Source organism: Electrona antarctica (assembly GCF_951216825.1).
Source record: "Electrona antarctica genome assembly, chromosome: 7".
Taxonomy (NCBI): domain Eukaryota; kingdom Metazoa; phylum Chordata; class Actinopteri; order Myctophiformes; family Myctophidae; genus Electrona; species Electrona antarctica.
This window is the reverse complement of record NC_136812.1, coordinates 10,008,423-10,145,455: the sequence shown is the minus strand read 5'-3', so window position 1 is coordinate 10,145,455 and position 137,033 is coordinate 10,008,423. Positions and strand designations below refer to the sequence as shown.

General features: G+C 45.0%; 3 protein-coding genes across 7 annotated transcripts in view; 1 reads left to right on the top strand and 2 right to left on the bottom strand.

Annotated features, from left to right (window-relative positions):
* Positions 1 to 66,971: 66,971 nt before the first annotated feature.
* On the bottom strand, positions 66,972 to 95,156 carry plpp2b (phospholipid phosphatase 2b). Its single transcript, XM_079505079.1, has 6 exons — positions 94,524 to 95,156; positions 77,764 to 77,915; positions 75,766 to 76,028; positions 74,645 to 74,702; positions 72,873 to 73,049; positions 66,972 to 70,820 (listed from the first exon to the last, which is right to left on the bottom strand). Exons 1-6 carry the CDS (start codon positions 94,582 to 94,584, stop codon positions 70,659 to 70,661), a joined length of 873 nt encoding a protein of 290 aa, XP_079361205.1. The 5' UTR covers positions 94,585 to 95,156; the 3' UTR covers positions 66,972 to 70,658.
* Positions 95,157 to 107,922: 12,766 nt separating this feature from the next.
* mier2 (mesoderm induction early response 1, family member 2) lies at positions 107,923 to 128,797 on the bottom strand. 5 transcript variants are annotated; one of them, XR_013790324.1, is made up of 14 exons: positions 128,677 to 128,797; positions 127,269 to 127,462; positions 125,109 to 125,234; positions 122,377 to 122,521; positions 120,856 to 120,947; positions 120,591 to 120,660; positions 117,572 to 117,726; positions 115,858 to 115,939; positions 115,538 to 115,632; positions 115,151 to 115,272; positions 112,362 to 112,507; positions 111,376 to 111,473; positions 108,358 to 110,330; positions 107,923 to 108,206 (listed from the first exon to the last, which is right to left on the bottom strand). XR_013790324.1 is itself a non-coding variant. In XM_079505077.1 (13 exons), exons 2-12 carry the CDS (start codon positions 127,293 to 127,295, stop codon positions 111,418 to 111,420), a joined length of 1,116 nt encoding a protein of 371 aa, XP_079361203.1. In that variant the 5' UTR covers positions 127,296 to 127,462; positions 128,677 to 128,797; the 3' UTR covers positions 107,923 to 110,330; positions 111,380 to 111,417. The 5 variants fall into 5 exon arrangements, 1 of the variants encoding a protein (XP_079361203.1); XR_013790325.1 differs by having other exon boundaries at positions 111,380 to 111,473; XR_013790326.1 differs by lacking the exon at positions 128,677 to 128,797 and adding an exon at positions 128,586 to 128,666 and having other exon boundaries at positions 111,380 to 111,473.
* Positions 128,798 to 135,018: 6,221 nt separating this feature from the next.
* LOC306927367 (uncharacterized protein) overlaps positions 135,019 to 137,033 on the top strand; it is a gene marked incomplete at its 5' end in the record, with an annotated part of 8,006 nt that continues 5,991 nt past the window's right edge. The window contains 3 exons of the mRNA XM_079507078.1: positions 135,019 to 135,024; positions 135,306 to 135,409; positions 136,255 to 136,724. Of these exons, the coding sequence (XP_079363204.1) occupies positions 135,019 to 135,024; positions 135,306 to 135,409; positions 136,255 to 136,724 (580 nt within the window). The remainder of the gene's footprint in view (positions 135,025 to 135,305; positions 135,410 to 136,254; positions 136,725 to 137,033) is intronic.

Here is a 137,033-nt window from a genome sequence, read left to right as displayed (position 1 = left end):
ACACACACACACACACAAATCGAATTGCACGTATTTAGCCATGTACGCGCACACACATACACGCCATGCACGCGCTCTGGGAGTAGTACACATGTAGACACACTGGCTTACACACCTGAACAGACACGCCCGCACTCACTAATGAGCGCACACACACGCGCGCACACGCAGCCAGTCAGCATCTAATTAAGAAGCTGTACTCTGTAGAAATGTGCCGACTGCCTTGTTAAGCTCTGCATGAGTTTATAGAGCGGGCTACTGGGTGTTGTTAGGACTTCCCGTTTCAACGTGCTTTAATTTCTATTTAACAATACAGCTGTTTAAGCAGTTTCTCTTTATTTAGCTAAAAACACATTTCATGCACTCATTTTCACACAATTATTGATTTTCTTTTTGCGAAAGAAAAGGTCACTCGTATCATGAGCAGCGTCACAACACGACCGGAGTGTAGGGTCAACCAATCGATCGATCAATTGATCTTATTGATTCTATGGTGTGCCGCGATCGAATTCCATTCATTCACTCAGAGTCAAGAAATAGAATTGCCTGTCGATTGGGTCCCGCAGGCAGGGCAATATCTCCTATACCCACCATCGCGACACTGGGGTTTGAATAAGTGTTGTCCCCGAGGGCCGATCACGTCATTTTCTAATGATCGGAATATGATCAGGAAACAAAAACAAAATGTGATCGAGACTATTAGATAGATCCCTATTATCAATATTATATCCATATGATGATATTAAGACTGGATATTGTCTGTGATTTTGGATATTGTACTATTGTGATATAGGCATAAGTATCCTATAAAAATATAAATATCAGATCGGGGAAAGAAATCTGTATCGGCAGATACTCAAAATCAAATGGGATCATGTAAGTAAGTAAGTACATTTTATTTATAGAGCACATTTCACAGAGTGAAAGTCACAAAGTCACAATGTGCTTCACAACAATAAAAGCAAAACATATATACGAATAATGAGAAATAAAGCAAAGAAAGAGAAAACAGAACAAACGGCACTGGTACAAAGAAATAATAATAATCAAGAGATCAGTACAGCACTATGTTGCAAAGGCCTGTCTAAAAAGGTGGGTCTATAAATGTTTTTTTAAAAGGTCCACTGAGGCCACAGATTGCAGGTGCTCCGGGAGGTCATTCCATAAGCCTGGTGGGCGAAACTAGCAAAAGGCTCGATCACCTTTAGTTTTTAGCCTTGTGGGTGGAACGACCAGCAGGGCTTGGGATGAGGAGGATCTCAAGAGGTAGTGGGCGGAACAACACTAGAGAGAGACTGTTGCAGGATGGATGTGTTCCCGTGCCTGCGTTACGTTACGCCCTCATTTGAAACGCATGGCTGTCGGGTGAAAAGCAGCGTCTGGGGACGCGGTGTGTACCGGAGGAGAGGAGACCCGTGACGTGCTCCGACACGACGACACGTCCCCCAAGATCCAACAAATAGGGGTCAGCAACAATGACAGGGACTACAGGGAATTGGCATGACGACTAAATGGAAACAATTAACACCATTATCTTCAACGTATGTACACTTCCAAGCTATCAAGAGCATGTGTCGTCGTGACTGCCGGTCGGTTTGCTAGCCCACGGAAAAAAGTCCACACAAATTTGTATTAATTATGTATTAATAAGTTATGCTTTAGCTATTGAAAAATAGCAGATCTACAAGCTCATAGCGCGGCACCGAGTGCCGCGCTATGAACTTGTAGGTCTGCTATTTTTGAAAAATCGTGAAAATGTGATGCAAATCTTTGAATATATATTCTTTCAGAGCGTTTCAACTCAAATCTTTGCTTCTGGTGAGGTTCTTGGAACAACATATTTTGAGATGGGGTCGGCGGCCAATTACATATAGGCCTATATTTGGGGGTCCTTGACATGAAAATGTTTGAGCACCACTGAATAGAAACATAGGTTTTTCAGAAAACTGTCAGGTTTTCAGAAAACTGTCAGGATTTAGAAGACATTTGTAGAATCGTCCTCTCGCCGACAGGATGTTGACAAAGGTTTTCACGTCTCCTAACAACAGACAGTCTGGAATCGTCTGCATTGCTTGCTCACCTGGGAGAGCGAGCAAACTACTGGAAATCCTACTGTTAAATATGGAAATGTGGACGGTGTGGGAGACTGTACACAGACGCACGCGATAGGAGCGCTGCTGTTTGGGGAGCAGTGTGGTGGCAGTGTGTGGCTGTGCCAGTGTCGTGCCTTTGAACCACCGGGGCCATTTAGCCCCCTCCAGGTGTGTGCATGTTCATTTTACATCTCATTAACTATTAATGAGCGTTGCCGCTCTGTTCAGCTGTGGTGCTGGAAACACTCACACTCTCCTTCTGCATCGGCATGCACTGTGTCTCTCCGTGTGTACTTCAACGCACGCACACACACACACACACACCTTCTGCATCGGCATGCACTGTGTCTCTCCGTGTCTACTTCAACGCATGCACACACACACACTCACCTTCTGCATCGGCATGCACTGTGTCTCTCCGTGTCTACTTCAACGCACGCACACACACACACACTCTCTCACTCACACGCCCACGGACAGACGCACACAAGACCCACCCAGCTCTCATGTGTTGTCTTTCATCATCTCCCAAGGGTGTGTACACTACAAACACAGTCTCACAACACAACACAACACAACACAACACAACACAACACAACACAACACAACACAACACAACACAACACAACACAACACAACACAACACAACACAACACAACACAACACAACACACACACACACACACACACACACACACACACACACACACACACACACACACACACACACACACACACACACACACACACACACACACACACACACACACACACACACACACACACACACACAGTTGGCAGTTGGCAGTCGTTCAGTACATTTACGTTTGAATCTCAATTCAGGATTATTATTATTTTGATCAATGGTTTTCACCGTTTTGCCTGTTTTCATTGCAGCTCAAAAGGCTTCACAGACAGAGAAAATCCCAGACCACAGAAAACCCACTGAATGCTCAAAGTTCAGGTTGTGTGGGTGTAATCGAGATCATAAAACCTCAAAGAAAAACAAAAAATAAAAAGTGAAAAATAATGTCATGAAACCTTGTGTTGCATAGTATCAATCAATGCAGGTCTTCATTTTAAGTCCACCTAGTATCAATAGGAAATTGACACAGTTTTGGTGCTGGTGGGAGGAAAACACAAAATGGGGGATTCAAGACTAAATGCACTTGAATGTGAAATGCAGTTGTGATAGACACTATGCACTGTGGAAGTGCCTTCATAGACCCACTATGCACTGTGGAAGTGCCTTCATAGACACACTATGCACTATGGAAGTGCCTTCATAGACACACTATGCACTGTGGATGTGCCTTCATAGACCCACTATGCACTGTGGAAGAGCCTTCATAGACACACTATACACTGTGGAAGAGCCTTCATAGACCCACTATGCACTGTGGAAGAGCCTTCATAGACCCTCTATGCACTGTGGAAGTGCCTTCATAGACACACTATGCACTGTGGAAGTGCCTTCATAGACACACTATGCACTGTGGAAGAGCCTTCATAGACCCTCTATGCACTGTGGAAGAGCCTTCATAGACCCACTATGCACTGTGGAAGAGCCTTCATAGACACAATGCACTGTGGAAGAGCCTTCATAGACACACTATGCACTGTGGAAGAGCCTTCATAGACACACTATGCACTGTGGAAGAGCCTTCATAGACCCACTATGCACTGTGATAGACACACTATGCACTGTGGAAGAGCCTTCATAGACACACTATGCACTGTGGAAGAGCCTTCATAGACACACTATGCACTGTGGAAGAGCCTTCATAGACCCTCTATGCACTGTGGAAGTGCCTTCATAGACACACTATGCACTGTGGAAGAGCCTTCATAGACACACTATGCACTGTGGAAGAGCCTTCATAGACACACTATGCACTGTGATAGACACACTATGCACTGTGGAAGAGCTTCTCCTTTTACCTCCTTCGTAGTAGTCACTCTCTCATGGTAGTGAGTTTGTAGATTTTCAAGCTGTCAATTATAATTACTAGTCTATCAACCAGAGTAATAATAGAATATAATGGCATCATATGACAGACATTTGAATAAAACCTCAAAAGATTAAAAAGAAAAAAGAAAAAAAAATCTGTACTCTATACCAGTGAAAACATATGCCAGTGACCCCGATAAGGGAGGATTTTTACGGCTCTAGCAGTGATTCCGAAACATATTAATTTCATGGACCCCCCCAGTTTCACACGCATTATGATACGGACCCCCGATGTAATGGCATTTCTATCTCTGGTACCCCAATTTATATTGTAAAACCACTGTTAATTTAACTCTGAGAGTGTACAAATGGAACCATTTGTACACTCTCTGAGTTACAGACCCATAAGGGTCCATTTTCCAAATTATCATTTAGCTGGGTCCCCTCTGGAACTCCCTCAAGTACCCCTGGGGGTCCCCGGACCCCAATTTGGGAACCACTGCTCTACACAGTAAAATTTGGGTTTGTTGATTTTACTCCAAAATACTAACCATAGTCAGCTAGCTATGTACCACAAGTAACCAGATAGGCTCCGTGGCCCTCATTTATCAACCGTGCGTACGCCAAAATATGGGCGTACGCCGAAATTACCGCAATTTTCGGCATTTACCATTTGCGCCAACGTTTGATTTTGAACTTGAGCCAAGACAAGAACCACGTCTGGTCGGGAGCTGTCGTACGCTTTGTCCTCACCTGTTTTTCTGTCGTAGAACAGCGGAGCAGCATTGTTTGACCAGCTGAGAGGCTGTCACAGGCATCTAAACATATGTAGGCTGTTTATATAAAACTGTATAGGTATGGGCTAAATGTAAAAAAAAATAAGTAAAAGAATACATCAACGATGTGTCTTTGTGTCATATGAAATTAGTAGGAGATTTCCAACTTTACAAGCAAGCAATTAAAATCGCGCAATTAAAAACAATGTTGCAACGTATGCTAAGCCATTTAAACAGTGTTTTGCATGAGCTCATACATGCGAGGATTTGGGCTGAAATATTTGTGCTGAAATATTTCCATGACGGGACGTTGGAGAGTACTATAGTGCAGTGGTGCAGCTGCGGAGAGTCCCAGCGTGGGTAGCCTACTGTTACTGTAGCCTAATCTACAGCAGGCCGATGTCTTTCTGGAGTTTGGTATGTGCAATCTCCTCCTCGTTTAATAAACCCGACGCGTCGCTCGAATGCCAAATGTACCGTGCCAGCGCAAGTGGGAACCGCATCGGAGATAGGTAGACTACCCAGCCAGCCCACCACCACCACCAGTGCCAGCCACATGAGGCTATACGGTTTTGGCTGCACATTCATATATTGACAGTTGACAGCCCCCCCACTGCAGCGACTAGCGACTGCGAGGCAATCTAAAGACTCTCGAACGTGCGGTGCATGGTCAGTTGGTCACGGTGTCACGGACGGACCACAGTGATAGAGAGACAGACAGACAGGACAGGAGGAGCACCTATGCAAAACAGCAGCGTGTGTGTGCCTATTTGTTATTTAATTCATGGTTCACAGGTTCAGGTTTTCGTTCACTAATATATCTTGTTGTATATTAAATTAAAAAGACTTTAATAATTTAATATACAACTAACAACACACAGTGACAGTTGCTTGCAAATTGCGATATGTGCGTGCGTGCGTGCGGGGGGGGGGTGAGGCAGGCAGCAAGGGAAGCGAAGCGAGAGGAGAAACAGACAGGGTAGGCCTTTATACAGCTTTATTTAATTCATGCAGGTTTATTTATTTAAGATACAACAAGTTGCAAGTTGCCTTGCGTGTGCGTGCGTCTGTGTATGAGAGAGGGGGCAGCGAGGGAACCTTTTTTTTCTTCCTGTAACCATGGTTTCCAGGTCGTATGGCAGTTGTTCATGTCGCAAAAACGAGGGCGAGGCTTGATTTCATAGGGCGTGCCAGATAGATTTCAGCCGTCACATTTATAAACGTCCGAACGAAATTAAGGAAGAAACAGCTGTCTGCGATCACTTTGTAAATGCCGACCCAACGTGGGTGTACTACGAATCCTACACTCGAATTTGGGGCAGATTTTACACTCGATTGATAAATGAGGGCCCATGTGTGTGTGTGTGGTCTCTTGTCACAAACCACCATTCCAATCAGCGCCAAATCTCTACACTGCCAGTAGGCCGTCATACCCTGGCCTGGATAGTTTTCAGTTTTCACATGTTGTGAATAGTTTTTTCTTGTGAATTCATAATCTCCACCATCCCATCTTCCGTTTTTTTTAACCCATTTAGACCCGAGTTAAAAACATTCACTTTGAAAGAATATATATTCAAAGATTTGCGCCACATTTTTACGATTTTTCAAAAATAGCAGACTTACAAGCTCGTAGCGCGCCACTCGGTGGCGCGCTATGAGCTTGTAGATCTGCTATCTTTCAATAGCTAAAGTATAACGCTTAGTTAAAACACCAAAAGGGGATCCCGTCCAGAATGGGTTAAGGCTTATAGAAACATTATTATATACGACAGAAATGAGCGTAATGGACAATGGTGACTCTCAACTCCTTTCAAAAAAAATCTGTATCTGGGAAGCATCAGAAAACTGAGTGGCCGATTAAAGCCATACGAATTCCCTCTCACTTCAGAGGAGGTCTTGGTCAGCTCAGCTCTTCTGCGATTGTTTGGCAACCTGGAATTGTGTGCCGCAGTTCATAATTATGTATCAATTGTGTGAAACTATGTGTGAAACTTAACTCATTCTATGCCTAGGGCGACATTGGACGACCCGTTATAAAAGTCCTAGATCTCCTAGGACGACATCGAACGACCACTTAGTTTATAATGCATCCAGCATTGCTAGAATCATTTTTACCGGTTCTTGGCGTCTCCGTCGCCCGGCAACGGTTTGCTTCCGCGTTGGTGACGTCATTGATTAGCGATGATTGAAGCGATGATTGAGGTGATCATACAAAACATCAATGTTTTAGGAGCTCAATAAAATATCCCGCAACCTCGCGGTACCGTATATCAACGCCCCGGAAATGATCGCTCGTTACTTCCGGTTCATGCAGGAGTTCAAATGCTTCCAACCTGACGAGTTCAACATATAGACACCTTCCAGTGTCATGTGACTAACCCACATCCATGTAAATAAAGCCATGAGGTCTTGACGGAGCACGGAGGGGAAGCATCCTCATCGACAACTCTCTGTGAACGCCACCAACATGAGCACACTAAACACACTGTTGGTTAACAACTGGAAGGTAGGCATGAAGGGAGGAGCTTGTTGTGTGCGTGTGTGTGTGTGTGTGTGTGTGTGTGTGTGTGTGTGTGTCGTAGTAGCTGTGCGGAGAGGAGTGGAGGAGCTCTCGAGTGCTGAGTGGCAGCATGTTAGTGCCAAGTGGAGAGAGAGAGAGCGAGAGAGAGAGAGACACACAGGCAAATGCCAGTCATACACCAAGCGTGTGCACGTGCCGCACATTCCACTGGGCTAACCTCTGCTGGCGCGTGCACGTGCATGCGTCCGTGCGTGAGTGTGTGTGTGTGTGTGTGAGTGAGTGTGCGTGTGTAGAGGGAGAATTACAGTAATGAGAGCCCTGTGTCAGCAGCTCCTCCTGTCTCCCCTCAGTCTGCTGATTACAGCCCGTTTAAATAACAGCATCCAGCGTGCACATGCACATGCACACAGACGCACGCGCACACACACACACGGACACACAGGAAGACGACGGCACAAGAGGCGATCCGCCCATGTCACTTTGATTAATTAACACCTTCCTGTCCCGAGCTTCACTTTATAGCCATCGTTCCCCTTGCCCTTCAATATGCATGGACCCACACACACCCACACACACACACACACACACATCAATCAGATGCACACATGAAGACACACACACATTAGAAAACAGCCTGCCACCCACATACAGTAGACACACACACACACACCTCATCAGTGCTAATCTCCTCGCCAGTCTCTTTCCTTTGGTCTAATCCAACATCTATCGGAATCCAGCAACCTTTCATGCAGCCAAAATACACAACTAAGCCCTGCCGTTTATAGACCCCAGCTATCTCTGTGTGTGTGTGTGTGTGTGTGTGTGTGTGTGTGTGTGTGTGTGTGTGTGTGTGTGTGTGTGTGTGTGTGTGTGTGTGTGTGTGTGTGTGTCTGTGTGCTTGTGTGCTTGTATGTGTCTGTGTGCTTGTGTACACAGACAGACGTCTGTGTGCTTGTGTGCATGCATGCGTGCGTGCGTGCGTGCGTGCGTGCTCCTTGCAGTGTGATTAGTGGGAGCGAGGCTGGTTACTAGAGGTCTACTATCACTACACCAGTGATTTCCAAAACCTTTTAGCTGCCAAGAGAGAAATTAGACGTTTTCCCGAAAACCAAACTAGTGAAAAATAGCAGATCTACAATTAACGAGTCATGAAATTACTGGAAATAAATCATTGTTTTGAATTCATGAAGAAGAAAAAAATCTGCTTTTTTTGGGAATAATTTTAGAAAAGGTTTTGAAATAATAATTCAAGAAAAACTAAATGTAGGAATCAAAAAATAAAGGGAACCATGTTTGGGAAACAGTGGTCTACCACAGTAAAATCCTTCGTAGCCACCTGAGAGTCCACGAATGGAACCAAAAGGCGGGAGGATTTCACAGTGTGATTTGGGGGATGCGGCCCTTGGGCCACATCTGCCTAACCAGAACAAATGTTAATCTCATTGCCCGTCGTCTGTCCAGTTTGTGATCCGTCCCGCCGTGCCGTTGAGAACCGTTTCGAAGATTTATTGACACAGCGTGGACGAAGGCCAGGCCGTCTAGAACGGGGGTTGTCCGAGTTTGTGCTGCTGGGCAGATTGAAATATATCAATATTATATCAAAAATGATATCGACATCGCGATGACACTGGATATCGCCTGTGATTTTGAATTTGGTAATGTTACAAGTGTCGTCTTTTCCTGCATGGTATTATTCACTTGTGTCCTATTTTATACTTTCAAAAATGCGTATCGTGAGCCCAATATAGTGTAGCCACGTATTGTGAAAGTAATGTATTGACACTCCATATTTCACATATTTCTTGCTTGATACACTTTTCTATGCGAAATAATACTTCATAATTACTTCATATTAATAGGCTTACACCTGTCACTACACCCCTATAACCTATTTTTAGATTAGTGGTTATTTTTGTACGCTAATCGCCAAAGAGCCACATCATACATTCCGGTTCCCTCCAGGGCTATTCAATCAGGCCAAATAACCATGTGACCATCACATCACATGAGGAAAAACAGGAATTATCTCTTTAAAAGAGATTAGAACAAATTGTTGCACAACAGTTGCCTTAAATCACAGTTTAAGTAATCCGCAGTCAGTCCAATCTGTCATCCCTAAAGGACGCCTGGAGAAGCCAAACAGTTAAAACTTTCTTGGAACCAGAATGCCTACAAAAACAATGCACTGACTTTACTGTGCAAATTAGCTGGGAGGTGGTGACTATAATTACTCATATCTCTCTCTCTCTCTCTCTCTCTCTCTCTCTCTCTCTCTCATAAAGACAGCCATCTTTCTCCCTTAATCTCTCCATTCATTCATTGTTTATCCAGTCAGCTCGGTTCTCAGTAACAGGGCTTGGTGGATAGGGCAGCATTCCAGGTGTTTGTGTAAGAAGAGGTGTGACACTGAACCCTTTGCCAGGAGATCTGATCACTCCAAGATATACCAACACAACATCCTAGCTAGTATAGTGGGTAGGACTATAGGGAGGTTGGGGGGGCAGTGGAGTGGAGGGCCATGGGTTCTGTCAACCTCGGTACAGTCCAAAGTGTGCACACACACATACTGCCAGCCTAGTCAGTCACACTTAACCCATTTTGACCTGAGATCAGATTCTAAAAATGTCTTCTACATCCTGACAGTTTTCTGAAAAAGCTATGTTTCTATGTCAGTCGTTCGATTTTTCAAAAATAGCAGACCTAACAAGCTCGTAGCACGCCACTCGGTGGCGCGCTATGAGCTTGTAGATCTGCTATTTTTCAATAGCTAAAGCATAACATAATGCTAACACCAAAAGGGGTTCCGCCCAAAATGGGTTAAAGATAGAGCGCCGTGATTATTATTTTTGAGTGGTGCAAACCACTCCAACAACTGGCTTTGTACCCGTGTTTGTTTGTTCGTACCAAAAAAACGAGCATGGTTGCTATGGTTAGCGTGTGACGTCACTGACATAGCTGATCAGACTATATAAGACCTTGCACCACTCAGTTCACACGGGTGTGATTTTTACTTTTCTGTTTTGTATGCGTCTGTGGCGTTAACATTACTCTAGACCCACAGGTGTGGTTGTTAGAATATTGAAATATGTCTTCCCTGTGTATTTTTAGTTTCTTCCTGAAAGCTGAAAGCCTTTGAGTCAAAAGGCCCAATCGAAATGACAGTGATAGTGACATCACAAATATCATCCCCTCCCCCTTTATCATACAGCTGTGGGTGCGGCTTCAGTTCAGGTGGATCACCACCCACCACTACTTAATGAACTGGTGGGTGAGGCAACATAAAAACATGATTTTAACTCTTTCTGTACACTTTTTTTTGAAAAGAATCGTCCTCCTGGTATAATCATAGTACCTGATGATCATGTTTTAGGGGGTCATGTATTACAAAGGGAATACATCATTGCACATAAAAACGACTCCAGGGTGTCTAATGAAGTACCTCATAGACACATGAAAAACTGGAAAAATACAAAAATTGTGGCACTCCATCTTTAAGGGTTACATGAAAATGTTCAATTAAACAGTCTAAAAAGTGATGAATCGGTGGACTGATGCCGACCATTTCAGTACTGTATCCAAAGCAGCTAATCTCGCCAATAGAGATGGATCATAGTTGGCAGATGCACACATTTGGAAGCACTGATAAAAGCAAACAACAAAGTAGAGCAACTGGCTAGAATGCATGCCAAAGTCACACGGAAGAGGAAAGCCAGCCGAGCCCCAGACAGCACCTATAATAAAGGGACATCAAAAATGTACCATCAGGATGGGTTTTGAAGTAGGAGCGAGCCAGCATGCTGTAAGTATCCCCCCCCCCCCACACACACACACACACACACACACACACACACACACACACACGCATTGTGTCATGAGCACTGCTGGGACCGGGGAGCTAATCTGTGCTGCTGCTGCTGCTGCTGCTGCTGTGTGCAAATGAAAGCGATAATGATGGTGGCGGTGATGGGGCTATCCAGAGGTATGCATGGAATCAGACAGGCTCGGCCAAGTCTCCATATTGTTTGGACTGGAAGCCTTTGAGCTTGGGGGCCGAAAAGAACTGGACAGGACGCGCGTACACACACATACACACACACACACACACACCAGGGTGTGTGTGCGTGTGTGTAGTGCGGAGGGGCTGGAGGTTTGGGGTTGTACAATAGGAGTTGCGAGGGAGACAGAGAGGAGGGGGAAGGGGGATCCTGGCCCGATGAATCAAAGCAGAACGCTGGGTGAGGAGAGAGAGGAAAAATACAGAGGGATGGAAAGAAAGGGAGGGGACCCTGTGAAGGTGTGCCAAGAGGAAGGAGGGGGGGGGGGGGGCATGGGTCGCCACTCACCAGCACAACACTGAAAGCCAGTCTGCAGCAGACATTTCTGCACAACACACACACACACACACACACACACACACACACACACACACACACACACACACACACACACACACACACACACACACACACACACACACACACACACACACACACACACACACACACACACACACACACACACACACACACACACACACACACACACACACACACACACACACACACACACACATTCCTATTTGCCCACTATATATATTTGCATACACCAGCCGTTGTGTGTGTGGTTTTTTTTTACAAAAAGAAAACTGCCAATGTCCAGCAAACCTTGCCAGGAAAATGTGTCCGCTGAGCAACAGTATCTCATGGTATACTTTAGCTATTGAAAAATAGCAGATCTACAAGCTCATAGCATGGTGCCGCACTACGAGCTTGTAGGTCTGCTATTTGTACGCATACGCAGCACAGCACTAAAGCTAAAGCCTTGATAATAATGCCCAGGAAAGGCCTGGATCACACTGTTCTAAAGCCGTGGTGGTCCCTGAGGGGTTTCCAGGTGGTCCCCAGCTAAACCATGGAGAGTTGGTAACCACATGGACCCTTATTGAGAGAGTAAAATGAAAATAAATGGGTCCATTTGGTTTCATTTTACTCTCTCAAGTCCACACAATTATTATGTTTGATCAACGTCTGCCTGTTCTCTCCCATGGCATCACATCAACACAGCGTGGAATTGTGAACAAAATCGTATCCAACGACAACAAAATGTTCAAAGTTTTGGGGTCTGAGAGGCTAAATCTCACCAAAATGCCGAACGCATGATTGGCCTTGAGATATGAAAAGGGTTACAAACCCCTGTGAGAACAAAACGGTGACATCTGGACTAGAGCCACGTGCCAATCCGTCACTCGGTGTTCATTCAACTGCACCTGGAACTCTGCGAGTATACAAATGTTACACTGTTGTTGTGTTCATGTCTCCGTTTCGTCACGTATTTCTTGCTTTCTTTGAACCTTTCTCTAAGCTCGTCTTGTAGTGTGGTCTGTTAATATGAGTATGACCACTTGAGTAATGAGTAATATGAGTAATGACAACTAATATGAGTGGACTCAAAAGAGTGTTGAGTATGACAAGATAGTGTACAGAAGCACGTCCGTGTGTGCGTTCGTGCGTGTGTGTGTATTCTGCAATGTGCATCTAAAGCATTTATAAAGGATGTATTGACAGTGAATTTCAACCTTTTTATATCAAGGACCTCCAGTTTCACATTAAATAGTAAAATCCTCTGCGTTATTTATTTATTATGTTGGGGCATTTTCAAGTATTTATTTGGTGGTTGAGAGCCACGTGACAACACAGAGAGCAGGGAAGTGACATGAAGCACATGGTTCAGCTGGTCGGGAATCAAACCGGGGACTTTGAGGCATGTTCCCCTAAACCACTCCGTGTTCATTTAACCCATTTTGACCTGAGATCAGATTCTAAAAATGTCTTCTACATCCTGACAGTTTTCTGAAAAAGCTATGTTTCTATGTCAGTCGTTCTTCGATTTTTCAAAAATAGCAGACCTACAAGATCGTAGCGTGCCACTCGATGGTGCACTATGAGCTTGTAGATCTGCTATTTTTCAATAGCTAAAGCATAACATAATGCGAACACCAAAAGGGGTTCCCGCCCCAAAATGGGTTAACTCAAGAGTGTACAAATGGGAACCAAATGGACCCATAAGTGTCCCCTTGGTTCCATTTGTACACGGCAACGGGTTACAGACCCGTAGCCGTTGAGGGTCCATTTGGTTCATCAATAATTTTGCTGGGGACCCTCCCTGGATCCAACCCCCAAGGCACCGGCTTGGACCCCGCATTGAGCACCAATGACCAATGAGGCTAGGACAGTGAACGTGCGCTGCACTGACACACAAGCACACACACAGTGAAACTACAAAATACCTGTGGTACTGGGTCTGAAGGAACTGGAACTCCTCTTTGATGCGGTCTAAGGTTTCTGGGTAGGTGAGTTTCAGCGACTGTGGGGTACCTGCCGCGGCTGCCACCGCCAGTGCCACCGCCGAGGCCGAGGTCCCCGGGGGTGGCTGCTGCAGAGGTGCCTGAGGAAAAAAAAAAAACAGCCAAGTTAGGATTTAAGAATCATCAGTTTTCCCGTGGAAGCGGAACGAGACATTGATTTGGGATTCACTCAGAGATCATTTTAGATGCATCATTTCACATTTTGTAGAGTAAAGATATCGATATTCGTTTTCACAATTTTCACCTTGGCAAAAGTGTCTTTCTGTGTGGAGTTTTCATGTTCTCCCCGTGTCCCCTAAGACAAGGTAGGTACCCTCACAAAAAACATGCATACTGCCTCCCCCTGGTCAGCCGGGGTACCTGATGGAGGGGAAAGGAACTGGTTGGAATAACGCGTTCCTTCCACACGCTACCGGAGAAACTCCCCCCGTCAAGTGATGAGAAGCGGCCTGCTCACTCCTCATGCATTGCCTCCATTGGCTCCCGGTCGCTGCCCGCACAGAATACAAAACTCTGATGCTGGCATTCAAAAGCAACCAAAGGTATGGCACCCCCCCATATCTTGCAAGTCTGATCGAATCCTACAACACCTCCCCACGCACTCAGATCAGCCAACGCAGGGAAGCCATCGAATCCTACAACACCTCCCACGCACTCAGATCAGCCAACGCAGGGAAGACATCTCATATATACAGTCTACCAAGTTCCCAACTGCCTTTTCTAATTACGAGCCTGAATCTGTGTGTTTGTGTGTGTGTGTGTGTGTGTGTGTATCATCTATGAATCTATATAGATAGATATAGATGGCCATGTAGAGACATATACTGTACATAGGTAGGTCTGGTCCATACAGTATGTCATACTTTCGGTTTACATTTGTATTTTATCGGTATATCGACAATTATGCATCGGGCAAGTCATTATATAGGCAAACATTTAACAATAAGCTCTACAAGCTCAACATGCAACATGGTGCACTTGCAACAAGGCACTGATTAGTAAAAAATATATAAATAAAATACATTTCTGTTGCGTTTATTTTGTATCTATTTTCATGTTTAATTTCAAGAGTTTGCAGTCAAGCTCTAGTATGCAAGAACTGCAAGGGATTGTCCACTGCTGATACATTGTGACTTCCCACCTGCCTAGATGTGCCACGACTTGGACCATTGGAGATTGCCACACATCGAGCTTCACAGCCAAATGAACATACTTGTTTAATGGCAAGTCAGGCTGGAAGCGAGACAGAGAGAAAGTAGAGAGAGGAGGGGTCTCCATCGTTTGCTGGAGAGACCCCTCCGCCCCTCATCTCCCCTTCTCTGCAGGGTCCAGAGCAATTAGGAGACCTCGGTTGGAGGGGTAATGCTGCGGGACAGGCAGACAAAAGCGAGCAAAAGCTGGTCTGGGGTGGGGGGTCTGTCTGTCTGTCTGGCTCTCTGTCAAGCTCAAGCTAAAGCTGATGTGTGCCAGACTGCCAGGGCAGGGACAGATGCTTCACACCACCAGCAGCACACTTAAAGACGCTCCCTGAGGAAGTGGAGGAGAGATAAAGGGGGAGGGGGTGAAAATATATGTATTTTGTTTTGACTCGACTTGTTTCTTTACGTAGTCATATCTTTGACTCTTAAACAAAAAAAAATTGGCTTGTTATTGCACGTGTGTGTGTGTGTGTGTGTGTGTGTGTGTGTGTGTGTGTGTGTGTGTGTGTGTGTGTGTGTGTGTGTGAGTGAGTGAGTGCGTACGTGTGTGTCTGTAGAAAGAGAAACAAAACTGAGATACGAGAGAGTGCGTCTGTGGGGCGAGGTCTATTTTGGAAGGTCAAATATTATCTTGGAGACGAAAGGAAATACAGTTCCAGAGAATAAAAAGGGAGGAGAGGTGAACAGAGTAACAGGAAAGAGGTTGGGGAGGAAAGGGGAAGGAGGGGGGAAAGAGAAAGGAAGGTAAGCAACGGGTAAAAATGTGGGAGAATAGGAGAGGAGGAGAGGGTGGGAGAGGAGAGGGGGAGAGGAGAGGGTGGGAGAGGAGAGGGTGGGAGAGGAGAGGTTGGGAGAGGAGAGGAGAGGAGAGGAGAGGGTGGGAGAGGAGAGGGGGAGAGGAGAGGGTGGGAGAGGAGAGGGTGGGAGAGGAGAGGGGGAGAGGAGAGGGTGGGAGAGGAGAGGGTGGGAGAGGAGAGGTTGGGAGAGGAGAGGAGAGGAGAGGAGAGGGTGGGAGAGGAGAGGGGGAGAGGAGAGGGTGGGAGAGGAGAGGTTGGGAGAGGAGAGGAGAGGAGAGGAGAGGGTGGGAGAGGAGAGGGGGAGAGGAGAGGGTGGGAGAGGAGAGGTTGGGAGAGGAGAGGAGAGGAGAGGAGAGGAGAGGAGAGGAGAGGAGAGGGTGGGAGAGGAGAGGAGAGGAGAGGGTGGGAGAGGAGAGGAGAGGAGAGGGTGGAAGAGGAGAGGGTGTGAGAGGAGAGGAGAGGAGAGGAGAGGAGAGGAGAGGAGAGGAGAGGGTGTGAGGAGAGGAGAGGAGAGGAGAGGAGAGGAGAGGAGAGGAGAGGAGAGGAGAGGAGAGGAGAGGAGAGGAGAGGAGAGGAGAGGAGAGGGTGTGAGAGGAGAGGAGAGGAGGGGGTGGGAGAGGAGAGGAGAGGGTGGAAGAGGAGAGGGTGGGAGAGGAGAAGAGAGGAGAGGAGAGGAGAGGGTGTGAGAGGAGAGGAGAGGAGAGGGTGTGAGAGGAGAGGAGAGGAGGGGGTGGAAGAGGAGAGGGTGGGAGAGGAGAAGAGAGGGTAGAAGAGGAGAGGGTGTGAGAGGAGAGGAGAGGAGAGGAGAGGGTGTGAGAGGAGAGGAGAGGGTGTGAGAGGAGAGGAGAGGAGAAGAGAGGGGCTGTGGCCTCATTGTTCCTCTCTCTAACAAGCTGCTCTCAATCTGTCGGCCAGATCCCCCTCTCAGAAACACACACACTCATATGCACAGTAGAACTCATGCATGCATGTGTGCGCGCACGTGCACACACACCGTCTCTTGTGCTCACCCAAAATTACTTGTGTAGGCTACGTTTTATACACTTCCGTCAGTCTGGCGTGCACACAGTCACACACAGTCCTTTACACACAAACCCACTATACCACACACACACACACACACACACACACACACACACAAGGACATTGTCAATCTTGCTTAGGCCTACATACACCCTCCCCTTCTCCTGTGCACACATACCCACAATTACGCGCACACACACTAATGCACATATACGCCCGCGCACGCACACACATACACAGCAATTACTCTTCACAGGGGGAAAGGCTCCTCAGGAACAAGAGCACCAAGGCCATTTTGTTGAAGGAAAAGGGCGGGGGGGGTGCCCTTCTCTATCTCTCCCCCCCTCCCCCTCTCTCTCTCTCCTTTTATCTCTCCACCTTTCCCCTCTTTTGCTTTTTTCTCCAGCGAGCCGTGTGCTCCAGACTAGGACAGGTGCAAAGAGAGAGAGGCAGAGTCTTGCACACAAATGAAGGCGGAGAAGAGGCTAGCAGTGGGCGGTGACGGCTGCCCTGACACTGGGGAGGCAGAGCAGGGGGCGGCGACGGCTGCCCTGACACTGGGGAGGCAGAGCAGGGGGTGGACCGTGGACGTGAAGAGGCTAGCAGTGGGCGGCGACGGCTGCCCTGACACTGGGGAGGCAGAGCAGGGGGTGGGCGGCGACGGCTGCCCTGACACTGGGGAGGCAGAGCAGGCAGTGGGCGGCGACAGCTGCCCTGACACTGGGGAGGCAGAGGGCGGCGACGGCTGCCCTGACACTGGGGAGGCAGTGGGCGGCGACGGCTGCCCTGACACTGGGGAGGCAGAGCAGGGGGCGGCGACGGCTGCCCTGACACTGGGGAGGCAGAGCAGGGGGCGGCGACGGCTGCCCTGACACTGGGGAGGCAGAGCAGGGGGTGGACCGTGGACGTGAAGAGGCTAGCAGTGGGCGGCGACGGCTGCCCTGACACTGGGGAGGCAGAGCAGGGGGTGGGCGGCGACGGCTGCCCTGACACTGGGGAGGCAGAGCAGGCAGTGGGCGGCGACGGCTGCCCTGACACTGGGGAGGCAGAGGGCGGCGACGGCTGCCCTGACACTGGGGAGGCAGTGGGCGGCGACGGCTGCCCTGACACTGGGGAGGCAGAGCAGGGGGCGGCGACGGCTGCCCTGACACTGGGGAGGCAGAGCAGGGGGTGGACCGTGGACGTGAAGAGGCTAGCAGTGGGCGGCGACGGCTGCCCTGACACTGGGGAGGCAGAGCAGGGGGTGGGCGGCGACGGCTGCCCTGACACTGGGGAGGCAGAGCAGGGGGTGGGCGGCGACGGCTGCCCTGACACTGGGGAGGCAGAGCAGGCAGTGGGCGGCGACGGCTGCCCTGACACTGGGGAGGCAGAGGGCGGCGACGGCTGCCCTGACACTGGGGAGGCAGTGGGCGGCGACGGCTGCCCTGACACTGGGGAGGTAGAGCAGGCAGTGGGCGGCGACGGCTGCCCTGACACTGGGGAGGCAGAGCAGGGGGTGGGCGGCGACGCCTGCCCTGACACTGGGGAGGCAGAGCAGGGGGTGGGCGGCGACGCCTGCCCTGACACTGGGGAGGCAGAGCAGGCAGTGGGCGGCGACGGCTGCCCTGACACTGGGGAGGCAGAGCAGGGGGTGGGCGGCGACGGCTGCCCTGACACTGGGGAGGCAGAGCAGGCAGTGGGCGGCGACGGCTGCCCTGACACTGGGGAGGCAGAGGGCGGCGACGGCTGCCCTGACACTGGGGAGGCAGTGGGCGGCGACGGCTGCCCTGACACTGGGGAGGTAGAGCAGGCAGTGGGCGGCGACGGCTGCCCTGACACTGGGGAGGCAGAGCAGGGGGTGGGCGGCGACGCCTGCCCTGACACTGGGGAGGCAGAGCAGGGGGTGGGCGGCGACGCCTGCCCTGACACTGGGGAGGCAGAGCAGGCAGTGGGCGGCGACGGCTGCCCTGACACTGGGGAGGCAGAGCAGGGGGTGGACCGTGGGCGGCGACGGCTGCCCTGACACTGGGGAGGCAGAGCAGGGGGTGGACCGTGGACGTGGTGCGGGGCGGCGACGGCTGCCCTGACACTGGGGAGGCAGAGCAGGGGGTGGACCGTGGACGTGGTGCGAGAGAGAGAGAGAGAGAGAGACTTTCTTTTTTGAGTGTGCTCGAAGGGGAGAAGTGAAAAGATTTATTAAGACGTGGTAAAAAGTGCTTGGCCGCTCTCCGCTCTCCGCTGGCCTCTGCTGGGTCAGCCATTCAGGGGGTCTGACGCATGGCTCCTCCGGTCAGGGCTGTTATTGTGATGATTCAGAGTTGGACCGGACACACGTCACAGAGAGGACACACGTCAAAGAGAGACGCCGTCCCCTGAGAGGACACACGTCACAGAGAGACGCCGTCCCTCAGAGGACACACGTCACAGAGAGACGCCGTCCCTCAGAGGACACACGTCACAGAGAGGACACCGTCCCTCAGAGGACACACGTCACAGAGAGGACACACGTCACAGAGAGGACACACGTCACAGAGAGGCGCCGTCCCTCAGAGGACACACGTCACAGAGAGACGCCGTCCCTCAGAGGACACACGTCACAGAGAGACGCCGTCCCTCAGAGGACACACGTCGCAGAGAGACGCCGTCCCTGAGAGGACACACGTCACAGAGAGACGCCGTCCCTCAGAGGACACACGTCACAGAGAGACGCCGTCCCTCAGAGGACACACGTCACAGAGAGACGCCGTCCCTGAGAGGACACGTCACAGAGAGACGCCGTCCCTGAGAGGACACACGTCACAGAGAGACGCCGTCCCTCAGAGGACACACATCACAGAGAGGACACACGTCACAGAGAGACGCCGTCCCTCAGAGGACACACATCACAGAGAGACACTGTCCCTCAGAGGACACACATCAGAGAGACGCCGTCATTCAGAGGACACACATCACAGAGAGACGCCGTCCCTGAGGGGACACACGTCACAGAGAGACACCGTCCCTCAGAGGACACACGTCACAGAGAGACGCCGTCCCTCAGAGGACACATGTCACAGAGAGACGCCGTCACAAAGAGGCACCGGTGGTGGAAAAGAACCCAATTCTTTTTTTTGTTTAAGTAAGTTTTGTTTTTGCTGTTGTTGAGACCGAAGACGAATTTCCACACGTGGACAATGAATGAAACTAACTAACTAAAAGTATCAATAGTGCAATACAAATACTCTGTTGCAAGTAAAAGTCCGGAATTTAAAATGTACTCGAGTAAAAGTACATATTATTGGCATCAAAATGTATTTAACCCATTTAGACTAAAAGTTTTCTGAAACACCTGTTTCTATGTCAGTGGTGCTCAACCTTTTTCATGTCAAGGACACCCAGAATTATCTGTATGTAGCCGCCGACCCAGAAGCAAAGATTTTAGTTAAAAAACGTTCGCTCTGAAATAATATATATTCATAGATTTGCACATTTTCCACGATTTAAAAAAAATAGCATATCTACAAGCTCATAGCGCTTGTAGATCTGCTATTTTTCAATAGCCAAAGTATAACATAATGCTTAAAACACCAAAAGGGGTTCCCGACCAGAATGGGTTAAGACTGTTTAAGCTTAAGCGCCACTAAATTCCATTGTTAATCCGGGCCTGAAAGTAGGCCTACTCATTATTTTCATACGTATAAAATCTTTGGAAAATAGCTGATCTATAAGCTCACTTGTAGATTGTAGAAGTGGTTAATGTTTCGTGATAATCAAAATCTGCAAAGTAACTAACGTTTTTAGGTTTTCAAATAATTGTAATAGAGTAAAAGTACAATATTTGCCTCTGAGATGTAGTGGACTAGAAGTAAAAGTACTGACACAGTAAAAAATAATAACCTCAAAATTGTAGTACCACAAAATTGCAGTACTTAAGTAGTAGTAAATACATGTATTTAGTTACTTGCCAGACACCACTGAATAGGCACCACACTGCTTTCAGATGACCCCACATTGGTTAGGGGTCAACCAAAGCACAGCATAATATAGAGCCCATATTGACCCATCCTGTATTGTGTATATAATGTAATGCATGAGGACAGACATCCGACAATGCTCCTCCGGTCACGGTCACTCACTCCACAGCTCAGCAGCAAGCAGGAGACGAGGAACATCATCATGCCCTTGGAAAATAAAATGGCTCACGTGGACTGAACAACATCCAACCGTCATGTAAGACCGACCGCCAGTGGCGTGCACAGACATTTAGAGGGGCAGGTGCTCAAGTTAAAAAAGGGCACCTTGTGCAGCGCGTGGAACCGGCCGGTTGCCTTAATCCATTTTGGGCGGGAACCCCTTTTGGTGTTAGCATTATGTTATGCTTTAGCTATTGAAAAATAGCAGATCTACAAGCTCATAGCGCGCCACCGAGTGGCGCGCTATGAGCTTGTAGGTCTGCTATTTTTGAAAAATCAAAAAAAAAAAGAGAAAACAATGTTTTTTTTCTTCTTTTTTTTTTCAAAAGGGCACATTGCCAAAAGGGCAGGGGGTGCTCTAGCACCCCCTAGTGTCTATCTGTGCACGCCACTGCCGACCGCGCTCACAATACGTGGCCTAACAATCACACAACGTTGTGTTGTTGCGTGAGGTTCTGTAACAGTGGGGGCGGGGTGATGACTACATATAGCTTTTAGACTGTGGTTGTATACATTGCTGGTGATCATCCCATTAATTAACAGGTTTTCTTTGCCGGGATTAAAACAATCGTGTTTCAGGTTTCACTGCCGGGTTTTAAGTTACCTTTGAACAGCCACTGCGCTGACCGCCGAGTTGCTTGTCATGAAAATCCACTTTAAAACGGTGTATTCGCTTGTCGTAGTCTTCAAAAATATTCCAAAGTGGCGATCGCAACAACAGAGCGGACGAGGAAGGCGCGTGCTTGCGTGGCACCGTCGCCATTGTAATGAATAGGGACTCATATCCCATAACCCTTTGCACGTTAGACCTTTTTGCGATGGCGTCATCAAAACGCGTCACCTATCCCACTCTGTCCGGTCGAATGCCCGTATGACTTAAAACTGATTAAAAACACGGATTAAACAATGAAAACACAACTCGAGCAACTCGCGAACGGGAGGGAAAGTGTTCTACGGTCAATTAACTCGAGCAACTCGGGTTCAGTGTTAATGAATCCTCTGTAGTTAGTTAAATTGACAGGGACTGAACACCTACCGTACGCGGCGTCACGTCCAGGACTGATCTGATCTGTCCCGGTTCACAAAACCAAATGTCTGAAGTGACGGCGCTTTTGTGGTCAACTGTTACTCTTGCACAAGAATTCACAAGATGTCCCGTATATGACCTTATCACATCCTCTGCTCTGACTATTATACAGTGTGTGTGTGTACGTGCATGTGCATGTGCGTGTGTGTGTGTGTCCAACACACACACACACACACATACACACACTAATCTGTTCCTCTGGCTGTCCTGTAGCCAAGAATGGCCTAAGTCAATTGCAGTGATTAAATGAGGCCCTGCCAAGTGTGTGTGTGTGTGTGTGTGTTAATGATTTTAATCAGGCCCAAGGTTTCTTCGATGGGCTTTTAAAGGCTTTCGTCTCTCTCTAGTCCAGACCAGAAACCCAGTACTGTACTGGGCTGTATGCTGGAAATGAAGGCCGCTTTATAACAGATCTGGCCATGATTAAAAAGGGGGCGCGCGCACGCACACACGCGCAGTAAAGGACACACACACACACACACACGCAGTAAAGGAAACACACACACACACACACACACACACGCAGTAAAGGAAACACACACACACACACACACACACACACACACACACACACACACACACACACACACACACACACACACACACACACACACACACACACACACACACACACACACACACACACACACACACACACACAGTAAAGGGTTGGTTGAGAATGTGGCATTCCTTGAATGCAATCAATGTTGTTTTCATTTGAGTTCTCTCTAATTACACCACAAGCAGCTAACCACATATGACCTCATATCCCCGCTGCAGCCCACAAACACACAAACTCTGGAGACAGATTGCGCACCAGGCACCACCGACCATTTTGCACACATGCACGTTGCACGTACGCGCACACACACACCACAAATATTGACATTTGCAGTTGAATATTAAGGATACTGTGGTGTGATCTTCACAGGTGGTTGTGTGAATATTAGGCTCAGTGGAGGGATAATCATAAAACCATAGAGGCGACGTGTCACTGTCTGACTGTCATTTGGAATCTCAATTCCAAAATGGCATCATATCGGCAGCCATCTTATCTGAATCCGGTACTAAAATGAACGACACAACTGGCATGTGGAAAGCAATCTCAGCATCCCTGGCCTCTCTGGTCCTTTTAGTAAACAACTAGCCAGCCGCTGCAGTGGCTGCACAGGCACAACATTATATTGCTGCCCGCATGACAAAATTGTAGACAACAATACCCATCTTACTACCATCTTTATCCGAGCCGGGTAAGATGGTAGACACAGTTTAGTTATCCTATCATTGTTGGCATTGCATCTGCTAGCTACGGCCAAATTAACCTGCTAGATATCCTCAATAATCACGATCAGATGTTTCTGGGAATGTTAACCCAAGGCCATAACAACTGGTCATAGTCAGAGCGCACATCAGATACAGGCGGTGTGTATAGAGACTGCAAACTTACTCGCCTGGTTGTCTCCACCAGGCCGAAGGCATGGGGAGAGAGTATGTTTTGCACTCCGTCCGTGTGTCCGTCCTTCCTTCCGTCCTTCCGTCCGTCTGTGAACAGCTAATCTCCGGCACCGTTAACCCGGTCGATGCCAAACTTTGCACACACACACTCCCTGGATGCCAACGATGAACCTCTGCCCCACATTTTCCAGAACGGCCTGTTATAGCGCCACCATGAGGCAGCTTTTCACATTTGTTACCTAAAACTGCACCGATCTGCGTGAAACGTTGCATGCACACTCCCCAGAGGCCGAGGACAAACCTTTGACCTGCATTTTCCGCATCTGCCTTTTATAGCGCCACCAGGAGGCCGACTTTTGTAAAACACATTTTTTGATATTACTCCTCCAGATTCTGTTAAAAAATCTCACAAATCGTTACACAGTATCTCTATGGTCATGTGCTCAAGTTGGATCTGTCCCATATTTCATATTCCATCCTAATTGGTTATAATTGGCTTTCACAGTTTGCAAGATTGCCCCGTTTTGAACAAAAGCCTCAAATCATGAACGCAGCATGCAATTTACGTGAAATCTTTCACACATTTTCTTACTAGGCTGAGGAATATATCCCACCCTTTTCACATTGGCCTGTTATAGCGCCACCAACAGGTTGATTTTTGCAAAACACATTTTTGGAACAAAATGCCTCAAATCATCCAATTGCCATCAAAGGCGTATGAAGAAATGGCAAACGGTACACATGATCTCTGTAGTCATGTGATCAAGACGAGTCTGTTGGATTTCTCAGATTGTACACTGATTGGCTAAGATTGCCTTCCAAAGTTTTCAGGAGTGGCCCGTTTTGTACAAAATGCTGCACATGTCCTGCTCATCCAGAATTCTATCCTTAGAGATGCTATGAGTGATCTGGCTCTGCATTTCCTCAACAAAATGAAGAAAATTGTTGCAAAAACAAATTAAAAAAAACATCCTCCTAAACATTTTGCCAAACATCACACACACTCCTATCCTCCTGGTGGAGACCTGTGCCCGGAAGGGCACTTTTTCTAGTTCTCTATATAGCGTTGCAGATCCACGCTCTGCCACAGTGTTCCTTACTTCCTTGGCTAGCTCCATCCACTATTCCATTACATGTGTGTGTGTGTGTGTGTGTGTGTGTGTGTGTGTGTGTGTGTGTGTGTGTGTGTGTGTGTGTGTGTGTGTGTGTGTCTCTCAGATGACACACGTCACAGAGAGACGCCGTCCCTCAGAGGACACACGTCACAGAGAGACACCGTCCCTCAGAGGACACACGTCACAGAGAGACGCCGTCCCTCAGAGGACACACGTCACAGAGAGACACCGTCCCTCAGAGGACACACGTCACAGAGAGACACCGTCCCTCAGAGGACACGCGTCACAGAGAGACACCGTCCCTCAGAGGACACACGTCACAGAGAGACACCGTCCCTCAGAGGACACACGTCACAGAGAGACACCGTCCCTCAGAGGACACGCGTCACAGAGAGACACCGTCCCTCAGAGGACACGCGTCACAGAGAGACGCCGTCCCTCAGAGGACACACGTCACAGAGAGACACCGTCCCTCAGAGGACACACGTCAGAGAGACACCGTCCCTCAGAGGACACACGTCACAGAGAGACGCCGTCCCTCAGAGGACACACGTCACAGAGAGACACCGTCCCTCAGAGGACACACGTCACAGAGGACACACGTCACAGAGAGACACCGTCCCTCAGAGGACACACGTCACAGAGGACACACGTCACAGAGAGGACACACATCACAGAGAGACGCCTTCCCTCAGAGGACACACGTCACAGAGAGACGCCGTCCCTCAGAGGACACACGTCACAGAGGACACACGTCACAGAGAGGACACACGTCACAGAGAGACGCCGTCCCTCAGAGGACACACGTCACAGAGAGACACCGTCCCTAAGGGGACACACGTCACAGAGAGACGCCGTCCCTCAGAGGACACACGTCACAGAGAGACGCCGTCCCTAAGGGGACACACGTCACAGAGAGACGCCGTCCCTAAGGGGACACACGTCACAGAGAGACGAAATTCCATTGTTAATCCGGGCCTGAAAGTAGGCCTACTCATTCAAAATGTCCAATTTCAAGTTTTCAAAACTTATGAAATCTTTGGAAAATAGCTGATCTATAAGCTCACTTGTAGATTGTAGAAGTGGTTAATGTATGTTTTGTGATAATCAAAATCTAACTAGTAACTTACTCTAATACAATTATTTGAAAACCTAAAGACGTTAAAGTACAATATTTGCCTCTGAGATGTAGTGGAGTAGAAGTAAAAGTACTGAAATTGGAAATACTCCTAGCTAGTTGGCTAGCTCCATCCACTATTCCATTACATGTGTGTGTGTGTGTGTGTGTGTGTGTATGTGTGTGTTTTTTTTGAGGGCCGCTATCCCCTCCAATCCAATGCATGGCTTTCGAAGATTACGTCATATGGCAGCCAAGTCTATGGTTTGTTTATATGACGTAAATCGTTTGCCAGCCAAGTCTATGGACTTTGAGCCAGGATGTTATCACGTTACAATGTTTGTTTAGAGCACTTATGACGTGTATCGTTTGCCAGGCTATGGACTTTGTTTGTTTAGGGCACTAAATAACGACGTTAGACGTCATGTGACCGATACAGTGGGCGCCCCTCGCTTCACACAAATGTGATTTTTGTTTTACATCTATAAATGCACCCACACAAGTCTGTGTACTGTACCTGTGTACGTCTGAAATCCATGTAACTCGAGAGCCGTTCGCCGACTTCACCGACTTCAGATTCGACACACGCGTTCCACACCCCCACAGGGAGTGCAGTGACGAGTCGGTCGGATCCACGGTTGTCCAGAACCGCCAACAAAAGGCCTCTGCCCGGGCCAGACTCCATATTTGGCCATGCCTGACAAAGAATCCCATATATGGGAATACAAGGGGGACATAGCTGACATGCATCACTGCATAGACTCCATATTTGGGCATGCCTGACAAAGAATCCCATATATGGGAATACAAGGGGGACATAGCTGACATGCATCACTGCATAGACTCCATATTTGGGCATGCCTGACAAAGAACTCCGTATACGGGTTCGTCCTACCGACTTCTGACATCGGCATGCCTGACAAAGAGCTCCATATATGGGCATAAAATGGGACCGCTCTAGTAGGACAAATTTAATGACAGACTAAATGGGTACAGCGAACAGAAATAGTTATAAATGTCTGACAGTCACAGTCGCCATACAATGTTGTAGTCGTGTTTTCATTACCAGTCACGTATACGCCATATGACCCTGTCTGGACTCATCCACCAATTTACGCCAAAAACCAGGACATTGTAATATGAGATCAGACTGTGACATATTTACATAATTCTACTCATTAAATTGGGATGTTCGCATTGGAACATAACACATCTAATGGTATGTCTATGGAGATTTGTCTCTTTTCCATTCCACTTAAAACTGTGAAAATTGTATCACACAATGATAGCGCCTTTTTTTGGACAGGAACCCCTTTTGGTGTTTTAACTAAGCATTATGTTATACTTTAGCTATTGAAAAATAGCAGATCTACAAGCTCATAGCGCGCCACCGAGTGGCGCGCTACGAGCTTGTAGGTCTGCTATTTTTGAAAAATCGTAAAAATGCGGCCAAATCTTTGAATATATATTCTTTCAGAGCGAACGTTTTTCTTATTTCGACGTCAGGCCTAAATGGATTACTCAAATGACAATCCCACTGTGTCCTCTAGTCACTGCTGACCCACTGGTTGGTTTGTTAGAGAGGGTGTGTAGATACTCTAGTCACTGCTGACCCACTGGTTGGTTTGTTAGAGAGGGTGTGTAGATACTCTAGTCACTGCTGACCCCACTGGTTGGTTTGTTAGAGAGGGTGTGTAGATACTCTAGTCACTGCTGACCCCACTGGTTGGTTTGTTAGAGAGGGTGTGTAGATACTCTAGTCACTGCTGACCCCACTGGTTGGTTTGTTAGAGAGGGTGTGTAGATACTCTAGTCACTGCTGACCCCACTGGTTGGTTTGTTAGAGAGGGTGTGTAGATACTCTAGTCACTGCTGACCCCACTGGTTGGTTTGTTAGAGAGGGTGTGTAGATACTCTAGTCACTGCTGACCCCACTGGTTGGTTTGTTAGAGAGGGTGTGTAGATACTCTAGTCACTGCTGACCTCACTGGTTGGTTTGTTAGAGAGGGTGTGTAGATACTCTAGTCACTGCTGACCCCACTGGTTGGTTTGTTAGAGAGGGTGTGTAGATACTCTAGTCACTGCTGACCCACTGGTTGGTTTGTTAGAGAGGGTGTGTAGATACTCTAGTCACTGCTGACCCCACTGGTTGGTTTGTTAGAGAGGGTGTGTAGATACTCTAGTCACTGCTGACCCCACTGGTTGGTTTGTTAGAGAGGGTGTGTAGATACTCTAGTCACTGCTGACCCCACTGGTTGGTTTGTTAGAGAGGGTGTGTAGATACTCTAGTCACTGCTGACCCCACTGGTTGGTTTGTTAGAGAGGGTGTGTAGATACTCTAGTCACTGCTGACCCCACTGGTTGGTTTGTTAGAGAGGGTGTGTAGATACTCTAGTCACTGCTGACCCCACTGGTTGGTTTGTTAGAGAGGGTGTGTAGATACTCTAGTCACTGCTGACCCCACTGGTTGGTTTGTTAGAGAGGGTGTGTAGATACTCTAGTCACTGCTGACCCCACTGGTTGGTTTGTTAGAGAGGGTGTGTAGATACTCTAGTCACTGCTGACCCCACTGGTTGGTTTGTTAGAGAGGGTGTGTAGATACTCTAGTCACTGCTGACCCACTGGTTGGTTTGTTAGAGAGGGTGTGTAGATACTCTAGTCACTGCTGACCCCACTGGTTGGTTTGTTAGAGAGGGTGTGTAGATACTCTAGTCACTGCTGACCCCACTGGTTGGTTTGTTAGAGAGGGTGTGTAGATACTCTAGTCACTGCTGACCCCACTGGTTGGTTTGTTAGAGAGGGTGTGTAGATACTCTAGTCACTGCTGACCCACTGGTTGGTTTGTTAGAGAGGGTGTGTAGATACTCTAGTCACTGCTGACCCCACTGGTTGGTTTGTTAGAGAGGGTGTGTAGATACTCTAGTCACTGCTGACCCCACTGGTTGGTTTGTTAGAGAGGGTGTGTAGATACTCTAGTCACTGCTGACCCCACTGGTTGGTTTGTTAGAGAGGGTGTGTAGATACTCTAGTCACTGCTGACCCCACTGGTTGGTTTGTTAGAGAGGGTGTGTAGATACTCTAGTCACTGCTGACCCACTGGTTGGTTTGTTAGAGAGGGTGTGTAGATACTCTAGTCACTGCTGACCCCACTGGTTGGTTTGTTAGAGAGGGTGTGTAGATACTCTAGTCACTGCTGACCCACTGGTTGGTTTGTTAGAGAGGGTGTGTAGATACTCTAGTCACTGCTGACCCCACTGGTTGGTTTGTTAGAGAGGGTGTGTAGATACTCTAGTCACTGCTGACCCCACTGGTTGGTTTGTTAGAGAGGGTGTGTAGATACTCTAGTCACTGCTGACCCCACTGGTTGGTTTGTTAGAGAGGGTGTGTAGATACTCTAGTCACTGCTGACCCACTGGTTGGTTTGTTAGAGAGGGTGTGTAGACGACCACGTGCCTCCTCTGGTACACTTGACCCTTTACAATTATCCGCGTCTTTTCTTAATCACCAGCCAGCGAGGAGTTTCCCCAGAGGAGAAGGAGGGCAGTTCACACACTGATCTTGTATCTCCCAGAAGTACTTTATTTCTTTAGCACTTTCATTCCCAGAGGAGCACGCTATAACTCTTGCAGCAACAGAGAGATGCCCCCCCCTCCCCTCCCCTCCCTCCACGCCCGGGGAGCAACTGACCAAGATGATTCAAGGATTCAAAGCCCTAGTCACCCGGACAGTCACATTGGATCATTTGTAATCATTTGGGTTCAAGGCAATTGCTGTTTTGACGTTGTGTGTGGTTTAATAAAAAACAACGTTTTTATTATTCAAAGATTGAATATGAATAGTGCCGTTTTTTAAATGTTTTCCAGTTTTTCATATGTTTATGAGGTGACATTACTTCATTAGACCCCTTGGTGTGATTGTTATATGTGCAATGATGTCTTTCCTTCGTATTTAGGGTATCTTCCTGGAGGCTGAAACCTTGACAGTCAATGAAAAAAACAGCGATATAGTGACATCACAATATCATCCCCTCTCCTAACCCCTCCCCCTTTATCATACAACAACAGCTGTGGGTGCAGCTTCAAGAGTTCAGGTGGATCACCACCCACCAGGCAAACCAGGCATACTTAGGGCGCGTTCGGAAATACCGCACCGGAGCGCACTCGCCTATTAGTTTGCATTGCACAGTGCACACAGTGCGCCATTTCCGAACGCGCCCTGAATGAACTGGTGGGCGTGTCCACATAAAGATGACATTTAAACAAATACTGTAATAATCTTCCTCATTATAATAATAATAACTGATGATCATGTTTTAGGGTGGAAAGAAATCATGGCACTCCATCTTTAAAATGCTATTTCATTATGTTTTCAGAGAACCACGGTTATGTTAAATAATAACCAAATTATTTTGCCCTGTACCGTACATTGAAGGCCTCATGCTAGCCAACAGTGGCCGGGCGTGCATTCATTTCATACTCCGTGGAAGAGACAATATAGTAAGCATACTGCAATGCTTCATTTATACTCCTCCGTACGACGGTGTTGCTCAGCGATTATGTATCAGGGGGTTGTAACGAGAGCCAGGCCCAAATCATAGGTTTTCCTGTTGTGTATAAATAGAAGCTCTCATCTCTCTCTATAGTCACGTAGGGTGCCATCATGTAGCTGCCCCTCTCGCTTGGCCCCATTAGCCGAGCTGCTAATTACACTGCTTACTCACAGAGTCAGTCGTTAAAGAGTAAACATCTACCATGGTCTCTCTCTCTTCCTCTTGGTTGCCTATACCACCACGGTCTCTGTCAGTGTACCCAGACAGTAGTACCACCTCCACCTCGGTCTCTGTCAGTGTACCCAGACAGTAGTACCACCTCCACCACGGTCTCTGTCAGTGTACCCAGACAGTAGTACCACCTCCACCTTGGTCTCTGTCAGTGTACCCAGACAGTAGTACCACCTCCACCACGGTCTCTGTCAGTGTACCCAGACAGTAGTACCACCTCCACCACGGTCTCTGTCAGTGTACCCAGACAGTAGTACCACCTCCACCTTGGTCTCTGTCAGTGTACCCAGACAGTAGTACCACCTCCACCTTGGTCTCTGTCAGTGTACCCAGACAGTAGTACCACCTCCACCTCGGTCACTGTCAGTGTACCCAGACAGTAGTACCACCTCCACCACGGTCTTTGTCAGTGTACCCAGACAGTAGTACCACCTCCACCACGGTCTCGGTCAGTGTACCCAGACAGTAGTACCACCTCCACCACGGTCTCTGTCAGTGTACCCAGACAGTAGTACCACCTCCACCACGGTCTCTGTCAGTGTACCCAGACAGTAGTACCACCTCCACCTCGGTCTCTGTCAGTGTACCCAGACAGTAGTACCACCTCCACCTTGGTCTCTGTCAGTGTACCCAGACAGTAGTACCACCTCCACCACGGTCTCTGTCAGTGTACCCAGACAGTAGTACCACCTCCACCACGGTCTGTCAGTGTACCCAGACAGTAGTACCACCTCCACCACGGTCTCTGTCAGTGTACCCAGACAGTAGTACCACCTCCACCACGGTCTCTGTCAGTGTACCCAGACAGTAGTACCACCTCCACCACGGTCTCTGTCAGTGTACCCAGACAGTAGTACCACCTCCACCTCGGTCTCTGTCAGTGTACCCAGACAGTAGTACCACCTCCACCTCGGTCTCTGTCAGTGTACCCAGACAGTAGTACCACCTCCACCACGGTCTCTGTCAGTGTACCCAGACAGTAGTACCACCTCCACCTCGGTCTCTGTCAGTGTACCCAGACAGTAGTACCACCTCCACCACGGTCTCTGTCAGTGTACCCAGACAGTAGTACCACCTCCACCACGGTCTGTCAGTGTACCCAGACAGTAGTACCACCTCCACCACGGTCTCTGTCAGTGTACCCAGACAGTAGTACCACCTCCACCACGGTCTGTCAGTGTGCCCAGACAGTAGTACCACCTCCACCACCACGGTCTCTGTCAGTGTACCCAGACAGTAGTACCACCTCCACCACGGTCTCTGTCAGTGTACCCAGACAGTAGTACCACCTCCACCACGGTCTCTGTCAGTGTACCCAGACAGTAGTACCACCTCCACCACGGTCTGTCAGTGTACCCAGACAGTAGTACCACCTCCACCACGGTCTCTGTCAGTGTACCCAGACAGTAGTACCACCTCCACCACGGTCTCTGTCAGTGTACCCAGACAGTAGTACCACCTCCACCACGGTCTCTGTCAGTGTACCCAGACAGTAGTACCACCTCCACCACGGTCTGTCAGTGTACCCAGACAGTAGTACCACCTCCACCACGGTCTCTGTCAGTGTACCCAGACAGTAGTACCACCTCCACCACGGTCTCTGTCAGTGTACCCAGACAGTAGTACCACCTCCACCACGGTCTCTGTCAGTGTACCCAGACAGTAGTACCACCTCCACCACGGTCTGTCAGTGTACCCAGACAGTAGTACCACCTCCACCACTGTCTCTGTCAGTGTACCCAGACAATAGTACCACCTCCACCACGGTCTCTGTCAGTATACCCAGACAGTAGTACCACCACCTCCACCACGGTCTCTGTCAGTGTACCCAGACAGTACCACCTCCACCACGGTCTCTGTCAGTGTACCCAGACAGTAGCGGCAAGATGCCGCCAAGAGCAGGCATCTCTTCCGGGTTTTTAAACAGCTGGCGGCTGGAAATGACGCTCACTCGCGGCTGGAAATGACGCTCACGTGCGGCTGCAACTTGACGCGTCAGCAAATGACGCTCACACACGGCTGCAACTTCACGCGTCGGCAAATGACGCTCGCGCGCGGCTGCAACTTGACGTGTTGGCAAATGACGCGTGCGGCTGCAACTTGCCGCGTCAGCAAATGACGCTTGCGCGCGGCTGCAACTTGACGCGTCGGCAAAAGAACCAACAAAACGCATTGCAGCTGCGCGCAAGGATCTTGCCGACCTCTTGCCGCGACAGTCTGGGTACACTGACTCTCTTCCTCTTGGTTGCCTACCACCTCCACCAAGGACACAGTGACAGTGGGGCTCACCCAGAATAGCATCATGGACTCTCTCTCCATTTTTCACTGTCTGAATGTTTGTCAGGCCGTCGCTCTGTCCATCTCTGCACGACACCCTTCCCCTCCACCACCAACACACATACACACACAAAAAACATTGCGATATACTGGGGTACCCTAGTGGCTCAACCTGATACATTATATATTACACATTCGTTCATATGCAGTTTGAGGAAGTGACTTGAAAAAAGTAATTGAAAGAACACATATTAGAAGGACAGTCACCAGAACCAAGGACGGGTGTTTTCAATGAATCTAACATGGTTAAAATGGAGTTTGAAGTTGCGACAGGTTTGCATGGGAAGGGGGCGAATCTGAATACTTAATCGAGCAACTAAAAAAAACTGTCTGGGGTGTTCACATAAGTAGCTCACAGTCACGAGTAGATGATGAGATGACCCCAAAACAATGTTTGGAAAGTGAATATCCCTTTAAAACAGCACGTGATGCGGGTCCATTGACCCTCCCTTATACCCCAAGAAGAAAGCAATCTCCTGGGCTCAACCCTGCAAGAGAAACGTCTCTGTAATCGCTCAATGATTCCCTCACTTAGGTGGGAGTAGAGGGATAGCTAGGCACCCGTTTCATTAGCAACACATCTTCCCTTTCTGTCCCGCTTCTACTTTTTTTTTTTTTACCTCCCTCCCTCAATTCATCCTCACTTAACCCTCCCTCCCTCACTCCTTCAAGCCTCGTTATTCAAATGTCCCTGCTGTCAGCCCACATTAGCGGAGCATCAACAGTTTGGCTGTCAGCTGGCTTAATTGCTGGAGGTGCCTTCCTTCGTTAGGTAAACCCCTTCAACCCGTTCTTCTCGTGTTCTTCCCTTCTCAGAGATGCATCCATCTCCACAACAGCCTGTTACTGTACACCTGAGATCGCTTGCTTTTTTCTACATCTACTACAACCTCGCCCCCCCCTCTCTCTCCAATCATTAGCAAGTGGAAGGCACGCTGCCAATCAATAGTGTGGCTCTCTCCACAGGACGAGTCAGGGTAAGTAAGGAGCTACGACATGCTGTGAGTCGGCCCGGAAGGGAAGGCTTCGCTAATGTGCTCTGAAGGTGGATCGTCTCTGCTCAAGGTCCTGGCCTAACCTTCCCCATATCCAAATTAATATATTCCATCGCAAAATCATGTTAGCAATATTTGTTCATAACTATTCGATAAACCTTGTTCTACATGGCTATGTCTCTTCTCTATACTCTGTATAGGCCCTCTAAGGTTCATTAGAATACCCCTCTGTCAAGACTCTATGGGTCCAACTGGCCTCAAAGGTGAGAGAGCTCACCTATGCGGAACATGGATAACGAATTACAAGTGTTACTGACCTTGTTGTCTATGCTAGCAGCTGTTCTACAGTTATATTGGGTGTTTTATAATGCTACTGGTGCCTACGTGGAGTAGGAACAGGGGGCAAGCTTTTAGACCGAGGGCACCCGCGTGGATGTACTTACACTCAAGAACAGCATTGTTGTTTTTACAGACGGTGCTTGAATAGGGCCGGTACTCATCGGTACAGAGTACCAATTCGGATGACTTTTGCCCTTATTACTTATAATTACATAGCAACACTTAACTGGTGAAACTACGTACGCATGTAGTGAAGCTGAGTGCAAATGGCCACTCTGTTCTCCCAGCACTTTCACGGGTGCCCGCGGTCACCTCGACTGAGGAGATCCCTCAAAATTATGGATTTAATGGAGTTTCAAAGTTGGATACAGTGATTAACCGCTACATACGAGGCTAAAAACAGTCACTACAGAAGAATTGGGGAGAACTAATGAACGGAGTTACAATGCCCACACATACAACCTCATTCACGAAACATGAGTGCTATAGGATTTCATCTTTTAAGTGTAGCCAGTTTAAGAACGTTTCCACTAACATAGTGGTGGCTGGCATTCGTAATTTATTTTCTAATCTGAATTTGTTCTTTGGTACAATTAAAACCTATGTTTAGAAAAACATGTGCGAACTGCGATGATGGTATTATTACGCTGACATGGCCCTACATATGGGTACACTATGGTCCCATTCTTTGAGCAAAATCAATAGTGGTGCAGAGTGCCAAACCTCAAATGGGGAAAAGAAGGGGGGAAAAAAGTTTCAGTGCGTTTGTAGATAATCATGCTTAAGTTGTGATTTATAACCATATTAACAGCACCACGTGCAGTCGTGCACAGTCACTCCGAACTCACGGTTCGTACCAGGCGCGCTGAAGAAAGGCCTCTGGACACTGCAGACAGAAAGCTTCTGACATAAATTATATATACCATACACATTCCTGTTTAGTTCTAATCCTCAAATCAGTAGCCAAATGTTACCCATCATGCTTTGTGACTGAATACTATGACAGCATTTGTGCATTTCTCTTTTCTCAGCAGACGCGCACACACAAACAAAAACTATTGTGTAACCTAAAATTTGTTTCATACCCCCGTGGTAGCTAAATTCACAGATTACATCAACAGAAAGTGGAAACATTCTTTGAATGTACAACAAGCATTGTGTGACTAGTTATAAGTAGACTTATATCGATTCATGGATGTTGTCGTCAAACGGCTGTCAAAAACGTGATGTGCCCTGTCGCCAACAGACACGCATGCCCAGTGTCCATGAGTGATATGTGTTTTCAGGCATGGAGATCATGGTCTTCATTTTAAAACGCCATTTTACAATCAGTGTTGCCATGATGTTGGCTTATTTCCCACAACTTCTGGCTTGTTTTTGAGGGGCGCCAACCTCTCCTATGGCCAGCTTTGTGTGAACCACATTTGTGATGATTTGGTTGGCCAGTGTTGGTACACACAAACACTCATAGTGATTTGATTGGCTGAGCACGGAATGTGATGTATGATGATGAAGATAACAATTTTTTCCCAGAGTTGAGGCAAAAAGTGGCGAGTTGTGGGTTGTGTTTTTTTGGGGGCTCGTTTTAAAAATTGCTGTGGGTTCTTTGGCAAATCTAACAAGCCATCATTTCTTTGACTAGAATTCCCCATAGGTTTGGGGGAGTGTGAATCACATTGAGTGACGGAATCGTTCTGGTGTCTCTACATATTAATCCCTAAGTATGCGTGTAATGTTATGATAAATAACCCAAACATTATTATACACCTACATAGTAATTATAATGATATATGCATCTGATTTAGTTTATTTTAGCAGGGATATACTGCCATATTATTGGGCTTGTTTTGGCTTGTTTTTCTCTCGCAAGATTTGGCTTGTTTTTGGAGGTGGGTTGGCGTATTTCTTTCACGGGAGTTGGCAACACAACGAAAACATCTTAGTGTGTGGATGTAGCCTGAGCTGCAGCAAACAGGGCCCTAATCACCACCACCAAGGACTAGCAAGGGACAGGCAGGCACATTTTGATGATGCTGTGAAGGTCTGTGGTGTGCTGAAATGAAACAGAGCTGCTGGTCTAAGCGTTCCACCCAGGCCTACCACAGTCTGCGCCTCTCTCCGCGGGACGCCCGGCCATACATTAAGATGTGGTCGGGAACGCTCACAGGGAACACAGCGAGGAGAGGCTGGATGAGAGGGATTGGGTTTTAGAGTGCAAACCACAGACCCACACAGTCTGCCTCCCTCACAGCCTGCCTGCCTCCAGCCAGCTACACTGCTACGCTAGTGTACACAGCTCATAGTGCTAATATGCGTTTGTGAGCCTGGCAAGCTTATGAGTTCCCCTTTCTCACTGTGTGACCATAAGACAGTGGGTCACAGACACATTTTTTATTAAAATAGCCGCTCTAGAAACTTGTAGATCTGCTATTTTCACTAGTTTGGATTCCGGACAAACATCTAATTTCTTTTTGGGGTCTAAAAACGGTTTGGGAACCACAGCCATAAGACAGCATTGGTCTAGTTCAATTTCAGACAGGACACTGTATGACTACTACTACATTTGTGGCATTAGTGTAACTAGCCATTTACAGTGTTTGGTAAAACTGTAAATGTTTACACTCGCAGAGTTAAATGAACATACAGGATTTTCCTGTGAACGTACACACCAAAAACAAAAACATCAACCCTTTTCATATCAAGGCCCATTCTTTTTTTGCCTTTTGAGCCCATTTAATGGGATTTAGCCTCTCAGACCCAAAGCTTAGAATATGTTGTCGTTGGGTAAAATGCTGTCCACAAAAACGTTGGTCAGATCAATATAGCAATTCTTCTACATTCTCTAATTGTGTACACTTATAAATTAAGTAATGCGGATGTTTAACAATAATTTAACTCTTGAGAGCGTCAAATGAAGCCAAATGGTTGGTTTCGTTTTACGCTCTCAAAAGTTAAAGATCTATAAGGGTCCATTTGGTTACCAACTCTCCATCATGTATAGCTGCAGTGTAGACCACCTGGAACCCCCTCAGGGACCACTGGTTGAAACCCACTGATGTATGTTGTCCTGGATTACATTGATTTTCACCTAGTTGGATGTTAATTTACATTAAACCTACATAATGATGAATACCAATATGCCCACACAGTACACACACACACACACGCACACACACACACACACACTTTACCTGGCCTCACTGCATAGGACTCTAATTGGTGGGGGGGGTGGAGGGCATGGTGGAGGGGGTATAGATGGGGGGGGGGGGTATGCAAATGAGCTAATCTAATTGATACTTCACATAACCAGAGAGGACTTGTGTTATCGTTTGTTTCAGACAGCTCAAAGGCTCTCTACCTAATAACTAAAATAAATAAATAAATAAACTGAAGCCACATGGTATCCAATCCATTCCTGCACCCAGAACCGTGCCGAGACCTATCCTGAAAACAGAGATAGATATCATGCCGACTTTCCCTTTCATTTTACCCCCCAGGCCATTGGGAGCAAAATGAATGTATTACACACCTATAGTGGGTTTCCTGGCAGTGGCAATAGTGGTATAGGCCTCATAAGCACAATACATAAAGCTTACTTTGACTGACATTTAGCAAATAAGAAATATCGATTCATCTTTTATATGATTATAAAAAAATGAAAAACATTTGGGTTTTTTTTAATGAGTAGCACTTCACTGGGCAGATCATTGAAGAGTATGTGCGCGTGTGTGTGTGTGTGTGTGTGTGTGTGTGTGTGTGTCAACAAGCCAAGGCAAGCTGACTCACTCACTCCCTCACCCTGTGTCGAAAGGACAAACATAGACACTTCACCATCTAGGTCAACTCCTCCATATACACTACTACACTACTATAGATTATACAGAGGGCTCCATGTTCTAGGCAGATGACGGTGAGCAGCACCAACACCAAGGACACGGGGTTTACTTTGCACACAAAGACACTCAATTAAAGTTGTGTTTTGTTGTTGTTTATATAAACCTTTTTCCTTCCCCAAAAGCCCAGCCCCCAGGTTATAGGATAGGGGCAGGAAACATATCTGACCTTTGGCAAGTTAAAAAAAAACAACAACCTTGCACTTGATCATAACTATACAAACTATACACAACGTATACTAGGCATTCAATCTGAAATGTATTTATTTATTGTGTTGTTGTTTACCACAAATTAATTCCCGGAAACAACTGGCAAGGGATGACAAAGACCTATCACTGTACCGATTCCAGCTAGGGATCACATTTGCTGGAGTGAATTCAAACCCAATTTGTTTAAAAAAAAATACAAAAAAATAATAACCTCACTGTTGCGGGCATTGTGTGTTTATTCACGCTATGAAAGACATACATACACCCATTAATTCGAGGCGAGGCGAACCATATTTGCCGACTGTTGTTACATAGTAGCGTATATAGTCTACTTACCGGTGGCCGGTTTTGAGGAAACATCGTAGCCGCCTGACTTGTGTTGCGTTTCTCTTATTTTTCTTTTCTCTCTTTGGAGCAAAAAAGGTTCGCTGGGAAACGGGAGACGACGATCTTCGTGCTCGTGTTGCTTCTCAGAGAGGCATCTGGCCTGGTTTCAAAGGCGGTAATGGCAAAGCTAGTCTCAGCTCGCTCATTCCTCGCTGAAGACTCCTTTGTTCTGGTCTATCTCTCCAACCCACACTGACTGCACTACTACTGCACTACGCGGTAGGGTATAAGGGAACAGAAAAGATGCACTCCCTCCCCCGGTCCGTCCAAGATGGTTCAAGTCCACAACTTCGCACTTCCAACAATTGGAATATCGCCGTTGTTGTTGGGTTTTTTTTCTGGCGCTAAAGTGTCCCCTCCCCGACGTATTCTCGCCGTCTCTCTCTCTCTCTCTCTCTAGCGCAAAGGGAAACGTGGTTTTGCTTGTGGCTTCCTGAGACGGACACACCACCACCACCACATTCAACGCAGCCGCAGCCTCTCTTTTGTCTCGCTGGGGCTGGTTTGCCCTACACTCCTTTCACACTCACAACACTCCCTCCAGTCCCTCACTTCTCTCTCTCAGTCTCACCCCCCCTCCCTTCCCTTCCCTTCCCCCCTTTTCGGATCCCTGCTTCAGTGCTTGATCCTCAGTGGGACACAACATGAGACTTTGTTGATGGAGAGAACCCAAAGGCACGACGGCTACCTTATTGCAATTTCTTGGTTTAAAAGAGAGAGGGGGGGGGGGGGGGGGGGTATTGTAAACGCTTGCGTTGTTTTCCAGGTTCAGAAATAGGCTACAAATGCTTGCCATTGCCAAATAGTGGTATCATGCGTAGCCCAGGCTCCCCTTAAAAGTTTTAAATATTATTGCAAATCGAACAATTACAATCTTCTCCTTCTTCTTCTTCAAATAGCCTAGCGATATTTGTACAGAAATCTTTCTTGATTTCCTTCTCAGTTAGTTTTGAACTCTAATTAGGTTCATATGACTGTGTAGCCTTATAATTAACAAAACATAACTTGGAAATGTTCTTCACATATTTAGGTTAAGGTTAATTTCATAAACAGTACAACATTTTCAATAGAAAGTGGAGGGTGCAGTGGAATTGTTCAATGATTGAATGAAATCTCCACGTGGGGCTCTGCCTCGGCACAGTAAACACTGGCGAGGAAAGCCAATGGGCATTCAGAACACCCACGTGGGGTGCACTAACCGTTCGCTGATTGGAGGATGCTGGTAGCTCGGGGCTCTGCACGTCAATCAAACACACCAAGACTGCTCTGTGAAAAAAGTTAACCCTTAAGGAGCACAGTAAGTGATTGAGAATGCAAGGAGTTTGTGGTAGGTGTATCAAAATTCAGTGGTTTTCCTCTTCTCCCCCCGAACTGTCAGTGCGTTCAAAAAACCTTAAATCTCTCCAAAAGTATCTTCCCCCAATATGGACAAAAATATTGATTTAGCAGACCTCAATTCCATACCAACCTGTTCATTTCAAAATGTTACAAAGAAAATATGATTCAGATTTGGGCAGTGACTTAAACTCGCATGAATATAGAATAGATAAAATAAATGCTATAGTCGAATTAATGCAATACGACAACTTGGTAAGAATGACATCAACAATGTCAAAGAAGCCACACATAGGCCTACAATATGATAGAAATGATCCTGCCACACAGATGAGATGGTGGTGTATTGACTGTGCTGTGGTGGTTGTTGTTTGTCACCTGGAAAAAAACGAAATATTCTGGAGAAATGGTGGAAGGAAAAAAATTGGTATTCTGGTGGCATGACCCCTTTAGCTGGGCTCATAATTAGAGAGAGAGATATTGAAAAAGCAATTTCTGACAGTGGAAATCACAACCTGCCAGAGGTGGAGTTTGGAAAATATAGAGAGGACTGGAGCATGTGTGTGTGTGTGTGTGTGTGTGTGTGTGTGTGTGTGTGTGTGTGTGTGTGTGTGTGTGTGTGTGTGCGCGTGTGTGCGCGTGTGCATGTGTGAAAAGGGAGAGGGGGAGGGAGGGATGGATGGAGGAAGGGAGGAGTGGAATAAAGGATGAAGGACAGCGGGGGGGATGCTGAGAAAGACGAGCCGGTGGGAGGGTTGGAGATTGAACGAGAGAGTGTGCGTGTGTGTGTATGTGTGTTTGTGTGTGTGTGTGTGTATGTGCGTGTGTGCGTGTGTGCGTTAGAGAGAGGGAGGGAGACTTGTACATAATGCATGGCTTATGTGTGTGTGTGTGTGTGTGCGTGCATGCGTGCGTGCGTGCGTGTACATTATGTGTGTACATACATGGATGCGTGCTCACGCGGAGCCTGTGCACGTTTGTGTGTTTAATGTATATGCGTGTTTATGTGGGTGTGTGTGTGTGTCAAGCAAGGCAAGTGAAGGAATAAAAAAAGAGAGACATGCGGGCGCCCGCGTGAACACACGCACACGCACGCGCGCACGCACACACACACACACACACACACACACACACACACGCACACACACACACACACACACACACACACACACACACACACACACACACACACACACACACACACACACACACGCACAGTGAAGGAAAAAGTCAGGAGAGTGAAGAGCAAAAGAGTGAAAGAGAGAGAGAGAGACAGAGAGAGAGACAGAGAGAGAGAGAGAGAGAGAGAGAGAGAGAGAGACAGAGAGAGAGAGAGAGAGAGAGGGAGAGAGAGAGAGAGGGAGAGAGAGAGAGAGAGAGAGAGAGAGAGAGAGAGAGGGAGAGAGAGATTTTTATTGCCATTTTTTCCCATGAATTTTAATGCACAGTGCTGGTCTCCCTCCTTGGATTCTGGGATCACATTTATTAGAAAAAGAAGAGAAAAAAACTCCTGAGGAATGCGGTGCTTTGCAGCCCGCTGCTAGCTGTTTCAAGTTGGGGGGGGGGGGGGGCGGGGTCAGCAGGGCACAGCACAGGATGTATGAGGCTGAGCTGCGTTGTACTGGGGGGGCATGATAATATTATATAGATGATAGAAGATGATAAGTGAAGGACGCATATTATTGCTATTGGCAGGTCAGATGGAGGTGTGTGTGTGTGTGTGTGTGTGTGTGTGTGTGTGTGTGTGTGTGTGTGTGTGTGTGTGTGTGTGTGTGTGTGTGTGTGTGTGTGTGTGTGCGTGCGCGTGCGTGCGTGCGTGCGTGCGTGTGACGTGTGTGTGTGTGTGTGTGTGCGCGCGTACATGCATGAGCGCAAGCGTAAGTGCTCGCATGTGTGTGTGTGTGTGTGTGTGTGTGTGTGTGTGTGTGTGTGTGTGTGTGTGTATGCATTTCCATGACTGATACTGAAGGATATTGAAGGCTGAAATTGTCTTTGCACACTGTGAGTCATCTGATGAATGTCCTGTTACTGTCTTGTGAATTGCTATCGTTATAATTGCAGTTGGCACCTTAAATTCTGAACCAGAACTGTACAGTATAATGCTACATATGGCAATAAATAGTTTCTGGGTTTGGAAGTTCACTTTAACTGTGCGCGAGTGCGCGCGTGCGTGTGCGTGTGTGCGTGTGCATCCGAGGCCCAGCGGCACTTCAAAGAGTGTCCACATATGGCAGAGGACACTGGGCGTAACGTTACACTGCCTTTTGTTTTTAGCTCAAGTCACGTGACGCTGTAAAGAAAGGCTATCCTGTCAAACACACAGGGTGTAATAAGTCAACACACCCAAAACACAAAGGCACGCGCGTGCGCACATACACACATGCCTGATGCATGCGTCCCGCTCTCAAAGGGCAAGGCATTGGGATGGGCCTGGAGCACCAGCATGTCTTGTTAATATAACTCTGAGAGGGGGTATAAGACTGTCTCTTCCGGGTCCGTTTTGGTTACATTTGCCTCCTCCCAGAGTTACAAATGGATGAATTAAGACGGAGGACTTTACTGTGTGTATAATCACACGGAAAGGAGCAGCACTGGAAATCGCCAAACCGCTGCTTAAACCCACACAGAAGCTGAGAAACACAGAGAGGGAGTGGTTACAAATGAGGCGATTAAAACAAGTTTGCTTCACATGAAACTTCATAATCAACTGGTTCGTTCCTTCTGTGGGTCGCCACTGGCAATGTTTGAGACACTGCACGGTTCTCATATAGGAGGGCTGTGGGTCGCCACGTCTACCCGGGCGACAGTCCTTGAGAAGAGACGTGCTGACCACTGCCAAGTGTGGGTCAACTCCTCCCGAATTGGCCGGTCCAGTCCAGTCCAGGCCGAACCAGGCCGTCCGTTTAAGGAAAAAACAAACAAAACAAATTCAGATTTTTTATAATTCGGCTGTACGCCTTTCCCAGGCAGAATTAGAGGCCAAATCACTGTCACCATTATTCATCGAATTTGGTTAGAATTTGGGTCCATGCCGCCGCCATACGGCACAACTTTTCAACACGTCCCTCATCGCCTCTCTTTATGTTGTTAAATAGAAGTTCACGCAATTCACAAATAGACTTTGGTGCTTTGTTTTTAATCGATGAATATGTTTTGACTCGTCTGTCTCTTTCGCATATTATGACAAACACTTGCGCAATTGTATCAAAGTAAAAAAGCAAAAGAGGAGGGCTGGAAATAACAAAAACGATGGAGCTTGCAAAAAATATCTAATTTCAACATGTGATGTGACAACAAAGTTGATTCTGATTTAGATTCAGAAAGTCAAATAGGTTGAAAAACCCAAGGCAGGTGAGGTCTTGAAAAAACAGTTTAAAAAGCTTAAATATAAATGCTAGTTCATGTTTGAACAATAAGGAATAAGTTAATTTAACCTTGAGCGTGTCAAAGTCACAGGTCAGGTCAGTGCTACACCCCTTATCCCTATAAACGTCTTTGCCTTTTATTTTTCTTTACTAATTTGAAAAACATATTAGAATTGTTCTCACGTTGTGAGCTTGTAGATCGGCTATTTGAAAAATGTTTTTCAAAATAGTAAAAAAAAAAGTCAAAGAAGTTTAGGGATAAGGGGTTTAGCACTGACGAAAATAGGGTCCTCAGTGTTAAATGGACAGCGAGGATTTCACTACAGGTGGGGGCGATCAAATAACTTGTTCGTAGGTCTTGATAGACAGCAACGGTCTTAACTGCAAACCACAAAGCATAATAGAATACTTTGCCAGAATTGCCACAAAGTTGCTTCGCACTCAAGGTAACAAGGGGAAAGAGGGAGGGAGGGAGGGAGGGGGTAAGTAAGGGTGTGTGTGGTGGGCTGGAACCCTCCTACCCCCAACCTCTCCCCCCCCCCCTTCACCCCACACACACACACACACACACACACACACACACACACCCCACTGTCTCCGAGATGGAGATGGGGATGTCTCCTGCACGGCATGGGCCTGAGTGACAGAGAGACAAGGCCACAGTGTTGTCACAGTGTAGCCCCCTCCTCCCCCCATACGCACACACACACACACACACACACACACACACACACACACACACACACACACACACACACACACACACACACACACACACACACACACACACACACACACACACACACACACACACACACACACACACACACAAACGCCTCTCTGCCTCCCACTAATGCCACCCCCACCATCCCCGCCATCCCCCCTCAAAGCAGACAAGCCTGGTGTCAGCGCAGAGACGGCAAGGTGATTTATTAGTCTCTGCTCCCCTGGGAACCCCCCTCCCTCCTGCTCTGCCCCCCCCCCCCCCCCCCCCCTATTCCTCCCATCACCCACTCTGGCCCCTCAGCCCCCCCCATCCCCCCCCTCCTACTCCGGCTGCATGGCCCCTTGGGGGAAAGAAGGGGTAATGACCCACATCAGCAGCGGCTATGCTTGCTCACACGCATGCTCACGCATGTGTGTACACAAAACGCGCGCACACACACACACACACACACACACACACACACACACACACACACACACACACACACACACACACACACACACACACACACACACACAGACACACACTCATGCACAATAGCACACACACTTCCTCTCTCTTTTCCTCACACACACACACACACACACGCACGCACACGCACACACGGACGCACGCACACGCACACACACACACACACACACAGAGACACACACACACACACGTGCACAATAGCACACACACTTCCTCTCTTTTCCTCTCTCACACAGACACACACGCACGCACACACGCACGCACGCACACGCACACACACACACACACACACACACACACACACACACACACACACACTCAAGCACACACATCACGCCCCAAGGCATGTGTATGTGGGAACTGAGAGGAATTCCAGCGCTTGATGTTGTGTGTTCTGCCCCCTTCCTGGAACCCATCTCTGATACAGAGGAGATCAATAGGCTATACTATACTATACTATAGCTCACCATGCTGCATCTCACATGCACGCTTTCTACCATACTGGAGATCAATAGGCTATAGCACCATGCTACTACATCTCACATGATGCACGCATTCTACCAGTGCTGGAGAAAGTACTCAAATGTTTTACTTTAATTCCTGGAATTCAAAAATGTACTTGAGCAAAAGTACACTAAAGTATATAGGCATCAAAATGTAGTACTTAATACCAAAAGTAAAAGTATATATATATAGGCATTGTGCAGAATGTGCCATTTCAAGTAGGCCTATTCAAATGAATTAAAAAAAATTAGCCGATCTACAAGCTCACAATGCGTCGCATCGATCGGCTATTTTCAAATGGACGAAATCTAATAGGGCTGAAGTGGATAATGCAGTCTTATGTTTTGTAATAATACAAATCTCCTTCAGCGCCACGTTTAATGTTAAAGTTTAGTCAAAATCTACAAAGTAACTAGTAAAGTCTTCAAATGTATAAGTGGAGTAAAAGTACAACATTTGGATCTGAGATGTAGTGGAGTAGAAGTAAAAGTATTGGAAATTGGAAATACTCAAGTATAAAGTAGAAATACCTCAAAATTGTAGGCCTATACTCAAGTACAGTACTTAAGTAAATGTACTTTACATTTAGTAATGTTACTTTCCACCACTGGATTCTACCATACTGGCAACTTAAGTGGCAAGGATCCCCCCCCCCCCCCCCCTTTTTTTTCTTTTCTTTTCACAATATTCAAGTTGTAACCTTTCCCCATTGTAAACCATGGAAGAGGGAAATTCCACCTCTCCTTTTCATAAGAAATTTGTCTTTGTATAGCAGAACAATGGAAAGATTTGTCTCTCCTCACCACCACCATGCACCACCACCACCACAGTGAGGGGGAATATGATCTGTTTTTAACTTCCCACATATATCTATGAAAGAGCTTTGATGAAGCAACGGAGAAATTTGGCCTTGAGATTGTGAGGTTGCACTGTAAGATCACATAGGTATTAGATATTGTATTAGAATGGGGAAATTCAAAGAGAAACCTTTCACTTACTCTCCCAAACATAATTATCTACACTCCTGCTGAATCAGACAAGGTCAGTATAGCAATGATTTGCACACTCTGTCTGCGTCCATCATTTCAAGAGCAAAAAGGAACCTGTATGATTTTGGAATTCATGACACGGGAGGTTAAATCTGAGCATTGACTTGCAAATGCCGCCACTCCCCATCCTGCACACGCAGTCTCTCTCGCTCGCACGCACGCACGCACGCACGCACGCACGCACACACACACACACAGGCCGAGAAAGCGAGCAGTAGATTCACAGGTTGTCAGATAGACAGATACAGAGAATCAGAATCATACGAGTATAGGCTAGCTCTGGTCCATGCATGGGCGCCAGGCTTACAATATAGTCTAGTAGCCAGAATGTGAACCCGGACATGTTGAGTACACCAAGGTTTTATGTTAGAAATGTTTAGTATGGGTCCCCAGCATGTAGAAACTGCCGGATGCTAACTTGCATATGTTGAGCAATTTTCATAATTGGCATAATATGTGACCATACCATTAACAACCTATAGAAGGCAAAATATTCAAAATTTCATCATGCTTTATCTAGCATGTGATGTGTCAAACTAGGGGTTTTTCATGATGCTGAATCGATTCCAAGCATTAGTTTTGCAAAAACTGTGCTGACATCATCACATTTGTGATGACGGCATTGGCCGTTTTTAGCCCAATGAGTGTTTTTTTTGCAAAACTAATGTTTGAAATGGATTCAGCATCATGAAAACCCCCTAGTTTGACACATCACATGCTACATAAAGCATGATAAAAACACACAATACATAAAGCGCCTTGGATAAAGGCGCTATATAAATGCACCATTTACCACCATTTACCATGATGACATTTTGAATATTTTGCCTTCTATAAGTTGTTAATGGTATGGTCACATATTATGCTATCACATGTTATCACACGTAAAGATGAAATTACCTACCTAGGTTCCATCCTGGAGGCTAATCTTTCCGGTGATAAAATGGCCACCAACGTAATAAAAAAAGTCAACCAAAGAACAAGATTCCTTTACAGGATCTCCTCACTGGTCGACAAAAACACCTTGAAGACCTTAACAGGAGCCCTTGTACAAGGCTTCTTTGACTATGCATGCACCTCCTGGTACCACAGCACCTCAAAGGCCCTTAAAACTAGGCTCCAGACCTCCCAAAACAAACTGGTCAGGCTCCTACTTGGCCTCACCCCCCGAACCCACCTCACCCCTGCCCACTTTGACAGACTGGCATGGCTTAGGGTCGGCGACAGAGTACAGCATCTTGCAATGGGTCTGGTCCACAAGATTCGATACTCCACCAAGATACCCATGTACCTGTGTAGATACTTCCTTAATGTTAACGAAGTCCACACCCACAACACCAGAGGGAGTGCAACGAATCATGTTCAACCCAGATTCGGCACAAACAAGGGACTAAATTCTTTTCGCTCCTATGCCACCAAAATGTGGAACGCCCTACCAACAGTCATTAAGACATGCGAATCCCTTGACTCCTTCAAAACCGCTCTCAAAGGGCACCTACGGATGGCTGCAATTCGAAACTGGCCCCCGTAAAATCTGAATCCCCCCCCACCCGCCCCCCCCCCCCTCCCCCCCCCTATTCCCCTCACTGAATATATTTCTTTTCCCTTTTTACCTCCATTATGATGAATCCCTGTACTGTTCTTTGTCTATATAGAAGTGTCTATTTGTACGTCTCTAAATGTTTTGATGATTTGAACATGGTGGACCCTGTTGTAAACAAGTGTAATGCTTAATTGGGTCGTCCACTCACAGTTAACAGCCTTTGTATTGAGTTTGTGCTTGAAATGTACTGTAATTCTGCAAACTGTTAATAAAATTTTCAATCAATCAATCAATGCCAATTATAAAAATTGCTCAACATATGCAAGTTAGCATCCGGCAGTTTCTACATGCTGGGGAGCCATATGTCTAACATAAAACCTTGGTGTACTCAACATGTCCGGGTTCACAATGGGGCTCTATGGTGTAATGGTTAGCACTTTGGACTTTGAATCCAGCGATCCGAGTTCAAATCTCGGTAGAACCTAGTTTTGAGTTAGCGCTTTGGCAGAAATCATAAAAATAGTTAGTGGATTTGCTGGATTACGTCAGTGGTAAACTTCAAATGAACGACATAAAACCTTGGTGTACTCAACATGTCCGGGTTCACAATGGGGCTCTATGAGCTGGCTACTAGACTAATAAGCAGACAACAGTTGGACAGCGTCGAGCCGTCGAAGTTCAACAAACCATGTGCTTTTTTTAGGCAGCGGTTCTCACTGTTTTCCAGTTCCTAGGCCTAGGAGCATAGAGCCTAGAAGGAGGCACTCCGACTCCGAGGCAGGCCAGATGAGGCAAGACGGAGTTGGAGACGGGTGGACTAGGTGGAGTGTGGTAGTAAACATCCAGCGTAAACATCCAGCGTTTGCCGTAAAGCATAGAAGACATCAAATACGGTAACTCACCAACTTTTTTTGTTTTTTGTTTTGCAACTCTATCCATTCCCAACCCCCATGCAGAATGGCATATGGCTGCCTGAGCCTGATGCAATTCACATGCATTGCTAAAATATTTTTTCGAAGACAGCATATTTATTGCTGTGTAGCAGGTTACAAAAAGAAGAAATAAAATAAATAAATGACGTTTGAGAGCCCACGTATGCAAATCAGTCTATCCATTGTCATCTTGACTTGTCTTGAACCATGCAAGAGTGGCTGGAGGACTGTGTTATATTGCCCCCCTCTGTTCATACGAAGTACTGCATTTGCTTTAATTTTAACATTTCATGCTTATCAGCTGATAATAATTAATAAAAGGTGTAGGCTATATCAATTACGGTATAATCACGCGCATACAATACCAAACATCTGAGAATTAATCGTTCACATTAGTTATCAATAGTTTTCTTTTAGGCATTGAACAAGACAATGTGTGGTTCTATGGTGTAATGGTTAGCACTTTGGACTTTGAATCCAGCGATCCGAGTTCAAATCTCGGTAGAACCTAGTTTTGAGTTAGCGCTTTGGTAGAGATCATAAAAATAGTTTGTGGATTTGATGGATTACGTGGTAAACTTCAAATAAACGACACAGGAGTGAGGAAAAGCCGAGAATGTTTGGCTCTGCTGTATAATGTAGTCGTTACAGTCAGGTTTATATGCGTACCCAGTTGGCCTTTATAAGGCTTTGGCTTTTGTTTCAGATAGTTGCCATGGTCAAGGTAAACAGCGTGCTTACTTTACTTACTTACTTACCTTCAGACGAAAAGAGGAAATCGTAGCCTACTTTGAGATTATTTGACACCGACAGAATGCTTTCTGGCAGCGAGTATACATTTTCACCACATGATGTCGCTAGTTTACTGTAGGCTAAACGAAGGCTATTTTATAAGTGAAAGAAAGTGAAAATAAATGAATTCACGTCGACGTGTATGAGAGAGAGAGAGAGAAAGAGAGAGAGAGAGAGAGAGAGAGAGAGAGAGAGAGAGAGAGATTAACCACACGAGTGAATATTTCCATGAACTTTCATTTTTTTCACATGGTGGAGCAATTATTTCTGAGCATATGATTTAATCCTTTTTTTTTCATGAACATTACTACTGGATGGCCTGGATTTGCTCAAAGGGATTTTCTAAAATAATTATAATTTTGCTATTATTACGGGTTACTGCCAAAATAGAATTAAGCCATGGCTTGCACCTTCACTGCCTGGCTGGTACCCGTGCCCTGTATGCCTGCGGATAAAATGTCACTCAGACACTGAATTTAGACCATAGCCTATTTTATGGATAATTTTAAATATCCAGCTCATTTTGTCTCACAATTTACAGTATTCAGGGACGGATTAAACCCCCACGAGGTCCCCTCTGCAGATCATTTTTACGAAGGTCCCCGAACACAATAGAAGTTCAAACACAATAGAATAGGCATATAGGTCCTATAACATTTTCAGCAGCAGTTGGCCCAGCTTGGCCTGGGCCGGGCCGTAAGAACACAATACAGTGCACCAGGTGAGGCGATAAGCACATCAATATAATGTCATCCTGAACCAGGATCAAACCCAGTATTACATTTCATGAATGCAAACAGAATATTACACGTGCGCGTGTAATACACACACACACACACACACACACACACACACACACACACACACACACACACACACACACACACACACACACACACACACACACACACACACACACACACACACACACACACACACACACACACACTGTGCTAGTTATTAGTAAGGCCAGGCGGGGCCTCGGGCCAGTCCAGTTAATCCTTAATTTTCGGCTGTGGCTGCGCTAATAGCGACTTTAAAGGGATAGTTCAGATTTTTTGAACTTAAGTTGTATGAAATACTTACCATTCATATAGTGGTTGCAACTGTATTAATTGATTGCCAGAGTCCCGTGGTGGGAGTTCTGCTCTGGTTTTGGTGAAATATCAAGTAGTTCCGGTCATTTTGTGGGGGGCACTGGGGGCCACGCAGTAAAAGTAAATTAATCCACAAAACTAACATTTGTATTGTTGACCTATTTCTAATATATTAGTGCAACTTTCGTTCTTTTTTTACCCCTCTATCACACAGAACTATGTTTTTTGTGTCCATATCACTACGCCCAAAAAATAGTTCCATTTGATGGAGGGGTCAAAGTTGAACGGAAGTCGTGCTAATATTTTAGAAATAGGTCAACAATACAAATTACGTTCGTTTTGTGGATTAATTTACTTTTACTGCGTGGCCCCAGTGTCCCCCACAAAATGACTGGAACTACTTAATATTCACCAAAACCAGAGCAGAACTCCCACCACAGGACTCGGGCAATCAATTAATACAGTTGCAACCACTATATTAAGTTAAAAAAATCTGAACTATCCCTTTAAGCAACGACGGCTACGGCAGTCGGCTCCGGCAACCGGAAATGAATCGGTGCTCGATACATAAACCTGCTCTCCGTCGCAGCCCTTTCTACTATGGCAGAACCTACACTTACAACACGTAGTGTCTACAACGCCATGTCATAACCATGTCATGTTTATTGAAATTATAGCTGTCATACATTTATACCGATTGCTCCATCACCTCTCTTATGCTGTGTAATGTGTTGGCAACTTGGCATGCTCTGAATGAAGAAATAACACTAATAGGCTACCATGTCATATTAACCATGTTTATTAAAACGGTTTTAGAATAACACAGATTGCTCCAACACATTCCTCTTTCCACTGCTGATCATGTCCAGCGCATGTAATAATTAAGCAATATCGGCAAGTTAGCTGACGCGCAACTGGGTGTTTTAAAAAAAAGTGTTTGTTTGACACATGCTGGTCACCATGGGAACCAATGTCACCGTCGCCGACGGCTGTTTGCTTAACGATTTTGACAGCTACGGCGATTGCGTCACAACAGCCGCCATACTTCCGCCTAGCGGAGCCGTCCTGAAAACAGTCGTTGCTTAAAGTCCCTAGTAACTTTGGGACGGGCCCGTCTAGAGTTCGAATGGACAGGTATCAGTAAAAAGGGAAACATCGAAGAGGAAGGACGGCTGGGGAAGGATCAACATATGGAATGTAAGAACAGGTCAGAGATTTGAGGTCAGATGTAGAGTTGCTGGCCGGCTCCACATATGCAAATCTAGGTGATGAACACTGATGATCATCGGCCATGGAGACGGCCATGGAGCGTGTCACGAGGCATGACGGACTGACGGCCATATATTTTGGTGTGACGGACCTACGGTCGCAATATGTATACTGTATACACATTCTACCAGTGGTGACAGCTCTGCTGTCGTGCCGCACTGTGTCTGTCTACGTAGGTGGTGAGCCTCTTTCCCTTCAGAGCTACACCTTGGGTTGGCTCCCATAGTGTCGTGTTTGCTTGGCAGTTGGCACTAGTTATTTCTCTGACCTTGTTGTCTGTGACCAGTCGGAGGCCCCCGTAGAGGTCCACGTTTCTGATTAGCTCTGCCCATGTGACACCAAGTGTCATTCGTAATTGGATTCTTGTGTAGACGCCATCCAGCACCTTTTCCTGTACTGCTGTGAACGTCGTGGGTCCATGTCAGATCTTCAAACTCTCCCTCATCCTGTGCAGGGCATTCCAGGCAGGTTCCCTCCTCTGGACCTTCAGATCCTGTTCCGTGGAAAGCAGTCCAGCCAGGCACAAAGACATTTGTGCCAAGGTCTTCAAATAGGCCTACGGTTTTCAAAATTGGGACTTTCTTCAATCCAGAATCAACAACAATGTGTTCCCAATGAACCTGCCTGCATTAATATTATCTTGCCGGGGAAGCTGAGGTTAAAATGCACCATTTTACAATGACCGTCAAAAAGGGGTTTGATGCTCCATATGTTTTTTCTTACAAAAAAACTACATACAGTAACATTCTAACATCCCCAAATAGGATGGAATCGCATGTTGAGGGGACTCTAAACAGCGCAACTCCAAAAGTGCTTTCAATTCTGCCCATAGTGGCTGCCACAAACGTGAACAGTTGCACTGTCTTTAATATATAGGCCACTGTGTTTCCCCTCACAGCTTCCTTGTGACCTGATGGCTACACCCACAACTGACACAAGAGACCACACGGCTCCGGAGGATCACTTTTCTAGTTACATTGTTGAACTGTGATATTATCAAACATAACTATTAAAGATATCAGACAGTCTACATACATTACATATACATACATACATTTGCCATAATGAAATGCATACATGTAATTAAGGGGGGATATCGAAAGCATAGGCAATTAGGAATGGATCCCCCCCCATTCATCCCCATAGCAAATCAAGCCCTGAATATAAAATATAATCAGAGAGAGAGAGAGAGAGAGAGAGACCTGAGGGGTTCTTCAATTTACAACTCATTCCAGTTGATCTGCCATCGGTTTCTACACTGTAAAAACGTCAGTGTTCATTTACGATGGGTCCATTTTGTTCCATTGATTAGGATATTATAATAATGCTATTCTATAATGCTGCTCCACCATTTCAAGTATCTTAATCAGATGCTTTGGAGAAGCCCCATTCCCTGTCTTTAATGTCAAATCATGATTTTGTGCAAGCTTCCAGAGAGAGAGAGAGAGAGAGAGAGAGAGAGAGAGAGAGAGAGAGAGAGAGATTTCAAACTGATTTGTCTAAAAAAGAAAAATGGATGGTTGTACTATGCGCGCACACACACACACACACACACACACACACACACACACACACACACACACATCTAGAATCTTACCAGCTACTTGTCAGCTGAGCTCAGAGTATGGTGGAGGAGCAAGAATCACTCCACACTGACATCTCTCGCCCTGGGACACACTGTACATCCTCCAAGCCGTGGGAAACTAACGCTCCCTCGACTGGGTGCACGCTTTAGACTAGAGCATGACTGACTTGATTGGGAATTGAATACACAGCCATAAGAACTCTGCTCCAGGTGGGGCTCGAACTCACAACCTCAGCATTGGATTTTTGGCTGAAATAAATCGCACTGCTCTCTTCTCTGCTCCTTCTTGGCCAGCAGCATGCAATGCTCACATTTTCCCAGTTTCATTAATTCTCTCTCTCTCTCTCTCTCTCTCTCTCTCTCTCTCTCTCTCTCTCTCTCTCTCTCTCTCTCTCTCTCTCTCTCTCGTCTCTCCACAGATTTCTGGCACAGGAAGGGACCTTGTATTTTCCAGGGGAGCCCATGCAGCTGGCCTTACAGACAGTACACTACAGGCAGCAGACCCAGGCCTCCCGTTTCCCCCTGTGGTCCTTCTCCCGCTCTGCTGCAGTTACATGGGAAATAAATATACACACAGACAGAAGCCAGAAGCACACAAGCGGAATAGAATATAGATGTCACATTCCATTTTTCGCCCCCCAACTCATTTGAAAAAGGAGAAGAAAAAAAGAGAACTAATTTGAAAAAGGGAAATGAGAAAAAATGCTAAAAGTCAATCTTTTGTCAATGGTAGATTTAATCCACCCACAAATTATTCTATCTATTGTGTCTATCTATTTATTATCTCTATAGTAAATGGTGCATTTATAGCACTTCTATCCAAAGCGCTTTACCTAGATTGTGCATAAGATTCATACACCGATAGTGGAGGAAACCATGCAAGGCACCAAACCTGCACATCCGGAGCAAAATTAGGCATTCATTGTCTTGCTCAAGGACACTTTGACACTGACTCTGGGGGAGCCCGGAATCGAACTGGGAACATCACAGTTCCCATCCGGCCACTCTATACCCCTGAGCCACTGCTACAGGTGAGGTTGGTTGTGTTCAGTGAATAGAGCAGCACAGGCACAACACTTGGCTTACAGATGTGATTTTGTACAGTTGCTATTATTGTGTGCACATAATGCAATAATGTATATAATAATGTATGTTGCACCGTTATGATCAGAGCCTCACTCTGGTCTAGTCCTGGTGTTGCTATGGACATACAGTATTCAGGGGCTTTGCATGCACAACGCCTTCACAGTCCGTTGGGATTGAGAGACTAAGCATGCAGTCCTAAGTGATTTAGTAACTCGTCAGACCCGACCACACGGCTCCGGAGGAGGACTGTTAATGTGTCACTTAAGAAAACCTGTTGGTCTTTAGGGAATTTCTGTCGTTACATTAAGCTACATTGAGCGAAGTGCTGAGTTAGTGGGTTTAAATGACGGGTGCTGCTGAACCAGCTGATGTTTAAATCCACACATGCATGTTGTTGTACTAATAGGCCTATATGTTGTCTGACTGCAACTCCATAAGATAAAATACATAACTCTCCCCCAGTCTAAATATAGCTACTTAAAGATAACATAGTAGTGTTATAAAAATGCCCTGGCATAAATACTCTACTGGCTTAATTTGGCAGAAACACATATCAACGCTTGGGTGATATGAGATGGGTGGTCTCTCCTCCCTCTCACCCCGATGGGGATGGTGGTCTCCACAGAATGTCAAACTGTTCTGTTTGTGTAATTCCGTCTCATATAAACAGAGGGACATGCAGACTTGATCATTCCAGTGAATCAATAGCCGTGGCTTGTATTGTAGACCAGTGGTTCCAAAAGTGGGGTCCGGGGACCCCTAGGGGTACTTGAGGGAGTTCCAGGGGGTACCTAGCTCAATTAGAGATAGTTAGGAACCAAATGGACCCTTATGGGTCTGTAACTCAGAGAGTGTACAAATGGAACCAAATGGACCCTAATGGGTCCATTTGGTTCCATTTGTACACTCTCAGAGTTAAATTAACAGTGGTTTTACAATATAAATTGGGGTACCAGAGATAGAAATGCCATTAAACCGGGGGTCCGTAGTATAATGCGTGTGAAACTGGGGGGTCCATGAAATTAATATGTTTCGGAATCACTGCTAGAGCCGTGAGAATCCTCCCTTATCGGGGTCACTGGCATATGTTTTCTAATGGGGGGTCCGTGGCCTAATAAATGTTGATTTCGGGGTCCTTGACATGAAAAAGTTTGGGAACCACTGTTGTAGACAGTCATCCACATAGCTTTTTGAATCCATGTTACATTTTCAGAGCAGCAGAATGACATACTTTTCACCCTGAAACAAGGCCACAACAGAAGCCCTGTCAGCCGGCATGGTCCCCTTGTGGCACACCTCAGGTACTGAAGGTTTTGTTTACTCCTCCATGTAGTCATTATTCAACAGCTGGGACAAACTCTACCCTGGACCGTAAATCTATAAAGACTCGGGATGACTTATGAGGTTGCAGGGAACGACACGCGGTGCCAAAAGCGGTGTGTCGTGTGTGTGTGTGTGTATGCGGTAGTGCGTGTGTGCGTGTGTGTGTGTGTGTGCGTGCGTGCGTGCGTGTGTGTAAATATATAAATCAATCACCAGGGTCAGTGGTGGTGCTGGGGGATGGCTGGTAGCCAGACACCAGGGGTGCTTCTCTCTCTCTCTCTCTCTCTCTCTCTCTCTCTCTCTCTCTCGGCTACCTGGAAGAAGTGCAGCATTGTCCAGTTAGTGTTAATTTTGACAGCAAATTCTGATTTAGTCTCAGTCTTTTGAATAACACACCATTTAGTTTTAGTCCAATTGAGACTTATCTTCAAGTAAGTCTAGTCTTTGAGTTTTAATTTTGAAAGCAAATTCTGATTAAGTCTTTTAGTCTTTTGAATACACCATTTGGTTGTAGTCCTGTTTAGTCATCTGGTGATAGGGTTATTAGATTCCCAAGGATCTCCTCCATGGAGAACTAGTTAACGGAAAACGTCCTGTAGGCAGACCAAAACTGCGCTACAAAGACATTTGCAAGCGAGACCTGAAGGCCTTGGACATCGATCTGGATACCTGGGAAGCTGCAGCATCCGATCGCACTGCTTGGAGACAGATCATCGAGGACGGTCTCTCCAGGTTTGAAGAAACGCTCGCCCAGCAGTCCGTGGCAAAGAGACTGAGGCGAAAGAATAAGGCCCAAAACCAACCAGACAGACCTGCATCAGTCTTTCCCTGTGTGAAGTGCGGAAGGGAGTGTGAATCCTGCATTGGTCTACTCAGACACACTGAACGCTGCACCAAAAGCAGAAGAACCCCTATCCAGAGAGCAACTCCATAGTCTCTCGAGACTGACGGATGCCAATGAATGAGTCAACAAAATTAACACTGCAGCCAGGCCTCTGAATGCACTGCTACTGTCTAAGTTAACAGTCACAGGCCCAGATAGCATATTATGGACGGCAGACGGCATGTATACCTCCTCATATGCTACAGGGTTTTAGGAACCAGCTCTCTCAATGCATTGTTACTAATGAGGAAGACATCAACAAAATATCTCATTCTGATGAATTGAAAATGGAGGACCCGTCCCTTATGTAAACAGGTCTTAGTGCTTTTTCTGGTTTTATACTCTTAGCAGATTTGGCATTGACCTGTACTTCCGTTGAACTGTACCCATTCTACAAACTACCGGCCTGTGGCATAATACAAATACATTAGGGGGACCTTAATAAGAAAATGTTATAGAAGGTGGTAATTAAAGGAGCTCTCGTCAGACACTATCTTCTTCAGCCAACAATTTCTTGTATGCTATAACATAAATTATATTTTCCTATTCAATTTGTGACTTCCTCCTCATCTCCCCCCTAAACCCCTCTTTGCAAACAGCCCTGAAGACTTCACTGTTTTGATGATTGAACAAGGTGGACCCTCTTGTAATCAAGTGTAATGCTTTATTGGGTCGTCCACTCACAGTTAACAGTCTTTGTATTGAGTTGTCCTGGAAATGTACTGTAATTCTGCAAACTGTTAAATCAAGGTTCAAGGTTCAAGTTTATTTAGTGTCCCCGAAGGGCAAATTGGGTTGCAGCATAGACAGTACATTAAACAATGAGACAGTACACATAAACAAACAGTTCACATAGCAGATACCAAAGTACAAAGGAAGTGCAGGCGTTAAAGTCAGTGGCGTGCACAGACATTTAGAGGGGCAGGTGCTCAAGTTAAGAAAAGGGCACCTTGTGCAGCGCGTGGAACCGGCCGGTTGCCTTAATCTATTTTGGGCGGGAACCCCTTTTGGTGTTAGCATTATGTTATGCTTTAGCTATTGAAAAATAGCAGATCTACAGCTATGAGCTTGTAGGTCTGCTATTTTTGAAAAATCAAAAAAAAAAAGGAAAACAAATGTTTTTATTTTTATTTTTTTTCAAAAGGGCACATTGCCAAAAGGGCAGGGGGTGCTCTAGCACCCCCTAGTGTCTATCTGTGCACGCCACTGGTTAAAGTGCTATGCGATAGTCATAAAAAGTGTGTGTGCATAGGCATTAGGCACGAGACAATAAAGTAAGTAAAAAGTATGTAAGTAAGTAAGTAAAAAGTGCTTATCATAAGGTTATCTCCTAGATCTACCCACAGCAGCATTTAGTGTGCAAATAGAGACAGGGACAAAGGAATGTTTGTGCCTGTTTTCTGTGGCACAGGGGGCTCACAAGCGAAGGCCGGATGGGAGAAGGATGTACTCTCCGTGTAGTGGGTGAGCAGCATCAGATCGGATACACAGGGCTTTGTTAAGCACCTGTTTCTTAAAGATCTGGTCTAGGCTGTTCATTTGTGAGCCAATTATTTTAGAGGCAACTTTTACAATTTTCCCTAGGGAGTTCTTGTCTCTGATGCAGAGATTACCATACCAACAGATAATCGAGAAAGAAATGACGGACTCGATGTAGGCACTGTAGAACAGTTTCATCAGAGTCTTGTCGACATTGAACTTAGCCAATTTTCTTAGACAGTACAGGCGTTGTTGACCTTTTTTATACATTACATCAGTATTTAGGTCAAATTTCAGCTTGTGCCTAGATATTTGTAACTGGGTACAATATCTACAGTCTGTTCATTGACAACACTCTTCTGGGGGGATTGTGGGGAACGTCTAAAATCTATGCATAGCTCTTTTGTTTTAGAGACATTAAGCTGCAAGAAGGCATTGTCACACCAGGATAGAAAGTCGTCTACCACTTGCCCGTGACAGTTCTCATCGTTATCAAGCAGGCTGACGATGACCGAGTCGTCAGCGTACTTAATGATGAATCTGTTGTGGAAATGGCTAACACAATCGTTGGTATAAAGAATGTAAAGAAAGGCAGATAAAACACAACCCTGGGGCGAGCCAGTAGAAGATGTCAGGAAGCTAGACAGTATCTCGTTAACCCTTACACGTTGAGATCTGTTAGTTAAGAAGTCAAGAATCCAGCCCGCCAGACAAGGATCTATACCAAAGGAGTTAACCAGTTTATCAACCAAGACATGGGGCTGTATGGTATTCAATGCTGAGGAAAAATCAATAAAGAGCAGCCTGGCATGGGTTTTACTACCTTCAAGGTGTTTGTGCAAGAGGTTAAGTAAGGTGGCAAGTGCATCTTGAACAATGAGTGTTGTTGTGAAAACCTTACTGTATACAGAAAACAACACAGAAAATGGAGACAGGATATTGCTTACATTCTCTGGTCCAATTGCAAAGTAAACAGTGGAATGGCTGCTGTAACTACGGAAAGATTGGAGGCAGTCCATATAATGTCTATTTTGAAGGATGACACTCCCTCACAATAAACATGTATAATTTGATCTATAACTGCCTGGGTGGACAGACACCTCCCACTGAGGTTTGGACATTTGGAGCCGTCAGTTTTACAGTTTGACAGGCGACGACGCCAAGGCAACTGTCTTGACATTTTATGGTCATGATGGCTATATACGTGAAATTTGTCAAACTGCCCGAAAAGGATGACGTAAATGTTATACCCAATATGCCGTACGTACTCACAGGACATCTCAAAGACTTCACACTCTTGCCGTTCTAAATGTGGAACATGAAATTCAATTCCCAGTTACACAGTGCTGGTCCAATGTCTTAAAGGGGCATTCCACTCATTTTCAACATTTTACTATGTCATTAATGTACCTTAGAGCTGTTGTGTGGGAATAAGTCCCCCCATTCTGTGTTTCCTAGAACTGGAGGTCTGAAAAAATCCTTAACATGGTGAAACACATCTTGATGATGTCATCAAGATGTGTTTCACCATGTTAATGATTTTTTCCATAATTACAGTTCTAGGAAACACAAAATGGGGGGACTTTTTATTATTTCCACACAACAGCTCTAAGGTACATTAATGACATAGTAAAATGTTGAAAATGGGTGGTTTTCCCCTTTAAGAATCTGCATTAATGAGGGATGTTTCTCACTGCAGAAAGAGTGGTGTTGTCCATCATGTAGGCAGTCTGCACCAAGACAAGAAGCCGTCTATAATAAAGAGTGGTGTTGTCCATGTAGGCAGTCTGCACCAAGACAAGAAGCCGTCTATAATAAAGAGTGGTGTTGTCCATGTAGGCAGTCTGCACCAAGACAAGAAGCCGTCTATAATAAAGAGTGGTGTTGTCCATGTAGGCAGTCTGCACCAAGACAAGAAGCCGTCTATAATAAAGAGTGGTGTTGTCCATCATGTAGGCAGTCTGCACCAAGACAAGAAGCCGTCTATAATAAAGAGTGGTGTTGTCCATCATGTAGGCAGTCTGCACCAAGACAAGAAGCCGTCTATAATAAAGAGTGGTGTTGTCCATCATGTAGGCAGTCTGCACCAAGACAAGAAGCCGTCTATAATAAAGAGTGGTGTTGTCCATGTAGGCAGTCTGCACCAAGACAAGAAGCCGTCTATAATAAAGAGTGGTGTTGTCCATCATGTAGGCAGTCTGCACCAAGACAAGAAGCCGTCTATAATAAAGAGTGGTGTTGTCCATCATGTAGGCAGTCTGCACCAAGACAAGAAGCCGTCTATAATAAAGAGTGGTGTTGTCCATCATGTAGGCAGTCTGCACCAAGACAAGAAGCCGTCTATAATAAAGAGTGGTGTTGTCCATCATGTAGGCAGTCTGCACCAAGACAAGAAGCCGTCTATAATAGGAGGAAAGAGTGGTGTTGTCCATGTAGGCAGTCTGCACCAAGACAAGAAGCCGTCTATAATAAAGAGTGGTGTTGTCCATGTAGGCAGTCTGCACCAAGACAAGAAGCCGTCTATAATAAAGAGTGGTGTTGTCCATCATGTAGGCAGTCTGCACCAAGACAAGAAGCCGTCTATAATAAAGAGTGGTGTTGTCCATGTAGGCAGTCTGCACCAAGACAAGAAGCCGTCTATAATAAGAGGAGAAAAACAACAGTGACTGGCGGCTCGTTTTCGGCAGGCATTTTAATTGCTGGAATACATTGCCAAGCTAAAAACGTCTGCGTTGGCCTTCAGCATGGGAGAGTACAGAATGACTCACTGTTCGTACGTGTGACACCTACTGTAAAGTCCTGACTTTTATCATGAATCAAAAAAATATGATCTGCTTCTCAGCAGAAAATCGAGACTGTATTATTGACATTTATATGTTCAATGTTAAATGCCTTTAACCCATTTTGGGGGGAACCCCTTTTGGTTTTCCTTTTGGTGTTGCTATTGAAAAATAGCAGATCTACAAGCTCATAGCGCGCCACCGAGTGGCGCGCTACGAGCTTGTAGGTCTGCTATTTTTGAAAAATCGAAGAACGACTGACATAGAAACATAGCTTTTTCAGAAAACTTTCAGGATGTAGAAGACATTTTTAGAATCTGATCTCAGGTAAAAATGGGTTAATTAAAGTGGCTGATACTCCTGATAAATGATACTCCTCTTCAGACACACTTGGGAAATGGTAAGGATATATTATGGAACATTGGAACTAGCACAATCCATGAGCCAAAGACAAGTTGTGATTGAGTAAATGTGTTTTGGAGGGTTTCAAATGAAAATGAAAATGAAAAATCAGACCCGTCTGAAGTGAGTGGTACTGTACTGTACTGTACTGTACTGTACTGTACTGTACTGTACTGTACTGTACTGTACTGGCCCTCCTCCCTGGCCTGTGTGTGTCTGGGTCTGTGTGTTAGGCTGTGCAACGTGACACTTGGTGATGAACAAACGCTATACTGCTATATTCGTGCTCGGACACAGGGACAGACCCAGGGACACAGCCACACACATAGCTAGGAGAGGTTGCACCACTCAAAAACTCAAACAGTACTTGGATACCCCATTTTCAATCAAGAAGAAACAAAAGAAGGTTTGCAGACATCTGCAAGTCTTGTGACCGTACAGTCAATATAGGCCCTACTGTTTCCTTTGCCTTTTGTTTATTGATCAAAATACTTCCTGCTGTATGACCACAACTGGCAAGATACTCAGTCAGGCTCCAGTGTTGTTAGCGTGTGTTCACAGACTCACAGTAGCCTATATGTGTATGCGTGTGATTGAGTGGGTATGTAAGCAGGCCTATGTGGGTATATGGGTGTAGCTCTCACGACTTTCTCTGAAGCAGTTTTTTCTCTTTAAGTGGAGGAATCAGCGACGCGAAGCCAAGATCCAGCCCAGTGGAAGCCGCAAAATAACAAGTTACACCAAGGCGAAGAGAAACAATGCGCGTCAGCCATCTATCTGACATTCATTCTCCTCCAGTGTTTTGGGTTCAGGCATTCCAGTCTGGGACCGCACAAACCGTCACCTACTGGGGGGGGACCGAGTCGACCGACCAAACTGGGTCATCCCGAAACGGTCCCAGTGAACCGAATCCGTCTCTCACAGCATGAAAACACACAGGAAAACGAGTCTATTCTGTCTTTGCTTTTACTGCTTCCACTGCTGAGGTTTTCTGAAACCACTCATTTCATTTCAGGGGCCGCCTTTCACCACCAGGCTCGAGGTCATTCACAGAACCCTTTCACCACCAGGATCGAGGTCATTCACAGAACCCTTTCACCACCAGGATCGAGGTCATTCACAGAACCCTTTCACCACCAGGCTCGAGGTCATTCACAGAACCCTTTCACCACCAGGCTCGAGGTCATTCACAGAACCCTTTCACCACCAGGATCGAGGTCATTCACAGAACCCTTTCACCACCAGGATCGAGGTCATTCACAGAACCCTTTCACCACCAGGATCGAGGTCATTCACAGAATGAGAGGCCTTTTCACCAGGCTCGAGGTCATTCACAGAATTCCAACCTCTGTTCCAGAACCATTCATGATTTCTGATGGTTTCTAAGGAATGATGTATAAGCTGTCCGTTTATTCGAGTGGTTACCATACTTGTCATCAGATTTCACATTTTCATTTGAGAAATGCAATATAGCCACACACCCTGTGTAAATGGTAAATGGTGCATTTATATAGTGCCTTTATCCAAGGCGCTTTACATAGATTGTTCATTACATTCACCCATTCACACACACATTCATACACCGATTGTGGCAGAAGCCATGCAAGGTACCAACCAGCACATCGGGAGCAATTTGGGGTTCAGTGTCTTGCCCAAGGACACTTCGACATGTAGACAGGAGGAGCCAACTACGAAAGTGTGGAAGAGAACTTTATGAAGTATAAAAGAAAAGTAATAAAGTCATAAAGTAAATCATTATAATACCGATGCTGTATAACTATAAAGTTTAAAGTAAATATAAAATTGAATGTACAATACGTGTGTATGTGATGCAGTCCTATTGTGGCTACGGCAGTCTTTGGTATGACCTGGCCAGGGATTGAACCCCGACCTCCCAGTCTCAGGGCGGACACTCTAACCACAAGGCCACTGAGCTGGTATTTCTGCCAGTGCCTTACCCTTATCCCCAAACTTCTTTGCCTTTTTTTACTATTTTGAAAAACATTTAAAATGTGTTCAACTAGCTGATCTATATTGACACATTGTGAGCTTGTAGAGAGCTATTTTAACTGTTCAAAAATGTTTTTCAAAATAGTAAAAAGAAAAGTTTAGGAATAAGGGGCGAAAAAATACAATGTTGTCCACTGTGTCAGGCCATGTGCTTCACATATTGTCACTGCTGACACGTCAACTGGAGAGTGTAGTGGTTAAGTGTCGAAACACTCTAAGAAGGTTGGGGACCACCTGATGACCTCTCATCCAGGCCAAGGCTTCATCCATTAGAAATGGATTATTAGAAGGTTGGGGACCACCTGATGACCTCTCATCCAGGCCAAGGCTTCATCCATTAGAAATGGATTATTAGAAGGTTGGGGACCACCTGATGACCTCTCATCCAGGCCAAGGCTTCATCCATTAGAAATGGATTATTAGAAGGTTGGGGACCACCTGATGACCTCTCATCCAGGCCAAGGCTTCATCTATTAGAAATGGATTATTAGAAGGTTGGGGACCACCTGATGACCTCTCATCCAGGCCAAGGCTTCATCCATTAGAAATGGATTATTAGAAGGTTGGGGACCACCTGATGACCTCTCATCCAGGCCAAGGCTTCATCTATTAGAAATGGATTATTAGAAGGTTGGGGACCACCTGATGACCTCTCCTCCAGGCCAAGGCTTCATCCATTAGAAATGGATTATTAATTATTATTGCATCTTTGATGTATTTACAAACGTTGCTGTCAGGTGGAAACCTTGTACATACATTAACCCATTTAGGCAATAAAATAAACGCTCTGAAAGAATATATATTCAAAGATTTGTGCCGCATTTTTACGATTTTTCAAAAATAACAGACCTACAAGCTCGTAGCGTGCCACTCGGTGGCGCGCTATGAGCTTGTAGATCTGCTTTTTTTCAATAGCTAAAGTATAACATAATGCTTAGTTAAAACAACAAGAGAGTCACACAAACGTATAGAAAATGGCAGAGAGGCTATTTTCTCGACGGTTCTCAACAGGTTTTTGACATAATGCGTCACCAGGCTTTCAGACGCATGGTGGTACGCATTCACAACCCCAAGGTCAAAGTGGGATCCATATCCCACTTTGATGTCTTGCTAATATTAAAGATGACATTTGGAATCAATGATTTTAATCCATAGCTCATTATCCCCCAGCAGATGGCAGATATGCTCTGGATATACACTGTAAAATCCTGGGTTTGAATTTAACTTCACGAGTGTCAGTGTAGAAATGAACTCTCATGATTCTACAGTGTATGATATAAGAGTCAAGAAGAGACAGGCGGCATCTTTCCCATCTTTTCATAATCACAGGCAGACGTACCGTATATATGTGGTCGGATACGCTCAGAAATCATAGTTAATATAGGGACCACGGACCTCTCAATAAACCACATTTGCCACAGATTTAAAAAAATCGCACTCATGTGAAGTGAGGGGCATCTCGTAATGTTGAAATTAAGCAGCATTTTAGCCCCTCCTATTCCCAGCTTTGTATGTCTGAGTAGGCCTAACTCATAGTGATGATTTGATTGACTGAGGGCTTAAAAAGTGAGGACACCAAAACTGATTGGCCGGAATGTGATGATAAGAGTGTCACTCACTTCACACGAGTGAAGGGCGCTAGCCCCTTCTATAAACAGCTTTTGTCCTCACGGCCCACACGGCTGAAGATTTGCCATTGACCACGGTAAGAGAATTCTAATGTCCGCTAAATTTTGTCCCCGCCCGTCTCAAGTTTTTCCGCTTTTTATGACGTAAATTAAACATCAAAACATTGACATTGAAGGGAAAATGTACAACATATGTAAACGAGCAAATGAGCTAACCAATCACAGGCAACAGGCATTCTGATTGGCCAGTATGAGATGATGCATGATGATGTACGATAAGAGCACCCCTCACTTCACAGTTCACACAGGTGTGATTTTTAATTTTAGAAGCCTGCACATATGTGGCAGTCACTTTCATTCATTGCAGATTCACTGCCAAATACGTTACAAGACATGAATGCAGTGTTATTGTATTGAACAAAATCACATGTGAAGTGAGGGGCGCTCTTATCATCGTACATCATCATGATGTAAAATAGACACTGCCTATTTGCTCAGACAATATGATGTAAAATTCTCCATTCATTGTCAATGGGAAATTAATGTTTGTGTAAGACGAAAATGTATATTAATAACTGAATATAGGAGGGGCTAGAGCCTAGCGCCCCTCAAAAATCAGTCACAAGATGTACAGTATTTATATTAGCCACATGACGTCTCAACCCTAAACAAACATTAAGAGTCCATAGACCTGGCTGCCATTTGTTTTTGTTAAGTGTCTAAACAAGCATTACAAGTCCATAGACTTGGTTGCCATATGACGTAATTTCAAAAGCCAGGAATTGGAGGGGCTAGCACCACTGACTCAAAAACATAGACGAATTGGAGGGGCTAGCACCACTGACTCAAAAACATAGACGAATTGGAGGGGCTAGCACCACGGACTCAAAAACATAGACGAATTGGAGGGGCTAGCACCACTGACTCAAAAACATAGACGAATTGGAGGGGCTAGCACCACGGACTCAAAAACATAGACGAATTGGAGGGGCTAGCACCACGGACTCAAAAACATAGACGAATTGGAGGGGCTAGCACCACTGGGGGAGGGGCTAGCACCACTGGGGGAGGGGCTAGCACCACTGACTCAAAAACATAGACCAAACCTCATTTCTAGTATTCTTATTTACTCTCACTTTGGAGTAGAGCTTTTTTTCCTTTTTCAAAATATGTCTTGACAATACAGATTGATATAATATAGAACATGAGTTTAGCACATGTGCAGGGCTTTTGCAACAAATGACTATTATTGGTTTAAATGAATGGTGACGTAGGTTTTCAATATAGCTGCCAATGCCACGCCTACACATCCCCCCACACGGGTCCAGTGTTTATTTCGAAATAAAATAAATACATGTGTTTATTCTGGGGGAGAGGTCGGCTCTCCGGGCCGTGCTCACTGAGATGGCAGGGGAGGGGCGCATATTCTGGGGGAGAGGTCCGCTCCGGGCCGTGCTCACTGAGATGGCAGGGGAGGGGAGCATATTCTGGGGGAGAGGTCGGCTCTCCGGGCCGTGCTCACTGAGATGGCAGGGGAGGGGAGCATATTCTGGGGGAGAGGTCGGCTCTCCGGGCCGTGCTCACTGAGATGGCAGGGGAGGGGAGCTCACTGAGAGGGCAGGGGAGGGGAGCCTTGCCTAAATCTCTGGGCTGTGCTCACTGAGATGGCAGGGGAGGGGATCCTTGCCTAAATCTCCCCCAAATCCTTGCGACTTGGTTCTAATTAGCCATGTTGAAATTATGGATAAGTGGAGCAGGGTTTGGTTCAAGCAGATCCACAATGAACGAGCCACCCCAGTTTGTCTTCAGTGTTATAAATCGTGGGGCATTAATACAGCAGTCACTTGAGAGGTGCAGTACCATGGCAGTACCGTACGGAGGACTTTAACTAGAATAAAGGACCACGGTTCTGCACGTGTCCTGTTACTGAACACTGCTAATTTGTACGGTTATGTTTTTTTTTTTTTTTAATGGATTCCGTTACATGTTTATTTTATACAAAACATTTTGTGCTGCCGTCTTGGCCACGTCTCCCTTGTAAAAATAGATTAAAATAAAATAAAAAATTAAAAGGTGAAAAAAATAAAATATAATAGAAAACTCCAATAAAATATCACATACCGACACTGTAGATAGGTTTTCTTTATTTAAAATTCTATGTTTTACACACAGACAATCTACAGATGAGTCAATGTACAAAAGTAAACACATTATATTTGACACACAGAAGAATGGCCAGAAAAGACCTTGTCGAAGGCACTGAAACACCAAGAGGAAAATGTAAAAAGATACAGAGCCACGTCAACCAGAGAAAGACCCAGCAGAGCCACGTCAACCAGAGAAAGACCCAGCAGAGCCACGTCAACCAGAGAAAGACCCAGCAGAGCCACGTCAACCAGAGAAAGACCCAGCAGAGCCACGTCAACCAGAGAAAGACCCAGCAGAGCCACGTCAACCAGAGAAAGACCCAGCAGAGCCACGTCAACCAGAGAAAGACCCAGCAGAGCCTCGTCAACCAGAGAAAGACCCAGCAGAGCCACGTCAACCAGACAAAGACCCAGCAGAGCCACGTCAACCAGAGAAAGACCCAGCAGAGCCACGTCAACCAGAGAAAGACCCAGCAGAGCCACGTCAACCAGAGAAAGACCCAGCAGAGCCACGTCAACCAGAGAAAGACCCAGCAGAGTCTAGTTACAACAAGGAGAAGCTGGAGCAAAATCAAAGACCATGACGTTTTTACATCTCTATCCACTTTTGTGCAGTGTAACGTTGGCCTGGCGTGGCCAGACTGATGTCACTGCATAGATATTAGTCTGGAACTTGGCTGTGGAAGATTCATTTCCAAGTGGCGGTTGCAAACGGATTCCAACGTCACAGCAAAGAAAAAAAAAAAGTCTCCTCACTTTGAATAGCGGGCTCTGATTGGTCACCCACAACTCTGGGGTGAGCAAAATGTAATTCAAACTGAGGCCCAGGGATATTTTTTCTTGTCCTGTGGTAGATTTGTCTGGTTTCCAGGCTACTGTGTAACCTGGGCTGTGCTGGATGGATGGATAGATGGGTGGTGGTTGTGTAGGAATGCACAGGTGAGAGAGGATAGGGGGGGCAGCTTGCACGACAAAAACACTTCACTGAAATCCATTCCAGGTGGCTCTCATTCTCTGGAATTCAAAGGCAAGTCCTTTAAAAAAAAGGAGATGTCTCATGGGACCATGGCTCACCACAAGGGGCCCCTAGCTCTCCAGTCTCCACCTCTCTGGTGCCATCGTGGCTTTCCACAGTCCCAGGTCATCTCCGGAGCCCGCACAATCACTACCAGGTGAGAATCCATCCCCCTCACTCTTTTTTGTTGGGTTTTTTCCCCTTTTTTCTTTTAATCGGGTCTGTCTGAAACGTCACCAGTCCACCGCGGGCTGTACAAGAACTGTACAGGAGCCCTTATTCGCAAATTATCCCCATCCACGCACATGGCACGGGGTAAGGGGGAACGAACACAGTGAGATCTTTTGAAGTGGGGAAAGGGGCAGTGTTACCAGCTTACAGCACAGAGGTTTGGCGTTTGGCACAGAGCCTTTTATCGTTACAACAGTCCTTAAAAAGCCCCTGCCAAGGCATCTGGTTCATGTTTAGACCTGGAATTGGATCCTTTTGTGTGGCAACTCCAAAAGGCACTATAGTCTGAGAAGGCTTTGGTTTAGTCACGGGCCAGATTGCTCTGTACATGACATGCCCTACACGTAGAGCAAAAACATACATGCATATACAGTATATATATGTGTACATATTATAGACTTAATTGAACATGAAACGCATCTCACGGTATTAGCAGACAGATATGGTATTAGTGGCTCGTAGTGGCAAGCAGGAGGGTGATTGCACAAAACCTAAACAGCGCTGGCATGGAGAATCTTTTTCCATCCTTCCACGAGTAAATAAAAACACGTCTCGTATTTCAAATAAATTAACGCCATTATCAAAATGGCCCTCTCGTTCTCTCCTTGTATAATAATAACAGAACACAATGTAACAAGAACTAATTTAAAATAAAGCAAAAAAGAAAGAAAGGGTAAGGATTAAAGGAAAATGTCCATGGTCTTTTAAAAGGCAGTGATTTCTTTACACTCTAGTAGTGGTATGTCACTGTTAAAAAAATCTAAGACAAGCTATCCACGTCAATGTATACTACCACTCTGCAGTCCAATGTATACTACCACTCTGCAGTCCAATGTATACTACCACTCTGCAGTCCAATGTATACTACCACTCTGCAGTCCAATGTATACTACCACTCTGCAGTCCAATGTATACTACCACTCTGCAGTCCATTTCTACTACCACTCTGCAGTCCATTGTATACTACCACTCTGCAGTCCATTTCACAAAACGATTCAATCAATATTGTTCAGATCACTTTTGGAAAAATAAGTAACGCTGGCCACAGGCTAGTGACTCTGTCACGGTCTGGAGATCTATTGGAACTGTTATGGGCATTAGAGGTCAGACCTGGTGATCTGGTGGTGTGAACGCGTTTACGACTCAATCCCTCCGCCGTCTGCTAGCAGACTAACTAGTCAGAGCTGCTCCCATTAGTGGCCACATTTTGACACTAATGTGGGCAGATCTCGGGGGACACCTGTAGAACGAGGTGAGCGGTGACACGATGATTGGAATATTCGGTTGACACAACACATCTCAAAATGATGGCTAGTAGCGTACACTGGCCTTAAAATGACTTGTTAATATACACTGTATCCGTCTGATTTGCCTTGTTAAGTCTGATGAACTATGTAAGCCCCATGTACAACTGAACAAACAAGTCAGGTAACAGCTCAGCAAGTTGTCTGAAATGTCATCAAATGAGATACTGTATCTCATTTGATGACCATATGATTACTGTTGGCTATTGCTACTTCACTCTTCACTCCTGGCTGCGTGGCTGCATGTCGGCTGTTATTGGCGGTATTTGTTACAACTTAAGACTTAAAGACAGATCTGTGTGATCCTTTCATCAACTCAGAACGTGAGTCGAAACTTCAAGGTGTCTATCTATTGTTGGAGGAATGTCAGCAACCACAGCCTTTTCTTTGATTCTTTGATTCTTCTAGCATGTGGCCAGGTTAAGGTGCTCTAAAATGGGATCAACCTAGCCATGATTATACTTTCAACAATATTGAACCCTCTTATCGTCTTTCTGTCCGTATTATAGTGCCTTTGTCACTGCCAGCTAAGTTGATTCTGTACACAAAAGGCCATTAAAAACGGAAACTCACATAAAAAGGATAATATACACTTCGGCATCAGCAACGATGCTTAAAAATCATTAAGCTCCTCTCTCCATTGGGAGGAGAGGAGGTCATCTTTTGAGAGGGAGCTCGGGCGCCCGGGAACAGGGCACAGTCCCCTCAGTCAATCCAGTGGTTTGAAGGGGGGGGGTAGGTGCAGTGTGTAAGTGGTTGACACATCTGGAGCTGCTGCGAGGCTGTAAGCTGTCGACTGACTGAGGCTATTAGGTTGACCCCCGGGGTCAAACGGCTACATATTGTACGCTGCGGAATGAAGAATCCATATTGAGGCACTAGAACGGGGTCGTCTCGTGGAAGATTGCAAGTCGGCATGCTGTGGAACACAGACAGCAAACTGGGGTCACGGTCCACCCTCTCATACAGAGCTACATACTCTATGAAACAAAACGAAGGTTGCAGCCCTCTGGTTGGGCCCTCGTACATGTGCTTGTTGGGGTAGCAGCGTGCAGCCCAAGGACCCCTGCATGCAGCCCAAGGACCCCCGCATGCAGCGCAGCAGGCCCGGGTCACACGGGCCCCGTGTTGTGATGGTGGTAGTTGTAATGGTTGTTTTGCTCGGCGTCTGCGATCTGCAGGCTGGGCTTCCTCTCCGGCTCGTCGCTCTCGGTCTCCGGGCTGGTGGTGCAGCGCGGCGGGCGTTTCTTAAAGAAGTCGGACACAAAGTGAACCTACAGATGGAGAGAAGAGGGTTGGTGCTGTTCAGCTGGAGAGTAATCTATTCCCAGGGAGAAGTACGCGGGATGTATAGGGATGTAAAGCATGCGAGGGCTGGGGTGGAAAGTGTGATTGCACATGTCTGGAAGGACCTGTTCATTGCACCAGCTGCTCTATGCACGCATACATGTGCGTGCACACTCACACATGTGCGTGCACACTCACACACACACACACACATACGTCTGAGGGGAACACACAGGGAGACACGAGGTCCGTTCAGCCTCTAGAAACCATAAAATATTGTGCCCAGGAGGGTCTCAAACAGCAGTCTGAATGCCCAGTCTCAGTCTCACTTTCCAATATGAATCACTTGCACGCACACACAGGCGCACACACGCACATACACCTCCAGGAATTCCACAAGTCATTCTGACAGCACTTCAATCAGAACAGGGAAGTGGTCAAACAATAAAAACAGCCAGCTGGATGACGCGCTTCAGAGGGCCAAACAACTGTTGCCTGGAGACCTGCCTGGTGGAGGAATCTCACAGTGAGCAGAAAATTACTTTAAAATTTTCTCTTTAAATGTTTGTCCCACGATATTTGTAACCCATTGTTTTCACCTGTAATCCTGGGTGCTACTCTCCTTCTGTCTACCTGGGGAGAGCTCCGAACTGAGCTCATGCTTCCTTCAATGCACGAGTGAGCAGGCCGTTTCTTATCACCCGACAGCAGGGAGTTTCCCTGGTTGGACGTAGCGCGTGGAAGGTACACGGTATTCCAACCAGTTCCTTTCCCCTCCATCAGGCGCCCGGGCTGACCAGGAGCAAGGACTAGTAAAAGAGGACTGGAAGCAAAGACCATGTTGGTGGACTCCATGTTGCTCCCTGGAAGGAAAGAAACATGTGCAATGGGCTATATGCAGCAGACACTTCCACGTTCAGCTTCCTTGGTCTCAATTGCGCATGTTTCTTTCCTTCCAGGGAGGTCTTCACTTCCTGTCCTCATTTAATAGTCCTTGACCAGGAGTAGGTAGTATAGAGACCAGCAGGATTACTGCGTGTTATTTGTGAGGGTACCTACCCTAGGGGACACGAGGAGAACATGCAAACTCCACACAGAAAGGCCCTTTTGTTGGGTGTATGGGCGCTGATGACGCGGAGGGAAGAACATGCACACAGCATCCCCAGCGTTTAACTTGTAAATGCAGAATAAGCTTTTTGAAATATGTGACTAAATTTGACTGAGGGACTGCCATTGGATTTTTTTTTAATTTTCGTTTTTTTATGTCATATGAAAGCAGGGAATCATAGCTTCAAATTGACATATTGGTTGTTCAGTTTGGCCCACCAGTTTTGGAGATATGGCTTATAGAGTAATGTCTTGCAGAAAACAGCGAGTTGAGAAAACAGGCTTGAAAGGTTCACTTCTGTGGTCTCTAACATTACACCTAGCTACATGTTTAAGCATTTATTTCATATTTACATGTCGATTTCAGCTCTGACACTTATTTCAGACATGCTCTAGTTACTAGTATGTGAAGAGTCTGCCTGTGCTATTAACTCATTTTGGGAAAAAAAGAAAGAAAAAAAAGTTTTTCTCCTCTGGTGAAAAGCTGGAATGTGCGCGATGGCAGGCTCTCAGTCAAATCTGGTCACATATTCTTAAAATACGGAAAATACTATTTAAGTTGCCGCGCTACGAGCTTGTAGATCTGCTATTTTTTTTAAATCGTGAAAATGTGGCGCATATATATTCTTTTCAGAGCAGAGGGTTAAGACAAGTCGAGGAACCTTTCTGTGTGGAGTTTGCATGTTCTCCCTGTACCCTCACAAAAACATGCCGTAATCCTGGTCTCCTCAGCTTGGACTCCTCATGCATAGAAGGAAGCATGAGGTCAGTCCGCTGCCCCCCCAGGTTGGCAGAGGAAGTGTAGTTACATTAGATAATTGACACTGGGTGAAAAAAATGGGTTACAAAATTGTGGGATAAAACATAAAAAAAAAGACAAGTGGAGGAAATCAACAGTGATGGAAGAGCAGCTGTGCAGAAGCAGCACTCACGTTGAGCACGGCGATGAGCGCTCCCTGCAGCAGGCCCACCAGCACGTCACTCCAGTGGTGCTTGTAATCAGAGACTCGGGTGTAACCCACGTACACCGCAAAGGCCACCAGGAAGAACTGGATGGTGGGCCGGAGGAGCCTTGCCCACTTGGCCACCAACCTCGCCTGGACGTACAGCTGCATGGAGGAGGAGGGAGAGGGAGAGAGAGAAGGGGACGGAGAGTAAAGATTGATGGATGGTAGTGGTTGTAGGGAGAGAGAGAGAGAGAGAGAGAGAGAGAGAGGGTGATGATGAAAGGGCAAGGAGACACAGACCAGGGAAGGGAACAAGAGAGAGAGAGAGAGAGAGAGAGAGAGAGAGAGAGAGAGAGAGAGATAGAGGGTGATGATGAAAGGGCAAGGAGACACAGACCAGGGAAGGGAACAAGAGAGAGAGAGAGAGAGAGAGAGAGAGAGAGAGGGGGGAAGTCAAGGGCACAGTGAGAAAGAGCATGTTTATTTATTTAAGCATTCCTTTCCGTTATTTCACAAAGCTTGCTTTGGTTCTTCTGGCCTTCTAAAATGTCATCTGACCAAACAAGGTAACATGATTCGGAGAAAGAGAAGCTATTATGACTGGCGGTCTGGCGCGAGCATCTATTTGCATTGGGTTGGCATTTGTCAAATGTTATCAAATGTTGTCGAAGTTGCTGACGAAGGGGTGAGGTAATGCAGCTTTAAACATTTCTTGGACCTTGCACTTTCAATATTTTCTCGGTAAACTATATGGCATACATTATCAGGCCGGCTCCGTCCAGTCCAGATCCCAGCAATAAAATAAGAGGCAATAACTCGCATGCACTGCCACCTCGTCTAAGTCAAAGAAAACCAGTTGACTTATAGTAGGTAAGCGGTAACATTTGTGACTAAACTGGAAAAATGAATATAATTTTAAATATCCCCTACTATGAACTGAAACTCCTTTTTTAAAAAAGGAGGAGGAAGAAGAAAAATAAGAAACTGGCAAAAGGCACACAGATTCCTGGGGATCCACAAGCTGGAGTGGTGGTGGATGTTGGCACTACGGCAGAGCCCCCCTGCCATCCAGCCACTCAAACTCAGCACCGAACACTGCAGGGCGCTTGTACGCTAATACACTAGACAGTATATAAGCTGGACATCTGCGAGCTTAGCTCCGTTTGCTTGGAGCCAATAACCAAAATACGTAGCGCCGCGTTTTACAGGCTTTACCGATTCTAGCTAGTAGTAGTGACATTTCAGTCTCTTATTTCAACTGCTATTGCCAAACAAGGTTTTAGAGAGGATGACAAAGTGCTTTGCTTGGCCCCTCGAAGCACACCGACGTCTAGCAGCAAGCAGCGCCTGGCCCTTCCCACAGACAGACCCAAGGCCGCCAAAGGGCAGTGAACCCACAGACAGACCCAAGGCCGCCAAGGGGCAGTGAACTGGACAGACAAAGGGGGTCAGAGAACCGTCCTGGTGTTGCCTTCATCATCGGCTCTGAGAAACGGCAGCATGTCCCTTCAGCTCATTTGTCTGAGTGTCTACATTCTTCCAACTGAACTTCCCCTATATGTCCACAGGCACTGTCTCTATGAAATACTCCCAGCACAACACGACACAACACAATCAGTCCTTCAGTACCGATCTAAAAACAGAAACATGACATCAGATGATTCCATCCGGGCTCTCATGAGACGAAATGTTCATGATGTGAAATGTGTTCACATGGGAGTCCGCTCAGCGGATAGAAGGCTTTTTGTTCTACTTACCGCTAGGAAGAGCATGCAGTACATTCCAAACGAAGAGTGACCGGAATAGAAGGATAACCTGGAGAACAACAACAATACAAAGAAACGTCATGAGTAACCCCAGCGCAGCTCAAACACGGCACCAGAATGACATTGTTAACACTTTAATTTCCCGGTGTTATTTAATCCATTACATTATATCGCCCAGTCGATTTATAAACACAGACAGACCCCTTTTCCGGACGGACCGGCGGAAGTTGTTGATGTGTGTGTAGCAGCTAACAATAGCCACACCACTCTAGAGTCGATCGACAACAACGGGAGACAAGAATAAATCTATCGCGACTAGCGACTGGACCGCGGAGCGCCGTCTAACACAGGATCTTTTTTCATAATTAGACGGGATGATTTAGAGTTACGAACGTTTTAAGATTTTAGTTTTCATCAGCTAAACAGGGGAGGGAGTTTTTCGATGACGTCTCACTCTTGCGCGTCACCGAGGATTGCCCAACAGGCGCTCCTGGGCTATAGAGCCATGCGATCCGTTCTCATATCAATAAACTTTGTCTTTTGGACATTACTTCGTCCTGGGCGTCGGGCGTTACTAATAGAAAGGACAAAGAACTTCGTCCTGGACGATGGGAGTGTTAACATTAAGTCAAATTAAGGCGTCCCTCAAGTCAATGTCCCCCGCCTTCTTGAACCCATTCAGGACGGGAACCCCTTGTGTTTTAAGTAGTGTAGAGCAGGGGTTCTCAACCCGTGGGTCGCGACCCCTCGGGGGGGTCGCCAAATTATTTTAGGGGGTCCCCAAATTATTTAAAAAAAATTTATTTTCACGATTTTTCAAAAATAGCAGACCTACAAGCTCGTAGCGCGCCACTCAGTGGCGCGCTACGAGCTTGTAGGTCTGCTATTTTTCAATAGCTAAATTATAACAATGCTTAAAACACCAAAAGGGGTTCCCGCCCAAAATGGTTTAAGGTTATTGTAGCAGTCAATTTATATTGGGGGTCGGGAGGGGGCGGGGCCAAAATGCCAAAGCATTTCCGGGGGTCCCCGGCCAAAAACGTTGAGAACCCCTGGTGTAGAGCAGTTTGCACAGACAATTAACTATAAAGGAAAATGCTCTAGCCTCCCACCTGGACTCTGTGACGTCTCGAGGCATGCCAGTGCAGTTAATCTCCAGCGCGTAGCCCTTGCAGACCTTGGGGGCGCAAACGGCCATGAAATTGGGCCTCGGTCGGCCAATGGTGAACTTGGCGAGGTCCGTTAGCGACTGGCTGACGGCTGCCCCGAACAGGAAGGTGCCCAGTACCTTGTAGAGAGCAGCCACATACTGGTTGAAGTCGGAGTTGGAGTAGACTCTCTTGCTGTAGACCAAATAGGCCTCTCCAGACGAGACCTGGGGGAATAAGAGAGAGAAAGGAGAAGACAGAGATCATATTATTCAGACGTTTTCATTATTGCAGTTTGAGAAGATTAAATATCCTGAAGCTATTTAACCCATTTTGGGCGGGAACCCCTTTTGGTGTTTTAAACATTATGTTATAATTTAGCTATTGAAAAATAGCAGATCTACAAGCTCATAGCGCGCCACCGAGTGGCGCGCTACGAGCTTGTAGGTCTGCTATTTTTTAAAAATCGTGAAAATATTTATTTCAGAAAACTGGAGGATTTAGAAGATTTTTTTTAAATTTCGAGGTCAGGCTGAATGGGTTAAACTGTTTCATATCCTGTGTGTGTCACTGGAATATTCTTTCAGTTCTATTAAATATAGTAAACAAAGTCCAGTCCACATCATTTTAGCAGTTGATTTTAGAAAATAGGTTACAACAAGCATGCCAAACATGACAAAGAGCAGCGAGGATGAATATTTCTCCCATAAGAGAACAAAAGGTTTAAATTGTTTTGTTCACACAAGAGATATGAAGGGGATACGAGCTCGACATCCCACTGCAATATGTATTTTGACATCAATTACGTTGAAGATTAAATTGTATTAACGTATTAGACAAGTTATGACATAATGTTTTGTGTTGTACTGTTGTGTTGTATGAATGGTATGTATTGATATGAAATATGTTTTTACCAGCTGCTTGGAAAGCATGCTGGTCTATTTTCTCTCGGGTTGGCTGCCGTAGTGACGACCTATCGTCCTGATTGGCTGACTTGTCTCTAGGCTATTTGCCTCTAGCCGACCTCTAAGCCAGGGGTTCTCAACCCGTGGGTCGTGATCCCTCGGGATCGCGAGACATGACCAAAGCATTTCCGGGGGTCCCCAGCCAAAAACGTTGAGAACGCCTGCTCTAAGCCAATGGGACAGCATTGCAGCCAGCAACAACCCATCCTACAATAAATGAGCCACGTCTCTGTGTGTGTGTGTGTGTGTGTGTGTGTGTGTATGTGTGTGTGTGTGTGTGTGTACGGTTGTAATGCACGTAACTCGAGAACCGTTTGCCCCACCGACTTCAAATTCGACACATGTGTTCCACACACCCGCAGCCACCTGTGCAATTTCCAGCCTCTGCCTCAGCCAATTGATTGCCATGGCAACCCCACACCTGCAAATTGATTACGTAACCACTCCACTTTTCACAGTCAGTTTGGACTCTTCAGACACAGGCAGACGTGTGTGTGTGTGTGTGCGCGCGCGCACGCACGCACACATATATGTGTGCAGCTGGTGAAATATGACTGTCATTTTGGGCTTGTTTTTTGTACGATATTGGTTGAGACCCCAGGGAGAGTAGTAATGGGTGTAGTGCTGCACGATTCTTGCTCAAATGTGAACCTCGATTTCTCATGCGATTGTCATTTTTTCCACTAGACCTGTACGTGCCTGTCGGCCACCGGCTTACAGTACTTGGGAAAGATGCAACTTGGGAACCTAATAATACCCGTTGTCATAGCACCCATTTTAACTGTCTGTCTGTGTCCCACATGGAGATCTCTGTGTCTGCCTGTGTCTGAAGAGTGCAAACTGACTGACTGTGAAAAGTGGACTGGTTAGGGGGTTCAGAGTCTTGTTCAAGGACACTACGACACTAACTCTGGGGGAGCCCGGGATCGAACTGGGAACCTTCCGGTTGGCAACTCTACCCCTGAGCCACTGCCACCCCCAGACCCCGCCGACTTACAATGATCACGGTGCAGGAGATGGTGACGGCGGCCAGCAGGCCGTGGGTGATGGTGTCAGACTTCAGGGGGTACATGATGCTCTCGTCATCGCAGTACACCCCTCTCTGGTATGGCCTGAAGATGATGTTCATGACGATGAAGGGCAGTGCGGCTGCAGTGAGAGCAAAGCAAAAACAACAAGCACAGCCTGGTTAATAATAATAATAATAATAATAATAATAATAATAATAATAAAACTTTATTTGTATAGCACCTTTCATGACATGAAATGCAGCTCAAAGTGCTTTACAGAGCAATGGAGAAAAAAAAGAAAAGCAAGGCATAAACATTAAAAAAACAAGAGCAGTAATGCAATACAGTGAGGACATGAATAACAAAAAAAAAATTAAAAGATCAATTAAAAGCAAGAGTGTAGAAGTGGGTCTTGAGCTGCGCTTTAAAAATGTCTACAGAGGCTGCCTGTCGAAGGTACAGTGGGAGTTTGTTCCACGCCGTCGGCCCGTAGAAGCAAAACGCTGCTTCCCCATATTTTTTAGTTGCCATTTTTTTAGGCAAAGCGAGCAGGCCAGCAGTGGAAGACCTTAGGGGGCGGTTTGGGACATATTTAGGCAGCCAGTCATGTAGGTAGGAAGGTAGGTAGCGAGACCATTGAGAGCTTTATAAACAAGTAAAATAATTTGAAAATCAATCCTAAAAACAACCGGTAGCCAGTGCAGTGAAGCCAAAACTGGAGTAATATGTTCTCTCATCTTAGTTCTAGTTAAAACTCTGGCTGCTGCCAGAGTTAGATGGGCTCGGAGCGGTCAGCAGTGGTTTTCAACCAGTGGTCCTTGAGGGGGTTCCAGGGGTAATTCCCCGGATAAATGATGGAGAGTTGGTAACAAAATCGGCCCTTATTAGATCTGGTAAATTGAAACCAAATGGATTTACGGTAAGTTGTCTACACAACTAGAGAATGTAGACGAAGAATTATTATTTTGATAAACGTTTGCCCATGTCTCTCCTATGGTACCAACATCAATACAGCATGGAATTGTGGAAAAAGTATTATCCAATGATAACAAAATATTCTTTAGTTTTGGGTCTGAGAGACTAAGGGCTCCATTTTCGTCTCCGCTAAACCCCTTATCCCTAAACTTCTTTGCCTTTTTTACTATTTTGCAAAACATTTTTGAATAGTTCAACTAGCCAATCTACATTGACAAGTTGTGAGCTTGTAGACTGGCCATTTTAACTATTCGAAAATGTTTTGCAAAATAGTAAAAAAATGCAAAGAAGTTTAGGGATAAGGGGTTTAACGGTGACGAAAATGGAGCCCTAAATCTCATCAAACGGTGGTCCATGGCTCAAATGCTGAATTAATAATGGGCCTTGAAATGAAAAAGGTGGAAAACCACTGGCATAGATTAACACAATATTCCAGGGGAAAAACTGAAATAGTTTCTGGAGGATCTTGTCCAGTCGATATGACTATTAATACACTGATGCTTGATTGAGACGAACGATTAGTGTTCACAAAATTATGATTATAAGGATGTGGATAATTCAGGATAATGGAGTCGGGACTGAAAAAACATTGTTTCGCAAAAATAATGGAATCGATACATAAATAACGGCTCTGTTTTCTTTTTCCCCCCCATCTGCGTTTCAGACATGACATCAGCTCCTAATCTGGGAAGTCTCAATGTTTCTCCAAGAAGGTTTGCTTAAATAATTTTTCCTCCACCTTTATATTTTGAAATGCACAATGATGAACAGCCCGGAGGACCCAAACAAGCAGTGCAAACACGTGCACGCGCCTCGCCTGGCAGGGGTTTGCAAAAACAAATGTTGAAGTAGTATTTTTATACACATGCAAGCTGGCACAAAACACACACACACACAAACACCTTCAGCGGCTATAAATCTTCAGGGATTTGGGTCATGGTTGAGTGCACACAAACACAAGCCCAAATATAGCTGGCCAACACTCCTGGACGAACGGAGAGAAATGTCCTTGAGTTATCCTGAGGCATTCATCCCAAAAACCTGCATGCACACACGCACGCACGCACACTTCCATGTTACCCTGTGTGTGTAGACCTGCTGTTTAAACAGATACAAAGAGTGCAAGAAAGACTTCATGTGCTGCTAAGGGGTGGGTTGGGGTGTACTTTACCAACAACCTGGGGCAGACTTGCATGTAGAACCAGGAGTGGAGCAGGGAGGGACCCGGCAACGGGGCATCGACCGAATATGTGAGGTGAATTCCTCTCCCTGAAAACCTACATACACTGACTCCACCACATGGCAGGCAGACGGCCAGCCTTGGGGCCAGCATGAAAATGCCGATGAGGCCGCATATACTAAATGCTAGAAAAACAAGTCGTGAAAGAAATTACGGCGCACACTCGAAAAGTGCAGTCTCCCACCCCAAAGTATTACGTTTCTGTGTAAATCAGCAGCACCAGAAGCCCATTCTTCCAGCATATTGTCTGCAGCTGACATAATCCCGGGCGGACGTCCAGGGAGACCGTATTGATGAGAGGCCAGGACGGAGTCCACTTCCATACGCCGAGACTAAATATAAATATACATGCAGATGTCGGGCTTCGGGATTCAGTTGAGGTGAACATTCTAGAATGTCTAAGAACACCACCAGAGCTCTCACCCTTCTGAAATCCTGTGGCTTTGGCCTTTATGAATGAAGTGGCTCTATAGATGAAATCAACAAAAGATCTTTAAATTTCACCTGGATTCACCTGGCTGAACCGAGCATGAATAGAAATGCTGTGCACTATTTGTGAGGTACAAAGTTTTGCACAAATAAAACACTGGCTAGTCATCACTACAACTCTAATTTTGCAGGCTGGTGGGGATACATCCCCTCCAATGCATGGCTTTCTGAAACTGCGTCATGTGGTAGGCCAAGTCTATGGACTTTAATGGTATGTCATTCGTATTTTTTTTTTTAAGTCATGTGTATTTTGTATGCTTTATTGTAAAATCATTAAAAAACTTTGATGACAAAAAAATAAAAAAATAATGTCATTCGTTTGCCAGCCAAGAGTAAGACTCTAATGTTTGTTGGGCTGTAAATGACAACATAAAACATCATCTGGCTGATATAAATACTGCCCTCGCTGCGCCCCTCACTTCACGCAAGTGTGATGCACAAAATGGGGTCTTTGCTGTTATCTAGTCTCGCTTTGCCAGACTGTTGCCTCTCGCAATTTTCAAATGCTTCCGTCATGGAGCAACGGAAACTCCATCATGAGTAAGCGACAGTACAGACAGTCACACACATTTATCCTAATAGAAATAGAAATCATCTAAGCATATAAGCTTGTTGCTTAGCTGAAAAGGAAAAAAAATAAAAAAAAATGTAAAAAGATATTTTAAAATATATTTCTGTGAACGGAAATGGCAGCTTCCTTACTCGGATTTCGGGAGGTGTAGTTTCCAGACTATATAGCATTCGGAGATTGTGGAATAGTTTCCATAGTCTGGCTACGCGAGGCTAGCCGTTATCTGACTCAGTAAGTATGTTTCCAAGGTGCCATCAGATGACGGCTGGCATTGTTTTTTAGTGGCATACCAACTGTGCACATGTTCCTTCACTGACACCATGCAGACAAAGAGCTGTATTGACTCACTGGAGCGCTCCAAGGACAGGAAAGAAGCAGCTTTGTGTTTAGTCAGAGAATAAACAATGGCATTCAACACAGGATAGACACATATCATTGTACGGCGAGTCCTCCAAGTAACATAACCTTGGAGGAGTTGGACAGAGGAGGCAAACAAGGAAGGGGAAAAACTAAAATAGAGTTGCTGGGTGACTAGTCCGCAAGAATTGAGATCACGATTCTCACACGATTCTTTTTCTGTCTTTTTTCTGTCTGCACCTATGGTAACACTATGGTATCATTCTACAGGCCACTGCGTTACACCTATTTTTTTCTGTGGAGCTCGACTGGCCACTTTGGTCAGCCAACTAGTGCTGCACGATTCTTGCTCAAATTTATCGCATAGGTGTCTGAAATTCTGAATCTAGATTGCAATCTTTTTTCGATTGATTGTGCAGCACTATGGGTGACAGCAACACAGCTTCGAGAGAAGTCACAACTCGACTCAACTCATAATCTATTTTTGTAAAACGGATCATAGCCCCAAACCTGGTTTCTAGTTTCCATCTAGTAGACGTGATAAAAACAAGACACTATAATGTACTTCTAGGTCGGTTTATCAATCACAGGTGCGTTAGTTGCTTCTACAGTGATCCAGCGTATCTGTAGCTTAACGAGGGAAGGGGAGCGCTTGTTTTCATTACAAGCCCCGGGCCGCACGGGTCTTGTACGTTTTTTCCCCCTTCCCTCTACTTAAAGGGAAACTTCACCCTTTTTGCTAAAAAATATATGTTAATGACGTTTAGAAGATTTAGAACACTTTCCTGGGGGTCTTTGTGTGTAATATGTGTTTTTTAGATATTTTAGATTTGAGCAGTGAGCCCAGTGTCTCTGATGTCATGGACACTGGGCTCACTTCCTTCCTGGACTACAATTCCCATAATGCTTTGGTGCACTGCCCCTCCTTGTGGATAGGGGGAGGGCTGTCTTACTGAGACAACATGTAGTCTAAGGACTGTCTAAAGAGGACGAGACGCGAAGACCGTACGGGCGACGCCATGTTGCTCCATGGTGCTCCATGGAAGGAAAGAAACATGCGCAATGGGCTATATGCAGCCAACACTTCCGCGTTCAGCTTCCTTGGTCTCAACTGCGCATGTTTCTTTCCTTCCATGGAGGACCATGGAGCAACATGGCGTCGCCCGTACGGTCTTCGCGTCTCGTCCTCTTTAGACAGTCCTTGATGTAGTCCAGGAAGTAAGACGGATGGACGGACGGACGGACGGACGGACGAACACACGGACTCACACACACACAAACGGACGGAGTGCAAAACATACTCTCTCCCCATGCCTTCGGCCTGGTGGAGGCAATAAAACATGACATATATTTGTCTTGCATTTAATGGCCAGTTGATTATAGTTCTGTGAGGGTCTGCAGACAGTGGACGAGACAACGTGGTTGTTGTGATTATACTACAATTTGTGTCGCAGACACGCACGTATTCAAGAGCAACAGCAAACACAGGCTGTAGTCAAACTCAATATGATATGATGCTGCTTGCTATGCGGATGCGGCTTATGCGGACATGTGTAATTTGGTGGACAAGTATAATTTGGCCTTCACCCAGCCTGCCCATTAGGAGCAGTGGGCAGCTACTGAACAGCAGTGGTGGAAACCAACTAATGTACATTTTACGTAAGTACTGTACAATTTTGAGGTACTTTTACTATACTGGAGTATTTCTAATTCTATTTCTATACTTTTTACTTCAACTCCGCTAGATCTCAGAGACAAATATTGTACTTTTACTCCACTACAATTATTTGGAAACTTTAGTTACTAGTTGGTTACTACATTATCATTACAAAACATACCTTACCCAATTCAGGCCTACCGGTATATACATTTCGGCCATTTGAAAATAGCATATCTACAAGCTTGTGGATCTGCTATTTTCAAAAGATTTGTATACATTTGGAAACTTGAAATATGGGACATTTTGCATAATGAGTACTTTCTACTTTTGGTACATTTTGATACCAATACTTTTGTACATTTACTCAATTCAATTTTGAGTACCAGACTATTACTTGTAAACAAAGTATTTCTACATTCGCAAACATGTACATTTACCTCCTAAAAAATCCCTGTTGCCTCATTTAGGAGAGTTGGAAAATTAAAATACGAATTGTTGAGGGAGAACAGAAAACTACAACATGGGACCAATATACGACCGTATGTTGGACCGCAAGACTGTTCAATTAATATAATCTTTGCAGCCCGCGTACATTATAGAAGAAGTACCTTCATAATCCATTCAATGTGGATTATGAAAGACATTTTAAGACATTTGTTAGCCTAAAATTCTGATTTCTTTGATGACAGAAATGACGAAAGTTAGTGTTAATGTTAACACAAATGTTAAAGGGGCATTCAGTGATTTGGGTGATTTGGGAAAAAAACGGTCCACCCGGTAACAAGATGTGCACATGCACACGCTCTACAGTGGGGGAAGTACAACAGACCAACAGCACGCGCACCAATGCCCGCCCCACTCGATCATGATTGGAGGAAGGCCCCTCTCATCCTGATTGGATGAAGGCTTTGCCACCCAAAGCCCAAACCGAAACTAGGGTTTTTTGACCCCAGGGGCTCACTGGGGACAGGGAGGAACTCCTTATATGGTCAGCACACTATATAGTAGGGAGGATTATCCAAAAAATAAGAAAAAATAAGTGATATTTGAATTAAGTGAAATCACTGAATATACCTTTAATGTTAATGTTAGTTCTCCCTGTGTGAACAGCAGAAGCTGGATCATGTCACCTGTTACAGCGAAGGCAGGACAGGCAGATTCCCACTGGCTGCCACCAAACACAAGACGCAGATGCTGCTCCAACATTGTTTACACACAGCTATACCTACTGGCCTTGACAGGCAGACGGTGGCAAACTGGAAGAACAAAGCCTTGTATTCCATTTCCCTCCAAGTGCCACCAGAATCCTGTCCACGATGGGCCACAAGGCGATATGGGGATTCTCCAGCTCAGCTTAATCCATTTTGGGCGGGAACCTTTTTTGGTGTTTAAAGCATTATGTTATGCTTTAGCTATTGAAAAATAGCAGATCTACAAGCTCGTAGCGTGCCACTCGTCTGCTATTTTTGAAAAATCGTGAAAATATGGCGCGAATCTTTGAATTTCCTTCCTTTCACAGTGAACGGTTTTAACTCATACCTTTGCTTCTGGGAGGTCCCTGGAACAGAACTACATATTTTCAGATGGGGGTCGGCGGCCAATTACATATATTTTTGGGGGTCTTTGACATGAAAATGTTTGAAAATGACTGACATAGAAACATGGGTTTTTTTTCCAGAAAACTGTCAGGATTTAGATTTGTAAAATCGTCCTCAGGTCTAAATGGGTTAACATCCTGTCCCAGAGTGACTCCAGGGACTGTAAGAAGAGACAGTGTGTGGGACAGGCAGGACAAGGGGTGGCTTGAGGTAGATGGCTGCATCCTGGCTGCCTCCAGCTGGAAAGGACACGGTCAGAAAATAACCATTGTCTGCCTGTCCCATGCATCCCCAGGCTGTAGCTGGACTTGAATCAAGCGGAGACATCATCGGATATGCAAGGGTTTCCATTCTGTAATCTGGATTTATTCCTTGTGATTGCCGGTCGCTACTCCAACATAAACTCAGATGTTCCATTACCGATATTGTCAACTCCCCTATGTGCTTTCTTTTTTTCTAAAAATGTCTTGACCACCACAGTGAAATAAACACAATATTTATCTCAGTGAAAAACAATACTTGTAAAAAAGGACAGATAAGACTACATATAGTAAATGAACTATTGAACTTTCAGTGGACGTGTTCTTCTTCCAGAGACTGTGCCATTTGCACAGCCCAAGCCTCTTCAAAACGTTATTTCAATATGGAACGTGATTGGAAGTTACACAAGCTGTCAAGCACTCATTACATTATTTGAAAGCATAACATGATCATGGAGTTTAGATTGCTGGACATATTTGAAATGAAAACAAACCTTGTCCTCCAAGGGCTACCGTGTTGATTGCCATCATTACGGAGAGGGACACGGTGACATGAGGTGTGTTACGTCACTCACAAGAAGCCGTATGTGGAACGGAATGTTCACATTTAGTAAAATGTTGACAATGCAAGCAAACGCATTGGAAATGTAAGCAAAACTCCCCCAAGTTTTGGTTTAAGCCCCTATTTGTACCTCAATGTATATCCGGTTTGTTTAGCAAATGCACAAGACTACGTATAGGAAGGAATATAGCAATTATTTTCAGTTTCAGAGCTGGTCTGTTCAAAATCAAGGAAAGGTTTATTTGCTTAATATGGCAAGTGTTGAAAGTCCCTATAAAAGTGGCAGGAGCGTAATTAATTCCACATAGGAGTCACAGCGTAGAGTAACTCCCAATATTTTATGAAGCATTTAACACTTGCCAGGGCTCGACCATTAATCACAGTGCAAGGGTAGAAAAAAACTAGGGCTTCAAAGACCAATTAATCCATTTAGGCCTGACGTCGAAATAAAATAAAAATCTTCTAAATCATGACAATTTTCTGAAAGATTTGAGGCACATTTTAACGATTTTTCAAAAATAGCAGACCTACAAGCTCATAGCGCGCCACTCGGTGGCGCGCTATGAGCTTGTAGATCTGCTATTTTTCAATAGCTAAGTTATAACATGATGTTTAAAACACCAAAAAGGGGTTCCCGCCCAGAATAGGTTAAACTACACCGAAAATCAGCGGTGTTAATTTAACTCCAAGATTGTACAAACTGAGGCAAATCAACAGTGAATATTACACTGACTCAGTGTAATGACAACGTGAATTTCTTCCAATAAAATTGTATAATCTTAAACATTGGGGATAGAGGAAAATTAATTATTCAAATACATATATTTTTGACATTTCAGAAGTTAATTACATGACTGACTGCATTCATAATTACATTCATCCATATTAACCCATTTAGGCCTGACCTCGAAATTTTAAAAGATTCTTCTAAATCCTTCAGTTTTCTGAAATAAATATTTTCACGATTTTTCAAAAATAGCAGACCTACAAGCTTTACTAATTCCATTAGATTAGACCAAATGAGAATGTTATGCTCGGAGAGCTATGCCAGTTTGCTACAGTTCATCCTTCTACCTATAAATTCACAAAATCTGTGTGAATGAGTGTACTACCCGTCCTTCGTGCATCTCGAGAACCGCCTGACCAATCGACTACAAACAACAAAAGGACCAGAGGAAAGTCAGTTAAGACTTGGGTCCTGGACGACCGCCGGTGCCGATTCAGTTGTCCAAAACCGCCTAACCAACCGATAAACCCATATTTGTGGGCATATACTTATGACATGAGGGACCCCCAATATGGGCATAACAGGGTGCCTACAGTTACCGGGTAGAGCAAGAATTCCCAATCCCAACTTGCATCGTTCTGGAGTAGGCTGGGTGGTTTTCCCGTTGTTGGTTTACTTAAATAACAGAACCTGGACTCAAATAACCCTTTTTCCTAGCTTGTAAGAACCGTGTACATTAATAATGTGAAGCACTGATTCAACAAACACTTGAAATGACCCATGTCAAACAAGTTTGGATCAAAATAATATTGGTTCTCACTCAGAAGAAGTTACCCAAACAGTCTGGGATGCTGTCCTAGGCAGAATGAATAGTACGCCCTGGAGTGTGTTTGTGTGTGTGTCAAACATTTACCACTGCAAAAGAATATCTGAGAGACTAACCAGCATCTCTCGCTTGAAAGACAGACAGACAGACAGACAGACAGACAGACAGACAAGACCGACAGACACATGCACGTACTCCTCGCAGACAGAAATAGAACCACGGACAGACAAGATCGGTCTTCGGGATACCGCGAGACAATCCCGCAGCCCAAACTGAACCCCTCCTGCCTCTTGCTTCAAGACGGAGCCAAGTTATTTTGCCTTGAACTACGAAAACCCCACGTACGTCCTTGTGTAGAATAGCTCTCTTGTGGAGAAAAAAAGCAAGGTATTACACAGGAAGGGAGGGCAGAAGGGGGTGCTGCCTGGCTGGCGGGTTCTTCTGGGCCCACCCGTCTCACAGACACCTGTAAAAGGAAACACTGGCTGTTTGGAATGCTGCCAGGAAGCTAAATCTCCAACCGCCAGTTCCAGATCTCCTGCCTGAGCCCCTAATAGGAGAACCCGTTTGAAGTTGCAGGATGCAGATCTCATATTTCCTGTCTCAGATTAAAGAAGGCCGTATTTCAGAGGCTTTCCCCCCTCCCCATTTTGGGACATTTAATGCCTCTTATGTGAGCTGCCCACAAATCCACATCCAAAATGTTTTTACTCGAGACCCAAAAGAATGTCTCCCCAGGACCCAAGGTAGCTGAAAATAGCCGATTTACAAGCTCACAATGCATCGTGATGCGACGCGTTGTGACTTTGTAGATTTGCTATTCTCACTACTTTTTTTTCCCTAATTCATGGAATTTCTTGGATTTTGCTTTAATTTATGAAATTTGTTTAATTCTTTTTGCAAATGTTTTGAAACGGTAACAATTTAGAAAAGCTAGGGCGTCTGCCAGCCCTTTCAGAATTCTGAACAGAATCAGTGAGTATCAGAAAAGTATCATACGTGGTACATATATATACTCTATCAATTAATCTATACAACGCCTGCCAGAAGAGTATCTTCAGCGAGGATTGGGGAAAGGAAAGGTCCTTGTGTTAAACGTTGTCTCCTGCACAAAAGTCATTCACTCCTCCCTCTCTGGCACTTCCTCTTCTGTCACTCCGCAGTTCCTGCGTCCTCCCACGCACTTCTTTGGCTGTTGTAAATATAGAGGCCTCAACGTCGGAGACACTGCTTTATTTAGCAGCAGGCAGATGTGCAATTACTGACTGATTTGGACCAAAGTCTCACTATGGGGCTGAGCCACAGCTTGTCACGTTCCTCTTTTCCTACAGCATTCCTCTCTGTCAATTTGTTTTTCGCTCATCTAGATGGCTGAACATCTTTAATGGTCTCACGGTTACTTCGCCTACTGTAGTTCCAGACTAGTGCCATAACCTAAAGAACCCATGAAACCACCTAGACAAGTTTGACTACAATTCACAATTCTAAGAATTCATAGTTCATACACCCTGGGAATATCGTCATGCATAATATTCTCGGAGGTGGTCGTCTGGTCTTGCAAGTTGCAACGTGTAGGAATGTGTATGTTTGTGTTGCAACTAGATGTAGGTGAGAAGTGACAGTTGTGCGGGCTTCTCCTTTTCGAAACAGTCACCAGTCTGACCACCAAAACAGTGGTTAGTAAAAACAAGAGAGATGCGTTTGCCGTTTGGCTGAGCTGTGATTCGCTTAACAAAGTGGTCACCTAAAACTGAAGTATGAATAGGTCTTTAGCCTTAGTTACATTGTTATCCCAGTGTGAATGAGGCAGGACTACAATAGCCATCTCTCCATCCTCCTGACTCTGTCCCTTAGGTTAATCCTCATGTCTCTCTAATGTTGGCATTGCAGGAGGAAGCCTGCAGGGCCCCAGCGGCATCATTACTGACATTTAACAGATTGCATCAAGTGTTGTAAACACACAACTAAACCCTCTCTCTCATTCCTTCTCTGTCTCACCCCTGGACAAGCCGGACTGACTCATGTGGAAGGTATGTGCTGAGCCTACAACCTCCAGTCAGCGTTGTTGGTCTCTGGAATTCTAATTCACACGAGGAACGCCCAACCTCCACCACTCAGTCACACCAAATCCTGCCCTTGCTGCCTATTCTTGATGTTTAATCCCGCTGGCTGGCTCGCTCCCGCCGCCGTCGACGTGTACGCATTCTGAGCACCAAGCAGGGTAGAAGTAAAGAGGGCTTGTGGGAGGGAGGGATGGCAATCAAACAGTCTGGTTTTGGGAGATCAAAGAAGCGGGCCACACAGGTTTAGGCCCAACGAAAACACGTATATAGTAGGAGGAGCAAAAAAATAGCCTGCTTGTATATTCAACAAATTACACAGGTTTCAAGGTTCTCTAAAACCCATTAACATTTGGTTATAATAGCCTTAACCCATTTTGGGCGGGAACCCCTTTTGGTGTTAGCATTATGTTATGCTTTAGCTATTGAAAAATAGCAGATCTACAAGCTCATAGCGCGCCACCGAGTGTCACGCTACGAGCTTGTAGGTCTGCTATTTTTGAAAAAACGAAGAACGACTGACAGAAACAGCTTTTTCAGAAAACTGTCAGGATGTAGAAGACATTTTTAGAATCTGATCTCAGGTCAAGGAAAAATATCCTCCGATCCACAGGACTGCTAGAATAGTGTGCTTGTTGAAAGGGCTCCAGTTTCCATGACAGAGCTCTCTCTCGGGGGCAACAATTCCCATCAGTGTCATCGATGCATCTCTCTGAGAACCCGGAACAATCCGTCTTCCCAACACAGACACACGATGAGCTCCAACTCCCCGGAGACGAAGAAGCATGCATTACTAGAATCTGTGGGCCATCAACAAGGTCAAGGAAGTTACATGGTGATATTTTGATTAAGCCAAAAAATTATACGCGGGTGTGTGGGAGGGTATTGACATCAGTTTTCGGGAAACAAATACTGATTTGTTTGTGGCAGTCATGAGTGAAAAGATAAAACCATGGAACGGCGAGTCGGATTGCATTGTTAACAAGTTCAACACCAAAATCATGTGCTGCAATATTTTATAATTTGGATAACAGATTAACAGACAGAGGTACAGCTCCTAGTGATCTGTGATTTCCCAGTGCTTGATGGGTAGCATGTTGTCCAACGTTACACCCACACGCAATCAATTGAAACGACCAACACTACGTTATGACATCCCATGAAAGGTGACCAGGGGTTTGTACCCCTGGTCACTTTTTTTTGACCAGGGGTGACTTTTAAAATCCCTTAAAAGTCACCTTTCTAAGCAGTGGCCAGGGTGCTGTAATGTGAGCACTCAAGTACTGTACAATTGAATACGTTTTCCACCACTGCTACGTGGTACAATTTTGAGGTACTTTTACTTTCCTGGAATACTTCCAGTGTTCAATACTTTTACCTCTACTCCACTGCATCTCAGACAAACATTGTACTTTTTCTCCACTACATGGAGATTTGAAAACTTGACTTACTAGTAACTTGATTTTGATTTATTATCATTACAAAACATACATTAACCACTTCAGCCCTAATTAAACTTTGGCTATTTGATAATAGCTGACCTTGGTTCCCTGCCACGGCCGACTTCAGAATGACTCACCCAACATTTAGTAACATTATCCTCACTATCAGCTGTCTGGCTGTCGTCATCCTCATGCACAGATGAGTCCCACACACGTGAGGTGTGGAAAATATTAATACTTCTCTTTTTATGTTCCGCCACTGTATGCATGCACGCGCCAACGCGTGTGTGTTCTTGTTGAGTGCGTGCGTGCGTGTGTGTGTGTGTGTGTGTGTGCATCAAATTATGAAGTGCTTTTAACTAAACAGGTTTGTTGCAAAGTAATTCACAGAGCAAAAAACTGACAGCAGCAGCAACAACAACAGCTACTGGGAGGGATCACACTGTGCCCCTATCTGGGCCCGGGGCTATTTAGTCACGTAATATTTTCTCCTGTGGATTCTCAGAAATAATCCACCGCTCATTACAGGCGCTCATTACTTGTTTTCACATCACCTGGAGTGACATTCAATACGGTTTAAAAAAAAGGTCCTCCTACTCCTTTGACTTCTCTGTAGCAGACTAGCAGTGGTGGAAAAAAATGTTTTATTTTAAGAAAATGTATCAATACTGAAGTGCAATGTAGAAATTATAAATTACAAGTCAAATCAAAGTAACTAGTAGTAACTAAAGTTTTCAAATAAATGTAGTGGAGTAAAAGTACAATCTCTGCCTCTGAGATGCAGTGGAAGTAGAAGTAAAAGCATTGGAAAGTAAAGTACAAATACCTCAATATTGTACTTTGAACTTAAGTAAATGTACATAGTGTACATTCCACCCCTGGTCTGTATAGCCTACCTCTACTGTACTACCTTCAGATATGCTGTAGACACAGGGAGAGGTTAACCTAACCTCAGACCTTCCCATAGAGCGCACTGGGCCAACACCCTCCATCTATTTGTGCCGAGTGTAGGCTTACATGGACAGAGAATGAGGAGGAGGAAGGGAGGGATACATGAAAGAAAGAAAAGAAAGAAAATATATTTTATGAACCACACAAACTCAAAGTCTAAAAACCTAGATCTGAGGAGCTCGGGAAAGACCCGGGTATGTAGCCCCGATGATGAATTCCACAGGTTTCACACACAGCTCCCCAACAAGTATAGGGTCATTAGATATCCAAGATCGACTCGACCTCATGTTAAAGAAATTAGCGTGCTACGCCCTGTATAGGTCAACTGCACTCGCTGTATTATATTTCTTAATTAAGAACCCGCAATACAGCCGTCAGCGTGTATATACAAAAAAACCCATAAAAAGCCACAAGGTGTGTGTGTCAATGTGTTCTGAATAATAATCAGGTGTTTGAGCTGTAGACTAAACAATACAGCAAGGGTCAGCAAATCCTAGCTCCAGTCCAAACCACACTCTAATAGAGGTTGTCAGACCAATACATTAATGCTACGTTATAATTATGGCTGAAGCAACCTCACATAAATCATTGTCGAGGAAGCCATTGGGTTCACTTGATTTTACTATTTGGGAGGCTGGAGTGGTGGAGTCAAAAGAGGGAGAGGAGAGTCAGTGGGTGGGCTTGGGCCGTCAAGATTGGACTGACTGACCACCCCATACGTATCTAACTCAGTGGTGCTTCCTGAACATTTCAGGTTGAGACCCAAAAGAGAGATTAGAGATTTGCCCGGGACCCAAACTAGTGAAAATAGCAGCTCTAAACAAGCACGCAACGTGGCACAAGCTTGTAGATTGGCTATTTCACTGCTTTTTTTTACTGCTTGTTTGTAATGCACAATCTATGCAAAGCGCCTTGGATAAAGGCGCTATATAAATGCACCATTTACCATTTACAAATGGGTCCCTGCTAGGGACACAGTGATCTAACTAACTACTGCATGGCCCCGAAATCCCAGACTAGTGAAAGTAACAACTGGGTTATAAGCTTAATATACTGTAGACTTCTATGAGGCAACAGAGAGTGTGTGTGTGGTAGTACTAGTAGAGGACTGTAATCGAATAGCATGTCAACGTGGACTGTATTTTTACCTATTATTTGCATGCATGTAAAAACACAATAAATGGACGACAGACTGGCTTCAAAGTAATATGACACTGTCACTATAATGGATAGACGGACACTGCCTGCATCCTCACTGGTTTATGTAGCCATGGAGCAGATCCCACCAGGTGGCCTAGCTCTCTTCTCACTCAACACTAACAGCCACCATCTCACCACACAAACACAAACACAAACAGCAGCATCGTGAACCAGCAGCAGCATCGTGAACCTGCAGCAGGATCGTGAAACTGCAGCAGGATCGTGAACCTGCAGCAGGATCGTGAACCTGCAGCAGGATCGTGAACCTGCAGCAGGATCGTGAACCTGCAGCAGGATCGTGAACCTGCAGCAGGATCGTGAACCTGCTGCTAAAGTGCATTATGCAATATAAGAGTCTCTCTGGCATCACTCGCCGAAAACGTTCATTTCGGAATTGTGTTCATTTCAGCGAGCGTCGTCATTATCAAGCATGAATTAAACTTTACTTTCACAGCAAGTAGGTGCTACACAGCTCCTGTTATACACATATTACTATCTGCTAAACTTACTACCAATTTTACTGTATTGTGTGAACAATAGAAATAGATACTTCTCTTGCGTTTCTTTAATTTATTTTATAGAATAATATCAAATATGGAGACAAAGTAAAGATACAGTCTTGAACACCAAGCTGAAAGCAAACATCTCTTAAGATGCTGCAGATTGAATTCTGGGTGATGGAGGGGGGAAGAATAGAATATAGTATCTAAGGTTTACTTTTTATGTGGCACCTTATGATTGTGTTGGCTGCGATGTATATATTAAAATTGTATTGTGTGAGTCAAACAGGAGAGGATTTGATCCTGACAATATTAACTCGGGTATATGAATTATTCATTAGCTAAATGTCTTTCATCATAACCTAAAGCAGTCATTACACATTCTAATTTAAAATGCAGCCTAGACTAGAGAGTACAGTAGAGTGTTTCTGATCCGTTGCAGCCCCATAGAATAACATATTGATTTAAGTTAAAATGAAAATAACGGCTTGCAAAGTAAATAGGACCTTGAGCATGTAACTGTGGAAGTACAGTAGAACATTCTTTGAGGGATTCTTGGCAGACAAAATATTGAAGAAAAAAAAAGGGGACACTGAGACATGGATATCAAATTTCCATAAACAAACATTAGGCTTCCTGAAACTGTGTAAAATGCTGCAAAGTCAGTCAGTAAGCACTGTACAGAAAAGGGCGTATAATAGCAGACTTTTATAATGCTGTAGTGTAATCTAATAGCATGCCAACGTGGACTGTATTTTTGCCTATTATTTGCATGCATGTAAAAACACAATAAATGGACGACAGCCAGGCTGGCTTCAAAGTAATATGACACTGTCACTATAATGTGCTAAATAAAATAAACAGTTTTAGTTATGATTTTACGCTATGATGTTGATGTCATGTTGGTAACAAATTGGAAAATGAAGTGATTTACAATGTTTATGGTATTTAATGATGCCACCACCACCGTCCACATGGTTGGGTCTCTTAAAAAAGGAGACAGATGGATAGTTTCTGTCCTCCTGGACAACAAAGCAGCAGGCTAAAGTAAAATATAGCACCTCAAAAGGAAATAAAATCATCAATAAAAACACAATAATTGGTGGTGTCACAAAAAGTGTGTCGTGGTGCCACAATCCACATCATGTGTTGATATTAAACTTCACACACCGTGCGGTTTGACCACCACGTTATTAAAGCATGGGGTGGATCAGGATGCACTGTTTGTTGTGAAATCCTACCTACAGTAGTAAGGTAACCATAGAGCTTCCATGAAGGTAAGCGACCTACAGACAGAGTGACAGAGTGTACAGAGTGTCCACAACTCACCGACGAGCACACACAGCACGTCCATCAGCACGTACAGCTTCTTCTTCCTCTGGTCTTTCATGGTTGTTCCCGTCCCTCTTTTTTTTATACGCCACGAAGGTTAAAAAAAATAAAAAATAAAAAAGTCTACCTAATAAATATAACTGTTATTTGTATGAATGGTCTACTTGCATGAAGAAGTCCATTTGCGCTCGCCTCGCTCTCAAGCTTTGCTTTGCTTGGGAGTAACAAACGGAGAAAAAGTGCAGACTGTGCAGATAAACCTATACTCTGAGAGATAAACAAGCAACCTGTAATAATGACGACTCCTTCCGGGGTGTCCTCTTCTCTTCCTCTACCTGTCCATAGAGGAGGGAGTGACAACCATGAAGGTGTTTGTTTTAAAGAGGAACAGCAACAACACTGCTCTTCTTAAACTCGATTCGTGACCAGACGAAGAGGCTCTTCTTCTTGTTGCGCCTCTTCTCTTCACGACACTTCATTTCAACTGAGAAGGATCCCTCGATTTCACGCACAGCAGCGCTCGCCTCGAACTGCCTGAGAAACCAACCAACAAGTATTTTACTGCTCAACTACAGCTCACTCACACAGAGCAGAGTGATCCCTCCTCCCCTCCTGTGACTCCTGTCCCAGTCAGTGCAGTCACTTCCTAGCCTTCCTGCGCGCGTGCGATCTACAAGCTCAAAATGCGCCCCAATAATAAAGTAATAAAGTATCCCCCCCCCCCACTGCCCACCCCTTTTCCCCTCACTGTAGGGTATATGTTTTTTTCCCCTTTTCCCCTCCCTTATGATGAATTCCTGTTCTGTTCTTTGACTATATAGGCTATAGAAGTGTCTATTTGTACGTATTCTCTAAATGTTTTGATGAATTGAACAAGGTGGTGGACCCTCTTGTAAACAAGTGTAATGCTTTATTGGGTCGTCCACTCACAGTTAACAGTCTTTGTATTGAGTTTGTGCTTGAAATGTACTGTAATTCTGCTGTTAATAAATATTTCAATCAATCGAGTATACTCAATTGGTTCGTAACTGACCCCAGTAGTTCAGTCCCCCCCCCCCCCCGCCCACTTTACTGTAGCTACACATTTTTTATTTTGATTTCTTATTATAGGATGTTTGCACAGTACTGTATAGTAGTGTATATTATGTCATTAAATGTTCTGATGATGAATTAAAAATGGAGGACCCCAATGGAAACGAGCCTTAAGTGCTTTCTTTGGTTTTTGAATCCTCTTTAATAGCAGATGGTGACCGTGTGTTGAACTGTGCTTATTCTATAAACTGTTAATAACGTTTTCAATCAATCAATCAATCATTCATAATTTCATTCATTCATCAGAATGTTTACTTTGGGTCAGAAGTGTGAAGCCTGGTTTAATCAGGCTGACAGGTTATCTGACCTTGCTTGGTACACACAAGGCTGATATAAAGTAAACAGAAACCATTTTGTAATTTAGGCCTACTTTGTACCGCACCATTAGCGCCATGATAAAAAATTACATTTGAAATACAATTATGAAATAAAGTTATGTTTGTGAAACAAGATAAAAGTCATATAAAACAAGTAAAACAAAACAAGACTAAATACATTCTGGCACTAAATAGGCAGGCATATAAAGCTATCTGCAGTAAGTCTTGCTGCAAATGAAATAAGGAGTGACATTAAATTTTGTTTGCTCGGTTAACCACCGTCTGAACTCGTTCCCATCATAAATACTGTGACTGTCATAGATATCCCCACTCTGGGCACTTCTTCTCTCCATGATGAGAGGCAATGAAGGCTGAACACTTTATAACTATAGAAAACTGCTCTCCAATTTGGCTCCAGTTGAGTTGAGACAGGATAGACCTAATTTATTCTTCGTCCTCACATTATGATTCATTCAGTCACCCAGTGGAAAGTAACTAAGTACATTTACTTAAGTAGGCTACTGTACTTGAGTAATTTAAAATGTTGAGGCCTATTTGTACTTTACGTGAGTATTTCCAATACCTCTACTCCACTACATCTCGGATCCAAATATTGTACTTTTACTCCACTACATTTATTTGAAAACTTTAGTTAGCCTACTTTAGTTACTTTGATTATTATTACAAAACGTACATCAACCACTTCAGCCCCATCTATATACAGTACATTTCAGCAATTTGAAAATAGACGATCTACTACAAGTCACACTGCATCGCGACATATTGTGAGCTTGTAGATTTTGATACATTTGAAAACTTGAAATGGGACATTCTGCATGAGTAGCCTACTTTTACCCTTTGTACTGTACATTTTGATGCCATTACTTTTGTACTTTTACTCAAGTACATTTTGAATTCCGGACTTTTACTTGTTAACAGAGTATTTCTATATTGTAGTATTGATACTTAAAAAGAAATGAGAGTACCTTTTCCACCACTTTTCAGTCTCACTCTGGGACTGCATGGGACCCCGTTCTGACTGACAATCTGAGACTTATATTATACTGATATTCTGGGGACTGACTAATAAAACTAAACAGGGTCTATGATTTATCAGAACTCTACAGTATACTGTGAATAAAGACTCAGAGTCGATGTGGCCCCCATGCTGATCACCATGGGCCCAACTGTAGATACATTAAAAACAATAAAACTACAGGGAGGTCAAAACTTCCAGCCTTTGCCCAAGCAAAAAAAGACTTTTACAAGTCCTGCTGGGACTGTAGAATTAGCATGACTTTGCACCAGCATGACTCCAAGAAAACCGATGTGCATTGCCTCGGGCTTCCAGGATCCGGCTGTTTCGGCATCAGCAGCAGGATATTTAGCTATCCCTCAACTCTATGTTTGTGTCTTTAAGTGCGATTTGTCATTCTGCAGATGTTTTGCCTACAAACATTGAAGAAGAAACAACGTAACCTTATAGTTGTACAAAAGGCCACAGCACAAATAAATAAAGCACAAATAAAGATACAGCAGGACCCCCTAGGGTAGGTACCCTCACAAAAAAACATGCAGTAATCCTGGTCCTTATACTGCCTCCCCCTGGTAAGCCAGAGCGCCTGATGGAGGGGAAAGGAACTGGTTGGAATAACGTGTTCCTTCCACACGCTATGTCCCCCCCCCCCCCCCCCCCCCCCATACCGTCATGGACTCCTCATGCATGGAAGGAAGCATGCATGAGGTCAGTCCGTTGCTCTCGCCAGGTTGGCAGAGGGACTGGAGTGCCCAGGATTACATTAGACAGAATTGACACAGGGTGGAAAAATGGGTTGCAAAAATCGTGGGATAAAAATGTAAGAAAGAAAAAAAAAGATCACAACGGCTGTAATCAACAACTGCCAAAATACCATGGTGATAGTACCATAAAATAATCCGAAACACAGACAATACCTTATTACCTTAATATAATAGTTAATCAGTAGGACATATCACTCCTGACACAGAATACATGTAAACGTGGGACGTCATTGCCCCCTCCTGGTTGCTTATAGCAATAAGAAGCTTATTTGAGACTGGAATGATTTTTCTTCTCTCACTCTCCTGTGTGTGTGTGTGTGTGTGTGTGTGTGTGTGTGTGTGTGTGTGTGTGTGTGTGTGTGTGTGTGTGTGTGCGCGTGCCTGTGTGCCTGCGTGCGTGTGTCACAAACACACACAGGCAACAAATTAAAGGACTAAACAACATAAAGTGTAAACAATTTAAAAAAATGCTGCCCTAAATACACATAGGCTAATATTGCCACACTTTCATTATTTTGTTTCAATATCTTGTTATAATAAACATGTTATTGGTACTTAGGAAAATGAAATATCACATGTATCATGTGGATGAAGTTTGCAGTACAGTTTCCATTGTGGCTAGTGAAGAATGTACATCTCCCACTCTCCCATGTGTTCTTTGTACAACACAGATTTACTGATTTACAGATTTACTTGAAACTTCTGCATTGGAAATGTTGGTGGTTTTGCCATCTGGAGAGAGCATTCACAGATTATCACCATTTATAATGCAGGAACATCAAACATATAGAAATGACCTTGAGGCCTAAATCCATATGATAGATCATAATTCTTGGGCATAATATTTCCATGGGGTGAAGTATAGCCTAATATACAGTATGTCGCATGACTATAGAGCATCGCAGTCCCGCCCCCTGCGAGGGAACCAGGAAATAATTCACCATTCATTTTCCCCATAGACGTTTCAAAAAGTATTTATTGAAAGACCTTTAAAAACTCATGACAATAAACACATTTTTTTGGGCCGAACAGATAATTAGAAAGACGGAAAAAAGGGCTATACTGTTGATCATTGATCATGCTGAAATGTTGAAACAAGATGCTGAAACAAGTCATGAGTGATTAGTGAATCATGTGTTCGTTGTGAACTGAAATCGTACCACTGTGTTTATTAGGGGCACCCCTGACAGTTATAAGAAGAATTCGCCCCTGGCATGGGCGCTGGTTTTTGTTGTGGCATTTCCTGGATTTTGGGCACTAGGCCATGACCCGATCCTAACACGCTAGTATGCACAATTTCAGCCCAGTCTGACTTGGGGGCGTGGGCTGCTTTAGAGGGGTGTTTTAGGGAGCCATATGACCTAATGTTTGACCTGCTTGTCACCTTCCTTGGATCATAACACACCACTAAGCAAAAGGTTCAGTCCAGTCCGATCTGGGGTGGGTGGGGCATGCTGTTTTAGAGGGGTGTGTACTGTAGAGGGGTGGTTTTTTTAGGGGGAGCATGGCTTTTATCATGCAGGCATGTCCTTAGTTTTAACCTGCCCACGAACTTTACCAGATCATTTGCAAGTCAGTAGTCACTATGAACATTTTCAGTCCAATAGGAAGGCGTGTGGCCGGTGTGCATAAAAGATAGACAAAGACAACTTCAACTTTATTATTTAGATAAAGACCGGCTGTCATATTTAAAAATGTATGGTATTCAGTCTGAAATTTCTAAAGAGTTCATACACTTTCCAGCACCTCTGTCTGTAACTAAAAATACCGCACCCCACTACCCCACCCCAATGAGCTCACAAGATTTCCATTTAAAAATGTTACGCTTTTATTTATGCATGGTCATACACACAGTTGAACCAACAATTCAAACAGTGACAAAAAAAGAAAACAAGAAAGGGCATGCCAACAAGATCATAGAGATGAACAAGAGAGAGTGATCCAACATCAGAGACAGCTTCCAAGTCTCATTCTATACAATACAACATATTCATGTTAAGGACCTCCAAATTGATGCAAAATGTATTTGGCCGCATACCCCCATCTGAAAAGATTTTGTGCCCAGGGACCCCATGAGAGAATATTTGTCAGACATTGCGATGCGTTGTGAGCTACTTTTTCATGATTTCCTAGCTGATCCAACAACCCCTGCAACACAACAGCTGCCATTGAGACCAACTTCCTGCCAAAGCTAGAAAGCAATTCATATTTCAGTCTGTGATGCTGTAAAAAGCTGTATAACCTGGAGCTGCCCTGTGGACAATTTCAATGGGACAGTCCTTGGATTCATATAATACCGTTTTCCATCTAGGCCTATTCCAATTCTCTCTCTCTCTCTCTCTCTCTCTCTCTCTCTCTCTCTCTCTCTCTCTCTCTCTCTCTCTCTCTCTCTCTCTCGAGCGGTATATTTGTATGACATCATGGATTAGTCACTGTGCAAGTCAAACACTGGCCTCTTGTCTGTACATGGCTACATACAGGACAGTAGTGACGGTTCACAAATACAAAACGACCTACCCTCGGGCCAGTGTTGTTTTCGTCGACTAAAACTAAGACGAAAAATGTTCGTCAACTACCTTTTTTCACTGACGAAAACTAAATAGAAACTAAATGAAAACTAAGCTATGGTGACTAAAACTAAGACTAAATATATCGACAATTTCGTCAAGAAATAAAAACTAGACTGAAATGTTAGGAAGGGACTAGTGGACAAGAGATCCAGTATAAGTCATTTTACACTTGGTTGCATGCTGAAAATAGCCGATCTACAAGCTCACAACGCGTCGCAGCGCGACGCGTTGTGAGCTTGTAGATCGGCTATTTTCAGCAAGTGTAAAATCATCATTACGACGGCATCAAGGCCCGCCAAAATACATTTTAGTCGACTAAATCAACTGTAGATTTAGTCGACTAAAATCTTATGATATTTAGTCGACTAAAACTAGACTAAACACTAAAACATTCCAGGTGACTAAAATGTGACTAAAACTAAATGAAAGCTATTCAAGAGACTATGACTAAAACTAAAATCAAAATGTGCCGCCAAAAACGACCTGCCCTCGGGCGGAGGACTTACATTAACTTTGCAAGCCATGATGTGTGGATTTACGGGCTCACATTCCGTCTCATTTCAATCCTCAATGAACTCACAGAACCCAGAAGACTACTTGGGTTAGATTCTAACCCAAGGTAAATAAAATACCTGCTGATTATGTTATTCTAACCATTAGAACAACATAATAATCAGGTACACTATTTACTTTTGAGTGGTCACATAAATAACAAATGCTAGTGCTGTATCTGACAATCTGTGTGGAAAGGTTGTGTGTGTGTGTGTGTGTGTGTGTGTGTGTGTGTGTGTGTGTGTGTGTGTGTGTGTGTGTGTGTGTGTGTGTGTGTGTGCGCGTGCGTGCGTGCGTGCGTGTGTGCGTGCGTGCGTGCGTGCGTGCGCGTGCGTGCGTGCTCTTTAATGTTAGTCATCCAGGCAGGCAAGCTACCTAATGCAGGCAGGGTCAGGGAAATTCGGCCAACATTTTAGTTTTATCCTGAGTACAGATACACGTTTTAGTTAACAAAAATATAAATAAAGATAGAAGAAGAAGAAGATACGGTCTGTATATAGAGGCTGATTGAAGGAATTATTGCAGTTGCTGAATTGCTTACACTGATGGTAGTAGCATAATAGTGCATTCAACATTGCACTTGTATCTGTCTGGTCCTCCTAATCCTCCTGCAAAACCTGCCCTGCAGAGCAGGAGGCCAGATAAGATAGGAGTTCAAAATGGCAGCTGGTCAAGTTCACACAGCCTGGACTTCTTTCTCGATCACTATACTCTATACAGGGGTTCTCAACCTGTGGGTCGTGACCCGTCTGGGGGTCGCCGGATTATTTTCTGAATGTGTAAAAACATGGGGGGAAAAAGTTATATAATATCAGTTAAATAGGCCTAATTCAGTAGAAGCACAATAACGAATAATACTATATTTTGTTTTAAATCTAAATTGCGAGAAGAGCTTATTCACTGACATTTCAAAAGCAGAGACATGGCCAAAGTATTTTTGGGGGTCCCCGCCAGCCCAAAAGGTTCAGAACCCCTGCACTATGACACCCTATATTATGAACAAAGGGAGTCTACCAACACGCCTCAAGCCTGAAACAGCTGGTCCGGACCGGTCCGGTGCATCACAGGAACAAGGACACTTAATGCAGAAGGAGGAGAGGACACTGGAGCAGCACGGACATTTTGAGCCTTTTATTAGGTGCTAGTATACAAACGACTAACGTTTCGACCTACAAGGTCTTCATCAGTCATAAAGGTGGCAGCATTTGGGGAAGTCTTTAAATACAGGGTAGGTTAGGGCTGGGCTGTCAATGAGACAATGGCAAATGCCCATCTTACATGTACAGTAATAACCACATACTGCCAGCAGTCTATATAGATAGATGGCTATGGAAAAAAACGCTGTTTAACAGTTAATTATATAAAGCAAAACAGTGATTCAACCATATAAAAGCCATGAAAATGTATGGCTTTTTTAAATGAATTTTAGGACAATGGCATTAGAAAGAAATAGAGCTAAAGCATATCAGCCACACCCTCAGTCCAGGTTTCAGTCAATATTTGAGTGGAAGGTAGGTATGGATAGGGAATGCCTGCCAGTATGTAACCTGAAGTCCTTGGCTTGAGTCGACCTACGCAATGGCCAACAGCTCCCAACAGCTCCCTGATGTAAATGAAGAATGATTTGAATGCCCAACAAATTAAACAAATTAAATTAACAAATGTTGAACGCAAAAGGGATGACACAAAAATATGACGGTTCTGTCTGAATAATCATTTTCTGACACCCACAGTGACACACACACACACACACACACACACACACACACACACACACACACACACACACACACACACACACACACACACACACACACACACACACACACACACACACACACACACACACACACACACACACACACACACACACACACACACACACACACACACACACACACACACAAAATGGCTAACAATTCAGCAATTTGCTTCAGATATCGCCATGTTGCTACTTACCAACAGTAACCGGTTGGTCCCTCTCCTGCCACCGTATGAGCGGTCACACAGATCTTCTGGACTCCAGACAGACCAGTCGGACCACGGTGCAGCTTAATGTGTGGCAACGGAATAAGCACCTCATCTGCACACAACAGCAACACACACATTGTTACATCATGGAGTTTTGAAACCTTGATTGACACTTCAAAGTGATACACAGCAGAACATTATGTCCACCTAATGTAGCCATTGGACAAAGGCTTATAATGGAGCGATATGAAACATTAATTCGTTACAGATTCTAGCTGAACTGGACTTACATTTTCAGACTGCAAGAGATAGCTGATGACGTCATAATCATTTCCATGTTGGATTTTCCACAAATAGTGGAAATAGACGATCTACAACAAGCTCCAACGTTGTGAGCTTGTAGATCGGCTACTTAATTCCACTATTCATATATAGTGTAAAGTTATTAGATTGTTGTATCTGCCCATTGCACTTTTGGTTTACGAAGCCTAAAAGCCAAACAAAAATCACATTTGTATTCATATGTTCCAATGCTCAATGCCATCATTAATTCATTATTTGTGTGACATAAAATCGTCAAGCAACATTTGTAATGGTGACAGCCCTGCTTACGTATTGTGTTGTCGTCCTTCACACAGTGTGTAGACCAGTGGTTCCCAAACTTTTTCATGTCAAGGACCCCCAAATTGACACTAATTAGCCCCGCGGACCCCCCATTTGAAAAGATATGCCAGGGACTCCCCAACAGAGAAGATTTTTACGGCTCTGGCAGTGATTCACAACCCGTTTAATTTCAATGCCCCCCCCAGTTTGACGTGCATTAGTCTACGGACCCCCAATTTATATTGTAAAATCAATGTTAATTTAACTCTGAGAGTGTACAAATGGAACCAAACAGAGTACACTCTCAGAGTTACAGACCCACAAGGGTACAATTGGTTCCAAACTATCATTTAGCTGGGGACCCCCTGGAACTTCCTCAAGGACCCCTAGGGATCCCCGGAGCCCACTTTGGGAACCACTGGTGTAGACAGTGCATTAGGTCAGTGGTTCCCAAAGTAGGGTCCGGGGACCCCCGGGGGTCCTTGAGGAAGTTCCAGGGGGTCCCCAGCTAAATGATAGTTTGGAACGAAATGGACCCTTGTGGGTCTGTAACTCAGAGAGTGTACAAATGGAACCAAATGGACCCGCTGAGTTAAATTAACAGTGGTTTTACAATATAAATTGGGGTACCAGAGATAGAAATGCCATTAAATCAGGGGTCCGTGGCATAATGTGTGTGAATTTGGGGGTCCATGAAATTAATGTGTTTCGGAATCACTGCTAGAGCCGTAAAAATCCTCCCTTATCGGGGTCACTGGCATATGTTTTCAAATGGGGGGTCCGTGGCCTAATAAATGTTCATTTGGGGGTCCTTGACACAAAAAAGTTTGGGAACCACTGCATTAGGTGATGAAGCCATGCTGCTCTTTCAGAGGCACATGCAGGCTCCTCCCACTGCCCACACCAGGCTGAATGCACTGCTGCTCCGCTCCGGCACCCTCACCTTGGGGCCAGTAGAGGGCACTGCAGGGCCAGAGAGGAAAGGAGTGATGGGAAGAGGAGGAAGAGGGAAGGTGAGGAGAGTGAAGAGAGATAAGACAACAAAGATCTTTAATATACGAAGATGGTCGATCCCGGTTGGAGCCACGGTACAGCTTTTGGTGTATGTAACACAATTTTTGTCCCAACACAAACATTAAATGCCATTGACAATGAATGGACAATTTTGAGTGTTTGTGTAAACACAAACATTGCGTAACAAACATTGAAGAAGAAGGTGAGGACGCAAATTGTGATTGGCCGGTATGAGATGATGTAGCCTATGATAATGTACGATGATAAGAGCGCCCCTCACTTCACACGGGTGTGATTTTTATTATTACAGCCTAGTGTTGCACAAAGTTTTGGCATTGTAGTCAAACTTGTCTAGTTGTCTTTATATAGAAATTGCAATCGCGAAAGTGAAGACATCTCACCCCCGAAAGTGAAGACATCTCACCCCCGAAAGTGAAGACATCTCACCAGAAAGTGAAGACATCTCACCCCCGAAAGTGAAGACATCTCACCCCCGAAAGTGAAGACATCTCACCCCCGAAAGTGAAGACATCTCACCCCCGAAAGTGAAGACATCTCACCAGAAAGTGAAGACATCTCACCCCCGAAAGTGAAGACATCTCACCCCCGAAAGTGAAGACATCTCACCCCCGAAAGTGAAGACATCTCACCAGAAAGTGAAGACATCTCACCAGAAAGTGAAGACATCTCACCCCCGAAAGTGAAGACATCTCACCAGAAAGCGAAGACATCTCACCAGAAAGTGAAGACATCTCACCCCCGAAAGTGAAGACATCTCACCGGGGTGAGATGTCTGGTGAGTTGTCCAGACTTTCGGGGTGAGATGTCCGGACAACTCACTTGGAGGTGGAAAAGGGGTGAGTTGTCTTGTTACCGTACTGAATACACATCTATTTGAGCGGCTACATCAAACACGAGGTCTATGCTGGCAAATACTGCGGCATGATCGTGCTGGTCAAGCTTTTGACACCGTGAACCACTCCATACTGGTTAACAATTAACCCATTTTGGGCGGGAACCCCTTTTGGTGTTCTAAGCATTATGTTATACTTTAGCTATTGAAAAATAGCAGATCTACAAGCTCATAGCGCGCCACCGAGTGGCGCGCTACGAGCTTGTAGGTCTGCTATTTTTTGAAAAATCGTGAAAATGTGCCTCAAATCTTTGAATATATTATTACAGAGTGAACATTTTAACTCAAATCTTTGCTTCTGGGGAGGTCCCTGGAACAACATATTTTCAGATGGGGGGGGGGGGGGGGGCGGAGGCATATTACATATAATTTTTGGGGTCCTTGACATGAAATATTGAGCACCACTGATACAGAAACATAAGGTTTTTCAGAAAAATTTCAGGATTTTGAAGATTTTTTTTAAATCAGGCCTTAAGCTCAAAAGCAATTGGTTTTGATAGCACATCAGTGAGCTGGATGCAATCCTACCTGGAGGGGCAGATGGTGGAGGTGAACGGAACTCTTTCATGATTTCCTATAGAAGTGTACATTTGTATGTCTCTAAAGGTTGTGATGAATTGAAAATGGTGGACCCTGTTGTAAACAAGTGGAATGCTTTATGGTGTCGTCCACAGTTAACAGTTGATGTATTGAGTTGTGCTTGAAATGTACCCATTCTGCATACTGTTAATACATCTTTCAATCAATCAATCACATTTCAATTCAATGCATGCTTTAGATAAAACATTAAGCAAAAGGAAACATTATAAAAAGGACATTTGAATTTCTGATAAAGAAAAGGGATACAGGGCATTTCTATCAGTTCCCAAGCCATCCTGGCTTCAGATCAGATCAAATTAATGGGAAAAGTGATTCATACCAGTGCCTTTCACATCCTGCTGTACTATTTTTAATTAAAAGAAAATAAACTTTTCCCTAAATGTGTCATACTTTTGATACCAACAAAAAGGTTAACATAATAGAATAACCATCGTGGTGAAAATGAAAAGGGCTGTTCTTTCCCATAAATGATATTAAAGTTTAGTCCCAGCGGAAATTCAACCACCACCAGTGCCCACAAAGTACATACAAACCCATTAGACCAGCTACCAGTGGTTATCGTAACTGAAGTATAGGGCTGTTGCCAGAGAGCAAATACTGTACCTTTCAATATCCCACTGGAAGGAGGAGACCCCCGTACAGACCCAGGATCAGATGGGGGGGATTACATCTCCACACCGGCCCGGGAACGCCTCGGGATCCCCCAGGATGAAGTTACTAATGTTGCTCTGGAGAGTTAAGTCTGGAGCTCTCTGCTGGAACTGTTGCCCCCACGACACGACTCTGGATAAGCAGTTGAAGATGGATGGATGAATGGGACCTTTCAATATTTCAAATAGCTTTTCATTTTAATATGCATCTTTTATTTATTTTTTACAAAATATTACAATTATAAACCAACATAACAGAAGCCGTACAATATAGAAATTGCAAAATTAAAAAAGGCAGGGTTCCCTCTATCTCCTGGCCCTGGTGGTCATGTCTGGGACTGCGCGTGTGTAAAGAAAACAGAAAAACACTGATCTGAACATGGCTCTGGTCTAGTAGTAGGCCGGCCTGACATATTTACACAAAACAAAAAAGCAAATAAATACAGAGACAGATGGACGTGAGCTGAGGCTGGATTCAAATTCACCCTGCCTTATAACTTCTCCTTTCCCCTTAAAAACTACAAATCATACGTTTTATGTACATTGCATCCCTTGCCCTACAGACTCTCAAGCAAACCAGCCATGAGCTACGAGTGACACCACCGAACGAGCTAATTAAGGCCTCACTCAGACCTTTACTGCATTGCTGTATGCTTGTTGGATGAATGTTGTGTAGTGTCATGGCCGCCCCAATGCATTTCCAATGGGAGTCACATGGTTTGACACAACATTTGTACTTGTATGAGGGGGAGGGGCGCAGTCGAAACACAGCCGAAAGCCATACAACAGCTTGTAGTCCAAAATGTGGACTACAAACCATGTGACTTCCATTGGAAATGCATTGGGGCGGCCATGACACTACACAACATTCATCCAACAAGCATACAGCAATGCAGTGAAGGTCTGAGTGAGGCCTGAGCGAGCGAGTTGCCGTGTCGCGGTCTAGTAGTGGATCGCTCCCTAACCCACTGACGTCACTCACCGACTGGTGAAAGTATTGGGAGGGAAAGACACTTCGTATCTGGTGCGCCATGAGCTTCAAATAACTGTGACACTGTCGGTCAAAGTCGTCGGCCCTCACCAGGGTCTAAATGTCTCAAAGTTGTCGGCCCTCACCAGGGTCTAAATGTCTCAAAGTTGTCGGCCCTCACCAGGGTCTAAATGTGTGACACTGTCGGTGAAAGTTGTCGGCCCTCACCAGGGTCTAAATGTCTCAATGTTGTCGGCCCTCACCAGGGTCTAAATGTCTCAATGGAAGAGCAGCAAGACCACCTCCAACCGCTGCAGATATGATAGTTATGTGTTAACACAGAATGTTAAAAAATTAAGTTTTATTCATTAAAATAAATCCTGGATCGTAGCTTAAAAAAAGAAATCACTTTGATCATGATTTGGTACATTTAAAAACTGCCATCTGTTTGAACACATACAGTAGTGTTTGTGCATACAGTATAATGTTCCAAGAGATTTCTTATATTTTTTTAAGAAAGTGTAAAAAGAAAAACCTGGGGCACAACTCCACAACACTTGGATGGTGCTCCATTCCAAAAAGAATGGAGAATCCTTCAACTGGAAGGCAATGTTCACTCATTTTAGTTCTGTTAATTTCCAAATTAGCCCTTCACTAAATCCCACCCCAAAAAGCGATTGTCCAATGCCAATCCAAATAGTTTAGCAACGGTTGCTATGCAGGTCAAGCTTTCTTCACTGCTAAGGTGCCTATTGGACAAGGATGGTTTGGGGAGGGACTTAGTGAAGGGCTAATTGTGCTACTTATCCAAGACTTGGGTTTTAATGAAGGCAAATCAGCAGTATTGTTTTTTGATCAAATGCACTTGCAATGCAATAAAACTGGAATGTTTTTGGAAACTTCGGCCACAAGAATATGCTTGTGGTGGGTGGTGAACAAGGGGAAGGTCTATGGCATTGGCTTGATAGAGGCATCTTGCTTAGACGTCTCTATGAACCCGTGAAGGTATAGGAGATGTCGTGATTAACGTGTGAGACATCGTTGCGGATCAATACATCTCTCATGGCCTCAGAAATAAAATATTCCTTTTAGGAAAATAAGCTATGGCACACTTCTGTCTACTGTGCAAGTAAAGCAGGAGATTTATAGACCATATTGACCACAAGGCAGTCATTTTGCTCCTACGAATAGATATCAAGTAATAAGTAGAGTAACTGCCAAGCTACACCAGGCTTTTCGCACACAAACAGGCTTTTCGCGCACAAAACGTGCGCGTTTACCCCCGCGCGTGCGTTTAATTTAGGTCCAGTCCTATTTTAAAAAACGCACGCGCGGGCCGCGCGTTTAGGGTAAACGCGCGAGAAAAGCCTGGTGTAGCTTGACCGTAAGAGAAAAATGGCTGCAATGTGAATATGGTCAATGGATCTTACAAAATGTAATTGAGAAGGGATACAACACTATACCTTCTGACATGCCCCCCGAACCCCACACACAATTAAAACCACAACCGCAAAAAAAAACATTGTGCTCTTAAAAGTACTGCCTCATGTTGCCCCATCATTGAATTCATCTTTCAACAGTTAGGTAGGAGTTTGGGAGGCAATACAGACGTAGTTTCAGACATACAACACACACAGGACTTTTAGGAACAGATAAGATATTCATCAAACCCAGCTTGTTCTGATATGGCATGGAGATTTGTTCAGATCACCAGCAGACACACCGCCAAGCAAAGTCTGATTTAAACTTGCTTATTTGCACCCTGGTAGTCTCGATAGGTGAAACATTAAAACAGAGCTTGTAGGTAACAGTGTCCTGGTGTCTGAGGATCCCTAAAACAATCAACAAATGAGGCAGCAGTGAATAAACACTGATGTCTCTCACGTCCTCCGGCGGCTGGTTTCTCAAGCTGTTATTTGTGATTACGGTTGCTTTTGGTTGGACTGCGAGGTGCTTCCAGATTCTAGACTTTTAAAATGTCCAGTCGACTCGTGACTCAATGCCCATAGGTCACTGTAATTCACTGCTTATATATGCCGATCATCAGCAGAAATATTTAACGTTCCAGAATGGACGGCATGTGTTCATCATTCTAGAAAGGATAATGTGCTTCTGCTGTTAGAAGAAGTCTCTTATTTCTTTCTACATTGTTTACGCAGTACAACGGCATAAAGACCAGGTCCAATCAAGATGTCTACAGACATATGGGCAAACTGTGCAGCTCCATTTTAAATGGAATACAATTCCTCCTCTTCCCCGACCCCGTGTCCTCCTCACTGTGTGAGAGAGCGGGTGGGGCGCTGCATGGGAGAGGAGCACAGAATGGCACCGTAGCCTCCGAAATCTGAGGGCAGGAGAGCGGACGAGGGAGGGGAGGAGGAGGAGGAGGAGGAGGAGGAGGGCAGGGAGAAGTCCATCTGCAACCCACGACGAGGGAGGCCATTCCCACTCCCCGCGGTAGTAGCACAGTGCCCTGCAGGGCCCTCTGGGATGAAAGGCCCGTAGAACTGGAGCTGGTAGAAGCCAGAGCCCAGGATGTGACCCTCCTCGGTGGGGGATGGAGGGCCACCACCGCAGGGTGGTTGCAGGGAGCTGCTGTGAGGGGAGGAGGGCTGGGCCTGCAACTGAGAGTTTGAGAGGGGACGTCCGCCTGGCCCAGCAGGCTCCCGGGGGTCTTCCACAGGCGAGAGAAGCGAGAAGGGGCACCTGAACAGCTTCTGGGGACACCCACCAGCATACATCCCCTGCCCACCTGGACAGATGGAAAATATTAAAAAACGATATAATAAAAATAATAAAAACAAAATATATATATATATATAACAATGAAATTAATCTCTCTCTCGCTGTGCTATAAAATCATATTAAAATTCAGATTTTTGAAGAACTCCCGCACACTGTTTTAAATGGTCCCCAACATAGTGAGTTTATTATATAAGCACGGTTCAACCCCATGGTCTTCGTCAGGAACGGGCACCTTACCCTGACAAAGACCTTTGCATATTGTTGTTGACGGCACCAATGCCATTAACTCTAATCTTTTTAATTCAGTCCTAACATTGTGGTGCCAAACATACCATAATTATTATTCCTAAAGCAAATTACTGTATAGGCACTGAAATAATTATTTATTTATTATTAATTAAAATCTCCTGCACAAACAAATTTGTAAAAACAAAGTAAAACAAAGTCTTGTCTTTGATGATTTGTAAATACCGTGTCCCATGAATAAGCCAGATGATAGATTTATGGATTTCTTTGGAAGAGGAAAGTTAGTGAGTTTCGCTCTGAATCTAGGGCTGTCTTTTCTGTTTGGCTTGTAGGCTTCGTAAACAAAAAGTGCAATGGACAGATACGACAAATAACGTATGAATAGTGGAAAACAGCTGATCTGCTATATCCACCGTTTTTGAAAATCCAACATGGAAATGATTATGACGATTATGCAAACATAACGCATTTTGACCTGAGATCAGATTCTAAAAATGTCTTCTATATCCTGACAGTTTTCTGAAAAAGCTATGTTTCTATGTCAGTCGTTATTCAAAAATAGCAGCTATTCAAAAATAGCAGACCTACAAGCTCGTAGCGCGCCACTCGGTGGCACGCTATGAGCTTGCAGATCTGCTATTTTTCAATAGCTAAAGCATAACATAATGCTAACACCAAAAGGGGTTCCCGCCCAAAATGGGTTAATTGCGATTAGACAATTACGTAATAATTGTGACAGGCCTATGAATCACATGATTATCCCCCCCCCCCCCCCTCCCCCCTCTCATTGTCTCTGTCTGTTATACCTACAGGACGCGCCTGCTTTCTGAGGCCTGTGCGGACCAAGTTCATGGCTTTAAGAGAAAGCGTGGTGTTCGTCTCCTCCGGGGACGGCCCTCCTCCTCTACAGCGCCATGTCAATGTATACATACATGTGCATGTACACACACAGTCACACACACACACGCACACACACGCGTGCACACAGACACACACACACACAAAGAAAACAAACAAACAAAAAAATGATAGGCAAAGCAAATAGAAACAGGTGGAGAGAAATAACCAGGGTTCCCACACATTTTTACCAATGAATTTCCAAAACCTTTCCAGAATATATTTAACCCAATTTCCAGGCCTATATATAACAATAACTAATTCAGCGCAATAATGAGTGTCTTACTCTTAATGTGAAATGCCTAAAGACGGGCAGTGTAGCAACAATAAAGCATAGAATATAGACAGAATTCTATTCCAAATTCTGTGCCAAATGTTTTGCTACTCCACCTACCCTAGGGCATAGAATCATGCTGCAGCGCGTTGTGAGCTTGTAGATCTGTTATTTTTGTCCCATACTGGTACACATTAGGCTGCAATCGCACTGCCCGTTTGGCGAATAACAACTTATGTTACATATTTCGTGTAATGTTATGGAAAAGGTTTTTTTATTAACAAAATCAATAGCCAAAAACCAATGCATAGCCATTAGCCAACTATTTTTCCAGGACCCTAGATAAATTCCAGAACCTTTCCAGGACCGGAAAATGTTTTTTCTAATTTCAAAATATTTTCAGGAATTTCATGACCGTGGGAACCCTGAATAACATTCAAAATGCTTGAGACAGTGATAACCAATGAGACCAAAATAAAAGTCACAGGCACGAAAACCATGACAAACAAACAAACAAAACAATGTAAATAATATGATCTAACTGTAAATGGTTTGAATAGAGGGCATGAGGAGAATAATATATATCTGCCATTTTGTCCTTGGGGTGTGTTAACTGCCTACCTTGTTTGTCCAGTTCCAGCCCTTGCGGTGGAAGGGAGGACTCCTCCAGCTGCACTGCACCCAGGGAGCCCTGAGACCCAGTATCCTGGGAGTTACCCCCTCCGACTAGCTCCCCCACCTCCCCATCCTGGTCTCCATCCTCCTCCCTGCAAAACAACACATCATCATCACCGTGAAGCAGTCGCAAGCTGCCATAGTTACAGTGTTGCTGGTGGCAGCACATCACAGAAGACACCAAGAGCACAGCCTTTAGTGTGGTCACTGTGGTGCTTCCCGATAATGCTGTGATCATACCAGAAAACAACTGAACAATTAAAATAATCAAATCTTAACTGGTTGGTTTCATCACATAGGCCAGGGGTTCTCAACGTTTTTGGCTGGGGACCCCCGGAAATGCTTTGGCCATGTCTCGCGACCCCCGCCCCACCACCAATACAAATTGACTGCAAAAATAACCTTAATAATAGAGAAAATATTTCATAAATGAATACCGATACCAGATATAATCATTAAGGAAAGTTTATGCATGCACTATGTGTACTATGTAAACTCTCCATTTTCCAGCCATTCCTGCCATTCAGTTAAAAAAAAGAAAAAGAAATTGAACATAATTTGGCGACCCCCCCCGAGGGGTTGCAACCCACGGGTTGAGAACCCCTGACATAGGCCATAGACCATGGGTTCCCAAAGTGGGGTCCGGGGACCCCTGGGGGTACTTGGGGGTACTAGCTCAATTAGAGATAGGAACCAAATGGACCCTTATGGGTCTGTAACTCTGAAAGTGTACAAATGTTTTGTACACTCTCAGAGTTAAATTAACAGTGGTTTTACAATATAAATTGGGGGTCCCAGAGATAGAAATGACATTAAATGGGGGTCTGTAGACTAATGCATGTCAAACTGGGGGTCCTTGAAATTAAACAGGTTGAAAATCACTGCTTGAGCCGTCAAAATCTTCTCTTATGGGGGTCCCTGGCATATCCTTTTTTTCAAATGGGGGTCCGCGGGCTCATCAGTGTCCATTTGGGGGTCCTTGACATGAAAAAGTTTGGGAACCGCTGCCATAGACAGAGAAAGGTAGATGCTTCCTCCGGCTCTGAGGCGTCTGTAAAATAGGGAAGGCACTGTGCTACTACCACGGGGAGTGGGAATGGCCTCCCTCGTCGTGGGTTGCAGATGGACTTCTCCCTGCCCTCCTCCTCCTCCTCCTCCTCCCCTCCCTCGTCCGCTCTCCTGCCCCCAGATTTCGAAGGCTACGGTGCCATTCTGTGCTCCTCTCCCATGCAGCGCCCCACACAGTGAAGAGGACACGGGGAGGAGGAGGAATTCTGAAGCATGCTTACGCGTGAGTCACAGAAGGGGGCATTCGGTAGGCTAATCAGAGGCGGGACTCTTTCTCCCAGAGACTCTTGCTTTGGCAATGTAAACGTTTGTTTCTTCATGCCAATAAAGCTCATTTGAATTGAATTTAAGTGCCGGAAAAGACACACTGTGATTGGCCAGTAGGCAGCGTGCCTTCCGCACTTCCACCTCCATGTTTTTTACAAGTCGCTCCAATGAACTGCAGCAGCGAATGAGGTATCTAGGTTTTTAATATCTATGACAATACATTAATAGAAAAGAACTTCTGAGGCTTCCGTAGAAGTGACAGAGGAGCATGGCTCCTTGAAAAGGAGGCTCCATCCTTAGAGTATATATGAATAGAGACGGCACCCGAGTTCTCCTCCCATCCACTTGCATTAAGTTGCTCAAAAGCGCATGAGGCGATTTCACTGTGCATTCTGGGTAGGAACAGAGTGCATTCTGGGATGGATTGGGCCCAAACACATGAACGCGCTGCCGCTGACTATCATTGCAGGCCTTCAGCGTTCACGTGTCATCGTGAACGTGCACAATGATAGCCAACGGACCAGCGCGTTCATGTGTTTGGGCCCACGCTGCAATATCAAATTCGGCCACTATGTCCATTTCACCTCAGGGTTTCATCCGGGTGCCGTCTCTATTCATATATACTCTAAGGCTCCATCACATTCGTTTTGTTTTAGATCAGTGATATCCATGTTATTGTTCCCTCAGAATACCAGTTAACTTCCCTTCAACTAGATCTTCAAATATTTAATAATTTAATAATTGCACTGAACAACTAAAATTTAAGAGGATCACACAAGTTGCTTTCACCTGGCAACCATGTATGATTGACCCATCACATGAAAACTCCTGCTGTCGGACATTAAAGTTGATCGAGTTGGATACCGTTTCTCCCTCTACAATCTACATCGTATTTCTAGTATATTGAAATGTCGTCATGCACATCTTTTGAGTGGTGCAACCACTCCAAGGAACAGCAATGTCCGTGTTAACCTATGTGACTATGAGTACCAGTAGGGGCAAAAGTGGCGCTGTTGTGCCAGAAACAGAGAGAGAGAGATAGTGCTGCACTGTTGCCTGCTAATGACAGAGGGGGGGGGGGGGGCAGGGGGAGAGGAGAGTTGCACCACTCAGTTCACACGGGTGTGATTTTTTCAGTGCATATAGCCTACTGCAGACCTTGTTGACTAGATTTAGAAGCTCTTGCTACAGAAATGATCGATTATTTATATGGAGAAATCCCGTCATTTAACATGCATCTCAAAGAGTGGGAAGCACAGCTTGTCAGACCTTGGTCTGGCAGAGTGGAGTGGGTGGGGCTTAGCATAAGGTCAATTGCGGAGCAACTTGAAAACCCAGACAAAAAAACATCCATACATATGGTTTTATGGTTACTTGTGTCCACTCCCAGCCCTACTTACATATGCATGTTGTACTTCCTTCGGGTCAGCTTTGAGGCCTGCTGAGTGAAGTACTCGTGGCGTTCTGACTTCTTCCACATATAGTAATACTCTACAACCTCCCCCACAGACCGCGTTCGTACCTGGGTAGGGAAAAAGAAAGCCCTGTGTATGAGATAACGTCAAACACCCCTTTACAGAGAAAACATTCACACACACACACACACACACACACACACACACACACACACACACACACACACACACACATACACCCCCCCCCCCACAAAGGTACACTGAATCCAGTTAAAAAGAAAAAAGAAAGAAAAAAGCAGTATGTTGTTGTAGTACGATGGAGAGCTCGTCTGAGGACGACCTAGAGAGGGAGTACGATCTCAGGGCACCAACCTTATTGCCCTGAATGAGGTGAAAGTTCTTCCCATAAACTCTATAGCCATGTTCAAAGTTCCTGCACTCCTGTTCACTCCAGGCACACAGCTCTTCTACAAGAAGACAAGAAGAGGTCAGTGGAGAAACCAGTCCAACAACTCAAGTCAGTTCAATTGAATTCAACATATATAAACATTAAATTGGCAATGCCATGACAATTACAGTCTATACAAAGAGGATTTTTGAAAAAGTTTGTGGGGAACTTCTGTGCATCACTGTCATGTTGTGAATAGTGACAAGTGTGGTTATAAGTCGAAAAGTACGCAGCAAGTTCTTACCGCGGTACACTTTCACATTGAAGCGTAATCGCCTGAGTGCCTCCTCCATGCTGAAGTTGCATTTCACCAGCTCGTACAGCGCCTGAGAGGAAAGACAGAAAGAGAAACAGAAAGAGAAAGTGTTTATGTTTGAGACATTTAGCTGATGCTCCTATCCAGTCACTTGACGATACAACATACAACGTTGATGGTAAAACCCTCAGGGTTAGTTTAACTGAGTATATAAAATGGGTAAACCTTTCCACTGTTGAGTTAAATTGAGGATTTTTCTGTGTGGACAACTGGACATGTTATGGTTGAGTGTTGACCGACTGTTGCAAGGAGTTACAAGTGACAGCATCCTAATTCCGTTTGACTACTAGTCCATTGTACAAGCTTGCAGCGCGGCAAAAAGTGACATGCTGCGAGCTTGTAGATCTGCCATTTTTGAATAGCCAACACTAAAACCAGGAAAGCATATGTGTCATACTGTCATTTTAATGGGTTAAAACTTAGAAGACATCTGACATCAGTTTTCACCACTTTCTTCATGAATTTAATACACAGGACCACAATGGAAACAAGCCCTCTGGGATTTTTGTGTTGTCTTTTTAGCATTGTTGTATAACTGTACCTTTGTACCTTGTGTAAACTGTTAATAAAGTATGCAATCAATCAATTAGCCAAAGAATGGCACATGGGAGGTGTATAGTTCTAAAATATATATGCATTAACTCAAGATCGTCTTTTGACACCTTTACCTACTTGGGCTCTTGTCGCTGAGATTGTCTTTTGCCGCGTTTTTTTGAGTGGTGTAAACCACTCCTACGACTGGCTTTGTTAGTTTACGTGTCTGTCTGTGCTCAAAAAAGTGAGCACGGTTGCTATGGTCACCCAGTTCACACTGGTGTGATTTCATTACGTCAGCCATTACGTCAGACCACAGCTGATCAGTCTATATAAGACCTTACACCACTCAGTTCACACGGGTGTGATTTTTATTATATATATATATATATATATATATATATATATATATATATATATATATATATTGATTACGGTTCACAACTCTGTTCTGCACGCTCTCGTAACACTTCTGTTCCGGTGCGATGAAGAAAAAAAAAATCACACCCGTGTGAACTGAGTGGTGTAAGGTTTTATATAGCATGATCAGCTGTGGTCTGACGTAATGTCTGACGTAATGAAATAAGGTAAGGTATTATGTAGCCTGATCAGCTCTGATCTGACGTAATGAAATCACACCCGGATGTGATTTCACAACTGGCTTTTTCTGTGCAGAGAAAATGACCACGGTTGCTACGGTCATCCAGTTCACCCGGGTGTGATTTAATTACGTCAGAAATTATTTTGAACATAGCAACCATGGTCATTTTTTTATGCACACAAAAGCCAGTTGTAGGAGTGGTTTACACCACTCAAAAAGGAGGAATAAAAACGGAAGTGACCGTGTCCGCTGGCTTATGCCGTCTATGGGAACGGAGTTCTAGAATCCTAATATCTGGGATTCTTCTTCCAGGCTGCGGCACACAGCATTGACTTCTGCCTTTCCTAAAGCTGTATAAATCTCATCCTACATGCCGTCACCAACACCATCACCAACCAACACCATCACCAACACACACAACACAACTCAGTCATGGAACAAAGTTACATGGATGCACTCTTTCTGCGTCAGCATGGTGGTGGAAAAGAGCCGAGTGAGTGACATCACCTGTTCGTTGTCTCGGATGGTGTCTCCTGGTAGACGTGTGCTCCTCGTCGCCCCCTCCTGGCAGCCCGGTATCTGTGCACAGAGCAGATACTCCTCCACCTCTTGCACCGGCAGCACCCCGGGACTCCACAGCAGCTGGTCCTCCCCGTCTTGGGCTGGAGACACAGAGGACGAGGACAGAGTCAATAGAGAGAGAGAGAGAGAGAGGACTCCACAGCAGCTGGTCTTCACCGTCCTGGGCTGGACACAGAGAGGACGAGGACAGAGTCAATAGAGAGAGAGAGAGAGAGAGAGAGGACTCCACAGCAGCTGGTCCTCACCGTCCTGGTCTGGAGACACAGTGAGGATTTTAGAGTAAATAGGGGGACTCCACAGCAGCTGGACAGAGAGCATGAGGACAGAGTCAATAGGGAGGAGAGGAGAGCTAGTAAATGGTGCATTTATATATGCAATGGAGCCTACCCAAAAACAAGCCCTTATTAACTTTTAAACTGCCCAGTGCCCACTACTGTGTCAGGCCAGTGAACTGCTCCTACTTTGTCATTTTACGATTTTACTACGGCCTCCGGTATACTCGGGAACGATGCAAGTTGGGAACGCATGCCCCACCCAGACATGCAATACCCGTTGTACCCATTGTCGTCTCGTCTGTCTGTCCATGTCCCTTTTACACTCATGTATGGAGTCCACGCCCATCTATGACATTATATTGGTGACATCAGACTACGGCATACAGTTTTTTGGGGTACTTTTTCGGATGAGCAGCTATTTTCGAACTGCTAACTTCACACCGGGCACCGCACTACCTCAGGTCCTTGGTGACAGGAATGCCGAGTTTGAAGTAAAGTTCTTGAGATACACAAATTCACATGCAGAGATTTTGTGTATTCATAGTAGGATAACCTGTTCTACTGAAATCAGTGGCATAGAAACGCAACCTAGAATAGGTTCATTTTTGAGGGGCGCTAGCCCCTCCTATACACAGGTTTAATGTTTGTCTTTAGTTCAAAGTTTGTTTAGTAAACGCATTGACAATGAAGGGAAAAATTACGTCATAATGTGTCGTTTACGTCATATTGTCTCTTTATTGTTAATGGCGTTTAATGTTTGTGTTGGCACCGTTTGTTTTACATCACCATTACATCACCTAATCAACATGAGTTAGACTTTAATATATTAGCGCCCCTCACTTCACACAGGTGTGATTTTTAAATACTGTCAAGTTCAGATGAATCATTTGCTTTGGACTCAGAAGTTTACAATCCAAGTAGTTTCACAACAACTCTCATGCATGCTTTCTTTACGTCTAATCGCAATTATGTGAGATAATCATAATAATCATTTCCATGTTGGATTTTCAAAAATAGTGGAAATAGCAGATCTACTACAAGCTCAAAACACGTCACGTTGTGACACATTGACTGGCAGCATACATTCATCCAGACAGACAAGGAGGGAGAGGCCCAGAACCTACCTCTCATACATTCATCCAGACAGACAAGGAGGGAGAGGCCCAGAACCTACCTCTCATACATTCATCCAGACAGGCGGGGAGGGAGAGGCCCAGAACCTACCTCTATACATTCATCCAGACAGGCGGGGAGGGAGAGGCCCAGAACCTACCTCTCATACAGTACATTCATCCAGACAGACAGGGAGAGAGAGGCCCAGAACCTACCTCTCATACATTCATCCAGACAGACGGGAGGGAGAGGCCCAGAACCTACCTCTCCTACATTCATCCAGGCAGACAGACGGGGAGGGAGAGGCCCAGAACCTACCTCTCATACATTCATCCAGACAGACGGGGAGGGAGAGGCCCAGAACCTACCTCTATCCATACATCCATACATTCATCCAGACAGACGGGAGGAAGAGGCCCAGAACCTACCTCTATCCATACATCCATACATTCATCCAGACAGACGGGAGGAAGAGGCCCAGAACCTACCTCTCATACATTCATCCAGATAGACGGGGAGGGAGAGGCCCAGAACCTACCTCTCATACATTCATCCAGACAGGCGGGGAGGGAGAGGCCCAGAACCTACCTCTCATACATTCATCCAGACAGACGGGGAGGGAGAGGCCCAGAACCTACCTCTCATACATTCATCCAGACAGACAGGCGGGGAGGGAGAGGCCCAGAACCTACCTCTCATACATTCATCCAGACAGACGGGGAGGGAGAGGCCCAGAACCTACCTCTCATACATTCATCCAGACAGACGGGGAGGGAGAGGCCCAGAACCTACCTCTCATACATTCATCCAGACAGACGGGGAGGGAGAGGCCCAGAACCTACCTCTCATACATTCATCCAGACAGACGGGGAGGGAGAGGCCCAGAACCTACCTCTCATACATTCATCCAGACAGACGGGGAGGGAGAGGCCCAGAACCTACCTCTCATACATTCATCCAGACAGACGGGAGGGAGAGGCCCAGAACCTACCTCTATCCATACATCCATACATTCATCCAGGCAGACGGGGAGGGAGAGGCCCAGAACCTACCTCTCATACAGTACATTCATCCAGGCAGACGGGGAGGGAGAGGCCCAGAACCTACCTCTCATACAGTACATTCATCCAGACAGACGGGAGGGAGAGGCCCAGAACCTACCTCTCATACATTCATCCAGACAGACGGGAGGGAGAGGCCCAGAACCTACCTCTATACATTCATCCAGACAGGCGGGGAGGGAGAGGCCCAGAACCTACCTCTCATACATTCATCCAGACAGACGGGGAGGGAGAGGCCCAGAACCTACCTCTATACATTCATCCAGACAGACGAGGAGGGAGAGGCCCAGAACCTACCTCTCATACATTCATCCAGACAGACGGGAGGGAGAGGCCCAGAACCTACCTCTATACATTCATCCAGACAGACGAGGAGGGAGAGGCCCAGAACCTACCTCTCCTACATTCATCCAGACAGGCGGGGAGGGAGAGGCCCAGAACCTACCTCTCCTACATTCATCCAGACAGGCGGGGAGGGAGAGGCCCAGAACCTACCTCTATCCTGAAAGGTGTAAGGACTGATGGGAGGGATCTTCGCTTGGTACATTGAGCCAACCATGATGTCCTGAGGGCAAAACAAAGTCATTCACAAACCATGGCATACTGTATGCTACTGGTAAATATATGGACGTATAAACAGACATGCTGCAGTGCACACATACAGTACTGTAATGGTAGTGTTCTGATGAGACTGCATATCGTTTAGTCATCAGTGGGTTTAGCAGGTTTAGAGTTCATACAGCCTCAGTCATCGACTTACCTTGCGTCCATCATTGGAGGCACTGGAGGCATTCGAGTCATCGTCTGATTCTTCTTCTGAAGAAGAACTGATCAACATGCCTTTGTCTCCACCTAAAAGATGGATGGATGTGACATACATTAATATTAGGTGCCAATTTGGTATCCTTTCCAAAAGCAAATTTTAAATAATTCAACTGAGGGAAAATGTTTTGTACTGCATTATGCATCTGAATATTAACACCTTGGAGGCCCAGGGCGGAGTTCTCCGTCCAAGTTCAAGGTCATGGTCAAGTGCCCAACACGGAGATTGATAAATAGGACGGAGATTAATGATAACAAAACCGTTCGCATCGCTCTAGAGCCTTGGAGCGCTTGTTGCCCGATCCGATGACATGTCAAAAAGTGACACGTCATCGAAAATCTCCCCTGCCTGTTTAGCTGACGAAAACGAAAATCTTAAAACGATCATAACTCCCGATCTAAATCATCCCGTCTAATTCTGAAAAAAGATCCTGTGTTTGACGGCCTTCCGCGGTCCAGTCGCTAGTCGCGATAGATTTATTATTACCTCCGTTGTTGTCGATCGACTCTAGAGTGGTGTGGCTATTGTTAGCTGCTACACAGCCATGCACACCAGCTTCCGGTGTGCCGGTAGCGCGCCAGTGCCAGACGTTTTTGAAAAAACTCCTAAAATAGCTGACAATCAGTTCCGGTTCAAACAATAGTAAACTTGCTTTTTCACAGGTCAGGAGGAGAGGTGATCCGATCGGGGAATAATTGTTTTAGTCACATCTAAGTCAAATTAATCTCTAATCAAGCCTCGAATATCGCATTTTGAGCATATTATGAACCATAATGCACATAAAGACAGCGCGCGTGCAGCCGTGCACACAAGTATTTTGGCCATTTTTAGGTAAACGTCATAAATAGCATAAAATGCTAAACGGACCGTACTTATTTTATTTATTTTCCCTGGATTATGGGGAATAAAACAAATCTCGGGATGCCGGGCATGGCATCGATTGCAAAGGTAAATTGATCTCGGTTTCTCGGGGCCGGTGTGGAACCAGTTAATGGTCCTGTGCTATGAGTTCTGGGGGGAGGGGCGGATTCAAAATCTCCAGCGAAAACAGCCGGTTGATACTATTGGTTCACCGATCTAATTTTTTTTGTCTTTTGAAAACAAAACGCCCGCGGTCTCAGAGTCTATTTAGCTTTTGCAGATTTTTAATGCTCTAGCAGTGATTTTCAACCCGTATAATTTCAAGGACCCTCAGTTTGACATGCATTCGTCTACGGACCCCCATTTAAAGGCATTTCTATCTCTGGGACCCCCAATTTATATTGTAATATCAATACTAATTTAACTCTGAGAGTGTACAATGTGTGTGATGTGTGCGTGTGTGTGCATGTGCATGTGACCTTGCAGGCGTCGGAGCAGTTCAGAGGTGTTAGAGGTGACAGAAGGGGTGAGGTCATCGGCTGATGATGTGTGTGATGAATGTGTGTGTGTGTGTGTGTGTGTGTGTGCGCATGTGACCTTGCAGGCGTCGGAGCAGTTCAGAGGTGTTAGAGGTGACAGAAGGGGTGAGGTCATCGGTGTTAGAGGTGACAGAAGGGGTGAGGTCATCGGCTGATGATTCTTCTTCCTCCTCTTCAGGAAACAGATCCTTGGTTATCTGATCCTGAATGAACAACACAACGAGACAGAAAATAATGCAATATAAAACTAACAAAATAAAAGTTGTAGGTCAATACCGGTATATGCATGTACATTAACCCATTCTGGGCGGGAACCCCTTTTGGTGTTAGCATTATGTTATGCTTTAGCTATTGAAAAATAGCAGATCTACAAGCTCATAGCGCGCCACCGAAGAACGACTGACATAGAAACATAGCTTTTTCAGAAAACTGTCAGGATGTAGAAGACATTTTTAGAATCTGATCTCAGGTCAAAATGGGTTAAAACAAAGTTCACAACAATGGCAAGACTGAAATGCACTTTCCAGTGATATTTAGACTAAATTTTTTTTTAGATTACAAGAGGACATAGATAGAAAGAATAAAGATGGGGACCAAGTATAGTGCCCTGGGGGACGCCAGTCAACAAAGTATAGGTCACAGACCAGAGGGGATAAAATGTGTCTTCATGCGCACTGGACCAGTTGGGCATGCACAAACATGCACACGTACGCATTTTTTCCCCTACCTCAGGGTTCCCCAATTAATTTTCCTCAAGGGCCATATTTTGACTAGGGTACCTGGCTGGGGGCCGAGTCCGCACGTGCGAGGTCTTGCACTGAAAATTCATTTTCAGGGCAAGACCCCATCTGAAAAGGATGCCCAGTTTGACATGCATAGGCTACTGACCCCCATTTAATGCCATTTATATCTCGGACCCGCCCCCCCCCCCCCCCCCGCCCCTCTGTTGTTTCACTTATTATACAATTTCTTATTTTTTTACACCCCGTCTCACTCACACACGCGTCCGCCAGTCTCTTTTCGTCAGCAACCGAGGGGATTACGCAACTTTAGCGTGCCCTTATTTGGAAAAGCTCGGTAAAAGAAAAACAAACTTTGAAATTCACACTCCAGTCATGATATTTGGCCCTGTACCCAATCCATGTTATTCCTATGATGAGTGACAAGCACTTGACGAAGGTAAATTAACAGGTCGCTGGAATAATTGGTCAGACCGGCAGGAAAATCTTGTTAGGGAAGTGAACGATCACCACCCACCCAACACCGCTGAAGCGCCCTTGAGCAAGGCACTGACTTCTCCAGTGGAGTTGCTCAGTGACTAACTAAGAATCAGACAGGTGCAGGTTGTACTGGTCAGCTCACAGGTTAGAATGTGTGCGTCTGTGTGTCTATGTGCAGGGCGTTGCTGGAAATGAACTGGTGCTCAGACAGCTACTGCCCTGGGTAAATAAAGAACACACACACACACACACACTGGGGACTGCAAGGAGTCGTGCACAGCAGTTAACTAGTGTTCGTCACCCTATTTTCTTCAGGACCAACCTACACACAACACAAGGTGCTGGTGCAGCAGGCAGCAGGGATGGTGGGCGGCTGTCATACAGCAGATACAAAACAAATGGTCATGGATTTTTCATTACGCAAGCCGGATTGGACTCCTTCGCGGGCTGCATCTGGCCACCGGCTTGACACCCCTTGTTAAACCCAAGATCAGTGGTTGCGGTTCAAAATCATACGGATTTGGCCGGAGATCGCCTGTTCCTGGCAGTCTTGCACGGGTCCAATTTTGGAAACCCACACCGCCCGTCAATCATCAGTTCCGCAACCCGCCCGTTACCCGTGATTTATATAAACATTCAAAACTAGATCCGCTGGACCCGTTGCCTGGCCCGTTATCTGTTCGTATCACCGGCACCGCTCGCTATGTTTGACTTTATTTCATCCAACACCGGCATGGTATGTGGTGGTGGTGCGTCATTGCACACGGATGACATGTAGTTGAATGAGGCTACTGCTTCTTATTATCACAACATAAAGTTATATCATGATTTTGACCTAAATGGCTTTATATATCAACAAGGACAGGGTGATAAAAAAAATGATTGCCTGATGACCTTCTTGATCCAAGGCTGTTTCTGTATCACAAATTACGTTAGAACTTTAGTTAAACTTTCAGAGTGACGCATTACATTACCTGGGTTAGCTTACATCTTGTGTTGAATGTTGACATTAAAATCCCTTGGTGTTTCATCAGCGCGAGCGTGACAAAAATAGGCTACAGGCTACAGACTACAGCTCGTAGTGAAAAAATCACACCCGTGTGAACTGAGTGGTGTAAGGTCTTATATAGACTGATCAGCTGTGGTCTGACGTAATGTCTGACGTAATGAAATCACACCCGTGTGAACTGGGTGACCATAGCAACCATGCTAATTTTTTGGTACGAACAGACAGACAGACAAACTAACAAAGCCAGTTGTAGGAGTGGTTTACACCACTCAAAAACACACACCACATGCAGTGTGTTTGGAAATGCTACGATAAGGAAGCGGCACAAAGTGACGTGTTTTATGAGCTTGTAGATCTGATATTTTTAAGTATAAAATGATGGTTAAAATCTAACGTGACACAGATGCTTTCCTGCTTTTAACGGGGTAATGTTTTAATGACACTCACGATTTGACAGTGTATTGTACTGTATGTACTGGGCTCAGAATGACGCACACACACAAACACACACACACACACACACACACACCCCCGGGCTCAGTGTGCCAGGGAATGTCTCACCTTGTCCAGTGTCATGTCTGGCAGGCTGGCAGCTAGCTGACAGGTGTCTTTGTCCGAGTGCAGGAGAGGGTCCAACACCTCATAGCCGTACAGAGCCAGCAGCTCCTCCAGGGGCAGTTCACTGGCCTGACACACAACACACACAGAGAGGAGGGAGACAAATAGAGGTCCTTTCTCAATACCAAGAACGCAAAAACAATGGACTCTCAAGTTAACTTTGGGGAGAATGTAGGCCTGACGTCGAAATTAAAAAAAAAGTCTTCTGAAAGAATATATATTCAAAGATTTGTGCCGCATTTTCACGATTCTTCAAAAATAGCAGACCTACAAGCTCGTAGCGCGCCACTCGGTGGCACGCTATGAGCTTGTAGATCTGCTATTTTTCAATTGCTAAAGTATAACATAATGCTTAGTTAAAACACCAAAAGGGGTTCCCGCCCAGAATGGGTTAAAGTTCATAATAACGCCAGAGAATGTATTTTTTTCCAAAAAAACAGACTTGTACTTAAAGTCACGTGATGATCGCCTACTGCACCCTGCCACTCTAATGTAAAATGGTAAATGGTGCATTCGTATAGCGCTTCTATCCAAAGCGTTTTATTATAGATGGTGCATTACATTCATCCATTCACAGTTCACACACACACTGGGTGCTTCTACACTGGAGTGTGACGAAGATGCCAAATGCCGCGAGCGGCAGGAGTCTCTTCCTGGTTTTTAAGACAGCTGGTGGATGAAAAATGTAGCTCACGCACAGCTTCTACTTGCTGCGGGGGCAAGCATTTCCCGTTTCCTGGCCGCCGCGTGGGCGAAGCCTCATTTCCATCCGCCAGCTGTCTAAAAACCAAGGAAGCTTAGAGAAGGAAAGGAAATGGTCACGTGACTGGGCTGCGCCATGACACTTTCATGGGAACCAAAACTCACACCAGAAGTTCAATGAATACATGGCAGTGAATGTAGGCGGCTGTACCAGCTCATAACAAACATTATTTCTGAATAATTGAGACCGGTTCAGGAATATAAAAGAAGACATATCACAGGTTGTTTTCTAATCACTTGCTTTTCGATGTGCATAGAGTGCACAGTATATCATTTTATCTGAGGATCTAAACAGCAGCAGGTATCGTTCCTGGCTCGGAGGTATCGCAAGATTTGACTGACAGACAGGAAACGGTGGGAAGTCTCGCGATACTTGGTACGTTCAGAAAGGTGCTTTGTGTTCTTTAGATATCATACATCTATGATAGTATACACATCGAAAAGCAACACAGCAGACAATAATGTGTTACATGTCTTATTTATTATTTTCCAGAAGTGATTACTTTACAAAAGGTCTCAGTCATTCAGAAATAGTGTTCATCAGCTGGTCACTGAGCTCTCATTGACTCCAGTGCATTATGCCGAACTTCCGGGTGTAGTTTGGCTCCCATGAAAGCATTCATGAAAGTGTCATGGCGCAGCCCAGTCACGTGACCATGTCCTAAAAACCACGAGCAGCATTAGGCATCTTGGTGACGCTACAGTGTGTGTGCACTGATTCATACACCGATGGCAGAGGAAACCATGGATGGCACCAACCTGCAATCGGGAGCAATTAGGGGTTCAGAGTCTTGCTCGAGGACACTTTGACACTAACTCTGGGGGATCTAGGAACCTCACGGTTTCCCATCTGGCCGCTGTACTGGCCACTCTACCCCTGAGGTACTGCCGCTCCCTAATAAGCCGTGTGTGTGTTAGAGTCAAAACAGTAACACCTCACATCTTCACCTCACATCTTCGAAAACAACAAAAGTCTTGCCTGAAAACTTATTTCCTCCTCCGCTATTGCTGCAGATTGATGTGAAATGCATTCTGGGACACTTTTCTGTCCTAACAAAGTCCACACAAGTCACCGCCCAATGTTTCCCCGATAGAGTGGGTGGATCACGTTCACATCTGGGCATTTGGACAGAACTTTGCTTGATGCAAACCTTTGAATCGGGACACAGTAGGCTACTGTACTTGGGCAGCTATTGAGAAACTTCCAGAGACAGAAGGCTAGATTTGTACGTTAATATTGTTCTACCTCTCTGCTTTGCAACACAATACAAAACTAAATGTCTCAAAACAAAACTTTTCTTGGCCAATATCATAGCAATGTCAGTAAAGTTTAGAACTTACTGCGTGGGATCGGGCAGTCATCTTCATGGGGCGACTGTGTTTGGCCGTTGGGCTGTCCTTGTCCAACTCTTCTAAGACCTAAGTGGACTTCTTCCGCTGCTGTTGTTGAGGGACCTCATGCTGTATGGCTGTGTGCACACTGCCCACTAGACCCCCAGTGCTGCATGGCTCAGCTGTAGAACCCAGCCAAACATCTAGAACACACAATCGCACATACATATAGTATTATACACACGGCCACTTAAAATATATCAAACAACATGGTGACAAATTATATTGTAACATACAGTTCCAGACATGCCAAGTATACAGTGAGTGCACACAGTAGAACGCGCGTGCACACACATGTGCGTGCGTGCGTGTGTACACAAACACACACACACACACACACACACACACACACACACACACAAACAAGAGTGGCTGATCCCTGCTCATCTCATTACAGATCAGCTGACTCCTGACTTTTAACCCACCATTTTTCAATTGCTGACAAAGACAGTCAACATAAATTTAAAATTTTAAGGGCAATACATTTGCATCTTAAAACTTGAGGCTACCGTGAATGACTTCAGAAAATAGTCCCAAATCTTTTTTTAATATAGCCCCAAAAGGTCAATTTAAGACAGTAAAGTTACACCGATTTGAAGGAAGGGCAGGTCAGGTTAATCCCACTAAAGGCCACACGTACAGGGCGTCAACGCCCACTACATTTGCTTAAACGTCTCAAAAGCTTGCATCTCGAACAGCTACAGCTGTACACACACACTTTGACAACAACTGATAAAAGTCATGTTAACATAATATAACGTTAAAATAATAGCTGGTCTCCCCACCCCTCCCCGCCTCGCCTCGGGCACTGTGTCTGACCAGTGGCGCTTTCCTGTGACTTGGTGCTGAACGCTGCTTCCTCCCACTGCTCTGACTCACTACAAGTCTTACGAGAAGGAAATAGTTCTCAATGTTTCGAGCACATTTAAAAGAGGTGGCCAGAGTAAACCGGGCACAAAGTCGGACATCGCCCTCAACTTTTGAGTCAATCCCCACTTTTGTTAGCGGCGGGGGGCACACCTGAAACAGTTCAGCACCACTAAAGAAAAGCCCGACACACTCCTATTGTTTTCTCCACACACAGCTTTTACTATCAAGGCAAGGCAGGGGGAATGGCTCTTTAAAGCCGAGCGAACGAACGCCGCGGAGAGTCTAGAGAGAGGGAGGCGATACCGTGGAGAGATTCTCCATTTTTCTTTGCTCGGTTGTATCCCCGATCGCCCCCTTTCCCCCCTCGCTGGCCGGCGGGTACAATGATCAACGTACGTGTGTACGGTCGGGAGTGACACGAGGTCTTAAAAACCGTTCGGTTTCTCTTATCATTTGGTTCATTACATTCCTCATTTCGCTCACTTACCTCCGCCATTCCGTTTCCGCGCAGGCTCCCAGTGTTGCCCGGATGTTGTAGGTCTACTAGTGCTTCAGTCTGTAGTGTAGCTATAGAGCTCAGCTCAGCTCAATGGATGGAGTCAACTCACTTTATTACCGCAACGTTTCACTAACTGATAACTGGATTACACGAGAAACATATTAGTTATGTGGAGAAACAGCCTGCCTCTGCCTCACAACATATAGCTGGCTATGTTGCCTTCTAATTCACAACACTGAACGGATAATACACTTTTGTTTTGAAAAATCATTCTTAACAAATTAGAAGTTTGCTTGAATAAAACTATAGCCTATTTATACACGTTTTAATGAGTTTTTGTATTCAGTAATCTACTGTCAAGTGTCGAATCAAATATAGCCCTAATTAAAGATAATTAGACTGATTGATTAATTGAATACTTTATTAACAAAAAAGTTCAGGAAGTACAGTTCTATACAAAAGTATGCTAAAAGGATTAAACCTATTAAAAGCACTATAGGCCTATGGCTTGTTTCCATTTGGGTCGTGCCTATTCAATTAATCGAAACCAGACCACTGAAAAACATAGGCCTATCTACATGCCTGGGTAAACACAGTGAGAAGGACAGGCAGCATAAAATAAGTAATAGGTGGAACAAAATATAACATTTCTTTCAAACATACAGCGAGATGGAAGCACCATATGGCTCATGTATAGTTTATAGTTTAGTTTAGTTTATTAAGGATCCCCATTTGTCTACACTGTAGTGGAGACTAATGGGGAGGGGACAGGATATGGCCAAAGCAGATAAAGATAGTCTGCAACTCTGCAATGCATACAACGCTTACGTAGCCAATAATTAAGTAACTTCCTTTGACTGTCAAGTAGGCTACATCCATTCCAGGGATTTAGGCCTACAGTATAGCAAAAGGAAAGACAGTATAGCCTACAAATGTTACCCACACATACAGTAGCCCACATGCATGATTCAACCAAGACACAAGAATGTTTCAATAATGTAGAGATGAGATTATAGCGTCTATTTGATGAAACTTATATGACCAACCGCAATAACCATAATAATTATTATTCTTATTTTATTTTATTTTTGTCTGTCAAAGTAAGGTGCTGGCAAGTGGAACAGGGACATACCATTGTATGGTAAAGGGCACCTAAAAGTTTACAGGATATGACATTGAATGTGAATTATACTGCTAATACACAGACATTAGAATAGCCTTCTAGACACTTGAATCATGAAGGAATATGTGGAAGTTATTTAAAAAGGATTTTTCTTTGGTGCAAATAACCCTTTTGAGATACAATTTGCTAGCAATGTTAGAAATGTTGTTCTTCAAGGCCAAGATTTGACCTTTTTACATTCCCACTAACTTGCCCTCTGGGTTACCTGACAGCATCATTCATAATGTGCCAAAAATGTCAGAAAAGAAGGGTTGTGTCAAACACAAGGAAATCCAGACACAAGACATTGGCGAGAGAGAGGCAGTCAATTGTGATTTTGTAGTTATAGTGGCTATACTAGTGGCTTGGGTGACATTGACTAAAAGAAGCGGCATATATTAAAAATTTAAATTCAATCTTTATTAGTGGACTCAGGTCCATAGAAATGCATACAAGGAATAAACAAAAAATAAACAATAAAATCATTAGAAATGTAGAATAAATACATAACACACAGACAGAACACTCCAGGTAGAAGACAATCTCAGCTCTTCAAGTAGGTCCATGTGTCTCCTGTTACAGGCCTAATGGTGTATTTTATTTTATGGTATTAAATTTTATGTTGTATATTATGTAATCTGCCTTGTAAGGATCTTGGGTGTATATAGTTTAGTATTCACTTGATCAAACTGTCATGTCGGTTTATTGTCATTTATTGTCATTGTTTATGTAAACTGTAAAAAGTGTCCTGTAAGTCCATATGGGCTGGGCTTCCTCGGAAGCATGACACTTAAATAAAGAATCAATCAATCAAATCATCAATCACACATGTAGGCATTTAGTGCACCCTTAGTCTGGATGTAGTCCTATAGCGTGAACATTGTTGGGTTTGAGAGCGTCACATGCTGTTTGCAGATACAGTACATTCAGCATTTGAATAAACTTGAACATTTAATTTCTTAGAAGTGCTTTAGTTTAAAGGGTTATAGTTCCGATTTTTGGTCTGATTTGAGTGCACTGGGGGCCACACAAAAATAAACTAATCCACAAACTAGCGTCATTGTCTCCACCAGGCCGAAGGCATGGGGAGAGAGTATGTTTTGCACTCCGTCCGTGTGTGTGTGTGTCCTTCCTTCCGTCCGTCCTTCCATCCGTCCGTTATCAGCTAATCTCCGGCAACGTTGGCCCGATCCATGCCAAACTGTGCACACACACTCCATAGATGCCAAGATGAACCTCTGCCCCAAATATTCCTCAACGGCCTGTTATAGCGCCACCATGAGGCCGATTTAGGCAAAACACATTTCTGTAGATTACCCGTACACATTTTATCCATACATCACACAATTCGGTATACACTATCTACATAGTCATGTGATCAACACGGATTTGAACCATTTCCCATCTTCCATCCTGATTGGCTAATATTGGCTTCCAAAGCTCACATGAATGGTCCGTTTCGAACAAAATGCCACAAATCACAAAAACAGTGTGCAATTTCCGTGAAATTATACACGCACGCATTTCCACTAGGCCGAGGACGACATGCCACTCATTATTTTCCAAATCAGCCTCATGGTGGCGCTATAACAGGCCAATTCCTGTTTTTAGCTATAACTGCATCAATCTGTATACAACTTATGTATGCGCACTCCCTAGAGGCCATGGAAAAACATTTTCCCTGCATCCCTCCACATCTGCCGGTTATAGCGTCACCATGAGGCCGATTTCTGCTAAACACATTGCTTATGTTAGTCGCACAGATTTCATCCAAATCTCATGCAAATCGGTACACACGATCTCTGTAGTCATGTGATCAAGATGAGTCTGTTGGATTTCTCAGATTCTACACTGATTGGCTAACATTGCCTTCCAAAGTTTTCAGGAGTGGCCTGTTTTGTTCAAAATGCTGCACATGTCCTACTCATCCAGAATTCTATCCTCAGAGATGCTATGAGTGATCTGGCTCTGCATTTCCTCAACAAAATGAAGAAAATTGTTGCAAAAAACAAACAAACAAAAAAACATGTTTATATTACTCCTAAACATTTTGCCAAACATCACACACAGTCCTATCCTCCTGGTGGAGACCTGTGCCCAGAAGGGCACTTTTTCTAGTTTGTATTGTTGACCTAATAGAGGGTATGCGCATGCTTAAAGTGAATGGCACATCGAGTGGCAAATCGAGTTGCAAAGCAACATGCAAAGTGAGTTTAACATTGTTTAACGTTGTTTAATGCAATCAGATAGGACTTTTCTGTTTGGATGTATGGGCTGTCAAGGCCAGAAAATAGTTTTTTGCCACTCAGTAGGCATTCCTGCATAACTTCCGGGTTTGATGATGATGATGTCACGCGCATACCCTCTATTCTATCATATAAAGCAACTTCCATTCAACTTTGACCCCACTGTCACATATACGGAACTATATGTTTTGTGTCCATGGTATCACTATGCCAGCAGCAGCACAAAACCATGGTTCCAGACCATGTGACAGAGGGGTCAAAGTTGAACGAAGGTTTCTCTATATGGTAGAAATAGATCAACAATACAAATAACGCAAGTTTTGTGGATTGATTTATTTGTAATAAGTGGCCCCCAGTGCCCCCCACCAAATGACCGGAACTACTTAATCTTCACCAAAACCAGACCAGAACTCCCACCATAGCACTCAGGCAATCAATTAATACCTTTGCAACCACTATATTAATGGAAAGCTTTATGTCCAAAAATCTCAACAAACCATTTAAAAGTCCTCACTCCAGACCAGCAGTCACAAACACCAGACTAGCACTGCCCCCTCTGGGTTTTGAGCGGTGCCTCCGCTCCATTACGCAGCTATGTGACCACAGGTGAGCAGTATAAAGTGATGTGCAATATGTCATAAACAAGGACACTTTCACTTTAGTAGAACAATGACTGAACTCACAGGCAATAGTGTTTTCTTGAGCATACAACTTTGACATTGTAAATATCATCATCAGTCATTTGATCAGTACTTACATACAGTATGATCCTTTCTTTTTTTTAATAATTTTTTATCCCATGATTTTGCAACCCATTTTTTCACCCAGTATCAATTATCTAATGTAATCTTGGGCGCTACACTTCCTTTGCCAACCTGGGGGGGCACTGTCACCTGACATGGGGGAGTTTCCCCAGCCGGACGTAACGCGTGGAAGGAACACGTTATTCCGACCAGTTCCTTTCCCCTCCATCAGGCTGGCCAGGGGGATGTAGTTTAGAGACCAGGGTTACTGCATGTTTTTTGTGAGGCTACCTAGCCTATGGGACACGGGGAGAACATGCAAACTCCACACAGAAAGGCCCTTGATGACTATTTCTATACGTATCTGATGTATTACCATGTGTTGTTCTTGCTTACTGTAAATCGCTCTGGATTAAGATAAAATTGTACAGTAATTGTAATATTAATAAAACAGCGCTTTTGCTGGCATTGTAGTTTATGTCATGTTGCACACCACACATTTAATATGTCAAGGAGCTGGGAGTGAGGACCACCAGGTCAAGTGTTTCACCGACCATGCACCCAGTGTTACAGGCTCTCAGTTGAGCAGATAAGTTGGTTATCCATATATTTATAAATTAAATATAAATAAATAAATCATAAATTGGAGAAATAATTTCCCTTGCCTGACACCGTTGCTTATATGGTCCTGTGTGAATGGACATGAATGTCACTCATGTCAGTAACCACTTGGATTCAAAGTGGGGGGAAACCCTCTGCCCAAAGGTAATATTAGTCTTCACGGATGAAAAACTAGGCTACTATATAACTCTGGTGCATGCGTGCACATACACATATGTTGTGTATGTGTATGTACTGTATGTATGCAGGAATGATAAGGACAGTAGTAGTAGTAGTAGTACATTTATTTGTATAGCACCTTTCACAGAGAGGACTCACAAAGTGCTTTACATGATGCAATAAAATACAAGAAAAAGAAAACAAGGCAGATACAAATTGCTGTACGATTCAAATAAAATGACAATACAAGCGTAATGAATCAATAAATATACGGTGAAACAGGAAAATCAGGTTGAACCATCTACAATGCTTGTGCAAAAAGGAACGTTTTAAATGTCCACAGAGGGGGCAAATCTCAGGGCTATTGAAAGAGCATTCCAGAGTTTGGCTGCTACAGCCTGAAAAGCTTTGTCACCTTTTGACAGTGATAGGTCAACTCCATGTGCAGCCAGTGTCTGCAGAGCAACATGGTGGCATTAAGTTTAGAAAGGGTTGATATGCTGCTATGAAACAAGGTCATACTGAGACAAACATAAACGTGTTCACTCACAAACACACTCAATCACACGGGTCCACCTACAACAGGCCCAATTAATTCCACACATACAGAGAGACATGCACACGCAATTAATAAAGAGATAAGAAGGGGCATATTTGCATATTTCTCATTAATTCCTTTGTTCTTAAAAGGACACATAGATTACAGTGCTTTGCCAAATGGCTATATATCTGAATGTACAATAAATCACAACACACGGGCAGTCCCACCTCTCTCCCGTTCTTTCATTTTCTTTGCCCAAGACAATGAATTTCTTTACTAATGAACAAGCGGACTGATGGAGTAAAATGACATGGCGCAGCAAAACAGCCAAGCATCTGGTACCACAATGAATCTGCATAGCTAATACCCTGCTCGTATTATACAACCTGCAAATTAAAAGAACCAGCCACTTCGGTTTCTATCAATGGGAGTGGGCTAGTGGGAGGAGGGATGGAACCACGGCACGGCAATGTTGAGATTTATAGGCAGATCCTGTAAATGAGGGGGTGTGAGTCAGGACAAGTTGGTAAAGTATTCATCAAGTGGGGAGGCCACCCTGGCTGTCACCCCTCCCTCATACCAAGTCACTCCACCTCTCTATAATTGGCCCTACATTGAAAGAAGTTTAGCAGGGGGGCACCCGACTCTATGGGGGACACAGGGATGTGTCCTCTGTTTCAGCTGGGGCCTTTAATTAGCCATGTGCGCGCATGTCAGTGTGTGTGTGTGTGTGTGTGTGCGTGCGTGCGTGCGTGCGTGCGTGCGTGCGTGCGTGCGTGCGTGCGTGCGTGCGACGTGCGTGTTTGTTTTGGCAATTTAATTTGTTTGGCGGCTGGGGGTGGGGAGGTACTGCAAACCATGGAGGTAAGTTTATGGGGAGAGTCAGGTTTTCAGCAAGGACAAAGCAGTTCAATAACAATAGAAAGTATGTATAGCCTTACTGAACAGAACATCATTATAGCCCTCTTGACTCCAACAAAAGGGTCCTGTGTGGCACTGAGGAGGATCAGTATCTGAGTGAGTGAGGGACAACTGCTGTATTGTCAGACTTAACAAGGTGTTGTAGGACCTGCTATGAGCTTGGCAGTGGTGAGGCCCTCGACGTTGAACTGACAGTGCCTGGCCCTCCTCGTCCTCCCATGAAGGGGACGTTCCGTGCTCTGTTCTTGGCAGTGGTGAGGCCCTCGACGTTGAACTGGAGGAGGGACAGTGCCTGGCCCTCCTCGTCCTCCCGTGAAGGGGACGTTCCGTGCTCTGTTCTTGACCTTGGCCTGCCAGCGCGACGACTCTGCGACTCTCTGATATTAGTTTCACAAGATGGTCTTGCGCCAACTCTTGCTATTGGTGGGGAAAGGCGCGCACTATTATAGGCTGCCTAAACCACTGTTTCCCAAAAAGTGGGTCAGGACCCATTTGTGGGTCTCAGACACATCTTTATGGGTCCTTTATGTATTTGTTTTTCAAAAAACATTCCCAAAAAAGCTTTTTTTCCAGTAATTTCATAGAGATAATAAATTAAATTCCATAAATTAGAAAACAACATGGCGTGAAGGGACACGTTATGAGCTTGTAGATCTGCTATTTCCAATAGTTTGGGTCCCAGACTCCCAGGCAAGGTTTGGGAACCATTGCAAACAACGCAAGCAATGTCATCAACCCATAAGAGCCACCTTTAGCCACAAATGCTCTCGTGCACCATGTGACAATCAAACAAGGTTTTCAATTTCATACTCGAGTGAGTGACAAATATACCCTCTTCATTTGTCATTTTTTAAGTGAACAAGAGGAAACAATGACGTTAAAGATCTTGCTGTCTGACATCATTCAATGTCCCTTTGTCTCCTCAGCTCTCTCCATCTGCTCCCAGCACCCCATACCCTCCTCCTTTCTTTCAAACGCCAACCCCAACTTCACAATAACATTGATGACCAAAGGGGTTGGGCTCCATGTGCATCGTATAAAAGCAGGAGGTTTATCCTCAGTATTCCTCGTGCGCAATCTGCTGCACAATGTGCACTGATGAACCAGCGATAAAGGACAGCCCCCCACTGGCAGGCGGATCCGACTCATTGACAACAGCTGATTTTGCCTCAGAACACCACAGCAGAACACCACAGCAGAATTAAGACCACAGCAGAACACCACAGCAGAACACCACAGCAGAAGAGAAGACCACAGCAGAAGAGAACACCACAGCAGAAGAGAACACCACAGCAGCAGACCACAGCAGAAGAGAAGACCACAGCAGAAGAGAAGACCAGCAGAAGAGAAGACCACAGCAGAAGAGAAGACCACAGCAGAAGACCACAGCAGAAGAGAAGACCACAGCAGAAGAGAAGACCACAGCAGAACACCACAGCAGAAGAGAAGACCACAGCAGAAGAGAAGACCACAGCAGAAGACCACAGCAGAAGAGAAGACCACAGCAGAAGAGAAGACCACAGCAGAACACCACAGCAGAAGAGAAGACCACAGCAGAAGAGAAGACCACAGCAGAACACCACAGCAGAAGAGAAGACCACAGCAGACGGCAATCATGCTGGACCAACATTTTCCAAGCACCTGTAAGTAGGAGCAGTTTTTTCCCCCTGATTTGAAGGGTGAAATCTTAACTCTGAGAATGTAACTCTCTATACACTATGAGTGTCATGCTACAGTACTTGTAAACAGCTTTTATACCTAGAGATGTAGCATGAGGCAAAGACAGACTACATCATTTTTTTAAAGAAGCAAAACCCTGTAAAGTGCCCCCCCCCCCTGGCCAGCCGGGGCGCCTGATGGAGGGGAAATGTAACTGTTGGAATAACGTGTTCCTTCCACGTGCTATGTCCAACCTCAGGTTAACTCCCCCCTGTCAGGTGAAAAGAAGCGGC

Excerpts from the sequence above, each read along its gene's own strand:
- mier2 (XM_079505077.1), bottom strand. The coding sequence starts at position 127,295 with ATGAAGATGACTGCCCGATCCCACGCA. Across the intron at positions 125,235-127,268 it reads TGACTGCCCGATCCCACGCA|GCCAGTGAACTGCCCCTGGA; the intron begins GTAAGTTCTAAA and ends GTTGTGTGTCAG. Across the intron at positions 117,727-120,590 it reads TTACACCTTTCAGGATAGAG|CCCAAGACGGGGAGGACCAG; the intron begins GTAGGTTCTGGG and ends CTGTGTCTCCAG.
- plpp2b (XM_079505079.1), bottom strand. The coding sequence starts at position 94,584 with ATGAAAGACCAGAGGAAGAAGAAGCTGTACGTGCTGATGGACGTGCTG. Across the intron at positions 73,050-74,644 it reads ACTGCATGCTCTTCCTAGCG|CTGTACGTCCAGGCGAGGTT; the intron begins GTAAGTAGAACA and ends TCCTCCATGCAG. Across the intron at positions 70,821-72,872 it reads CGCTCATCGCCGTGCTCAAC|GTTCACTTTGTGTCCGACTT; the intron begins GTGAGTGCTGCT and ends CTCCATCTGTAG.